Below are 132,508 nucleotides of genomic sequence, written 5' to 3'. Positions count from 1 at the left end.
GGTCGATGTGAACACCTCCTGCGAGATATATCCTGGATGCGAAGTCCCAGCCTCCGAACCGTAGACTTCGGCGATTTCAGCCGCCATCCGTGCTCCCTGTGGCACCAAGCGTCCGACGCCAGTCAAGTATCACTTCGCGAACCCATAATATCGCGGATCGCCTGCTGCTCTAGGACAGCAATATCAACGTTCGCTCCTTGTTGCTCAGCCTCCGCTCGTAACGTGTTGAACCTATCGACCAGTCGATCCTGATATAATTAACTAGTTAGTATATATTAATCGTAAAATAAGACAAAATAAATATAAACTTACTTAACGTGCGGAGGCTTCAGCAGTCAGCCATTCGGACTTGTCGGACTGATGTTGGCGCTTGTAGTTCGCAAACAAGCTCTCGAAAGCGCATGTCTCGGCGCTCTTCTGCATGTAAATTAAATTTCAACTGTTAGATAGTTTTAATGATTTGATGTATCATATAAACATAAAACTTACGTTTTTCATGCGGTGGGTCAAGAACCCAATCGTCCCCTGTCGAGTCTTCGTCTTCTTCTTCGCGCGATTCGCCTTGTTCTTCGCTTGTATGGCCTGTAATTTAAATAAACGTACACGTAAATAATAAATTATATAATAAAAGAGTAAACACATATTTAACGTAAATGATTTGATTACCTTAAACTCATCGCTCGTATATCGTTGTATCTGTTGGAATTGATCTAGGGTTTAAGAAAAAGTTTAACGCTTCGTTAAGCGGCGGAATTTTAAAAATTTTCTTTTACAAGTAAAACAGTTTTTACTAACCTAGACAAAGTGCAAGCACATGTAAATAAAAACTAATATGAGCATAATAAATTTACTAACCTCTTTAGAAGCTTGAACGTTGATGAGCCTTAGGAAGGTTGATAACGTTCGTCTCCCTCGCAGCACGTCTCTCTTTCTTTCCTCGGCAAGTCGAGCAACCACGAAAGTTTCTATCACTAAATCACTCGAAATAAAAGGAATTAGTGAGTGGGCACTTTTAAACACTACGACTTAAGAACGAGTCTTGAAGTCGCAGAGCTAAACACTAGGCCAAATGAGAACCTAGGTGCCAAAACAATAAAACGAAATTGAATAGAGAGAGTGAGAGAGGATCGGCCAAGTTCTAGAGAGAGAGTCTCTCAAATCTCTTAAACTTGGATTAATGAAACAATGAGAATGAAGCTTCTATTTATAGGGGAGGGATTACCTTCAAAAGGTAGTTTCCTTTTCTCTTTTCCCACCTATATGGACGTCCAACATGAGCCAATTAAGGCCTTGGATTTGTTTCCTCATTTAATTTTTTCTCTCTTGGCCGAAAATACACTTGCTTCTAGAAGCAAATTTGTTTCCTCTTTTTCTTTTGGCAAGTATCTTCATACATTAATGCACAAAATAATCTCTCTTTCATACCATGGCATGCACGAAATTTAGCCTCTCTTTTCCTTGGGTTGGACGAAAATAAGGCTTCTAGAAGGACCTTCTAGATGTTTCTTCATTTGTTCATGACAACATAAGAAAAGCCCACTAAGAATTTTCAAGTAAAATTCTATGAAATGAAATTAATCCTTAAGGCCCAATTACACTAATATGGCTGAGTAATATTTATTTCATTTGTCATCATATGACAATGTCAAAAAAATTTATTGACATTCATTTCGTCCTATGTCCAAAAAGACAAAAATACCCTTTTGACAATTTTCGTAAAATTGTCTCGTTCTTGTTTTGACTTAGCTTCTAGTTTAACTATTCCTACTCGATATGATTTGTGACAGTGACCTCATGGATCCAAATGAACAAAGCTTTAGCTAAATACTTGGACTCAAAAGTTCACAAACCTTTTCCAAGTTTAGCTTAATGTCAACTGACTCCACTAAAGAGTTGACACTGAAAATCTCTCGGTTCAAATAAATTTATTTTCTACTCAAGAATTCAACCTAATTGTAATGAGTGGATCCACAGAATATTATCAGTGTTTACCCTTCATGAATATCATCAGCTAGTCGGGATTTACAAAATTACCATTTTACCCTTCTAGCTGTTATTTCCTCAACTCCTTTGTCGCTTGTGAATAAGTTAGAAACAATGTATTGACGAGGAGCTAACAAGTCACATTGTTTCATCCAAAAGAGTCAAGACTCAATTTGGACACTGGCCAGTTCATTTATTCACACTCCAAGGAACAAAGCATGAGGTGATATACATTGCATTTCAGCAATCTTGTACATGAATTCCATATCTATGAGAACTTCACAAAGTTACTCATGACATTCTCACAACTTAGTACTTCACCAATATGCCTTGTTCGGAATCACATAGTGAGTCCGAACTCTGACTTTCTCAAATGAGAATACATAAGTGTGAAATGGCATGTCTCATTTCAGGATTAAGGTAAGCACGATGCAATTCATACGTAGTGACTTCGAGACATAAGAGGTTAAATGGTTTGTTCTTATCTTGTCTCTAGAAGTGCACTGGTCAATTCAGTACCTTCGGAAGATACCTAGAAGAACTATAGAGTCTCCAACTCTCAATGCCCCATAACCGGACATCATAGATTCTCCTAACAATCGTACTGAGGTCAATAGTCCCTTGACCCTTAGATTGCGAATATATCGTTTTAAGCAAACTACGAAGAGTTTGTTCATGCAAATCTACATTTGTCTCTTCGTAAGTTGTTTAGTTTGTTTATGGACTAAAGACTAATGTTTTATCATAAAGCTTCAAACAGACACGGAAGAATGAATGAACGTTTCAACTTTTTATTAATGAATAAGCAATTACAAGCAAGAGTCTTCATGAGACTTTATTACATCAAATGTACAATATAAGGATTACAACTCTTCTTGTGGGCACCATTGACAACACTATCAGCGTCTCCAATTTGGTGTCGAGCTTAACGGTCCTCGGTTTCAGCGACCGCGTCACCTGTACGCTGCTCTTGCAGTCGATGTCGAATCATGACCGCAATGTATGCATCCAATCGCGAAGACGAGTCTTCGCGTCTCGAATGATTGCCGCATCGACAATCGCCTTCTTCTTCCCGGTTGCGTCACCATCGACTCGAATGTCGTACTTGTCTCGAATCGCTGATCGGATCTCGGCCTCCTTCGCCGGCCCCACGTTCGCATTCGTCAAACTTGGGACCGTAGGCGAGATCTTGTCTCAAACGACCAACCCGAGCGTGTTCGCGAACGTCGCGAGATCCAGATCCATCTTTCGCTCTGGCTGCAAAAAAAAACTGAAACTCCTCGTTATAAATAACGACTTCCTTCACCCCGGGGCGCCGTGCACGCTCAGATCGAATCCCGAGCGTCGGCCCACGCACGGCCGGTTTGATCGTCTCGTCTTCTTCTTCTTCGCCGCCATCGCGTACGGGCGCCGACTCGCAATAATTCGGGAGACGTGCTAAGTAGTCATCCCCGCCTCCGTTGCTTCCAGCTCCTGTAGCTGTAGCCATCTGAAATTCAAAACAAACTTTATTTAGTTATTCATTCGTAATAATTTAAATATGTTAATTTAGTAGTTACATGAAAAACGTTATATACTATCAATCATCATCGTTTGACAAATCATCTTCTTCCATCAAATCATCGTCAGGGTGCTTCCCCGGTGTTGCATCTCCCACTAATAGCAATTGTCGAAGTATGTCGCTCGCCGATTTTCTCACTGGGGGTGGTCGTTTCTCATTCTCTTCCTCATCGGGTGTAACAACGGCAAGAATTGACGATGGTCGCAGTAAACAATCTTGTTTCGAGCCTTGAAAGACGGTGTGTCGTTGTTACAAGTCGGACAAGCAAGGTACCCTTGACCACTCCATCCCGACAAACTGCTTCTCGCTGGGAAATCATTCACCGTCCATAGCAGTACGGAAAACAACCTGAATAGCTCACCAGTCGAACCATCTCTCAACACAACACCGGTTTTCCACAATTCCTTCAGCTCATCAATAAGCGGTTGTAAAAAACGTCCATGTCTTTTCCCGGCGCACTACGACTTGGTATAAGCAATGTTAACATCAAGTACGATGTTTTCATGCATAACCACGGCGGTAAGTTGTACGCAGTCAAGACTACTGGCCACATACTGTACGATAAACTCATGTCACTAAATGGGTTGAAACCATCGGTAGCAAGTCCAAGCCGGACGTTCCTCGGTTCTGCCGCAAACATGGGATATTTTCAGTCGAGCTCCTTCCACGTTGCTCCGTCAGCAGCATGTTGCAGTACAACATCCTCTTTAATGCGTTCATTCTCATGCCACTGCATCTCTAGAGCTGTGTGCCGACTCGCGTACAATCGCTTAAGTCGATCTTTCAGTGGAAAGTAACGCAACACCTTATGCGCTACTTTTTTTTTCCCCCGTCTTTCTTCAGCCACCGACTCTCATTACACACTGGACACTCGTCTAGATTGGCATTGTCCTTCCAAAACAACGCGCAATCGTGTTTGCAGACGTGAATCGACTCGTAACCCATACCAAATCGACGCAATTTCGCCTTTGTTTCATAGTGTGACTCTGGAATCGTGTTGCCGATCGGATGAGACTTTTTCAGTACTTGTAGAAGCTGATCAAATGACTTATTCATCCACTTGTTCATTACTTTCAAATGCATCAACGTGACAACAAAGGAGAGTGACGAATACTCCGTACAACCCTGCCATAATTCTGTGTTCGCTGAATAGGTCATCGAACTGTCCACTATGGTATTCTGCATTCGGGTTAATACTGTCATCGTCACCGTCTACGTCGTTGCGATCTAAGATATCGTGTACAACATCAAACATCCCATCTCCTCTTCCGTAATACGTCTGATACTGCATTACGTCATCTTCTTCCTCCCCGTGAAAGATCCACCTCGTGTAATTCCTCTTAAATCCTCTGATAAAGAGATGATTCTTTATATCAGGAATTTTTTGCATCAACACGTTGTTACACCTCTTGCATGGACACTTAACTCGTCCTTCGATGTTTACGTGTTGTCGGGCCATTGCCATGAACTCTGTCATGCCAGCCGCAAACTCAACGCTTAGACGTTGGTCCTCGATTATCCAATTCCTATTTGGATAACTCCTTTTACCTAAAGATTCAACATTTAAAAATTTAGTTATTTTCAGATTTTATTTTATAATTTCACGATCCTACCGAAATTTCGGCAGAACCTCCCCTATAAACTTAATAACCCGGCATCAAGCTTTTAACTTTAAAACCTGCATAGAAACATCCTAAAACTAACAATAAATCGAACCTCAGTGGTTCGATTACTAAAATACATAATTCATAACCAACTTTAACAAAATTAATTACAATTTCAATTTTTATTCATTTTTACATAATTTTACCTAATCAATTTTAATTACGAATCCTAACAAAATTCTATTTCATAATTAATCTCTAATCCTAATTTACCTATATTTACATATATTTATATTTATACATGTAAATATTTATATCTCTAATATTTATATATCTAATCCTAAATTATATTTATATATATAAATAATTATATCTCTAATTTACATAAATACTTATACCTAATTTAAATATTTATACCTAATATAAATATATATAACTAATTTAAATATTTATACCTAATATATATATATATATATATATATATATATATATATATATATACCGTGTGTGTGTGTACAGGCGGGCGGCGAAGGGCGTCGGCGGGCGGGGAAGGCGTCGGCGGGCGGGGAACGGCGTCGGCGGCGGAACGGCGTCGATCGGCGCGGGGAATCTGTGGATCGGAGGAGAGAGGGAATATTGAGGAGAGAAGAGAGAAGTGAGGAGAGAGAGAGAGACTAACCGGAGAGGGAGGAGCACGGCGACACACGATGGAGGACGGCGACAGAGAGGGAAGGAGGGAGAGAATCGGAGAAAAAAAAATTAGGGCGTTCGCGTGAAATGAAATGGGGGATCTGCGATCTGGGTTTTAAAGACATTTAGCGACGATTATTTCGTCGCTAAATGTTTAGAAATCATCGCTAAATGAACTTACCTTTTACCAGGGATTTAGCGACGATATTATCGTGGCTAATTGTTTCATAAATATTTAGCGACGATTATTTCGTCGCTAATTCTTTTCGATTTAATACAATTGGAGGGATTTTTCCCTCTTCAAAATTCGTCAAAATTCGAAAATAATTAGCGACGATATTTGCGTCGCTATTTGGTTTCATAAATCTTTAGCGACGATATTATTGTCGCTAATTCTTTTTGATTTAATAGTATTGGAGGGATTTTTCCCTATTTAAAATTCGTCAAAATTCGAACATAATTAGCGACGAAATTATCGTCGCTAATTGAAAAGATAACAATTTATAGTTTCCCGCGAACTTAGCGACGACAAACAATAATTAGCGACGATATTGTCGTCGCTAAATGTCTTTGCCGCCAAACTTTGGAATTTTTAACACCAAATTTTCATACTATTTTAGCGACGATAATATCGTCGCTAATAGTATGATTAGCGACGACATATTAGCGACGATTTAATCGTCGCTATTAGTTTCGTAGCTAAATGTCATATTTCTTGTAGTGCAAGTACAAGAATTACTAAAGTGGTACTAAAAGAGACTGATATAAGAGCCCCTCGCGGGTAAATAGTAACCGGATACAATTCTCGGAATTATATTTAGAAAATAGTTTTTTTTTTTTTTTTGACATTTCTCATATCGTTATAAGAAACCAAAAAAGATTGTGTTGCGGGATTTTATTAGACAGGTTTTACAAATGATTTGAGAGGCTAATTAGAAATAAACAAGATTGTTAACAAAAAAAATAGAAATAACAAGGAAGACGGATTTATGATTGTTCATTTTAGTCACGTACTTTGGATATTATAGAGCACCGATTCTCTCTCTAGCTAGTACTACCTTACCTAGTAGGAAAATATAGGAAAAATGATATGAAATAGCCAATTCAAACTATGGCTTTTACAAAATAGTCATAGTTTCATTAGGTATAGCAAAATAACCAATTGAGAGTACTACGACTTTTAATCCTGCCTCGATTAATTTTAATCCAGCCTTCATAAAACTTACATTCTGTCTTTATAGTTCGTTGGGATTAAATTTAATCCAGGCTAGATTAATCTTACTTGGGCTAATTTGTTTATAGTTGGCAAACTATGGCTATTTTGCAAAAGCTTAAGTTCTATTTGGCTATATAGCCGCTTGACCCTAAAAAATATGATAATTAAGAATTAGTAATATTAAGCCAAAAAAATTTTTTAGGACAAGTGTTACTAAAGACTTTCTGTCTTTCTGAGTTTGATTGATGTTGAAATATAAATTAAAGCACACACGAATGGTTATTAGTAGAGTGGTCTATGTTTTCTACTTTAATTGGTGAACAAATATAGGGTTGGTTTCCTTTTTCTTTCCCCTAATAATACTATGTACTTGTGGACCAATTAGGTAAAGTAATTGACGATGTTCATCATAGAGAATAAATTAAGATAGCTGAAAGCAAACCGAGTTCTCCTATTAAAATAAAAAGAATAAAAAAAGTATTTTAATTTTGAATCGACCCGAGATGAGCGGGGGATGTGCCACGTGGAAGACTGTTTTCTTTTTTTAAAAGCAATTGGAACTCCACTTATGCTAAGGGTTTTAAATTTAGAGATAAAGATTGAGGTTTTTTATTTGAGAGACCCCATTGTGGTGCATGTGGGTCATGGAAAATTGAATCATACACATAGACAGATATATGTGTATATAATTTATTTGATGCAAAAAAAAATGTATATAATTAATTTATATCTATATATATGTGTATATTATATATTAGTTATGCCTGTCTAGTCTACTTCTACATTATTTAGTTCAATTTTTTAAGTAAAACATTTAGTTCATTATTATAAATAAATTGCTTTTTATTTTTCTTTTTCTATATTAGTTTAGTTTAGAAGCTTTTAGCTTAGTCATGGGTAGGTTTAAATATTTCCGAGTTAACTGGGAAAAAAAAATTACCAGACTGATCAATGATCATCGATTCAAAGTGAGGTATAATCATAACTATCAAAGGAATAATAATGTTTTACTTTTCCCTCATCTGTTGAGTCAAAATTATGATAAGATTTGAGTACTTTTTTTGTTTTATTTGTTTGTTAGATCTCATCGTTTCTATTATTTAATCAATAGTGTGACTTGTTTGTTTGTCGTAGAGTACTCAAGCACGTTTTTTTTGTGTGTGTGTGTGTGGCTATTTGTGATTTTTGTACAGCGGTCCCATTGATAGGAATGGTTGTTCACTATAAATGCCTTCATCAATGGCACATCTACCAGTAATTAACGCTTTCATATTTATGGCTCTATTCTATAATATTGCTTCTACTTTATGTTGTTATTTATTTATTATCATACTTATCAAATTCAGACCATGACCGAAGAAGAAAAGGGTTGCAATGTGACATTTTATTCCCAACGAGGATGACCTGATTGTCGTCGTCACATTTCTGAGATATATAACCCATAATGAATTGGACAAAAAACATAATATGTGTCGACCAAAAGCCAAAGAGTGAAGGTTACACAGTGAGCTAAAGAGATCATTAACCAAGTTCATATAGAAACGAAGTAAAACATAAGTGGGACTCACTCTTATGAAAAAGCCACGTTCACACACCCTTTGTTGAAGCTCATCGCATTTACACCCACCAAAAGGTACATAAAAGGAAACGTATACTATTTATTTTTATTTTTACGAGGAAAATATTAAATTGATGGAGAGAAATTGTTTGTGAGTTATTTTTTATTTTATTTTTTTTCTTTAAGACCAAATATTTGAGCACAAGGAGCTGCGTCTCTACTTATATTATTTGATTATTGTTACTACAAGTAAAAAAGACGAAGCAAGTTCTCAATAAATCTACGTCTACATACACAGACAGTTGTACATTTTCTTCCTCTTGTTTTGATCATGGCCAGAGAAGAAGATGGCAATGAGATTGAAACAACACACGACCAAACGGAAACAAGAGCCGAAAATGGTCACGCATCAAACAAGAGTAAAACAGAGTTGCTGCTTGATGACTTGGAGAATCAAAAATACGTAACGCGAAGCCAAGTCGAAGAGGACAAATCATCAAAAGTACGTGTCAAGATCCAGAACGTTCCGGATAGCATAAAGCTTCAAGGAAATCAAATACGAAGAGAGCATTATTACACGCCAAGGGAGATCTCGATCGGTCCCATCCACGCTGGCAACGAAAAGCTCGCCAAGAGAGACCTCAAGCTCCGACTTGCAGCAACATTCGTGGAAGATTGCGAAAAAAGCAAGGAGGATCTCCTCGACTGTGTCAAAGACGACTTCGAGGCGATCAAGGAATGCTACGAAGAGAGCGTGGTCAAGCCATTCGATGACGATGGGCTGCTGAGTCTTGTGTTTCTTGACGCTTGCTTTGTTTTGCAGCTCATCCACGACATGGTCGAAGACAAGTCATTCGATGACGATGTAATGCTTGGGATCAGCAGTGGGCTCCTGAATTCTATGGAGCAAGACCTGTTCCTTCTCGAGAATCAACTTCCGTGGCGCCTCCTCAACATTCTCATAAACTGCAGCGCCGAAAAAGAGAGGTTGGAGTATTGCATCTTCAGGTTCATCTTAAACGTGGTACGAACGATAAATCGTTATTCCCTATTAAGACTGAAAGATGATAGAGACCTACATGCCTTTCTCAAAAAGGAGAAACCTCTCGAAGAGGAGAAACCTCTCCACCTCCTTGACCTTTTCCGAAGACAGCTTTTGCATCCGCTCAGCACTAGCCATGACAGCAGAATGCCATCGGACGCGGTGTCCATTGTTTCGGAACGTCCTAGATCCTTTCGGAACGTGCAAGACCTGAAATCCGCGGGGATAAAGGTCAAGTCCAGCAAGACCTCAACATTATGCAATGTTACGTTCTCCAGCGGTTGGTTCTTTAATGCAGCGCTGAGGGTGCCGGCGTTGATTGTGGACAGAGCAACGGTGACGAGGATGCTGAATTTGTTGGCGTACGAGATGTGCCCCGGCAATGAAAGGTGCGGTTTCGAGGTGAGCTCGTACTTATACCTCATGGACTTGCTGGTTGACACGGAGCAGGACGTGCGCGATCTGAGGGACGCCCACGTGCTGAACAACCGCCTCGGCAATGACGAGGAAGTGGCCAGGCTCTTCAACGAGATTGGCTCGCTCTTCAACGAGATTAGCTCGAACCTGCTCCACATCGAAATGTGGAATGTGCGAGCACAGATACAGAAACACTACGAGAGGAAGTTGGCGCGGTGGTGCGCCCAGTTCTACCAAGACTACTTCAGCAGCCCGTGGAAAGTGTTGGCCTTGATCGCTGGTGCGCTCGTGCTCATTTTTGGCGGGGTCTCCGCTTATTATGCTATGTATCCACCTCAAAATGGAAAATAGTCAAATCATCCAAAGCCACCAAGAAGTCGCACATGAGTTTGTGTTTTCCTCTTCTTTTTTATTTATTTATAATTATTATCGTGAGTTTGTGTTAATTTGCAATTTGGTCTCATTTTCCTATAAAAAAAATTAAAAAAAAGGTGGTTTCATTTCTTTGGATAAGAAGGTTTATTTATAAGTTGTGTTGTCGAGATTATTATTGGTGTAAGCTAGAGAAAAGAAGTGGTTTCATTTCTTTGGAAAAATAAAAAGGTTGGTTTGAAGTATTGTGGTGTAATCAATTCCCAAACAATCATATTCTCCTATAATTATAATGTTTATGTTGTGAATAAGTCGAACACAAAATTAGGCAGTATTTGAACTTACTTGAAATACACGCAAACATACAAATTCAAAACAATCCACAAAAACAAAAACAGTAAAAGAAAGAAGAACACCAGATTTGTTGACGAGGTTCGGCGTTAATGAGCCTACGTCCCCGTGAACTCCTTCAGGTAAAAGGTAGTTCGATTTGCACTAATTATTCAAGAACAAATACAACAATCTCTTGTACAACTCTTCTCCGAGAGAGTAAATTCTGAAACTTCTCAAAACTCTCAAGAACTCTTGGCTTTTCCTCTAAGAATCTCACTCATAAATTTGCCTTTTCTTTCTTGTGTTATTTTTCTCTCAGATTATCTCTTTCTCTCTATATATTCTTCTACCTCAAAATGAATGATTACAAGCGGTATAAACCCATTCACTAACAGAATAATCCTCAGCTCTCTATAATTTTTTTTAAGTAGTGGCTTAATTCCATTCGAAAATAGTGAAAAATGGAGTTTGATTAACTGAAAATTGAATTACAATGTAGAGAGGAGGAAAAAAAATATAGAGGAATTGCCTAATTGACACCAATTTCATAACATTTTCCTACTTTCCACCAAAATGTTAATTTTTCCCAAAATGTCACCTCTATGTCAACAATGTTAACATCTATGTCAACAATGTTGACATCTAATAGTAAGAGCAAACATAGATGTCAACATTGTTGACATAGATGGTGGCATTTTGGGAAAAATTAGCATTTTGGTGGAAAGTGGGAAAATGTTATGAAGTTGGTGACAAATTAGGCAATTTCTCAAAAATATATGTATGTATATGTATACAGTGTTTATATATATATATATATATATATATATATATATATGTATATGTATGTATACAGTCTTTATATTAGAAATAATGGAATCAATGAACTTTTTCAGTATAGGTTTCACTTGTTTTCGTGGAAGTGTTGCTATATTAGGTGTGTTGGACCCCCGTTCTCCACCGTGTTGGGCTGCCACCCACCTTAGTATGATATTGTCCGCTTTGGGCCCAAGCCCGCACGGATTTGTTTTTGGGTTTCCTTCCCAAAAGACCTCATACTAATGTAGTTAGGTGGGTCTCTTATATCCAATGCATTTTTTGCATTCACTTTCGATGTGGGACTTTGGTTTGCATCCCAACAATCATTCCCTCAAACCAAGGACCACATACACATGTCCTTCCCTCAAGCGAAATCATCTTGTACCGTCGTTTGGACGCTAACGGGACCCGCCGCCTGACCGGCATCATTGTCAGGAAGACTTTCGACACAAGGCACACCATCGCGAGGTCACCACACAGAGGGATTCTCCTTCCACATCGCAAGCTCAACCCAAACTCCCAGTCTCCTGAACCATCGGCTCTGATACCATTTGTTGGACCCCCGTTCTCCACCGTGTTGGGCTGCCACCCACCTTAGTATGATATTGTCGCTTTGGGCCCAAGCCCGCACGGATTTGTTTTTGGGTTTCCTTCCCAAAAGGCCTCATACTAAGTAGTTAGGTGGGTCTCTTATATCCAATGCATTTTTTGCATTCACTTTCGATGTGGGACTTTGGTTTGCATCCCAACAATCATTCCCTCAAACCAAGGACCACATACACATGTCATTCCCTCAAGCGAAATCATCTTGTACCGCCGTTTGGACGCTAACGGGACCCGCCGCCTGACCGGCATCATTGTCAGGAAGACTTTCGACACAAGGCACACCATCGCGAGGTCACCACACAGAGGGATTCTCCTTCCACATCGCAAGCTCAACCCAAACTCCCAGTCTCCTGAACCATCGGCTCTGATACCATTTGTTGGACCCCCGTTCTCCACCGTGTTGGGCTGCCACTCACCTTAGTATGATATTGTCCGCTTTGGGCCCAAGCCCGCACGGATTTGTTTTTGGGTTTCGTTCCCAAAAGGCCTCATACTAAGTAGTTAGGTGGGTCTCTTATATCCAATGCATTATTTGCATTCACTTTCGATGTGGGACTTTGGTTTGCATCCCAACAAGGTGTTTATAAAGCCTTTTGATTTTGTTTCACACATATAAACCTTTATAGGCTTGGCCAGCAAGAAAGCCACTCAAACAGTCGATCGGTACTTATCACAAAAAATAAAAATAAAAATAGAAAGAATTAAAAAAAAATCTTATTTTATGCTGTGTTTAGAAACTTGACGAAAGTGTAAAAACCAAAAAAAAAAACAAGTTAAAATAATAGATTAATGCACTAAGACATAATATTCATGATCATGCTAAAAAAAAATTAAAATTTAGGACATATATAAGCCTAATGTTATGCTTATAAAATTAATTCAAGTAATGTATTGTCTAGATAAATCACTAGCGTGAATTAAAGATTTTTACTGTAGAAAAAATTTGATGAGCTAAACCTGTAACTTACCGAGAAATTGCCTAATTTGCCACCAATTTCATAACATTTTCCCATTTTCCACCAAAAGACTAATTTTTGAGAAATTGCCTAATTTACCACCAATTTCATAACATTTTCTCACTTTCCACCAAAAGGCTAATTTTTCCCAAAATGCCACCTCTATGTCAACAATGTTGACATTTATTTCAACAATGTTGATATCTAATAGTGAAGAGCAAACATAGATGTCAACACATAGATGGTGGCATTTTGGGAAAAATTAGCATTTTGGTGGAAAGTGGGAAAATGTTATAAAATTGGTGGCAAATTAAGCAATTTCTCCTAATTTTTCTCAAAATGCCACCATCTATGTCAATAATGTTGACATATAATAGTGAAGGACAAACACAGATGTCAACATTGTTGACATAGATGATGGCATTTTGGAAAAAATTAGCATTTTGGTGGAAAGTGGAAAAATGTTATGAAATTTGTGACAAATTAGGCAACTTCTCTTATAAAAATATAATCGATTATTACTATTTGATTTGAAAATGGAACACTTCACTTATTGATACAAGTGACCATATATTTTCAAAATTAGTGGTCAAGTACATCATTTAATTTGTTCACTTCTACCAATGGATAATAACTCTGCAAAATTTGCTCAGTTATATATATACGATACTGATAATGAATTGCAAAATTGAATATCTATTTTCAAACAGGATGATGAGAATAAATGTATGGTGTCGTGTATTACAGAAAAACTCATGCAAATGTTTGACGAACACAATAAATTAGTCAAAATTAATTTGTTTTATGCAGTGACAAAGAAATCAACAAATTAAAAAAAAGGAAACTGAAGGATGAGTAATTTCAAAATATGTGTTTCACCTTTTATAAATATTTTGAATGAACACCACAAACAATTTATGGGCTGTAATAATTATTTGATTTTTGCGCAACTTTTATTTTTATTTTTTGGTGTATTTATATGTTATGTCACTAATGTAATATGAACTCAAACTAATCTTATATTATTAATTCACATGCCAAAAAGTTTATTGTGTTATTTTGAATAAGTCATATTCATAAAAATGAATGTTATCAATAACAATAATCTAAGGAACCCAAATTTTTCATAAAAAGAATGTTATCAACTATTTGATAACTCGTTAACAATAAAATATATTAACGAACCCGCAGCGACGCGCGGATATTTTTGCTTGTATAATAATATTAGCCTACAAATAAGGTGTTATCCTCTATTATTTATTTACTATTGACCTAACTAATTTGTTGTATTGCATTGTAATTCAAGGAAAGCGCAAGCTGAAAGATAAAAATAAATAGACTAATTATACCAATAAATCCTCAAAAACATTAGGAGGGAAATAATACCATAAATTTGTAGGAAGTTAAAACATAAAATTTGAATGAAAGTGGTGCAGCTATTTAATTGTTCAAATAAAATAAAGGGCGGGTTAGCTATCTAGCCCAAACAGTCCCTCTATTTTAAAATTATAGCTCAACTATTAACATATTTAAGATAGCCAATTTGCTATAATAACATTTTAATATTCCAATAATACCTTTAAGAGTTGTTATTATTAACTATCAAAGTAAATAATATTAACAGTAGCAAGAAAAATAGTAAATCTCATTATTCGTAACAAGAACAACACTAAATCTTATTAACTGTAACAAGGACAACAATAAATCTTATTAACTTTCATCTCAGTCGTCTCCGGCGCCGAAATCCGAGTTTTCATCAAAGTTTCAAACGACGAAATCTCAATCCTACCTTTAAACGGTCGGATATGTGCAGCCACAGGACTCGTTGATGTTCGAGATCGTTTCCGGAGGAGGATCGTCACGGTTAATTAATCGAATTAACCTTCACAATAAATCTGATTAACTATCACAGTTAATATGCAGAACTGAACTTACGACCTTCGAATGGCCGGATCGACGCAACCGCGAGACTCGCCGATGTTCGAAATCGTTTTTTGAAGAAGTTCGTCACAGTTAATCAGATTAACTGTGACAGATATTTAATCAGATTAACTACGATGGTTAATCCTGTTGCTACTTTGAGGTTGGCGTTTTGGTTCAGACAACTCTATTGTTCCTAGTGTTGTTTCTTGCATCGCACAGAACATCTTTCGTCACTTTATGCCAGGATACGACGTGACCTCCCTGACAGATTTTTGTCTGTCCTCGTCCTGATGTGTGCCATCTATCCTGGTGTTTGATCATACGACATTCTCGTCTTCTGTCTCTTATAAAAGAGAATGTCATACCCTAGGAAGGGCAACACACTTTACACGCCGAAATCATCTCCTCATGAAGAGAAAAATGTGTGGGTTTTTGTTCTCTAGGTTTTGGTTCTTTTCTGCAAAGACAAATCTAGCATTTTTTTTTTACAATTGTTGTTGTTATTTTGTTATTAATATTCATTGATACATTGGGATAGTGTAAGAGTGAAAAGTGATGGGAGCTCAAATCTAGGGGAGCCTAGGTTAGTAACACCATAGGATAGTTTGGAGTTAGGAGTAGTGGAATTAAGGTGATCATCCGGTGTATTCCAGTGTGTACTCATTCTATTGCCTAGTGGAGTTACTCTTTTCACCGGGATATAAATCCTCCCAGAATAGGCAGTTGAGACCGAACAGGGTTATCACTATTGGTGTCTTTTACTTGTTTTTATTATTTGTTGATTGTTGTTCTTAACAACATCTAACAAGACAGGTTATGCAGTAGATCTGGAATATCAAATTCGATCAACTGTCGAACGAAAAACCCTAGAATCTGAAATCACACCTCCACCACCGCGTGCGCCGACCCCGTCTTTGCCGCCTTCGAGTTCGACACGCGATTTAACTCCGAATTCGGCGACCTGAGCGACAACTACGTCGGAATCAACCTCGGAACCACGATGCGGTGGCGATCGAGTCCGAAGCTCCTTCTTCGGCGCCGGCGACGGCAAGTCTCCGGCGAAGATTTGGTGGATCGCATAAGAAGATTGTGGTGTGTTTTTTTGGTGTGGGTGTGGTGTTTGGATGTTTGGGTGTGGGAGAGAAAAGTATTTTTGGGAATTCAATGTTGGCTATCTTTTAAAATAGGGGAAATGGTGACAAAAATAATCAATGTTTGATCAAAATACTACCTTTATACTCAAAGGTTTTTTTCTTTGGCAAAAATATCACATGTTACTTTATAGTGGGTCCGTTACTACTCGGACCGTTAAGTTCAAACAGAAATTTTAACGGCAAAGTATTTATGTATAACTAAATTTGAAACTTTGAGTATTTTTGTCCAAGAAAAAAAAAATTGAGTATATAAGTAGTGTTTTGTCTAAACATTAAGTATTTTTGACACCATTTTTCCTTTAAAATAAATTGATAATTTGGCTACTATTTTAATCTCCCCTCTTAATAGAGCCAGATACTAAATGTTTGGTACTCATTTGAAAAAGTGTTTTTCACTTTTTGAGTTAAAAAAATAGGAAAGAAAATTGGAAAGTGGTGTTTGGTTAAAATTTTCGGGTAAAATTTTTAAAAGTTTTTGGATTGTTTTGAAAACAGGGTAAATGAAATTGAAAACAACACCAAGGTGTTTTCCGAAATTTTTTTCACTTTTTATCTCACGTGTACTCACGGGCTATCCTCTCTGTCATTCCTACCCTAGTCATTCCTCTCTCATTGTCGAGCAAAAAAAAAGCGGAAGAGGGTTTTGAGAGCAGATCCGAGAGAGCGAGAGCGAGAGAGAGAGAGAGAGAGAGAGAGAGAGAGAGAGAGAGAGTCTCCGGAGAGTTGTCGGTGAGTTTCTTCTCGTTCTTCTTCTCCGTTCGTCCTTTGTAGGTATCTGTTCTTATTTTTCTTGGTTCAAATTCTTCATTCAAACGCAGTTGGCTTCGATTTGTTCTCTGTATAAGGTTGAGAGTGATTTGTTGGAGTAGGAGAGGCCGAGACTGTGTGGGTTCGCGTTCTACATCAAGGTAAAAATCTTAATTCCTTTTTGTTCTCGATTTCTAGGGTTTCGAATTAGGGCTTTTGATGTGGTTCGGATTATTTCGTGCTTTGCTTATGTTTGGGCTCGGTTTGTGGTCGTTGTTCATCTGAAATTATGTGTAGGGTAACAGTTTTGTTGATTAAAGGGTTTCGAATTACGTGTTTTGATTTGGTTCGGATTATTCGTGCTTTGCTTATGTAATTTTTCTGACTCTGGTTTGGTTCGGGTTCTAGATTAAGCCCGTACATACAATTGATTTGTAATCTAGCTTTGATGTGGGTTTTCGAGTAATTTTTCTTACTCTGGTTTGGTTCGGGTTTTACCTAATTGCAACGTTGATAAGTATTTTTCAGATCTCAAACAAATAATACATCCACACAATTTAATTTGATATTTACAGTATTAGCATGCACATTTCAGTTTAGTAAGCATAGAATGCAGTCAAGTTGGATATTCGTAAAAAGTTTATTGAATATATTCTAGCTACGATGTTTCATGTTTGTATCTACATACTCTACTAGGCTAGTACTAAACACAGATATGTTAAAGGATTTTTGGTTTACCATCTAATTATACTGTCAGAATCTTGATTTTATTTTTTATGAGGAAAAAATATGTAACAGCATTATGAGGAAAAAATATGTAACAGAATCTTGATACTGCATTGGCTGTGTTCATTTCATTGCATATCTTATATGGTTCAGTTTTTTAAAAAATGGATGACGGCGCTCATTGGCCGGAAGAGGCTTTGGCTAAGTTCATTGACTTTTGTCATGAAGAAGTTCAAGGCCGTATGGGACCAACTCAATTTGACAAACGATGTTGGATGAAAATTGAGTTGGAAATGGTAGGTAAGTTTGGTAAAGCCTATAAGGTAGAGAAATTGAAGCAAAAGTGGCACCGACTTAAAAGTCATACTAAGATCTTCCAAGGACTCACGGAAGCCACTGGTTTTGGATGGGATACGGACACAAATACAGTAACTGCCGATGACGAAGTTTGGGAGACGTATATAAAGGTATGTTGCTTTTTTTTTTGTGAGTATTCTGTTAATTAATAGGTTAATTTATATACTCTGTTTTGTGACTGCCGATGACGAATTTTGTATACTCTGTTTTGTTTGTGTTTACATATTGTCAATCCCGGATAGGTATCCTTTTTTAATTCTATTTGTGATGTCGTGTAAATGGTTGATAGTTTTTTTGCTCAAAAACTTGTATTAGTAATTTTTAATGCTCTGTTTGAAATTAAATAAAGGATATTTTGATTATCTCTAATGGACTTAATAGGTTTATTTATACATGCTTTTCAGGAAAGCTGTTTTTTTTTTGCACGTTATATACATATATAAATAAATTTTATATATATATATATATATATATATATATATATATATATATATATATATATAAAATACCAGTGGTCAACAACTGGTCAGCGTATAATTACCTAAATAAATCGTCTTCCGAGGCTTTCAAGGTTTGATCAGCGTATAGGAGAAGTTGGTGTTAGGAGTTCGACCTCGTCACTTCGTCAGATCGAGCTCGCCTTATCGAGCTGGATTGACTTCGTCACTTTGTCAGATCGAGCTCGCCTTATCGAGCTGGATATTGACTTCGTCACTTCGTCCAAACGTCTTTGGATTCAGTTCGTCAGTTCGCCCAAACCGTTGGGTTTACTTTGTCAAACCTCCTTCTCTCCGAACAGAAAACAAAAAATAATAGCAAAGAAAAGAACACAAGATTTATAGTGGTTCACTTTCAATGAGAAAGCTACGTCCACTTTGCCACTGCAATACTATAAACCCAATTGGGAAAGGTTACAAGTACAAGTGTTTCTATTTTTTGGTACAAAGGAATACAACACATAGCATCCTTTATATATACTAAGGAATTGTACAAAGTTACTATCCCTAACCGATGTGGGACTTTTTCTAATTCCTTAGATTAGGCTCCACACTAACATCCACCACCAACAATCTCCCACTTGGAGACTAATCTCATCACGCGTCTCCTTCTTGCAGGGGCGACTCAACTCATCAGACGAGGAGTCCAACTGAGGTCGAGCACAACCTCAGTTTGTCATACGGCACAGACTTCGTAAACATGTCGGCGGGATTCTGACTCCCTGCGATCTTCTCAAGCACCAATATACCATCCTCCAATGCCGACCTGATGAAGTGGTATCTCAGCTGTATATGCTTCGTCCTCGCATGATACACTGGGTTTTTAGCCAACTGAATGGCGCTCTGGCTGTCACTGTACAGCGCACTCCCTCCATGGTCTTGATCCAGCTCGCCCAAGAAAGTCTGTAGCCATATCATCTCCTTTGTGGCCTCGGTGATGGCCACATACTCCACCTCGCAGCTCGACAAGGCAACGATCTTCTGCAACCTCGACACCCAACTGATATCCGTCCCTCCGAGTGTGTAGACATAACCGGACGTGCTCTTTCTGCTGTCGATGTCGCCCCCATTGTCAGCATCGACGTAACCTTGAAGTCCCATTTCGGACTTCCTGAATACCAATTCCGAGGTCGAGCTGCCTCTCAGATATCGGAGGATCCACTTCACCGCCTCCCAGTGCTCTCTCCCCGGGTTACTCATGAATCTGCTCACAACTCCCACTGTATGAGCAATGTCCGGCCTCGTGCACACCATTGCGTACATCAAGCTTCCGATGGCCGAAGCATAAGGGATCTTGTCCATGTACGCCAGCTCGTCCTCTGTCACTGGCGACTGTTGCTTGGACAATTTGAAGTGGCTGGCCAGCGGCGAGCTGACCGACCTCGCATCCTCCATGTTGAAGCGTTGGAGCACCTTCTTCACGTACTCCTCCTGTGAGAGCTCGATGCTCTCTCTCGTCCTCTTGATCCTCATCCCGAGAATCTGCTTCGCGGCTCCTAGATCCTTCATCGCGAACTCTTCGGACAATCTCTTCTTCAGCTCGTCGATTTCGTGTAGGTTGGCACCTGCGATCAGCATGTCGTCGACGTAGAGCAGAAGAATCACATAGGAGTCTTCAAGTCTCTTGAAGTAACAGCAGTGGTCGGCCTCACACCTGCCGAACTCAGCTCTCTTCATAAAGTTGTCAAACTTCTTGTACCACTGCCGTGGGGCTTGCTTCAGCCCGTAGAGACTCTTCTGGAGCTTGCACACGAGCTCCTCTCTTCCTTTCACCTCGAAGCCTTCGGGCTGCCTCATGTATCTCTTCGTCGAGATCACCGTGAAGAAACGCCGTCTTCACATCCATCTGTTGTAGATGCAGATTTTCCTTGGCAACCAATCCCAGCACGGTTCTGATCGTCACGAGCTTGACGACCGGAGAGAAGATTTCTGTGAAATCGATTCCCTCCTTCTGCTGGAAACCTTTCACCACCAGCCTCGCCTTGAACCGTTGGCTTCCATTGCTCTCCTCCTTTATCCGGTACACCCACTTGTTGTGCAGTGCTTTCTTCCCAGCTGGTAATTCCGCCAGCTCCCAAGTGTGATTCGTGATCAGTGAATCCATCTCGTCCTTCATGGCGAGCTCCCACTTGATCGAGGTGTCGACCTCCATCGCCTCTTCATAGCACTCCGGCTCTCCTCTGTCGGTAAGGAGGATGTAGTTGAAAGACAGAGAAAACTTGTGTACCGGTTTCCTGACTCTTGACGATCTCCGCAGCTCAGTGATCGGAGTCCGCTGATTCACCTCGAGCTCGGTGTTCTCATCAGCTTCTTCTTCGATCTCGTGACCGCCATAAGCTCGGCTTGATCTCACCTCGGTCATCGAAGTGTCTTCTTCGATCTCATGACCACTATCAGCTCGGTCTGATCTCACATCGGTCATCGAAGTGTCTTCTTCTTCCAGCTCGGTCGTCGAGAAGTCTTTCAGGTCGATTGTTGACTTCTCGCCCTCAGGAGCTTTCTTCGTCGAGTTCCCCTTCAGCTCGTCCCCGTACATCGTCTGCTCGTTGAAGACAACATTCCTGCTTCGGACTATCTTTCTCGCGTGGGCATCCCAGAAACGATAGCCGAGCTCAGTGTCACCATAACCAATGAAATAACACTTTTTAGACTTTGGATCGAGCTTACTTCGAACAGATTCATCAATATGAACATATGATAGACAACCAAACACTTTCAGATAAGAAAGGTTTACCTTCTTCCCATTTCACGCCTCTTCTGGAATTCTGAAATTCAAAGGAACGCTCGGTCCTCGGTTTATCAAGAAGGCTGCCGTGTTGATTGCATCGGCCCAAAACGTCTTGGGCAGGCCGGAGTAAATCCGCATACTCCGAGCTCGTTCATTTAGCGTGCGATTCATTCGCTCCGCTACTCCGTTCTGTTGGGGAGTTCCCGGGATCGTTCTCATCATCTTGATCCCGTTCTCTACACAATACCGCTTGAAGTCGGAGTCGACGTACTCCCCTCCATTGTCGGACTTCAAGCACTTCACTTTCGAGCTCGTCTCCAGCTCGACCATCGCCTTCCACATTTTGAAGGTGGCGAACACATCAGATTTATTCTTTAGGAAATAAACCCATACCTTCCTCGTGGAATCGTCTATGAACGTCACATAGTAGCGAGATCCCCCAAGTGAAGGGACTGGAGCTGGTCCCCATACGTCGGTATGTACCAGCTCGAGTTTCTCCGCCTTCAGCTCTCTGCTCGCATTCGTGAAGCTAACTCGCTTCTGCTTCCCGAGAATGCAGCTCTCGCACTGGTGATGTTCCACCGTCTTCAGCTCCGGGATCATGTCGTCTTTCACCAGCATCTTCATCCCCTTCTCGCTCATGTGCCCGAGCCTGCGGTGCCACAGCTCGGTCTTCGCGGTGTTGTCGACCACGGCCACCATGTCTCTGCAGCTCGACGTCATGTAGATCGTGCCTGTCTTCTGTCCGCGAGCTACCACCATAGCTCCCTTTGAGACTTTCCACGAGTTATTCCCGAACGTCGTGGTGTAACCTTCATCGTCGAGCTGACCCATCGAGGTTAGGTTCCTCATCAACTTCGGCACGTGTCTGACCTTGTTGATCTTCCAGACTTGACCGTTGCCCATCTTCAGCCTGACGTCGCCGACACCAACAATGTCTAGAGACTCGCCATCAGCCACGTAGACATTCTCGTGATTTCCTGCGACATAATTCTCCAGAATGTCGCTGTCAGGGGTGGTGTGAAACGAAGCTCCTGAGTCGAGCACCCAAGAGTCGATCGAGCTGTCCACCGTTAGCAGTAGTGCATCTGCTAAATCTTCAGTGACGACGTGAACACCGTCTTTCTCCTTGGCGGGCTTCTTGTTGTACTTCCTGATGTGGCCAGTCTCGCCACAATTCCAGCATGCAAAAGGTCGCCCCGACCTTGACTGACCTCGCCCACTCCGTGACTTCGACCTGTCCTTCCCTCGGTTCTGATTCTGGCTGTGGTTTCTTCCCCTGTTCTCCACATTCAAGGCCGAACTCGTCGAGGGCTCGCCAGAATCAATCCTTCGCACCTCTTCAGTGAGGATGCGATCTCATACGTCGTTAAACTTTAACTTCGCACTTCCAACCGAGTTGCTGACCGCGGCCCTCATCGGCTCCCAGCTATTTGGTAAGGACGCGAGCAAGATCAGAGCTCGCACTTCGTCGTCGAACTCAATCTCAACTGATGACAGTTGGTTGACGATTGTGTTGAACTCGTTCACATGAGTGGCTACCCCGGCTCCCTCATCCATCTTCAAGTGGAAAAGCCTCTTCATCAGAAACACTTTGTTGTTCGCCGAGGGTTTCTCGTACATGTCCGTCAGGACCTTCATCATTCCCGTCGTGGTCTTTTCCTTCGCCACGTTGTGAGCCACGTTCTTCGACAGCGTCGGTCGAATCACTCCCAGAACCTGCCTGTCGAGGAGATTCCATTCTGCCTCGTCCATCTTTTCTGGTTTCTCGCTCAGCGGTTGATGAAGCTTTCTTCCGTACAAATAATCCTCGATCTGCATTCTCCAGAATGCATAGTCCGACCCGTCGAACTTCCCGATCCCATGCACCGTGCCTTCTTCGCCTCCCATCGTTTTCTACTTCGCTTCTTCTCCACAAGCCGCACTCCGTTTCAACAAGAAACTGCAAACCTAGAAGCTCTGAGACCAGTTGTTAGGAGTTCGACCTCGTCACTTCGTCAGATCGAGCTGGATTGACTTCGTCACTTTGTCAGATCGAGCTCGCCTTATCGAGCTGGATTGACTTCGTCACTTCGTCCAAACGTCTTTGGATTCAGTTCGTCAGTTCGTCCAAACCGTTGGGTTTACTTTGTCAAACCTCCTTCTCTCCGAACAGAAAACGAAAAATAATAGCAAAGAAAATAACACAAGATTTATAGTGGTTCACTTTCAATGAGAAAGCTACGTCCACTTTGCCGCTGCAATACTATAAACCCAATTGGGAAATGTTACAAGTACAAGTGTTTCTATTTTTGGGTACAAAGGAATACAACACATAGCATCCTTTATATATACTAAGGAATTGTACAAAGTTACTATCCCTAACCGATGTGGGACTTTTTCCAATTCCTTAGATTAGGCTCCACACTAACATCCACCACCAACAGTTGGCAATACTGTATTCTCTTTTTTTGGTTAATAAACTCTTATGTACATACCAAACAGTAACTATTTTTTTTGGTTTAATATAGTCTATAAAAATAGACACATGATATCATCAATAGCTCCAGCATGATTAAATATTGCTAATCGATCCATCTTAATTACTGTATTTTATTTTACTTATAAACAAATTAAACGGTTTTTATACTTACTTCTCAGTGCGTATGTACTTGTGTTAATAGAGAGTTCAAATAAGAACTACTCAAATGCTTTGGCAACTTAAAACTAATATTGAGAGCATTCAGGGACTTTAAGAATCGGCCGGTGTGTAATATTGTTTGAAATTGTGTGAATTAGATAGGTATGTCTTCAATATTTCACCACAAATATTCCAACAAACTTATGGTAAAGATTCCAACACGTGAAATATTGATTAACGAGCCACAAATCTAGAAATATACCACGACATTATTGTAGGGTTTGCTGTTTTTTTATATGTTAACAAAATAGGGTAAATGTAATCATATTGCAATAATGTAATTGAGTGGTCGGTCATGGTAAAAAAGAATGTGGAAAAAAAAAAAAAAGAGAGCGTGAACATGTTAATTTGTTTAGAAGTGAATATTTACACCTGACTCATCATACACTTGGCTACTTCAAAGAGCAAAGAAAAATAATGTTTGGATAAGCTTATTGTGTTTTCTGAATAATGTTTGGCTGTTTGGTCCATAATACATAATTCTTTGTATTTACTGGATAAGCTGTTATTGTGTTTTCTTGAAATCTGGATGTTTTTTTCTTATTGGATAAACGTGTATAAATTCTACCAGAATAAAGAATTGAAATCTAGGTAGGTCTGGATGAGCTTGCTGTCATTCTTTTCATGATTTGTGCTTGACTGATGGTAGTAATATGGTTCTTGGTCCTTATTTGCTTGCTTTTAATTATTTGCAGAAATATCCCGAGTCGAAAAGGTTCAAGAGAAAGGGATTGGCGCACTACGACAAACTAAAGGAAATATTCGCTGGTACGTCGGCAACCGGTGGATTAGCGATGGGACCAGCCGAGGTAGCCGCCATCGGCAAAGCTGCAACAAGCGCCCGGGAAAAGGTCCCCTGCGTATCGGCTGCGGGAAGTGCGCCTGATGCGGAAGAGGGAGGGGACTCATCTGATGAAGCCCGGGAGGTTGAGAAACAAACGGGGGAAAAATCTACTGCACGCAAGAGGAAATCCTCGATGAGCAGTAAAAGCATGTGGCAAGAGGCAATTGAATCCCAAAATGAAACTGAGCGCTACACAAGTGATCAGTTGCTTTCTTTTTTGGAAGAGAAAGAAGCACGGAGAATGTCTAGTCAGGCGGACTCGATGACTAAAGACGAGGTGCTTCTGAAACAGTGTGTGGCTAAGGTTACACTTCATCGAGAGTCGCTTTCGCTGAGACAATACAGCGGATTCATGATGGATCTTGTGACGACGCGACGTTACCGTTTGTGCAAGGCTTAAATTATGATTTTTAGTTTGATTTCTGATTGAGATCTTATTTGGTTTATTTCGGATTTGCGTTTTATTTGCTTTTAGTTTTATTTCGGAATTGTTTTTTATTTGGATTTATTTCGGATTTGTTTTTTATTTGGATTAAGTTTTATTTCGGATTTGTTTTTTATTTGGATTGAGTTTATGTGGATTGAGTTTTATGTGGAATGAGTTTTATGTGGAATGAGTTTTATGTGGATTGAGTTTATGTGGATTGAGTTTTATGTGGATTGAGTTTATGTGGATTGAGTTTTATGTGGAATGAGTTTTATTTGGATTGAGTTTGAGTGTTATTTGCTTTTAGTTTTATTTGCTAGCGAGGTTTATTTGGATTTGAGGTTTATTTGGATGTGAGTTTGGATTTGAGTTTTATATATTTAGTAGTGTTCTTAACTATTTAGTAGTCTTGTTTGTACTAATCTTTGTCTTGTTTGGGTAGTCTAAGACCATGGATTCAAGTGGTGACGACGAAGTGAATGTGGTAGAGGCCATGCTTCGTCATCATAGACGGCGGCGTGATCGAACAAGGCTACAACGAGATGCCGAAGAATCACAACGAATTGAACGCCAACCCCGGCGAACGACTACGAAAATTGGAAGTTAGTACGTGTATGCTATGTTAAATAATCCCAACAGAGAGCCCTTGTTTGAGATGTGTCACATGTACAAGGAGCCATTCATAGCAATCGTTGGACTGATTCGGCATTTGCTCCCGCCCGGTCACATATCACCAGAAGAGTCTTTCATGATGTTCATGAAAGTTCTCGCACATTCGGACCGGAATAGAGCCATTCAAGACCGATTTAATCACTCTGGTGAGACCGTTAGCAGACATTTTGGATATGTCCTTGATGCAATAACTCAGTTGGCACCCGACGTCATAAAGCATCCCGGTTATACAACAACACCCCCGGAGATTGCCAACAACCCAAAATATTGGCCATGGTATAAAGTAAGTTTAATGAATTTATTTTATCTCTAACGTAAGTTATATTAATTATCAAACTAAGTTTTGTTCTCTTTGAAAGGATTGCATCGGCGCTATTGACGGTACTCATATTGGTGTCATCGTCCCCGCTGCGCAACAACCCAATTATCGAGGACGGAAAGGAACATGTACGACGAATGTTATGGCCGCTTGTACATTTGACATGCGATTTACGTACGTCCATGCCGAATGGGAAGGTTCAGCGTCAGATTCACGAATATTACGTGAGGTATTACTGTCTGACAATACAAATTTTTTAATACCACAAGGAGGACAGTACTACGTAGTGGATAGTGGATATCCTAATGAGCCAGGTTTTTTGGCACCGTATCGCACCGTACGTTATCACCTATCCGAGTTCAGACAAAATAGGCAAATGCGTAGACGAGAAGAACTTTTTAATTACAGGCACTCGTCGTTACGCAACGTGATAGAGAGATGTTTTGGCATCGTAAAAGCTCGGTTCCCGATTTTAAACCATATGTCACGTTATCCGTTAGAAAAACAAGTTCGTATAATTATGGCATGCTTTGTATTGCATAATTTAATAAAAATGTACACAAACGAAGACCCTTTGTTTACAACATGGAATCAAGATGTTCCTCCGGAGGATATTGAAGGCCAAAGTTCTGAAGGAGTCGGAGGTCAAGGTGCGTCAGAAGTTGGTGGACCGTCGTACACAAGCGCAACTACACAAGCTCGACGTGCACATTTCGAGTTTAGAGATTTTATTGCTCAAGCTATGTGGGATGATTATGCAGAATGATTTCATATTTATGATAAGAAAAAAAAAATTGTATTCAATCTAAACAATAATGTCATATTTATATTTTGTGTAGTTAAATTTATGTTTAAAAAATTTTTTGAGTTAAGAAATTGTTTCCATGTACCAAACAGTTTTCACTTTTCATTTTTTCAAAAAAAAAGTGAAAAGTGTACCAAACAGTTTTTTCAGTTTTTTCAATTTCTCAAAAACAAAAATGAAAACTGTACCAAACAGCTTTTTGAAAACAACTACAAAACAGTTTTTCAGTACAACTACAAAAATTAAAAAACAGAAAACAAAAAACAGTTTGAGTTAACTACCAAACACAACCTAATAAATCTCTAAAATAAAAAGACCAAATACTCGAGCACAATGAGCTGTGTTTTATTAATGCTTCTACTTTTTTTTATAATATTGGCATCTCCATCAAAGCTCATCAAAATCAGACTCATGTATTTCCTCTATATATAAGTTTTCACTTGCAAACCTTGTACAAGTATAAGAAAGACAAAGCAAGTTGTTCAATAAATCTACGTCTATACACGTTGTACATTTTCTTCCTCTTGTTTAAATCATGACCAAAGAAAAAAAAAAGACAATGAGATTGAATCAGCTCACGCGTTCAAAAGAAAGGAAACAGACTTGCTACGTTACTTGGAGAAACAAGAAATGATAATGAGAAACCAAGCCGAATCATCAAGAGTATGCGCAAAGATATATTATTTTTATTCATTTGTTTGTTTATTTATTTATTGTCATCTCCATCAAAGTTCATCAAAATCATACTCCCGTATTTCATCTGTAGAAGTAAGTCTTCACTTGCAAACTTGGACACGTACGTAAATATACATGTTTTACATTTTGTTCCTCTTGTTTAGATCACATTAACTACCAAAGAAGAAGATGAAAATGAGATCAAATCAACCGACGATGAAACAGAAACAGATCTCGAGCTCAAAGGAATGGGAATAGATCACTGGAAGATGAAAAGGCATTCTTCAGTCAATTCAGCAAGTGTATGTCCAAAAGATATATTATTATTATTTATTTATTTATTTGTTTATATTGTCTCATCTCCGTCAAAATAAATATACTAATCATACGGATAAAAGCTCAAAACATCAGGAGGGAAAAAATGCTATAAATTTGCAAAATGAGAAATTAAAACATAAAATTTGAATGAAAGTGGCACAGTTTATTTGCATGTTAAAATAAATAAATAAGACAAACATTCGAGCACAATGAGCTGTGTCTCTCTGACTCTACTAGTGTTTCTACTTTTGATTATTATTATTTATTTATTTAGTTTCATCTCCATTAAAGCTCATCAACTCGAGTATGTCATCCAATTAGTTTTCACTTGCAAACTTGAACAATTAAAAAGCTCTTCCTCTTGTTTATTCACATTATACACTTTCTTCCTCTTGTTTAGATCATGATAAAAGAAGAAGATGACAATGAGATTGAAACAGCCCAAAAAGCTCACGTGTTTAGCGGAAAGGAAATCGACTTGCTAAGTTACTGTAATGATTTATAGTGACGTGTTTTTTTACTCCTCGAACTTTTAATTAGTGGTCTAAAATCTAAAAACATAATTATTATCATTTTGCAGTACGATGCCTTCCTCGCAATTCAACACCACTTCACATACCAATAAATTATTATTATACGACATCTTGACTCATTATTGGCTAGGTTAGCATCTTTAATGGTCATTTGCTTAACAATTTGAGGGACTTGCTAGTAAATAGCAAAAGTTCTAAACTACTTGCTTAATCATTGTTTTACGTATTAGTTATTGATTTAACTTAGCAAAGTAGCTCTATAGAGCAAATTGCTTAATAGTAAGCAATTATCATGTCACATAATTATCATGTCATGAAAAATCTTCTCATCCTCATCAAAGGCGACTTGGAGGCTATCAAGAAATGCTACGAAGAGACCGTAGTCGAGCCATTCTCCAACGATGAACTAGTGAGTCTATTGTGTCTTGACGCCTGCTTTGTTATGCAGTTCATCGACAGCACGGCCAATGCGACGCTAAACGAGTTTGGGATCAACAGAGGGCTCCAAAATTCTATCCAGCAAGACTTGTTCCTCTTCGAGAATCAACTACCGTGGCGGCTCCTGGAGATTCTCATAAACTTCGGCAAATTTATGCATCTGAAGGATCATATCTGCGAGTTCATGGCCTACAACCTGATATTGCCGGTGGGTCAGAAAGACTGGCTTTCCTTTGTCGAAAAGAAGAAACCTGCCCACCTGCTTGACCTTCTCCGAGAGGAGCTTTTGTATCCCCTCACCGTCGGCCATGGAAAAATGTCGTCCTACCAACCGCCGAAAATTCTGGAACGTCCGAGATCCTTCCGGAACGTGCAGGACCTGAAAACCGCGGGCATCAAGATCAAACCAAGCAGCAGTTCGAGATTATGTGATGTTTCGTACGGAGGTTCTTCAAGGCAACGCTGAGGGTGCCGGCATTGATTGTGGACCACTCAACGATGTCGAAGCTGCTGAATTTGGTGGCGTACGAGATGTGCCCCGACAATAACGCATGCGGTTACGGGGTGAGCACGTACCTTAGCCTCATGGACTCGCTGGTGGATACGGAGCAGGACGTGAGTGACCTGAGGGAGACCCAGGTGCTGCGCAACCGCCTCGGCAGCGACGAGGAAGTGGCCAGGCTCTTCAACAACATTGGCTCAAACCTGGTCACCAACGATGCGTACATCGATGTGCAAGAACAGATACAGAAGCACTACGAGAACAAGTGCGTGCGCTCGTGGGCTCAGTTTAATCAAGAATACTTAAGCAGCCTGTGGAAAGCATTGGCTCTGATCGGAGGGATGCTCGTGCTTCTTTTCGGCGGGGTCTCTGCTTATTACGCTATCTATCCATCTCAAAATGGAAAATAATCAAATCATCTAAATCTTTGGATGAGAGTTTTTATTTTAGAAAAAAAAACTTGTGTGGTTTTATTGATGTAAGCTAGGAAAAAAATTGTGTTTTTAATTTTAATGAAAAAAAAGCAGAGTGTGGTTTGAAGTACCGCGTGATGTAATCGATTTCCAAGGGATTATATTCTCATATAATTATCGGGTTTGGTTTGATTTGAAAGGGCAATGTAATCAATATACAAATAAAAATATCATTTTGTGCTCTTTTCGTTATTTGGTGAACAAAATTGGGCTGTACGTGGGGTTTTTTTTTTTTTTTTTTTTTTTTTGTAGGGCTTCGAGTACATCAGAACGTTGGTTAATATGTAGGTTATAAAGTCAGTCATGCAGTGATACATCATATACTGAATTGTGTAGTGGCGAAGAGAGTTTCGAATGCATAAAACTGTTAATTAATTTTTAATTTTATTTATTTATGAAGAAAAACACGTTTAAAAAAAGCGATTTCCCTACATCCAGGAAAAAAGGTGGTCTTTCACGTGATTTTTTTTTAATGGTCTCTCTCTTGTAATCCTAAATGACATAGATACTTTACTATAACTTGGTGTTTGATTTTAGAGATTTTATGTTAAAAGTACCGTTGGTTTGAACTTCGAAGTACTGTGATGTAATCGATTCCCATAGAATCATATATTCTACTATAACTTGGTGTTTGATTTGATTTGAAAAGGTGAAGTAATGTTTAATAGACAAATAAATATTCTTTTTGTGCTGTTTTCCTTATTTTGGTGAGGAATATTGGGCTGTACGTGGGCGTTTTTTAGGACTTTACGCCATAATATTGGTCTTGTATGTAATGTACACATTAATATGTAGTTTATTAGTTGAAGCTCTTCTTGTGGCGCCTAGCAGCTAACGCGCTGCCAACGGCAGTGGTTATCAACCGTATCTTCCCTCAGAGGTCGTTGACTTGCCCGATTTGCCACGAAGGTATAGAATCCTCGGTCCATTTCTTTTTTCTATGACGATTTCCCAGAGGGATTTGGCTTACCCTGGGCATGAGTTTTGTGGGGCACATCCGCGAAGGCTCTCAACGCCGTCAATCTCTCAGCTCTTAAGCAAGGCTCGCCGTCTCAGCGGAGAGCTTGGCACCCTCTTCCGTTCACAAGAGGAGTCTGTTGCGCACGAACAGGTTCAACCAGTAGCAGTCTCGGTTCGCCGGGCTGCGTAGAATCCCCCTCCTCCGGACTGGTTCAAGATCAACACTGATGCAGCGTTCACGGAAGGTAGAGTGACGATCAGAGTAGCGGTGCGAGACTCCGCGGGTCGGATTGTGGCTCTCTGGACAGGCTGGAAGCCGAAATGTTGGGTGTTCAGGCAGCAGTTGGAATTGCAGGTCGTCTCACTCTTCCGAAACTCGTCTTCGAAGGCGACCACAAGCCACTAATGGACTCCCTTTCAAAGGGACTAAGGTGTCCACAGTGGAAACTATCTCCAGTTTTTTCTAGCATTTTAATTTCCATGTCTTTTTTTCCTTGTTTTTCCTTTGTTTGGGCTCCTCGTGAGTTGAATGGTCTGGCTCACTCCCTTTGTTCTTGGGCTTCTCGTTCCGGCTGGAATGGGATGGTGTCACTTGAGGACGCTCCTCCCTCTGTGAGGAGTTTTTTTCCCGACCGTTGTGGCTTAATGAAAAGTACTTCTTTAAAAAAAATGAAGTAAATAGCAACATTTACAGTTTGACATTACTAAATAGTCAACGTTTCGTAAATCTTAAATAAATAGTTACTTTCATATATTTACAGAAGTAAATTTTAGGTAAATAATCATTTTCATTTATTAGGTCACGTCATCTTTAATTAAGTCTTAAAAAACACTGACGATATAGCAATTTCAAACGTTTTAATTTACTATTTACCTAGTTTTTTTGTCTATTAAATTCAGTCATGTAGTGATACGTTATAGACTAAATTGTGTTGCGGTGAAGAGAGTTTCAAATGCATAAAACTAAAAAACGTTTAAATTTTAAACTATATTTATATACTTTGCATGTGCATGATTGTCCATATTAGTCTTGAAAGCTTCCGCTAGATTATTTGGCGTCCAGTTTACTGCAAAGAATTCGAGGAGAGCCGAGCTCATGAGACATGCCTTGGGTTGCACGCAAGAGGTTCCCGAGAATAGACCTAACATTGAACAAGTTGTTCAACGGCTCACCAAAGAATAATGCCCTCAAATGATGATTTAAATTTTAAACATTGAAGTGCATGTGATTATTAATTTTGGATTTTTTTTACTGCATAGCTATTTATTGTTTTTAATATAATAAAGGTAAATTGAGAATGATAATTTGAAGTGTAAAAAGCAATATTGAGAGAAGAGAAAAAAAATATCAATGTTTAGTTTAGGCTGCTGACTGATAAGTGAGATTCATTCACACTTATCTATGACTCTTAGATAAGAATCGAAGCTTGTTCTTAATGTTTTTGATATTATTTTGTAGTTTTCATTGCATTTTCAGGTTTGAGAGAGTATGAGAAGGTGGTGGTGCGAAAACGGGCTGAATCGGAGCTAAATCGAGCAAGTTATGGTCATTTGAAGTCAAGTCAACAAAAGTCAACGGAGGTCAACAAGAAGTCAGCTTCTCAAGGATGGCGCGCCGCGCCTATTGAATGGCGCGCCGCGCCCCTGGTGACCAAATTTTCACCCGAGAGCTCGAGCGGCCAACGCGCAAGAGAGGCGCGGCGCGCCTTCAGAAATTCAAGAGTGGAGCGGCGCGCCTGATAAGTGGCGCGCCGCGCCAGGTGCTTTTTCAGAATTCTTGGAGCTCGTCTTTTAAATCATTTCTGGCCCTTGGATCTCATCCAAGGGTCCATTTTTGCTCCGAAAACCTCTCCTAAACCCTCATATACACTTATTCAAAGAGGAAAAGGGGAGGCTTTAGCATAGAACACTTTTAGTTTTTGTTTTGAAACCTTGGGAGAGAAAGTGAGAGAGAGAAAGCTAGGGTTGACACTCATTTTTGTTCTTGAGCTTGGAAGTGAAGAAGAAGAGGGAGAAGTGACAACCTCCATCATCCTCATCATCTCCATTTGTTCATCCTTAACTCTATCTCTTTTATTTATTGTTATTTACTTATTTACTCCACTTAATGTTTTGTTGAACATATTTTAAGCTTTCAAGCATTCTATTGAGTTTTGTTGATTATTTTTATCTATTGAGCATTGAGTATTGCGATTACTTTATTGTTTTATCTTAGTGGAATATTGAAGTAGTGCTTGAGTTAATGAAAGCTTTGTTTGGTTGTTGAGATTAGCATTCAATGTCTTGTTTCTTTATTGTTTTGTTTCTTTTACTTATTTCAATTTTACTTTGTTTATTCTTAATTATGAGTAGCTAAATAGATTTGGGGTGCGATGTAGTTGAGTAGTTGAGTTGGTTGGTCAAACCTTTAGATTAGATTTTGTGCTTCATGGTTGGGTTGAGAGTGAAATATTATGGGTATGGGTTGTGTGTTAACGCTAATTAGAGTAGCTAACTAATTAGTGAACCTTAGACGAGTTTAGAAACCGAGAGGTAATAAACGAGTGAGCTCTACCCGTCCCATCATTAACCTTCCTAGAGCTATAGAAAGACTAGGGGGTAGATGTAGTTGATTGAAATCCCGGGCTAAATGCGGTTTTGTGTTTTAGTAGGACCCAAACCGAGAGGTGTAAGTTCGACACGTAACTAGATTCCTAAAGATTCGAGAGAGATTAGTGAATGTTTTAAGAGGGATTGAGACTAAATTTTACAACTCTAAACCCGAGCTTAGAATCGTACCAAGACCGACCGACTCGATGAAATAACGAAATCGCGCCCCTTCCTTTTAACTTGTGTTTAAATAGTGTTTTCACTTTTGTTTACATTTCATCTTGTTCTCAAAACAATCAAAAACCCCCCATTTTTCATTTTCCATAACTCGAAAAAGAAAGCTAGTGAGTTTGCTTCGGAAATAGTCTAGAGTCCTTGTGGGATCGATATCCGTGCTTTTGCACTTTATTACTTGACGACACGTTCGCTTGCGTCGTGTAGAATTTTTCTTTAGTTAAGAAAATTCCCATCAAGTTTTTGGCGCCGTTGCCGGGGACTTCGGTTCTATTTTCGATTGAATTATCTAGTTTAATTTTTGAGTTTGTTTGTTATTCTTGTGCTTATTGTGTGCCTCTTATGTTTTAAAGGTGTATGCGACGACGTAACCCTCCGCTCATTCCTATCAATCACGAGATCGAACGGACTTGCCGACGGAACCGAGCGGAGGCAAGGCGAGCCGCCATGGAAGGAGGCAATGAAGCACAACATCAAGCTCGTCGAAACGCGGAACATGGAGAAGAACGAAGGACCATACTCGACTATGGTCAACCTACTTTCGACGAGCACCAATCGGCAATACGAATTCCGGAGATGGAAGGGAACCCAAACTTCGAGATTAAAACCTCGATCATCCACATGGTGCAAACCAATCAATTTGCCGGTTCCCCCTCCGAAGATCCGCAAGACCACATCAACAACTTCTTGCGGATTTGCAACACGTTCAATCTCCCTCACTTATCCAAGGAGGCCGTGTGTCTACGACTCTTCCCGTTCTCCATCCGAGACCGCGCACATGGGTGGTTATCCTCTCTTGCTCCGGGTTCGATCACCACATGGGATGACTTATGCTCGAAGTTCATCTCACGATTCTTCACTTTTGAGAAGATGACCCGGAGGAGAAACGAAATCCATAACTTTGGACAATACGACGGAGAGTCCCTTTACGAAGCGTGGGCTCGCTTCAAGGACATGATTCGGAAGTGTCCGGGCCACGGTATTGCGGAGTGGGTGCAACTCCAAATCTTCTATAGCGGGCTTATGGCCTCGACGCAAGACCGAGTCAACACCGCATCGGGGGGCTCACTTCTCGACAACACCACCACCGATGCATTTGCACTACTCGAGAAGATGGCCCAAGTGAACGATCAATGCCCGGTCGAGAGAAGAATTGCCGCGAGAGAGCCGATAACTCCGGAGATGGAGCTCCTCAAATCGTTGACAATTGAGGTAGCCAAACTCGCGAAGACCGTCCACGGAAAAGAAGCGGTGAAGGCGGTGGGAACATCTCACCACAAGTGTGGTTTGTGTGCGGGTCCTCATCCGACGGACGAATGTGGCGAGATAGAGGAATCCAAGTTTGTGGGAAACCACAACAATCGTCCCACGTACCAAAACTCGGGGAATTATTACACGGGAGCGAGGAACAATCATCCAAACTTCTCATGGAGAAATCCTCAAGACCAAGTGGCGATGCAACCGGCTCCACCTCAACACCAACAACCATACCTTCCACCACATCATCAACAACATCAACACCCACCGCCTCAACAACAACATCAACAACACCATGGGAGCTCACAATACCGGAATAATCCTCCTCCTCAAGACAAGAGACCAAATCTTGAAGATTTAATTGCCCAAATGGCAATTGAAAACACCAAGTTCATGACGAACACCACGGCCGCACTCGAACGCCAAGAAGCGGTCCTCAAAAGCAACTCGGCCCAAATAAGAACTCTTGAAGTTCAAATGGGTCACTTCGCTAAAGCCATGAGCGAGAGACCGCAAGGGTCCCTTCCAAGCAATACCGATGTCAACCCCCGATCACAATGTAACGCCATCACTTTGAGAAGTGGTAATGTGGTTGACAACTCGACCGAGAGCCAAGAGAAAAAGAAAGGAAAGGGGCATGTAGACGAGTCTTCACCGACGGATCAAGCTTCACCGACGCGACTTCCGATTGCTCCACCAACCACCAAGGTTCCCGTTCAAGTCCCGTTCCCTCAACGCCTCAAGAAAAACAACATCGACAAGCAATTTGGTAAGTTTCTTGACATCTTCAAGAAACTAGAGATCAATATACCATTTGCCGATGCGATAGAGCAAATGCCGAAATACGCGAAATTCCTAAAGGAGATCATTTCCCACAAGAGACGGATAAGCGAAGAGTGCGATACTATAGCTCTCACCGAGGAGTGTAGTGCGATTATCCAACGGAGGCTACCCACGAAGTTGAAAGATCCGGGGAGCTTCACCGTTCCTTGTGATATTGGAGGCTCGAATCTTGGGAGGGCGTTATGTGACTTGGGAGCTAGCATCAACTTGATGCCGTACTCAATCTTCCTCAAGCTTGGAATCGGAGAAATCAAACCGACTCGCATCACGCTTCAAATGGCGGACCGGTCAATCAAGTATCCTCGTGGAGTGATTGAAGATGTACTCGTCAAGGTTGATAAGTTCATCCTCCCCGCGGATTTTGTTGTGCTCGACATGGAGGAAGATCGGAACATTCCGATCATTTTGGGGAGACCTTTCTTAGCGACCGCCGGTGCGCTCATCGATGTGCAAAAAGGAGAATTGAAGTTGCGGGTCAATGGCGAAGAAGCTCATTTCAACGTCTTCGACTCGGTGAAGTATTCGAGAGCTAGCGATGACGTGTTCCGAGTCGATATGTGCAACGCCATCATCAACGATTATGCTCACCAATCCACCGACTCACTCGAGGTATGTCTTCTAAACTCAATGGATTTTGCTAATGAGTTGTTGAGATGTGAAGCTTTAGGTGAAGCAAATTACATGGATAGCTTTGAGCCAAACCGAAAGAAGTATTTTGAAAGTTTGGGAGAGAGACCACCACGAGTCCTTCCATCCATCGAGAAGCCACCCGAGCTAGAGCTCAAGGAGTTGCCATCGCACCTCCGATATTCCTACCTAGGAGACGAGTCCACACTCCCGGTGATCATTTCCGCTCACTTGAGCAAAATGGAGGAAGAGAAAATCTTGGAGGTGTTGCGGAGACACAAGACCGCTTTAGGATGGACTTTGTCCGACATCAAAGGCATTAGTTCATCCTATTGCACGCACCGAATCCTCATGGAAGACGACCACCGCCCCTCGATCGAGCATCAAAGACGACTCAACCCGGCGATGAAGGAAGTGGTGAGAAAGGAGATTTTGAAGTGGCTCGACGCCGGAGTCATTTACGCCATCTCCGATAGCCCTTGGGTGAGCCCGGTTCAATGTGTGCCGAAGAAAGGAGGCATAACGGTGGTGAAGAACGCCAACAACGAGCTCATTCCGACTCGAACGGTGACCGGTCACCGCATTTGCATGGACTACCGAAAGCTCAACAACGCAACTCGGAAAGACCATTTTCCGTTGCCATTCATTGATCAAATGCTCGACCGTCTCGCCGGCCACAACTACTATTGCTTCCTCGACGGCTATTCCGGGTATAATCAAATCGCCATCGCCCCCGAAGATCAAGAGAAGACCACTTTCACGTGTCCCTACGGCACGTTTGCTTTCCGGAGAATGCCATTTGGGCTATGCAACGCACCGGCGACTTTCCAACGGTGCATGATGGCGATCTTCTCCGACATGGTGGAGCGTACCATCGAGGTATTCATGGACGATTTCTCGGTGTTTGGTTCCGACTTTGACCAATGCCTTGAACATTTGTCCATGGTGCTTTCGAGGTGTGTTGAGACCAACCTTGTGCTAAATTGGGAGAAGTGTCACTTTATGGTGAAAGAAGGCATTGTGTTGGGTCATCGAATCTCGGCGAAAGGATTGGAGGTTGACCGAGCAAAGATAGAGACGATTTCTAAGTTACCTCCTCCAATATCGGTGAAGGGAGTCCGAAGCTTTCTCGGCCATGCGGGTTTCTATAGGCGCTTCATCAAAGATTTTTCAAAGATCACTAAGCCTCTTTGTGGCTTGCTCGAGAAGGACGCGAAGTTTGTTTTCACTTTGGAGTGTTTGGAAGCTTTCAACACTCTAAAGAAGATGTTAAGCACGGCCCCGATCATCACCGCCCCGAATTGGGACTTGCCTTTTGAGTTGATGTGTGACGCGAGTGACTTCGCGGTTGGAGCGGTTCTCGGTCAAAGGAAGGACAAGGTCTTCCACACCATCTACTACGCAAGCCGAACTCTCAACGAAGCTCAACTCAACTACACCACCACCGAAAAAGAGCTCTTAGCCGTGGTGTTTGCCTTCGACAAGTTCCGGCCGTACGTCATCGGAAACAAGGTGGTAGTCTACACCGATCACGCCGCGATACGATATTTAATGACGAAGAAAGATGCCAAGCCTCGGCTTATTCGGTGGGTTCTCTTGCTTCAAGAATTTGATGTGGAGGTCAAGGACAAGAAAGGAACGGAGAATTTGGTAGCCGACCATCTCTCGCGTCTCGAGACCTTTGAGCACGTCCATGATCGTGCCAAGCCCATTGACGACTTATTCCCCGACGAGAAACTCATGGCGGTTCAAGGAGTCGCACTACCATGGTATGCCGACTATGTCAACTATTTAGTCGGCGAGGTGATTCCGGAAGACCTCAAGTCGTACCAAAAGAAGAAGTTTCTCTCGGATGTTCGAAGGTACTATTGGGAAGAGCCGATTCTCTATCGGCAATGTGCGGATCAAATCATTCGTCGGTGTGTTCCGGAAGATGAGATGGACTCGGTGATGAGGCATTGCCACAAGTTGGAATGTGGAGGGCACTTCGGCCCGACACGCACCGCGGCTAAGATTCTCCAAAGCGGTTTTTATTGGCCGTCGATCTTCAAGGATTGCCGAGAGTTCATCATGGCGTGCGATCGATGTCAACGGACGGGAAACATCTCCAACCGAAACGAGATGCCATTGACAAATGTTCAAGAGATCGAGCCGTTTGATGTGTGGGGGATCGACTTCATGGGCCCATTTCCATCGTCCTACAACAACAAGTATATCCTCCTCGCGGTGGATTATGTAACGAAGTGGGTCGAAGCTAAAGCGACACCGATGAGTGACGGGAAAGCGGTCCTAAACTTCCTCAAGAAGAACATCTTCTCTCGATTCGGTACCCCTCGAGCCATCATAAGCGACGGTGGGTCTCACTTTTGCAACCGCCAATTTGAAGCGCTTCTCACCAAGTATAGCGTTACCCATCGGAAAGCGTTGGCTTATCATCCTCAAGCCAATGGCCAAGCGGAAGTGTCGAATCGAGAAATCAAGCAAATCCTCGAAAAGACGGTGGGTAGTTCGTTGAAAGATTGGTCTAACAAGCTCGACGACGCTCTTTGGGCTTACCGAACCGCATTCAAAACGCCCTTAGGTATGTCTCCGTATCGACTTGTTTACGGAAAAGCTTGTCACTTACCGGTTGAGCTTGAGCACAAGGCCTTGTGGGCGATGAAAAAGCTAAACTTTGACTACCAAGCGGCGGGGCAACAACGACTCCTTCATCTCAACGCCCTCGACGAGCTAAGAACCGACGCGTATGAGAACGCAAAGATCTACAAAGAAAAGACCAAGGCGTGGCATGACAAACATATCGTGCGCAAGGAGTTCGTAGTGGGTCAACGAGTTCTTCTCTTCAACTCTAGGTTGAAACTCTTTCCCGGGAAGCTGAAATCTCGATGGTCCGGACCGTTCGAAGTCACTCAAGTGTTCCCGTACGGCTCGGTGGAACTCAAGGCCGCAAATGGATCGGTATTCAAAGTGAATGGACAACGTGTGAAGCCTTACTACGGTGGAGTATTCGAGAGTGAGCGGGTAGTCACTCTCCTCGATCCCGAACGATGAACATCAAAACGATACCCCGTCGAGCTCTAGACGTTAAATTAAGCGCTTATGGGAGGCAACCCACAAATTTCTTTCATTGAATTTTCATTTGATTTTCTTCAATTTTATTTTCTTTAAATATTCTGTGTGAATTTTTCTTTCTTAGTTTTTATTTTGTTCTTTTTTGTATTTCAAAAAAAAAAAAAAAAAAAAAAAAAAAAAAAAAAAAAAACGAGCTACAGGGCGCGGCGCGCTAGACAAGTGGCGCGCCGCGCGATTGTGTAAAAAAAGTTCCCGAGAGCCAGCGCGTTGAGGCGCGCTGGAAGGCGCGACGCGCCTTCACGTTTTTGAACTTTGGAGCGGCGCGCCTGATAAGTGGCGCGGCGCGCCTAGGCGTGTTTTAAACCCGAGATTGGCTCAAAACACCCATTTTCAAACTTCCACAAACTCTCTCCATTCCTCTCCGAACCCTAACATTTTTAGCTCGAAATTTCAACTTCAAAACACCAAATTGTCTCATAAATCTTGCATTAAACATCATTATTCCCGCTCCTTCTTGTGTGTTCATCGTCGATTTCAACTCTTTTGTGCATTTTCACTCCGAATTCCCTTTTTCACGGTGAGTTGATTTTCGAAATTTCTTAATGATTTTGGACGAATTGATGATGGATATGATGTTTAGGATGTGTTTAGGTTGTTTGTAGATGAGTTTGGGTGCTCGAAAATTGCATTTTGTGTGGGTTTCATGCTCGAAAAGTTTGCACGCCAAGTGTTCGTAAAAATGGCCGAGAGAGAAATTTTGTGATTTTTGTGTATTTTAGGCCGATTTTGAACTTGTTGTTGACTTCATATAAGGTGGTAGTGTGGTGCGTAAGTGTTGATTTGACAATTGTGAACATAGGGTCGATTTTTAATTTTTCCATATTGTGACCCGTTTTCCCGGACGCCGCGTCCCGGCGTCGGGAGTCTAATGCCATGTCGAGTTGTGATTTTCAGGAATGGCACCAAAGCGAGCGAGGGCGGCGTCAGCCCGTGGAACTCCGTTGTCGAGGCTCATCGTAGGAGCCGACGCTAAATGGGCAAAAATCGTAGAAAAGAACTTCATCCCGGAGAGGAAATTCATACCGAGCCCCGACAACGGCAACCTCATGGCTCAAATCGAAGAGCGCGGGTGGACAAAATTAGCGACCATCGAGACCCGCGCTATCATGGACCTCGTTCGTGAATTTTACGCGAACCTTGGGGCCACCGAAGAAACAAGCCCTTCGGTAACGGTTCGGGGGGTTTTCGTGAGCATAACGTCGAGGGCAATCAACGAGCATCTCGGCCTCCCTAATATACCCGACGACGACTACCACAACTTAGCCCTCAACCCTCCATTCAACGATATTTTGACCACGTTGTGCGGCCCCGGAGCGTCGTGGAAGCGCAATCAAGCGGGAGAACCGCTCGAGCTCAAGACAACGCACATGAGCAAGTACGCAAAGACTTGGGCTCATTTCATAAGCTCGAACATCATGCCGAGCACGCACGCCCACGGCCTCCCGATCTCCAAAGTGGTGCTCTTGTATTGCATCGTCACCGGGCGTAGTGTCAACGTCGGGAAAATAATTCGAGCAAAGATGTTCGATGCGGCAAAGTGTTCTACAACCGGCGGTCTCGGTTTTGGCGGGCTTATCACGGAGATGTGTGAGACGGCCAATGTGAAGACGTATGACGACGAAGAGAGGGCGCCGAAAGGGAAGAAGATCGACTCCGCCTTCATCAACGGTCTTCCTCAAATGGCCGGGCTAGCGGAGGCGAATGGAAGAGGCTTCCTCAACATGGCTCCCGACCTCGAGGAACCCGCCCGCTACCGACACGCGGCTCCAGAAGCGCCTATGCCCGAGCCCGACATCAATGAGCCACAATACGCTCAAGTGCTCGCAATGATGGGGAACCTCGGTGTCGCCTCTCAAGAGCGGTACCAAGTCGAGGACCGAAGGTGGGATGACTTCATGCGTCAAGAAGCCGAGCGGCGCCAACAAGACGATCAAAGATGGGAGTACACCTCTCAATTCATGCGCGAGGAGACGGAACGACGCCGTGTAGAAGACCAACGGTGGGAGCAATCGGAGGCTCGACTTGGGCAACTCGAGCGGAGCATCGATCAACTCGGTGCGGCGCACAACTCGCTCGCCACCTTTGTCGAGAATCAACACTCGTGGTTCTCGACCACGGCGGAGTTCGGCTACAATGCTTACAACCAATGGGCTCCCGGAGGCGCCTCGGCAAGCTACCGCGACACTAGTGGATCCGGCGCATCGTCAAGTCTCCCCGACGGTTTCTTCGACCCATTCCCGCCATGTTACCGATACCAAAGCTACTACGACGCACCACCGCCACCGCCGGACAATGATGGCGACACCGCCATGTGATCTCTTAGCTCCGCCCCCCTCCAATGCGCGCCATCGAGGACAATGTCGAGTTCAAGTTTGGGGGGGTGTTTCCACAAATTGCGGGGGCTTGTCGGTACTCCATTTTCTCTCTTTTCTCATTTTTCATGGATAATTTAAGTTTTATTGCTTTATTTTCGTTTTCGTAGCATATTTTGTTTTGGATAATTTAAGTTTGTTTGTTGTGTTATGTGTGTCTTTGGTTTAATCTAGTTTTTTTTTCTTTTTAGGTTTTCCATAATTTGTGTGATTTGATCTTAAGTAGCTTAATTTTATAATTTATTTATTTTCTTTCTTTTTTTTAGTGTTGGATGTGTGAAATGCCTTGGTTTTGCTTGTGGAATATGAATGTTGATGACCCATAGAGTCTTGAGACTTAGGAGTAATAGCAATGTATCTTTCTTGCGCTACAAGTCTCGTGCTTGGCCAAAACTCTATGGTGGCTTTGCTTAGCTTTTAGTGACCCGATGAATCTTCATCTCACGTTGCACGTTTCGAGTCCATAGAGAGTATTTAGGAGTTTTGAAAATCTAACCTTAGCAAGAATGCATCTCGGAACACTAGAACCGTTTGATCCTTCCTCGAGGCTCAATGGTAATAGGAGAGAAGCGTTAGGATGAAAAAGGCATAGGAATAGCCAATCGAGCCAAAAGCCAACCCGTTCTACTTCCACTTAGAACCATTTTCACAAAAAGCCGAACGTAAATCAACTCTTGATACATAGTCACAAAGAAGCCTAGCCAATGAATTGAAATTCCCACAAAGAACCCCGTGAGCTAGCGACTCTTGAGTGACTCTTTGAGCTTGTGTGTTATATCTTGTAGAATATGTGCTCTTCTTGCTTGTCGAAATTTGTGCCGCGCCGGCTTTTGTTTATATCCATGTAAATTATTATTTCCCTTTATTTCTTCAAAAAAAAAAAAAAAAGAAAAAAAAGAGCACAATCTTGCTTGGTAAAGAGATGTACATATTCATATATCCTTTTACATTTTATTTTATGTTGTTTGTATTTGGCGTGGTGCAACATTTCTTGTTAGACAAGCAATCACATAATCTAGACTAGAGTTTGAAAAGTCTAAGTTTGGGGGTATTGGTGAAGCTTAGTGTTAACGAAGAAAAAAATGTAAAAGAAAGTTGTGAATGTTGCTCTTTTGGTGAGTATGAGTCGCTAGGGTAGCGTGTTTAGTCACTTAAAAACTCCATATCCTACCCTTGACCCAAGCCTAACGTTACAAGCCTTAAAAGACCTTTGGACTAGCGCTTACTCTCCTAAACCGAGTGGAGAGTGTTTGGTGAAAGCCTTATGGTGTTCCTAATTCATCATTGAATATCCATTTTGAGTTTGCATGCTAGGAAAAGGTAGAAAGAACTCCGAAGATACTTGACTTGGACTCGATGAAAACTTTTACACGGGAAGCCTCAAGCTAGGTAAAGCCACACGAGAATTGGTTGAACACTTGTATTAATTGAGCTTTACATGTGATTGTTCTTACTCTTGAGTCGATTTTGTCTAGGAGAGATGTTCATGCGAAACCAAGGCCATAGCACTTTCAACACTCATTTTTTTAGTTTAGCGTAGCATAACTTCTTTCATTCTTCGGTATAGCTTTGTGACTTTGTTAAGTCTTGTGTGGTTGTGTTGTATATATTTTTTTGCTTTGTTACTTGAGGACAAGTAACGGTTCAAGTTTGGGGGTTTGATAAGTGAGATTCATTCACACTTATCTATGACTCTTAGATAAGAATCGAAGCTTGTTCTTAATGTTTTTGATATTATTTTGTAGTTTTCATTGCATTTTCAGGTTTGAGAGAGTATGAGAAGGTGGTGGTGCGAAAACGGGCTGAATCGGAGCTAAATCGAGCAAGTTATGGTCATTTGAAGTCAAGTCAACAAAAGTCAACGGAGGTCAACAAGAAGTCAGCTTCTCAAGGATGGCGCGCCGCGCCTATTGAATGGCGCGCCGCGCCCCTGGTGACCAAATTTTCACCCGAGAGCTCGAGCGGCCAACGCGCAAGAGAGGCGCGGCGCGCCTTCAGAAATTCAAGAGTGGAGCGGCGCGCCTGATAAGTGGCGCGCCGCGCCAGGTGCTTTTTCAGAATTCTTGGAGCTCGTCTTTTAAATCATTTCTGGCCCTTGGATCTCATCCAAGGGTCCATTTTTGCTCCGAAAACCTCTCCTAAACCCTCATATACACTTATTCAAAGAGGAAAAGGGGAGGCTTTAGCATAGAACACTTTTAGTTTTTGTTTTGAAACCTTGGGAGAGAAAGTGAGAGAGAGAAAGCTAGGGTTGACACTCATTTTTGTTCTTGAGCTTGGAAGTGAAGAAGAAGAGGGAGAAGTGACAACCTCCATCATCCTCATCATCTCCATTTGTTCATCCTTAACTCTATCTCTTTTATTTATTGTTATTTACTTATTTACTCCACTTAATGTTTTGTTGAACATATTTTAAGCTTTCAAGCATTCTATTGAGTTTTGTTGATTATTTTTATCTATTGAGCATTGAGTATTGCGATTACTTTATTGTTTTATCTTAGTGGAATATTGAAGTAGTGCTTGAGTTAATGAAAGCTTTGTTTGGTTGTTGAGATTAGCATTCAATGTCTTGTTTCTTTATTGTTTTGTTTCTTTTACTTATTTCAATTTTACTTTGTTTATTCTTAATTATGAGTAGCTAAATAGATTTGGGGTGCGATGTAGTTGAGTAGTTGAGTTGGTTGGTCAAACCTTTAGATTAGATTTTGTGCTTCATGGTTGGGTTGAGAGTGAAATATTATGGGTATGGGTTGTGTGTTAACGCTAATTAGAGTAGCTAACTAATTAGTGAACCTTAGACGAGTTTAGAAACCGAGAGGTAATAAACGAGTGAGCTCTACCCGTCCCATCATTAACCTTCCTAGAGCTATAGAAAGACTAGGGGGTAGATGTAGTTGATTGAAATCCCGGGCTAAATGCGGTTTTGTGTTTTAGTAGGACCCAAACCGAGAGGTGTAAGTTCGACACGTAACTAGATTCCTAAAGATTCGAGAGAGATTAGTGAATGTTTTAAGAGGGATTGAGACTAAATTTTACAACTCTAAACCCGAGCTTAGAATCGTACCAAGACCGACCGACTCGATGAAATAACGAAATCGCGCCCCTTCCTTTTAACTTGTGTTTAAATAGTGTTTTCACTTTTGTTTACATTTCATCTTGTTCTCAAAACAATCAAAAACCCCCCATTTTTCATTTTCCATAACTCGAAAAAGAAAGCTAGTGAGTTTGCTTCGGAAATAGTCTAGAGTCCTTGTGGGATCGATATCCGTGCTTTTGCACTTTATTACTTGACGACACGTTCGCTTGCGTCGTGTAGAATTTTTCTTTAGTTAAGAAAATTCCCATCACTGACCTGAACTATAACTTTATGAATTGTTGTAAACGACATTCTAGAAAGGAAACGAAAGCCTTAAAAGACTCTTCTTCGGGTATGACCAAAGTGAATTACTCGCGAAGAACAACTTACCTCTCCACCTCCTTGACCTTCTCCGAAGGATTCTTTCGTATCCTCCCCCGAGGATTGTTCGTTGGTATCAGCTCTACTGCATCAAAGAGAGTGAAGCCGTCGAAAGTTCGAGATCCTTCCGGAACATGCAGGACCTGAAAACCGTGGGGATCAAGATCAGCCCCACCTCGGGCTCGTTATGCGACGTTTCGTTCTCCAGCTCTTGGTTCTTCAACGCAACGCTGAGGCTGCCGGTGTTGACTGTGGACAGCTTGATGGTGACGACGCTGCTGAATTTGGTGGCGCACAAGATGTGCCCCGACAATGACGGGTGCGATTTCGGGGTGAGCTCGTACCTGTGGCTCATGGACTCGCTTGTGGACACGGAGCAGGACGTGCGCGATCTGAGGGAGACTCACGTGCTGCGCAACCGCCTCGGCAGCGACGAGGAAGTGGTCCCCACCGACGCCTACAGCGATGTGCAAGCACAGATACAGAAGCACTATGAGAGCAAGTTGGCGCGCAGTTCTACCAAGACTACTTCAGCAGCCCGTGGAAAGTGTTGCCCTTGATCGTTGGCGCGCAAGTGCTCTTTTTCGGCGGAGTCTCCGCCTATTTCGCTGCGTTTCCACCTCAACGTGGCAAATAGTCAAATCATCCAAACCACCAAGAAGCCGTACATGAGTTTGTGTTATCTTCTTCTTCTTTTTTATTTATTTATAATTATTATCGTGAGTTTGTGGTAATTTGCAATTGGTCTCATTTTCCCATCTTATAAAAAAAAAAATGAAAAAAAGATGGTTTCATTTCTTTGGATAAGAAGTTTGTTTTAAAGTTGTGTTGTCGAGATTATTATTGGTGTAAGATAGAGAAAATAAGTGGTTTCATTTATTTGGGAAAATAAAAAAGTTGGTTTGAACTTTGAAGTATTGTGGTGTAATCAATTCCCAAACAATCATATTCTCCTATAATTATCATGTTTATATTGGTTTGGTTGGAAAGATTATTGCAATGTTTAATAGATAATTTTTTATTTATTTTTAAGTAGTGGGCTTGATTCCATTCGAAAATAGTGAAAAATGGAGTTTGATTAACTGAAAATTGAATTACAATGTAGAGAGGAGGAAAAAAATATTGTTTAGTTTTAGCTTAACATGACTTATACTTTAGGAACCGACATTCCAGAAAGGATTATTCCGAACATAGAATAATTGAAGTACTAGACTTTAGAAAACAGTGTGTTGGTGATAGTGTTGAGACCACTCGTTAGGCCACCAATCTGGCTTTGAGGCCTCAACCTTCACATCATCTTGACCTTTTATCCCTAAACATGACTCTGAGCTCTTCAACGCCTCTTCGACCCTCACGATTCCGAGACCCGATCGCCGTCGTCACATTCCCGACTTTCTTGCCCGATTCGGGGTCCACGATTTCCGACCCGAGACACACTTTCTGCACCATTTCTGACCCAAAAATAAATCAAAATGTGTGTCAAGCAAAAACCAAAAAGTGAAGATCACACAGCGAACCAAAAAAAATCAACAAAAATACTATTGAAAAAAAAAAGCTTTTTTTTTTTGTCTTACCTTCACCGTTGTGATTGAGGAATTTTAATGGTAGCAATCTCTTTCGAATAACGCCGCGGTGGTGGGTCCGAGCGACAAGCTCTTGGCCAACGTAACACCCCTTGTCAAAGCTTATTGCGTTTAGACCCACCATATTGTACTCGAGAGGAATTGCCTCACCTACACATCATGACTTTATACTTCATTTTCCTATACACACATTTATCACATTGAGCATCAGGGCTCAGCTCTTGTCAACAGTCACGTCATGCAGACAAGAGCTAAGTCGGGGATATACAAACCAAAGGTGTTCACTGTGTCCCGTCATCCTCTAACTGTCAGTCCTGGTCCACGTACACCAGACACAGTGAAGCAAGCCCTCACAGATCCCTCGTGGACGAGTGCTATGAAGGCTAAACTTCATGCCTTGGCACAGAATAACACGTGGTCCATAGTCCCACCACCACCAGCTCAAAAAGTTATAGGGAATAAGTGGGTGTTTAAAGTGAAATACCTGCCCTCAGGTGCAATCCAACGCTACAAGGCGCGTCTAGTCGCCAAAGGATTTGCACAGACTCCTGGTGTGGATTTTTCTGAGACCTACAGCCATGTGGTAAAGTCTTGCACCATTCGAATTGTCCTCACACTTGCTGTCTTCAAAGGGTGGGACGTGAAACAACTGGATGTAAACAATGCTTTTTCTCAACGGCATCTTAACTGACGATGTGTACATGACTCAGCCAGAGGGGTTCAGAGATGAGACAAAGCCACATCACGTCTGCAAATTGCACAAGGCTCTATATGGCCTGAAACGAGTGCCTAGGGCCTGGTTTGAGCGTCTGCGTCAAGCTCTTCTCAACCGGGGCTTTACTGAGTCTCGAGCAGATATTTCCTTGTTCATCGTTGTCGGTGATAGAGTGTATATCCTTCTTCTGGTCTATGTGGATGATATACTCGTCACTGGCAATAATGACAAAGTCATCGCTCAACTGACCAAGGATCTTCATGCTCAGTTTGCACTGAAGCAACTTGGGTCGCTCCACTACTTTCTTGGCGTTGAAGCAACACATGATGCGACCACTCTTCATCTCTCTCAGTCCAAATACGTTGCTAATCTCCTCCAACGACTAAACATGATCGAGGTGAAGCCGTGTTCCAGTCCAGCTGCTCCAGGAGAATCTCTTTCTAGACTCGCCGGTGAACCCATGACTGACCCGTTTGTCTACCGGAGCACTATTGGCGCCCTACAATATGTCACATTGACACGCCCTGATATTGCTCACGTGGTCAACAAGCTCAGTCAATTTCTCCAAGCCCCTACATCAGTTCGCTGGCTAGCCTGCAAGCGCGTGTTGCGCTACCTCAAGGGGACAATCACATGTGGCTTGACGTTCAAGACATCTGAGACTCTCGTTCTCACCAGTTTCGTTGACGCGGACTGGGCTAGAAATCCTGATGATCGACGCTCCACCAGCGCTTATTGTGTTTTCCTCTCAGGTTGCCTGGTTTCTTGGAGCTCACGCAAGCAACATGTCGTCGCTCGCTCCAGTACAGAGGCTGAATACCGATCTCTGGCTCACGTGGCGGCAGAACTAGCTTGGATTCGCTCCCTCCTGTCTGAACATCGAGTTCCCATCTCGCGCCCTCCTATTGTTTGGTGCGACAACATCGGTGCCGCGGCAATGGCGGCCAACCCAGTATTCCATGCTCGCACGAAGCATGTGGAAATCGATCTGCATTTTGTGCGTGATATGGTCCTGCGTCGTGAGCTTGAAATACGCTATGTTCCCACAGTTGATCAAATTGCCGACATTCTCACCAAAAATCTGTCCGTCACTCGGTTTCTGAAGATGCGGGACAAACTCACCGTCGACTCCTCGCCGCTAAGTTTAGGGGGGGGGGGGGGGGGGGGGGGGGGGGGTCGCTAAGTTTAGACATGCTATACCTTTAGACACCTCAGCCAACACGTCAACAGCCACGTTAACAGAGCTATCAGCCAATGAGCATGAGGATAGCTCGTGACACGCTGGCAGAGTTGGTTAGACGGTTAGAGCTCGTTAGGATATACATCACATCAGTCAATGTATTTATTTAATACTCTGTTCATTCTATCAATAAAATCAGAAGAGAACAATTTTCTCTCGATCCAAACCTCTCTCTATCTGTTTCTATCAACAAGTTTGGTCTTGAAGAATATTTTAGTCTAAAAAGCCATATTTTATCAATTTTTAAGATTACTACGATTGAAACCAAAGTTCATAGTTCATAGTTCATAGACTTGGTCATATTTTTACATTATTTTATCAATCCTTTTGGATCTTTTTCCGATTTCGTTTTTTTTTTCTTCTTCTTTCGTTTGTGTGTGTGTGTGTCTGTTATTTTTTTAAAGTTTTTTTTTTTAATAACATTCAAGCATTGCATGATGATTTTACGGACTACGGACGCGTTGACATTAACACATGCAAATAATTATATAATATAAAATATATGCCCACTTGTTGTGCCTGTGACTATTTCACAATAATGAACCATTACAAAATGAAACCACTCAAACTTAAAATAGTCCTTTTTATTATATGGTATTTATTTCATAAACCGCCGTGATCAAATTGATTCAATACGTTAAATTAGTTTCACACAAGTGGCCCAATATATCATACGATATGATTTTTATGTGTCATACTTAATATTTATAATCAAACAAAAACAAGAGGATTATATATAATTATAGAAAATTGATTGTCATTATACAAGCCTCTCCGTAGAAAAGTATTTGAGCCACCGTTGCATCAGCACTGATTGCTGTTTATCACTGCTTATAATTATAATACTAAATATAATATTTTTTTTAATTAACTAGTCTTTCACTTTTAAGAAATAAATAAATAAGATTTTAAAAAAAAATATATATATATATATATATATATAATAGATATAAATGATCAGGGTTCTCTGTATTTTATATATTTAAATACCTTTTGTTTTTTTATTCAGTTTGCTTAAAATGGTTTGTATTTATGTTTTGGAATTAATAGGGTTTATCTTCTATTTATTATTTTTAAATGACGTAACTAAGCTGTTGTATTGTATAGTAATTCAAGAAAAGCGCAAGCGAAAGATAAAAAGAAATATTGCAGCTATACCAATAAAGCTGAAAACATAATGGCCAAAGAAGAAGAAGATAGCAATGAGATCGAAACAACACACGACCAAACGGAAACAACAGCCGAAAAAGGTCACGCATCAAACAAGAGGGGAACAGAGTTGCTACTTGATGACTTGGACTTGGAGAAAAAAAAACACATATGGAAAAACCCATTCGAAGCTTTCTACGCGGCCACATCATCAAAATTACGTGTCAAGATCCAGAACGTTCCGGATAGCATAAAGCTTCAAATACGAAGAGAGCAGTATTACACGCCGAGGGAGATCTCGATCGGTCCCATCCACGCTGGCAACGAAAAGCTCGCCAAGAGAGACCTCAAGCTCCAATTTGCATCAAGATTCCTCAGAGGTTGCGAAAAAAGCAAGGAGGAACTGCTCGACCGTGTCAAAGCCGAGTTGGAGGAGATCAAGGAATGCTACGAAGAGAGCGTGGTCAAGCCCTTCGATGACGATGGGCTGCTGAGTCTATTGTTTCTTGACGCTTGCGTTGTTTTGCAGCTCATCGACATGTTCCCCGACAAGCTATATGTAATCCTGTTTGGGATCAGCAGTGGGGTCCTGAATTCTATGGAGCAAGACCTGTTCCTTCTCGAGAATCAACTTCCGTGGCGCCTCCTCAACATTCTCATAAACTGCAGCGCCCAAAAAAAGAGGTTGGAGAATAGCATCTTCTTGTTCATGGCTTACAACGTGGTGTCGCCGAAAAATCAGCATCCCCTAATTAAACTCTGTGGGGGTGATAATAGAGACCGACGTGACTTTCTCGAAAAGGAGAAACCTCTCCACCTCCTTGACCTTTTCCGAACACAGCTTTTGCATCCGCTCCGCACTGGCAAGCCCATCTTGCCATCGCTGCATCTTGACTTTTTATCGATGGAAAGTCGGAGATCCTTTCGGAACGTACAAGACCTGAAAACCGCGGGGATCAAGGTCAAGTCCAGCAAGAGCTCAATATTATCCGTTGTTACGTTCTCCAGCTCTTGGTTCTTCAACGCAACGCTGAGGCTGCCGCCGTTGACTGTGGACAGAGCAACGGTGACGAGGCTGCTGAATTTGGTGGCGTACGAGATGTGCCCCGGCAATGAAGGGTGCGGTTTCGGGGTGAGCTCGTACCTGTGGCTCATGGACTCGCTTGTGGACACAGAGCAGGACGTGCGCGATCTGAGGGAGACCCACGTGCTGCGCAACCGCCTCGGCAGCGACAAGGAAGTGGCCAGGCTCTTCAACGAGATTGGCTCGGACCTGGTGGTCCCCACCGACGCCTACAGTGATGTGCAAGAACAGATACAGGAGCACTACGAGAGGAAGTTGGCGCGGTGGTGGGCCCAGTTCTACCAAGACTACTTCAGCAGCCCGTGGAAAGTGTTGGCCTTGATCGCTGGTGCGCTCGTGCTCATTTTTGGCGGGGTCTCCGCTTATTACGCTATGCATCCCCGTAAGGATGGAAAATAGATTAAATCATCCAAACCACCAAAGAAGCCGTACATGAGTTTGCGTTTTCCTCTTCTTTTTTTACTTATTTATAATTATTATCGTGAGTTTGTGGTAATTTGCAATCTGTCTCATTTTCTCATCGTATAAAAAAAAATTGAAAAAAAGGTGGTTTCAGTTCTTTGGATAATTAAGAAGGTTTGTTTTTAAGTTGTGTTGTCGAGATTATTATTGGTGTAAGCTAGAGAAAAGAAGTGGTTTCATTTCTTTGGGAAAGTAAAAAAGTTGGTTTGAAGTATTGTGGTGTAATCAATTCCCAAACAATCATATTCTCCTATAATTATCATGTTTATATTGGTTTGGTTGGAAAGATTATTGCAATGTTTAATAGATATATATTTTTTTTTCAAGTAGTTGCTTAATTCCATTCAAGCACATTCCAGAAAGGATTATTCCGAACATAGAATTATTGAAGTACAATACTTTAGATTTCCGACCCCGGACACACTTTCTACACCATTTCTTCATCGTATTAAAAAAATTGGTTTCAATTCGTTGGATAAGATGTTCTTTTTGTAAGTTTACTTGTCGAGATTATTATTGATGCAAGCGGAAAAACTGTGGTTTCATTTCTTAGCAAAAAAAAAAAAAAAAAGAATACGGTTGGTTTGACGTATTGTCGCGTAATCAATTCCCAAAATCATATTCTCATATATTTATAGTGTTTCGTTTGGTTTGATTTGGTTTGAAAGGCTGTAATAGATAAATAACTTTTTTAGTTTGTGGCTATTTTAGATCTTTTCGAGAATGATTAATTGAAAAACTAAAGTACAATGGAGAAGAAAATTAACAAATGTTTAATTTGGGCTAACTGAATTATAATTCAGGAACTGTTGTAAACGACATTCAAGAAAGGTAGGGAAACAAAATCGTAGAAACCTGAACACGAGCTTGAAAAAAACAGCAGACAAAAATTGTTTCGAAAAAAAACTAAAATCAGAAAGTTAATATATATATATATATATATATATATATATTTGTGTGTATATATATATATGGAGACTCTTAGAAGCTTTATTAACCAGAAATAAATAAATAAACAACATAATACATGAGAGAGAGAGAGAGAGAGAACATTCTTATTATCCTTAACTTATTTTTCGTTTCTTTTCTGATTCAATCTCAGCAGAGGCTTTTTTCTTTTTTTTTTTTGGCTTAGACCACCACCACCACCTAATTAAAAAAAATGAAGGGATTCGAACCCCCGACACCGTGGTGGTTCGTGCTCGGGTAAAAATTAAAAAAGGTCCAAAAAATTATTGCTTGAGACCACTCGTTAGGCCACCAATCTGGCTTTGAGGCCTCAACCTTCACATCATCTTGACGTTTTATCCCCAAACATGACTCTGAGCTCTTCAACGCCTCTTCGGCCCTCAAGATTCCGAGCCCTCGAGACCCGATCGCCGTCGTCACATTCCTGACTTTCTTGCCCGATTCGGCGTCCACGATTTCCGACCCGGGACACACTTTTACACTATTTCTGACCCCAAAAAAAAAAAATCAAAATGTGTGTCAAGAAAAAACGAAAAAGTGAAGATCACACAGCGAACCAAAAAAATCAACCAAAATACTAGTGAAAAAAGCCTTTTTTTTCTGTCTTACCTTCACCGTTGTGATTGAGGAATTTTAATGGTAGCAATTGTTGGTGGATCGAGCTCGCATCGGACACGAACGATCGCTCCGATGCGATTCGTTTGAGATTATTCCACCATATAACCATATTAATGCGGAAAAATAATTAATTACACTGATCATAAGCTAATTAAATTACGGTTATAATTAACAAGATCTAGTTATGTTTAATTAATGTAATTCACGAGAGCATATAAGTCAAGCAACCGATATAAGAGTAACGAGTACTTACATTGATTTTCGGTTAGCTACAGAACGCTCCAATCCAATCGCGTACTCCTTGCGTCGTCTTGATGAAGGACTCAAGGATGACACCTTAGTCTTCCGAAACGTAATCTGCGAGACGAATAAGAAAGATGAGTGAGCACAGTCTTTATCTCACTAAATCACGAAACTAGGTGTTTCGAAATCTCTCTCTAATTTTACTAAGAATGGAAACAAATTTCCGAGGGGAGGGAGAGGCAGATGCACGGCCAAGGGAGGCTAGTGATGCACGAAATTTTCACTCAAAATTCCTTAAAATAATTGTTTATTTTTGTCTTCTCATGAACCCCTATTTATAGTAGTAAAAGGAGATATTCATGGAATCTTCCAGAATATTTTATTTCCTTTTATTGTGTTCACACTAGTGGATTAAATCTAGACCATTGGATCTCAACAAGTGAATCCTAGTTTTTCTCTCATCCATCAGATCAATATCTATGAGATATTATTCTTTTATTTAAATAGAGAATAATTTATTTAGTGAGATAATAAAGGAGAATATATTATTCTCATAAATATTCTCCTAAATACTTTCCTTTAAATAAGGAGAAAATATAGGACAATATCTTATATTTTTCTCTCTCCTTTATTTAAACAACTAAAGAGAAAATATTGGTAAATACCAATATTATAAAATTCGAATTTTAGGCACACGGCCAAAGGGGAATTTGCGCAAACCCTAGTGCCAAAAATTCCCAAATCCGATTTTCATATTTTTTGCAAGGCCCAATTGCTTAAAACCCAATTAATTATTTATTTACTTGGTCCAACAATAAACAAATAATTAATAATTGTTTATTTATTTGATCAAACAATAAATAAACAATTCTACCATAAATATTTATTTAATTCTGCGAATACCCGTTTTCCAGAATTAATGCTGTCAATCACAATTACAGCAAGTGAGATTAATAATGATAAACATTATTATACGAAAGTTCTTATCCGCCTTTATCAGAGCCGAATCGGGGACTATGGACCTAGTAATAGAAGCTTAACAAATCCGATGAAAAAGACGAAATAGTCCTTCTCTTTTTCCATCGATTCGTTTAATCTTGGTCAAATACTCCACCTTGTAAGCCAAGACTGAACTCTCCTTTATACTAGAATTATATTTACTCATCGTGACGAGTGTCCACTGATATAGTCAGTTCGTGATCAAGATCCTCCAGGTTCAACCCGTGTCAAGAGAAGTCAATTTTTCCGTTATACTTCTCTTGATACATATCAGCCCTAAGCATCGTTGCTTCCCCAGCGAAAGATTCTTTCGAACGTTACTTACTTCGAAAGTGCTAGCAATTTATCGGTTCTGGAATCAACCCTTAGGTGAGTGAACATTAACCTTATTTCAGGAAGGCTGGATTCCGTATCTGTAAATCACTTCCCACTCGAATCATGCTCTGAGAAAACTCCCAAGACATAAGCTGTGATTAGCATGAATAGCCTTTTAGAGAATGAGTCAAAGAGCTCAGTAACATAACCCAGTGTCCATGATCACTTCAGGATTTAGATCAAGTCTCACTGTGACCATCATAGTGGCCTCGGTTAGTGTGTCGTAACGGTTCTTAAACGACACATCTACAACCAAGACCTACACTTACCACAAGTGTAGAATGCTCCCACATAGTGATCAGCCTTCACCCATGTGTTCCACATATATGACTTTAGATATAGCTTTCCAGGCGTATATCAGTCATCGACCTCGTTTTAGCTCACCGCCCGAACTCAGGTGCCCAGCACGTGACTCAGTTTAATATGGAGGCTATGGAAGATAGTTGTTATTGATTCTAATTGATTAGAACTCAACCCACTAATCATATAATGCTAATAAAGTAATCTTATTATCGAATTTAATAATCATTCATTCATTATCTTCAAGTGGGCAATATTCCCAACAGCAATCTCTTTCGAATAACGCCACGGTGGTGGGTCCGAGCGACAAGCTCTTGGCCAACATAACACCCCTTGTCAAAGCTTATCGCGTTTAGACCCACCATATTGTACTCAAGAGGAATTGCCTCACCTACACATCATGACTTTATACTTCATTTTCCTATACACACATTTATCAATCTACATATTCGCTTGAGTATAATAAAAAGATTTCACCTTTTGGGATCTCAATTGAGCATTTGGCGACACCATTTTCTCCACAGCACGTAGTTCTCCTCTTCCGTCTCTTTATCAGCTTCAACCAAAGGAGCTGCAAAAAAAAAAAAAATCAAACAAACTAAGATCAACATAGCTTTCTTAGACTATTCTACAAGAGATGACAAAAGTGGGTTTATACAGATATACAGCCTCTCTCTCTCTCTCTCACTCACGGGTTGTGTTCGTCGGAAAAATTCCCCGGAAACCGAGTCTGCAAATGTCAATCCATGCCACGACGACCACAACGCCTGCGAAAAGTCAACCCACTTCTCTCGAGCCGCCGTGATCTCCGCCGTAGCAACGCTGACCCTGTCCATGATCTGCGCGGCGGTCTTCGTGACCATAAGATTCCGACGCAAGAAACAAAAAATCGGAAACGTGTCGAATCACGCGTTCTCGGCGATCAACAGCCCCGAAACTCACCGGAGCCAAGCCAACGTGGAGTTTCGGAGCAAGAGCATCGCTTCTCCGCTGGTGAGCCTAGAGTACAAGAGCGGGTGGGATGAGCTCGGGTCCTCGAGGGAGAGCCTCGGCACGTTCAGGCTCAACATGGAAGAGATCGAAGCCGCCACCAATTACTTCTCCGTGACCAACCTCCTCGGGTCATCGAACCGGACGAGATTCTCATCGTCAGTCTACAAAGGCGTCCTGAGGGACGGATCGTCCGTGGCCACGCAGAGGATCGGTATCACGAGCTGCAAATCCGAAGAGTCCGAGTTCGTCGAAGCCCTCAAATTGCTCTTCTCTCTCCGCCACCCGAACCTAACGAGGCTCAGAGGATTCTGTTGCTCGAGGAGCCGGAACGAGTGCTTCCTCGTCTACGATTTCTCCCGAAAAGGAAAGCTCTCTCGCCTCCTCGAACGCGAATCCCTCGAGTGGCCGAAGAGGGTCTCGATCCTCGCGGGAATCGCGAAAGGGGTTGATTACTTGCACCGCAAGGAACCTTCGATAATGCACCAAAACATCTCGACGGAGAAGGTTTTGATCGACGGGGACTTCGACGCGGTGATATCGGACTCGGGGCTTCCTCGGCTTCTCGCTGAAGACGTTGTGTTTTCGGCGCTGAAGACGAGCGCTGCGATGGGGTATTTGGCGCCGGAGTACGTGACGACCGGGCGGTTCACCCGAAAAAGCGATGTGTACGCTTTTGGGATCGTGGTCTTCCAAGTCGTGTCGGGACAAGCGATGCTGACCGGCTCAATGAGGTCTGCCGCGAGCTCGGCGAGGCCCGAGGGCTTCGTGGACTCGAGGCTCGGCGGGGATTTCGAGGAGAGCGAAGCGGTTGAGCTCGGGAGGCTTGCCTTGGATTGCACGCAAGAGGTTCCCGAGAATAGACCTAGCATTGACGAAGTTGTTCAACGGCTCACCAAAGAGTAGTGGTTTTAACCCCTCAGAGATTGATTGTTAAAACATTGAAGTCCATGTGATTAATTTTGTACCTTACTGCATAGCTATTTATTTATTATGATATAATGTAGGTAAATGGATAATGATGGTTTGAAGCGTGAAGGCCAATAGAGAAAAGAAGCAATATATATATATATATATATATATATATATATATATATATATATATGAATGTTTAGTTTGGGCTAAACCTAAATTGTACTTGATGAACTGTTGTAAACGACATTCCATAAAGGAAACGACATAAAAAATAAAAACCTGCTTGAAAAAACGGCACACAATAATGGAGTGACGATAACGGCAGGCAGAAATAAACATTACTGGGACCCAGTTCTTAAAAACCTGCTTGAAACTCCTTTCGTTATTTGGTGAGGAATATTGGGCTGTACGTGAGTTTGTCTTAAGTTCTTATTTGGGGTTCAATACGATAAATTTTGCGTCCTTACCTCTTATTTGGAGGAAGAAGTTGTAAATTTGAGGTCCAAAGTTTTTAGTTTGGCGGTCCTAAGCTGTTATTAGGTCTCCATAGTTCCGGATTTTGGGTCCAACGTTCTATATTTTGGGTGTAGTTCTTATACAGGTCATCATTTCTACATTTGGAGTCCAAAATTCTTATTTCGAGTCGAAGGTTCTAGATTTGTGGTTCAAAGCTCTAATTTGATGTCCTAAGTTCTTATTAGGAGTCAAAAGTTAAACAATTCGGAGTCCTTAGTTGTTATTAGGTATGAAAATATCTAGATTTTAGGTGCAAGGTTCATGATTTGGGTTAAAACTTCTAGATTCGTAAAGTTTTTATTTGATTTTTTTTTTAGGGTTTCTAGTACGTGAAAATGATGGTTAATATGTAGGTTATAAATTCAGTCATGCAGTGATACATTCTACATCAGTTTTGTAGCATTGTACAACAGTTTTGTAGCGTTGTACAAGTCCAATTTTATAGTAGTGTTTTGAGGTATAAACTTGCAATAATAGTAATATATAAAGAGAGATATTTTTAGAAATTATAGAAATGATAGCCACATTTCAATTAGAGCATTGTAGATTTCTAGCCAATCCGAAACTTGTAATTACAAACTAGTCACTGTTTGATTAATTTATGATAATTAGCCATTCAAGTTTATTACCACACGTCAATGTACAAAACTACCCCTTTCATTTTCCCGCTCACTTGCATGAGTTGTATTTGAAATGAATAAAAGTTGTTTCATAATAAATGTAAATAATAACTACCGCGATAAAGTAGACAACAAATTTGAGCACACGCAACCAAATCGAAGACCATTTTCAAACAGGAAACATAAAGCAACTCATTCCTACAAAAACACTCATAAAAAATTCCTAATCTCAAACAACAATTGTAAGACTCGAAAATTTAACCACAAATAAAATTCGCCGAATGAAAACAAATAATTAACAAAAATTAACCGTACAAAAATAAAAAAATCTAGAAACTCAATAAGTTATTAACATATATTTATGATTATTGACGATTATTATCGACATCTGTGTCTTTGCCGGCTAAAGAAACCACATATGTGCACACAACCTCGACGTTCAACGACGTTTATGTGTCTCCGCCGGCCAAAGAAGGAGTAGAATGAAAATCGACATTTTTTTGGTGTAGACTTTTGTATAGGAAGGTTTCAGAGAGAGAGAGAGAGAGAGAGAGAGAGAGAGAGAGAGAGAGAGAGAGAGAGAGATTTACTAGCCATAATCGCTAGAAACCCAACCAAAGAAGTCATGAGATCAACTCTTCATGTTAGAGCTTTAGTAAGCTTTTAAAAAAAAAAAATTATGAGGTCAATGAATTCCGATTCAGATAATGAGTAGACTTGGTCTTTAATGTTTTTACTTGACGTTAATTCATAGGCTAAAAAAAATTGCATTTCAAACTAAAACGGAATAAACGAAGAAGGATAAGATTGAAATCTACTAATCAAGCATACGTAGGCGTAATGGCTATAAATATAAAAAAAAATCTCTAACATATGACAAAATAAAGTTGGTACGTTTGAGGTAGTTTAGCGAGTTGCAATTCTCCTTCAATTAATGGCAAATGATGGTATATGATACTTTCCTAAAAACAACATGAAACACGTACGAGAGAGAGAATTTTCCCAATAACATGATAAAAGAGAGAGAGAATATTGCACCACATAATACAGGAAATATGTTCTCTGATTTAATCTCAGCAGGCTTTTCTTTTTGGCTGAGACCAACACCACCACCTCAAGCAAAGAATTTATATAAAAAAAAAAAGTCCAAAAATTATTCCACTCGTTAGGGTGACAATGTGGCTTTAAAGCCTTAACCTTCACATCCCTCTTTACCTTTTGTCTCTTCAAGCCTCACGATTCCGAGTCCGAACTTCTTGTTTGATTCGGGGTCCACGATTTCCGACTGGAGACGCATTTCTGAGATAACCAACAAATTGGACAAATATATTAGTAAGTGTCTGATAATAGGCTCTGATCAAGTTTAGAATTGGTTATAGTTGCTACTTGGTAATTTTTTTTTTTTTCTGTTTGTCACATTTTACTCTATGTTTTAACTATAACAATTTTTTTTATCAATATTGGAATGCACTGATATACTAATTTGGAATGCATGATATAAATATAATTTTAAATTGGTGGAAATAAATTGTTTGTGGGGGACTATATATAATTTTTTTTTTTTTTTTTTTTTTTTTTTTTTTTTTTTTTTTTTGCATCAAGACCAAATATTAGAGCACAAACAGAGCGTCATCTGTACTCTATGATTGGTTCTACCCTTTATTATTCTTTATATATTCATGATCATCTCCATCAAAGCTCATCAAAATCAGACTATGGTATTTCACCAAGTTTTCACTTGCAAACTTGGAGCGGTAAAAAAAAGTCCATCTTTCTTAAAGAAAATAAGTCTTATAACTTAAAACTACCCTAAGAATTTTATCAAGCTCTAAAAAAAAGAGCCGTAGAATGGAAAAGAATTTCATGCATGGAATTAACTGCTATCTTGCTAGCAACCACATCCACAAACTTGATCAAGACATCTTACTGCATTAATTTCATTTCATCACGCAGTTACCATAAGTATACTTCAATAAAATAAATAATAAAATAAAAAACCCACTACCCATATAAATTAATAAATATATAAGCAATTGTTCTCGTGAATGCTTTGCATGTGGTTTTGAAAGCTGCACATGTTGGAAACTTTTAACAAATTATTATCAATGTTATTCTTATCTTTTACAGCTCACGCAGTTACCATAAGTATACTTCAAAAAAAAAAAAAAAACCACTACCCATATAAATTAATAAATATATAAGCAATTGTTCTCGTGAATGCTTTGCATGTGGTTTTTGAAAGCTGCACGTGTTATTGGAAACTTTTAACAAATTATTATCAATGTTATTCTTATCTTTTATAGCTATGAAGTGTTTATTTTAGACATAACGGAATCAATGAACTTTTTAGCATGATCATATCAACTTGTTTTTGTTTTGTTTTGGCTTTGGAAGACTGAAATGCTCATCAACCGTTAGTTTTATGTATTATTTACTAGCATGAATTAATTATGAGTTTTACAGTATAAAAGAGTATAACCTAACATGTAATTATAAAAAATATATATAATCCAAATTTATTATTTGTTTTGAAAATGTTACACTTTATTGAAATTGATGGAAATAAATTGTTTGTGGGGGGACTATATATATATATATATATATATATATATATATATATATATATATATATATATATATATATTTGCATCAAGACCAAATATTCGAGCACAAACAGAGCGTCATGATTGGTTCTACCCTTTATTATTCTTTATATATTCATCATCATCTCCATCAAAGCTCATCAAAATCATACTCCGGTATTTCACCTAGTTTTCGCTTGCAAACTTGGACAGGTAAAAAAAAAAGTTTGTTAAATAAATCAGCGTCTATATAACATATTGTACATTTTCTAACTCTTGTTTAGACCATGACCGAAGAAGAAAAGGGTTGCGATGTGACATTTTATCCCCAACGAGGATGACCTGATTGTCATCGTCACATTTCTGATCAGATAACCCATAATGAATTGGACAAAAAGCATAACATGTGTCGACCAAAAGCCAGAGTAAAAGTGACACAGTGAGCTAAAGAGATCATATAGAAAAGAATTGTCAAACTCAAACATAAGTGGGACTCACTTTTTTGAAAAAGCCACGTTCACACACCCTTTGCTGAAACTCATCGCATTTAGACCCACCAAAAGGTACATAAAAGGAAACGTATATTATTTATTTTTATTTTTACGAGGAAAATATTAAATTGATGGAGAGAAATTGTTTGTGCCTTATTTTTTTTTCGTTTTAAGACCAAATATTTAAGCACGAGGAGATGCGTCTCTACTCTATATTATTTGATAATTGTTACTACAAGTAAAAAAGACGAAGCAAGTTCTCAATAAATCTAAGTCTATATACACAGACAGTTGTACATTTTGTTGCTCTTGTTTTGATCATGGCCAGAGAAGAAGATGGCAATGAGATGGAAACAACACACGACCAAACGGAAACAAGAGCCGAAAATGGTTACGCATCAAACAAGAGTAAAACAGAGTTGCTACTTGATGACTTGGACTTGGAGAAACAAAAATACATAACGCGAAGCCAAGTCGAAGAGGACACATCATCAAAGTAGGTGTCAAGATCCAGAACGTTCCGGATAGCATAAAGCTTCAGGGAAATCAAATACGAAGAGAGCAGTATTACACGCCGAGGGAGATCTCGATCGGTCCCATCCACGCTGGCAACGAAAAGCTCGCCAAGAGAGACGTCAAGCTCCGACTTGCAGCAAAATTCCTGGAAGGTTCTGGAAAAAGCAAGGAGGAACTGCTCTGCTTTGTCGAAGCCGATTTGAAGGCGATCAAGGAATGCTACGAAGAGAGCGTAGTCAAGCCATTCGATGACGATGAACTGCTGAGTCTATTGTTTCTTGACGCTTGCTTTGTTTTGCAGTTCATCATCGACAAGCTAAATGTAATCATGTTTGGGATCAGCAGTGGGCTCCTGAATTCTATCGAGCAAGAGCTTTTCCTTCTCGAGAATCAACTTCCGTGGCGCCTCCTCGATATTCTCATAAACTGCAGCGCCAAAAAAGAGGATTTGGAGGAAAGCATCTTCAGGTTCATGGCCTCCAACATGGTATGGCCGATAAATCGCTATCATGGCCTCCAACATGATAGAGACCAATATCTTGCCTTTCTCGAAGGGGAGAAACCTCTCCACCTCCTTGACCTTTTCCGAACAAGACTTTTGCATCCGCTCAGCACTAGACATCTCAGCATTCCGTTGGACGCGGCGTCCAGAATTCTGGAAGGTCAGAGATCCTTTCGGAATGTGCAAGACCTGAAAACCGCGGGGATCAAGGTCAAGCCCAGCAAGACCTCAGCATTCTCCGACGTTTCGTTCTCCAGGTCTTGGTTCTTCAACGCGACGCTGAGGCTGCCGCCGTTGACTGTGGACAGCTTGATGGTGTCGAAGCTACTGAATTTGGTGGCGTACGAGATGTGCCCCAGCAATGAAGGGTGCGGTTTCGATGTGAGCTCGTACCTGTGGCTCATGGACTCGCTAGTGGACACGGAGCAGGACGTGCGCGATCTGAGGGAGACCCACGTGCTGCGCAACCGCCTCGGCAGCGACGACGAAGTGGCCACGCTCTTCAACGAGATTGGCTCGAACCTGGTCCCCACCAACGCCTACAGACGTGTGCAAGCACAGATACAGAAACACTATGAGAGCAAGTTGGCGCGGTGGTGGGCCCAGTTCGACCAAAACTACTTCAGCAGCCCGTGGAAAGTGCTGGCATTGATCGCTGGTGCGATCGTGCTCATTTTTGGCGGGGTCTCCGCGTATTACGCTATGTATCCCCGTAAGGATGGAAAATAGATTAAATCATCCAAACCACCAAAGAAGCCGTACATGAGTTTGTGTTTTCCTCTTCTTTTTTTACTTATTTATAATTATTATCGTGAGTTTGTGGTGTGATCATTTCCCAAACAATCATATTCTCCTATGATTATCATGTTTATATTGGTTTGGTTGGAAAGATTATTGCAATGTTTAATAGATTTTTTTTTTTTTTTTCAAGTAGTTGCTTAATTCCATTCAAAAATAGTGAAAACTGGAGTTTGATTAACAGAAAATTGAATTGCAATGTAGAGAGGAGGAAAAAAATATTGTTTAGTTTTAGCTTAACCTGTCTTATACTTTAGGAACTGTTGTAAGCGACATTCCATAAAGGATTATTCCGAACATAGAATTATTGAAGTACAATACTTTAGATTTCCGACCCCGGACAAACTTTCTACACCATTTCTTCATCGTATTAAAAAAATTGGTTTCATTTCGTTGGATAAGATGTTCTTTTTGTAAGCGGAAAAACAGTGGTTTCATTTCTTAGCAACAAAAAAAAAGGGAATACGGTTGGTTTGACGTATTGTCACGTAATCAATTCCCAATATCATATTCTTCTATATTTACAGTGTGTCGTTTGGTTCGATTTGGTTTGAAAGGCTGTAATATGTGGCTGTTTTAGATCTTTTCTAGAATAGTCAAATTTGGAGAATGAGTAACTGAAAAACTAAAGTACAATGGAGAAGAAAATTAACAAATGTTTAGTTTGGAGACTAACCTGAATTATAATTCAGGAACTGTTTTAAACGACATTCAAGAAAGGTAGGGAAAACAAAATCGTAGAAACCTTAAACAAAAGAGCTTGAAAAACAGCAGACAAAAATTGATTCCAAAAAAAAACTAAAATCAGAAAGTTAATATATATATATATATATATATATATATATATATATATACACATATATATATATATATGGAGACTTTTAGAAGCTTTATTAACCAGAAATAAATAAATAAACATCATAATACATGAGAGAGAGAGAGAGAGAGAACATTCTTATTATCCTTAACTTATTTTTCGTTTCTTTTCTGATTTAATCTCAGCAGAGGCTTTTTATTCTTTTTCTTTTTTTTTTTGGCTGAGACCACCACCACCTAATTAAAAAAAATGAAGGGATTCGAACCCCCGACACCGTGGTGGTTCGTGGTCGGGTAAAAATAAAAAAGGTCCAAAAACTTATTCCTTCAAGCAAGAGCGGTATGTTGGTGATAGTGTTGAGACCACTCGTTAGGCCACCAATCTGGCTTTGAGGCCTCAACCTTCACATCCTCTTGACCTTTTATCCCCAAATATGACTCTGAGCTCTTCAACGCCTCTTCGACCCTCACGATTCCGAGCCCTCGAGACCCGATCGCCGTCGTCACATTCCCGACTTTCTTGCCTGATTCAGGGTCCACGATTTCCGACCCGGGACACACTTTTTGCACCATTTCTGACAACAACAAAAAATCAAAATGTGTGTAAAGCAAAAACCAAAAAGTGAAGATCACACAGCGAACCAAAAAAATTAACAAAAATACTATTAAAAAAAAAAAAAAACCTTTTTTTTTGTCTTACCTTCACCGTTGTGATTGAGGAATTTTAATGGTAGCAATCTCTTTCGAATAACGCCGCGGTGGTGGGTCCGAGCGACAAGCTCTTGGCCAACATAACACCCCTTGTCAAAGCTTATCGCGTTTAGACCCACCATATTGTACTCGAGAGGAATTGCCTCACCTACACATGACGAGTTTATACTTCATTTTCCTATACACACATTTATCAATCTACATATTCACTTGAGAATAATAAAAAGATTTCACCTTTTGGGATCTCAATTGAGCCTTCGGCGACACCATTTTCGACCCTCCACAGCACGTAGTTCTCTTCTTCCGTCTCTTTATCGGCTTCCACCAAAGGAGCTGCAAAAAAAAAAAAAAAAAAAAATCAAACAAACAAACTAAGATCAACATAGCTTTATCAGAGTATTCTATAAGAGATGACAAAAGAGGGTTTATACAGATATACAGCCTCTCTCTCTCTCTCTCACTCACGGGTTGTGTTCGTCGGAAAAATTCCCCGGAAACCGAGGCAGTCGAGCCGTGGATCGTTGAACCACCGCCACCCGCCGCCGTTCCCATGCGAAGATGCGGCGGCGGTCCGGTCAGTGCTGGAGCCCCACCCAACTCCGGCGGCATCGGGTTCCTCTGTTTCCGGCGGAGATGATGACTCAGAGAGTTTCCCGCCAAATCGCTGCCAGCAAGAGAACTCTTCTCCCACATTGTCAATCTCAACCTTGGACCTCAATCGATATCTTTGACTCCATCAAAAGGCATAAAATTAAAATCATTTTGTAAGACCTAAAATCTATTTCTTCAATAAATTACTTTCAGCTCAAGTATAATGCTTTTTTCATAAAGTTGCAAAATTCTAAAAGCATTGCATATAAAAGCCACAATCTTTGGGTTATACCGTTATAGTTGCCCTAAAATCTCAGCACTCAATAAATTATTATTATTAGCTTAAATACAAAGCTTTGATACTATAATGCTCATTACCAATCATAAAGTTGCAAAATTTAAGAACATTGCATATGAAAGATATCACCTTTGGGTTATAGTTTCTAATCAACTCTTCAATGAAGTCATACCTGAACCTAAGATCTTAACACTCAAGAAATTATCACTTTTAACTTACTACATAGTTTTGATGAAATATGCTGATTTCCTTCAGAAAGTCGGTAAAATTTTGCATATAGATATTGAAAAGAAAAAAAAGCCTAAAAAAAAGTAAAAAAAAAAAAAGACAATCTTTAGATTATACTTTCTAGTCACCTCCTCAATGAAGTCAAAATCTCGTCCAATACGGTAGAGTCAACGTCGGCGAAAATCTCAAATGGCTTGTCCGACTCGGAACCAGGTCCAGACCCGGTCCGATTGAGCTTGTCTCTTTCCATGGCCGGTTTATACAGGAAGAAATCGTACAGAAACCTTCCCTGAGGTGTCAACAGAGCGGCGTAGATTGGAGGCGATATCGCCGCCGCGAGATTGTGCGTCACGAGAGTCTCGGAGCTATTCTGCTCAAATCTCCGGACATCGTTTGTCAAGAGACCTTGGAGGAACTTTATCGTGTCCGGTCCGGCGAAACGGATCACCGACCGGGATTTGAGGAGCGAGGCTAACGGACCGGCGGTCTGGAGATCGGAGCTCCGGCAAAGACTGCGGCGAGAGAGAAGATTGCAAGGCTGTTGCTTGAGACGTTGCATAGCAGTCTAGGGATTCCGATACTGAGACTCAATTTGGGGATTTAGGTTTCTGATTTGGGAATTTTTTTTTTTTTTTTTAATTGGAAGTACCTTGTCTTGGCCGATGCTGAAGAGGAAGAAGAAAGATGCGAAGAGTTAGTTTCGTGACACGTGTACTGAGTGGGTTTTGGGGTTTAAGCCACGTGTATCTGATTTTGGCCAGGTGTTCGATAACAGTTTTGTCATCATAGCCTCATCAAGACTCAACTAAAACAAACCTCACCAATCCAAAATCTCTAACCAATTTAATCAAAACATGATTTTAAATTCTTACCCAAGCATTAAGAACCTCAACGTTCCAAGGAATTTATATCCAACACTAACTCATCACCCAAAGCTTCAACCAAACTCATAAATTCAATTCATCAACGTTAAAAACCCGGTCCAAAACACAACTAACACCAATCAATTTCACCAATTTCATCCCGGAACCAAAACCCCCAACTTAATTTCTCAAAACCTAAATCCCTAAATTCCAATTCAGGCCAAAGAAATTCACCTTGTTTCTGGAGGACTTGAACTCTCCGACGCTCTCCTACTCGTTCTCCGGCGTCTCTTCGTGGGCGGCGCGCTCGGCGGCTCGCGGCGGCGCTCGGTCTCGGACGAGCGCAAGCAAGGAAGAAGAAGAGAGATGCAAGGGTTGATCGGCCGAGAGAGACGGTTGAGGTGATTGTGGTCTCAAGTTTTTTTTTTTTTCTTATTTGTTATCCTTTGCAGGTGATTCGCGTGAAGAAGATGGAGAAGAGAAAAGAAGAAGTGTGACGTGAAGAAGAGAAGGGAAAAGAAGGCTAATTTTCTCATATCTCCAAACTGACCTCCACTTCAAAAATTCTCACAAATGGGTCCTCAATTCATTACAATTATACCCATTGTGACTTAGTTATTTAATTAAATCTGTGACCTATCGGATTTTAATTAAATAATTCAACCGATAATTTTCTGACTCGTTCTCCACTAATTTAAATACAATGTATTACTCGGACGCGGACACTGACTGTTTGGTTAAGTTTATGATAGTTGATTTATTGTTTTTTATAACGCTCTTTGCATCCGCATTATTTAAAAATTACAATTACACTAGTCTCTAAAATTCCCATTTTATTTGTCTTGTGTGGCTCGTATATTCATAAATGAGTTTTGTGGACCTATATATATTATTTATGTCGATCACTAAAAAGGAAATCTCATCTAGAATGTGAAAATGGATCGGTCTGTAGTCAAACACTAAAGAAGCCTTTTTTAGTGGACCTATATGAATATGAGAGAACCAAATTTCAGGCATAATTATGAAAACAAAGAAACAAACCTTTTTTTGATGGGATATAAATTATGGGCGTGTTTGGCACAGCTTTTTTAAGCCTGTTTTTGCTGTTAGCAAAAACCAAAATGCAATCTTACTGTTTGGTAAAACAGTTTTTAGAAAAAATTTCAAAAACGATTTTAAAAATTGTACATGAGTCACAAAAGCTAAGAATCTTAGCTTTTAGAAAAAGCGTTTTTGTATCTGATATAAAATTACTTTAATATCCTCACGTGATTATCCATAGCATTGTTAAATATTTATTTTATGTCTATTTTAGTCTTTTTACTATGATATGTCGTTAATATTGGCATAAATATGATAGTAGTATCATTCTACGCAATATGAAGAATCTTTCCGCGATTGTTCGCGTGAATATTCATACGTGTTTTTTCCCCTTTTATTTTTCTCCCTCTTTAAAGTTATCTATTTATAATGCCAACAAGATATGACACGTACATTTAGATGTTCCCTTATCTTATATCTGAATATTGATCGTGATGCCATATAAATTAGCTTGATTTGAAGTAGTCAATTACGTTAAGAATGCTTTTTAGACAATGACTTGGTGACAAATATGCCTCGGATATCTTAAACTTAATTCCCAAATGCTCAATGGAAAGAAAGAGACGTGTTCTTTTATAGTATTTTTATACATACATACATACACACATATAATCCAATAACCGTGTGAATCAAGCGTTTAGTATGTATTTATGAATAACAAAAATGCTTAACAATGTTAACTAAATTCGACTTAATTAAAGTGGGGATCTGGTTTGGCCAAGTTCTCTTTCAGAAATACTATCATTAGTTTTTACAAAATAAATTAATTAGTTGGACTTGTAATTTGTAAAAGATATTTATATCCAATACTCTTCATGAATAATGCATGTTTCACCCACTATTACGTGCCATCATCTAGAAGGAAGCTTTTAGCACATGATACAATGATATATATATATATATATATATATATATATATATATATATATATATATTATGTGCAATATCTAAAATGAGAGAGAAAACTTTTTAGGGTCAAAATAATAAGAAATTACATATAATAATAATATGTTTTAAGTGTAGCGTCGATTGCGGCATTTTGGTCGGCTCACATTGCCGGCGCCAAAATTCAATAAAAAAAACTTCCTATTTATTAAAACCAAAACAAAGAATAATCTCAACTTCCTATGGTCTCTGCATATTTGGATATTATAGATGTTATACAATATGATATTGTAAATAATGATATATATGAATTCATGATATGATATGCACTGACGTAGAGATGTGTAGGCTAGGGCTAGGCCGTTGAAAGCCGACCAATATCCTTTGACTTTCTTTTCCCTGTTTTTTTATAGGAGAAATTTGGTAGAATAATAATTCACGTAATTTAATTTCTTATTCGAAATATGTTTGAACTTTAAAAGTTATGAAATCTATGACTAAAATATCTTTAATCATTTAGAAACCCAACTGCGTCCGGACGAAAACAAGGCTGCAATTAATATTATGCAAACAAATTATAGAGCCCTAGTTTCTATCAAGAAGTTTGGTCTTGAAGAATATTTTAGTCTAAAAAGCCATCTTTTACCAATTTTTAAGATTACTAAGATTGAAACAAAAGTTCATAGTTCATAGACTTGTTCATATTTTTACATTATTTTTTATCAATCCCTTTTGGATCTTTTTCCGATTTCGTTTTTTTTTTTCTTCTTTCGTTTGTGTGTGTGTGTCTGTTATTTTTTTTTTTAATTTTTTTTTAATAACATTCAAGCATTGCATGATGATCATACGGACTACGGACGCGTTGACATTAACACATGCAAATAATTATATAATACAAAATATATGCCACTTGTTGTGTCTGTGACTATTTCACAATAATGACCATTACAAAATGAAACCACTCAAACTTAAAATAGTCCTTTTTATCATATGGTATTTATTTCATTAACCGCCGTGATCAAATTGATTCAATAAGTTAAATTAGTTTGACACAAATCACTCAACATATCATACAATATGATTTTTTATGTGTCATACTTAATATTTATAATCAAACAAAAACAAGAGGATTATATATAATTATAGAAAATTGATTGTCACTGTACAAGCCTCGCCGTAGAAAAGTATTTGAGCCTCCGTTGCATCAGCACTGATTGCTGTTTATCACTGCTTATAATAATACTAATTATAATATTTTTTTAATTAACTAGTCTTTCACTTTTAAGAAATAAATAATAAATAAGATTTTAAAAAAATACTATATATAATAGATATAAATGATCAGGGTTCTCTGTATTTTATATATTTTAATACCTTTTTTATTCAGTTTGCTTAAAATGGTTTGTATTTATGTTTTGGAATTAATATCCATTTAATTTGTATGACTGTGTGTATATAATATAAAAATACAATTTAATGCTACTAATTATAGCTTATAGTATACAGATTTTTATAGTATTATTTGGAATAAATTCAAAAGAGAAGTTATAGTGGGACTATCATCATTGGAAAGGAGACAGGTGGCGTTAAAAAATTAATGGATTCTATTAATTAACTATTTGACATAAAAAAAAATTGATAATAATCTGGAATTTTAGTTGCACTTGAGAACTAACATCAACTTGGTCTCTAATGCATATAATTATTCTCTCGGATTGTTGTTGATATTTGGATAATAACCTAGTGATATTATATTTATATGTAATATAGGTATTGTTTAGTGGTTGTGGTTGGACATACATTTATATATAGCTAATACCGTTATCCACCCCAGGAAGAACCTTAACGTCCAAGTTGTTGAATTAATTATATATATATATATATATATATATACATATATTTGGTTGACAAGGTTAATTAATATATTGCAACACACCCTATATCTATATGTATTCCATGACTTGTAGTTGTAGATGGGGTAATCAACATAAATATTTCATTTTTGTTTTCTTCTTATATTAATTAAGAAATAACTCGTGACGATTTCATATATATTGATATCCTTTGACAAGTCACCATACTTGGGAAAGAAGCTAACGAGTAGAAATGGTATGAGCTGTAAAGTATATCACGAGTGTATATCAAAATTATTTAGACTAATTAATGACATATAAACTCCGTTAAATTTTTAAATTTTCCGACGTGGAATGTTTGACATATCACTAAAGATAATAACTCTTTGCAATTTTAGACTACCTTTTCTCGGAGAACAAGTACAATAACAAATAATAAAATTAAGAAGTGAAATTTTCTGAGAAATCAATTCCCACTTATTAAAGTACATTCTCCAATAAATTTGACTTAACCAATAAAATTAAACTAATGAGAACAATATAATTTCCTTAATGGATATCTGAACCTTACATTGAAATTCATTTTGATATAATTCTCAATGAAAGTATAAACAATTATTTGACCTAGTTGTCGAAATACTAATTCAAATATTATACTAATTGAATAATACATCGATGTTTTTCATGCTCGTTCGAATATTTCTACTCTCTTAATAAATTACTAAACGAACGAGGATAAGATCATAGTATGAAAAGTAATATAATTTGGTAATAATATACACTCATCTTATGATTATTACTATATTAGTTTGAAAACAAAACCAAAAACCAGGTTGGTGCTCAACAAATTCTTCCAAAATAAATATTAAAAAAAAACATTTAAAAACCCTACCAAAATCCACATATACGAAACAAATCCACACGTTGGAATCCATGCGCTTCTTTGGCCTCGCGCGCTGTATAAAAGTCAACGGTCCACATCAATTAAAAAAATAAAAAGCAATAAATATCAGCTATTTTCTGTCTCGTATAAAAGCCAACTTGAACTCTTTTTTCTTTCTCACATAATCACAAAACAATCAAACAACCAAATACTCATTCATTTCATTTCCCTTTTCCTCTGCTTCGTTACAGAGCGAACTCAAAATAAAAAACCCTAGAAATCAAAGAAGAAGAAAATGAAGCTCGTATGGTCTCCAGAGACAGCATCGAAAGCTTACATCGACACTGTCAAATCGGTAAGCAAAAATATATATATATATATATATATGCTTTTGTTCTTGTTCGTTCGGTTTTATTTTTCTTTAATTTGTTTATTTATTGATATATTTTCTGTGTGTTGGAATAGTGTGAGATTTTTCAGGACTCAGGCGTTGCGGAGCTAGTTTCGGCTATGGCGGCGGGTTGGAACGCGAGGTTCATCGTCGAGACCTGGTCCGCCGGAAGTCCGATCGCCGTCAGCGTCGGACTCAGCGTGGCGGCGCGTCACGCGCGTGCGAGGCACGCGTGCGTGGTTCCTGACGAGATTTCGCAATCGGAGTACCTCCGGCGCGTGGGCGAAGCCGGAGAGACCTCCGCGGCGGAGGTTATCGTCGGAGAGCCGGAGGAGGCGATGGCGGCTCTGATCGGAGCTGATTTCGTGGTGGTGGACTGTCGCCGGAGAGATTTCGCCAGAGCGCTGAGATCGGCGGAGCTGAGCCCCAGGGGAGCTGTGCTGGTCTGCAAGAACGCCGCGGCGAAGAGCGTCGCCGGATTCCGGTGGCGGAGCGTGGTCGAGGGAGGTTCCCGGAGAGTGGTGAGGTCTGTGTTTTTGCCGGTCGGAAATGGATTGGATATCGCTCACGTTGCAGCGATCGGCGGCGGCGGAGGAAGTTCTCCGGCGGAGGCGAATAAAGAGGGAAAGTGGATCAAACACTTTGATCGGCGATCTGGTGAAGAACACGTGATTAGAAAGTAATTTTAATCTCTGTTTGATTTTTCTTTTATTTTCATTGTACAGAGTACAGACTCATGTAACCAAGTATTTTGTAACTGTAGAAGAAACTATGCTTATTCTTTTTACTAAATTTTCAAAGTGTATTTATGATGTACGTTTGTATGGTATGTTTGTTCTAGAGAAATGATTCAGAGCAAAATAACAAATTCAATTACAATTAATGATCAATCACTAAATTAAATATACACGTGATTTATCTATTTTTTGAAGATTGCATTTTTCGCAAGTACAAAGAAAGAGAAAAGTCTGATATGAAAGATTGTGTGTGAAACGATTGACATTACATTAAAAACAGAGAAAAAATAAGAGAACAAATCAAAAACCTCTTTTTGTTTCCCTGGCTTGTAGTTTTGTGCCTTTATTATATACACATTAAATTGAACAAAAAGTAAACGCAAGTACACTTGCACAACTTGCAAAAAAGATCGAGTCTTTCATGTTATTATTATTAGGAAACAATCATTTTACATAATACAAGAACAAGTCATCTTTAGTAAAATAAAATATTAAAAAAAAAAAAAAATTATAGTCTCATTGTCGCAACAATTTTACTGATGAAATGATGAGAACTATAATATTATGGTCCGCTAATCCCAATTGTTCCGATTTCTTCTGAACTCTTTCTTATCGGAAAGAACCTTCTTGCTTTTGAGGCGTTTATGTTCTCCGATCGCAGCCCTTCAACAACACACAGACACATGAGATGATCGAAAAATTAAATAATCCGCAATTAAACATAAAACTATCAAACAAAGAATGACTCACATTTTTGCGATTTTCTTCTTTTGCTCCTCCGATGGAGGTGGTGGGACATAGGCCGCGGCGTCGATTATTTCCTGCGTGATTAATTAATTTATTGATTTGAATTCTTCCCTGAAATATTATAGTAATCGATAGTGATCCCATGATATTTTATGAGAGATTTTGAAACTAATAACGCGTGGAATTGGTTTGTGTGTCAACAGCGTAAAAAAAATTACGAACACATGACTCTTTAGACGAAAACACCCTCGTAGACCAAACTAACTGAGGAAACTATAATTCTATGGTCCGGTAATTTTCTAGCCATTGAAGATATTTTGGTCCAACCGTCCAACGAGTTGTATTGTTTCAAATTTCTAAACTTTCTGTTCGAAACAAAATTTCATGTGCTTATTTGGTTATATTTTACTGAATTTTTCTCTTATGTTTTATCTGTACCTGAAGTTTCGCCAAAGCGTCTTGAATGTTACCCCTGAAGAAATGGAATATTAGAGAATACACGTTTGGCAAAGCATAATCATGTAAAACAAAACAAAACAAAAAAAGGATAAATTTGTATAAGAAAAAAAAAGGTGAACTAACTGCTGTGTTCGAGTCTTTGTTGACGACACCACAAGCTCTCCGTCCTTGTTTATCCGGTTCTTTTCCTGTAATACATTCGCAAATTATAAAAAAAAAAAATCATAAACTTGCAACCAAATTAGAGCAACAAAGGACAAACCATTTGCATAATCTTCTCTCTGATCCTATTGCCGAGCCAAGTTGCATTTTTCAGGTTGAACCGCATATCAACCTTTGTGTTCACTGTCCAAAACCGACACCAAATCTTGAGTCACAAGATATCCTTAACTCATTCACTGAACGGACAAAAACGAAATAAAAAAAAAAATACTAAAATCTCACCTTTGTTAACATTTTGGCCCCCGGGACCGCCGCTTCTAGCAAAAGCCACCGTCACTTGATCTGAAAAAAAGAAAAAAGAAAAAAAAAAGGCAGTTATGTAACGAAACACTTCTAAAATACACAGCAGACTGATTTAAATTTATTGCTCTGTATTATTCGTAATTATTGAACAAAATTCATTATCTTATCTACCAATAACCACCTACACTTCTATAAATTTCGATAAAAAATCTTTAAAATTTCGATTAAGTGCTGCAAGTTATTTTCGCTGATTTTATCAATTCAAGGTTATTTATTTACGTCTGTTTAGAGCGACTGTGTACACTGCACATGATATTTAAAGAGTGAACAAACAGCTTAGAAAAAATGAATCTTTGGACAAACATAAAGTACTCCTCTTTTACAGGATTGCTATAGTACAGTTAGTAAAAAAAAATTGGAAAATGTAGTGAGAGACTCATAACCTCTGAAAATGTAACGTGAATAATACATTATTAAGGCATATATTTGAAGAAGGAAAAAAAAAATCGTCTTTAAAGTATCTGAAAATCTCATCTATTACTACACTAAGCACATATTGAATCGGTTTCCGTGATTGATATTCACAGAATTTTCATCGCCAGAGAGTTGGAATAAGAATACGTAATAAACTAAGTCCTCTTTTACAGGATTTCCAAAGAGAAACTCCATGAATGAATGAAAGGAAATGTACGGACCAATGGTGATTTTGGGCGTTGGACCTTCGTCCTCGAAGAAAGCTCGTTCCTCGGCCTCCTTTAACAGCTGATTCATCTGCGATAGCCGAGACGATACTTTCTCTCCTCCGGCGCAGCACCGGAGAGAGTCGCCGGAGATTCCTCGCCGCGGCAGGATCCGAGTGAAACCGACCGAATCGCCGCCGGTCGCTCTGGCGACGGAGAGCGAGAGCGAGAGCGAGGGTTGGAGAATCACTCTGGTGAGGATTACAGTGGTCGTGGTTCGAAGAACCGCCATTTTTTCCGAGAAACGAATTCAATTGCCCTACGGAGACCAGAGATTTGGGGATTTTTTTTTTCCTTTTTCAAAAGATTGGATTTTTATAGTGGGCTCTGTTGTGGCTCTAATTTCTTTGAGACCTTCGTGGACTTGCTTTTCTAGTGAAATAATATAAAAATTATCCCTATTATTGTATTTTTATATATTAAAAAAAAATCTATTACCTTCAGTTTCACAAGAGAACTATTATAACAAATAAACAAATATATACAAATATTATTGATGCTCTGAAAGATAACCATTATAGTAATTTTATGGTCAATATTTACAACAATACAGTATCAAGTGAAATAAGTGAGCTATAAGTATACATGCTGTGTTTCACAGTCATTGCCCACTAAAGTAATTAATTTTATTGTCATGATTTGCAACATCTTTCGATAATTCATTATAAAAAATATCACTCGCGTTGATACACTAAAATTTATAAACACCATTAGTTCAATTAAGATTTAGCAAACTTTTACAATGAGAAAACAAAATATATACTTCCTATTTTATCTAGTGCCACACACTTAAATATCACCATTATCTTTACTTCATTAACAATCACACAAAGTGGAAGAGAAAAATAAAAGGTAATCTAAAATATGGATATACAATCTGTCACTTTCAAAACAATAAGCATTCTAAAATATGAGAGTGGAAGTAGTAGAGGGCAATTAAGCACAAGTAAACACAGTACAAAAGCTCAATCAAAACTCTCATCCTCTCATCCTCTCATCTCAGGCATCTATAACCTCGTTATGTCCTTGTGATCAAGAATTTATACAAAACATTTTTTTTCTTTCTTTCGGGGGGTTCAATATTTCAATGCCTACAATATAGCAAAGATCAGCACCGATCTTAATCTCTGGCCCTCCCACGAGGAACGCCATTTTTTATGTGTCTTGCCTCGGAAACTCTTGACCGACCATCTCGATGAGAGGTTTCCGTCGATGGAAGAGCCAAACCTCCTCGGCCACTCCCTCCTGAAAAAAAAAAAAAAAAAAAAAAAAAAAAAAAAAACACTCAAAACTCATTTCGTTTCTTCTTTATTTTACTACATCAAGGAAAAAAAACAAAGAAAAAGGTAAAACTTACCGGCATTTTCGCGGCCGGCCCAGCCAGGCAAATGTTTCTGAGCTGAACCATTCCAAGCTTCTTCGAAAACTGGAAGCTCGTCTGAACAAACAAGTTCGCATCGGTTAGTTTTTTTTTATTTATTTATTTAAAAACGATTACGGTACAGTATGTCAATCAGACCATTGACGAGTTTATGCGTACCTTCGTTGAGGTTGTGCAAGGTCTGCATTGTGTCAACCTTACCATCCGAGTTGAGCTTTCTAGTATAAGAATGTCCCTATAAAAAAAAATATTAAAAATTACAGCATTTGGTTAATGACATAGCAAAATTTATGTGGAGTCTAAATCAAAGGCTGTGATATTTATTTGGTACCTTATTGTGAAGGCCTTTGGACACCTTGTGTGTAGCTTGTCTTGTTGAAGTGTCGGCTTCTTTGCTTTCTTCAAAAGTCACCTGATTCATCATACGCAGAAAAGGACAGCAATTAGACAACAAAGCACCGTTCAGTTTCTCAAAGATTAGAAAATAGGCAAAATTTGTCATCTATTTTGTGCGGATATAGGACAAGCAAAAGCATTTGCATTTATTTTGTTTCAGTGTCGAAACTCGTCATATATCCGGAGGAAACCAGCAAAATATGGCTACTTCCGTTTATTATACGGATTTGTCAATAGAAAGACGGCAAAACATGAAAACTAACGAAATTTCATGAATTCCAAAAGAAGAAGAAAAGTAAAAGATATTCATAGCCATATCTGTAAATCAGTGGATATCAATGGAAGACAAAAAAAAGGGGGGCATTTATTTTGTTTCGCTATCAAAATTCCGGAGAAAATAAGAAAAATCCAAAAACTTTGCGGCAAATTTCAACATCTTTTTTTACTTAGAGAAACTCCGGTGAAAAATGAAAACCCGCGTTATAAAATTTCCATGGTCATTTTACTGGCATTTTTATCCTTGGCTTACTGTAAATACGATAAAGAGCTATTGCGAAACACTCACCCCATCACTTCCTGTCCTCCTCGTATTAGACGCGGTGTAATAAGCTCCGTTTGGTCCTCCATAAGTAACGGTCGAAGAGCTCTGAAACGTAAAGCTCCGAGATTGTGGCTGCGATTGCAAATGCCTCTGATGATTCATCTCGCTATAGTTGTTCCTTTCCTGCAATTGCCTACCACCAATCTTATCTGCAACGATAAATGGAAACAAAATCACAATCCAATTCCTTGCAATAAATTGATTCTAAAGTACTTTTCTTTTTTTTTTTTTACCTTCAGGCTCTTCCACGTACGGGCCGTTGCTCAACCTCCGATGCTTTCTAGGTTTTTCTCTGATCTCTCCACCGTCTTCTTTATCTTCTTCCTCTTCCTCGTCGGAATCGATTTCCTCGATGATCGGGCCCCGAGATCGCGAAGGTCTAGGCTCCGGGGCTTCTTGGTGTCCGATGAACCCAGACGGGACGGCGTTCATGAAAGGACTTCCCATCGGGCCGAAGAAGCCTGAGCCTCCAAAAATGCTTTCGCCGATCATCGGACGAGCGAAGAAAGGGTCGCCGAACAGATTTCCGCCGCCGAACGGCGAGGACGAGAAGAAAGGATCGCTGAACGGATTCGCTCCGCCGAAGAACCCGGACATCAAATTCGCAGGGCTTCCAAAGCCGGAGAAAGGATCGCCGAGATCGAAAAATGGATTCATTCCGGGGCCGCCAACGCCTCGGCCTCTGCCTCGGCCTCCTTGCATTTTCGATTCAGTTCTTCAAACACTATATAACAAAAAAAAAAACATTAAAAAAAAAAAAGTTCAAAAAACACTTTAGATTCACAAACAAGTGGTCGATTCAATTCAATTCGATTCGATTCACATCAGAGAGTAAACTACCAAAATAAACCTACTCTTAAAAGCTTTAGCTCGATAAAGTAAGTAATAGGATACGAAATGAATGCATGCATAAGAGCACAGAATCGTGGATTCTTTGATCAATTGAAACTTTTCTTGTAGATTAAATTAAACAGAGCTACGAGCAGAAATAAACGAACAAACTATATGCGAAGCGAAAAGTGAAACCCTAGATTGCGAAATTTAGGGGAAAACAGTAATTTGACGAAGAAGAAAGGGTTACCAGAGAGAGAGTTGAGCGATCGGATTCGCGAGAGACACAGAGTAACCAAACGAAACGATACCTATTATCTAAATAACTCGCTTTTTTTTAAGTAATTAAATTAGCAAAACCGACTCTAATTTTACCTTTTCAGTTTTCACACGCGAGTAAATCTTCTGCTCGGCTTCAAATCCAAAGAAGGTTCTGGCGAATTCGCGGATATCCGGCACGTGTACTTATTTATATATATAATTTTAAACGAAGCACTGGTTTTCGTTTCGTCGTTGTTTTTAACGATTCTCATTGTCGCCCATGTCGTTTAGATTTGTATTTGCTGTGGTATTTCTGTCGTTTGTGACGATTTTCGTCGTTTGTCGTTTATCTTGTAAGTTTTCTGTCGTTTTTGACGATTTTCGCTCATGTCGTTTAAATTTGTTTCCTCTGTCGTTTTTGACAACCTTCGTCGTATGTCGTTTGTCTTTTAAATTTTCTGTCGTTTTTGACGATTTTCGTTCATGTCGTTTAAATTTGTTTTCGCTGTCGTTTATTCACTGTTTCGTTTTCTGTCGTTTTTGACAATTTTCGTCGTATGTCGTTTGTCTTATAAGTTTTCTGTCGTCTTCGTTCATGTCGTTTAAATTTGTGTTTGTCGTCGTTTTTTCTGCTTAATTCGCTTATTGCAAAACAGATGCTATATAGCATGATAACATGTTTATAGAGCAAAACAAAGACAAAATCGAACATGTTTGCTCTAAGTTACTAATAACTTTGTTTTGATGTTTTAAAAGTACTGAAATAAAAATAAATAAATAAATAAAAGTTGAAAATTTGTTATACTGACATATATAAAGTTACAGGAATAAAAAGGCAACAATGTACATTAAATGAATGAGAAATTTATTATAAAAAGCTAATGTATCTTAGTCTACATTAATAACTTTGCTGTCTCTTAAGTTTGACAACGCTTTTGCCTTTCTTATTTTTCTAAATAATATAGAAGCTAGAGATATGTTTTATAACGACATAAAATACACCTCCAAGTTTCATTTTTGCTCGGAATATAAAATCATAAAACAACAAAAACGTAATCAAAGGCGATTTTAGGAGTAAAAACTAAGGCTCGTGTAAGAATGGTATGTATATTCTTTAGTCTTCTCTCAAGTTTCAACGACTTAAATAAACATTTTACACATTTAATTTGCCTAATTGTTGTTTAACTAAACTTTTAGATATTACACAACTATTTATAAAATTAATTTAAAAGTTTCCAAAAAATAATGTAATACAAAGAAAAAATAGACATTATAATTCATCGATGGTAAAAACTAATTTACCATGCGGGGCCAAAACTTTCATCAAATTCCCAATTGATTTCCCTCCTCTCTAACCTTGTCTCTGTCGCTCTCTCGGAGAGAATCCGAGGAAACAAACTTTGAATCATTGCTCGGATTCAGACTTTAGAGGCCATAATGGCTGCAACGCATTGAGTTCAGGGTTCGTCGGATATTCAAGTCCCCGAAGTGCCGATATACGGCTCAAATCTTCTTCTGAATATTTTGGGATGAACCAGTATTTCTTGTCTGTACCAAAAACCTGATCCAGAAGAAAAAAAAAAGATTCATAATCATCCAATCGAATTGGTGCCATATCAAAAGGGGGTTTGAAAGTTACAAACCTGTTTGAAGTTTTTCTTCCGGCCGAGGTCATAAGGCCATTTAGGAGTTGCTTTCTTCTCATATGCCTAAACAAATAGATTGAACCAGGGGTTTTAAAATATGGTCAGTATATCTCAGTGGCATTTAATTTATCTGATTTCTTCAATTTACGCTGGTCATAAACATTTTCCAATTTTTTTTTTAAGTTTTATTAAAAAAAAAACAATATATTTATTGATAAGCTCCTCGATATTTCTACTTGCAACTTCTTATAATTCAAGAAACATAAACATTAATTATAAATAGGTAGTATTTAGTTATTGACAAGTTTTCTTTTTAAATTGTATTATTTTAAGTATTACCCGTCGGTGATAGTTATTTCAGTAGATTCTGATCTATAAAATTGGTAGTATCACTATTTCAACCAACTATGATTTACCGGTCGTGCCGGTAGTAAAAAATCAGACTATCGGTATCGGTAATTTTAATCCTTGAATTGAATAACTAGGAATCTATGTTACCAAAGAACAGGAAAAGCAAAACACTGACCTCGATCGTGGTAGTGTTCGCTCCCACCAAGGACAAGTGCATGATCAGAAACCCCACCACGCTCAACGCAAACGCGAAATTCAAAACTAAGATCGCAAAAACGCAAATTAACATGCGAGCAAAGAAATGGAATATGAAGAGACACTGTATCGGTCAATCCCGGGACTTACTTGCTGTTATGAAAGTGGCTGCAAGAGTGCCAGGTGTCCCGGGAATCTCGCCCTCAGTAAAAAATGCAATGAAATGTGGCAATAACGATATAGTCACAAGAACGGTCTCAAGAAGTGTGTATATCTGCATATAATATTATATATATATATATATATATATATATATATATATATAACTCTTAGCGAATTTGATCTTCTTTACGATCATGTATGAAAAAAGACTGCTTTTTTTTTATCTAATATGTCCGAAACTGAGACAAAGAATGTAAATGTAGATAGTTCACAAAATTAAAAGATAGACGCCTATTCTGTCTCTCACTGGACTCGAGTTGTGACCGATAAAAAAACCCAAATCATACCAAGAAAAGAAGGAAGTACTTGTAATTCAACGCTCCAACGCAATTGACGACCCAAACACAGTGATGATCCATTTTCAATATACACCTCCCACCTTAAAAAAAAAAAAAAAAAAAAAATCACAAAAACTTTACTTGCGAGAATCACTCAAAGCCACCAAATCCGATAAGGAAAAAAAAATGGACTCACAGACAGAACAATGGTGGGAGCGAGGCGGCTTGAAGTGGTTGCATTTGCGACAGAAACGAACCCTTTGCCGATTCGAATCATCTCTTGACCGGTTTGAGTCGAAAATGGGATCGCTATACTCCGACGAAGATCGCATCAGAGAATCAGACTCGCCTATTTCTTCGTCCACCAATGGAGTCCAGTTCGGAGGAACACCGCCGGGATCGGTAACAACGACAGATAAGTAGCTCCACAAAAGCATCACTAACTATACAATAAAAAATATGAACCAAAAATAAGCATCTAAGCTTGCATTTCATCTATTATTTACACATAAGTGGTTGAACTCTTAAACCACACAAACAATTTATCATTTTTTTAACTATTAGAAACACCGAAAATCGCAGAAAATCTAAGCTTGCGTTTTTTTTTTCTTCTTCTTTCAGATTCAAGTGATTGAACTTAAAACAACTTTGTTTTTCCGTTTACTTGTTTAGAATTCAAATGAGTTATCACGAGAAGCGCTAGAGCTCAATCCTTGTTTTGGTGCTGAGAAATTTTTTTAAACTCGACTATCGGAAACACCGAAATTCGAAAACAAAATCTGAGCTTGCATTTTTTTTTTCTTTTTTTTTTTACATTCAAAATTGAACTTCAGCCACATAAAATCCATCAATTTCTTATATAATTCATGATTTAAAGGAGTTATCAAGAAAAGCACAACAGTTCAATCCTAGTTTTGATGCTGAGAAACGATAAAGCGACTGAATTTTCCAAACTTAACTATTGGAAATAACGAAATTCACAGAAAGTCTAAGCTTGCGTTTTTGTTTTCTTATAGATTAAAGTAATTTGAACTTAAAAAAACAGTAATCCATCAATTTCTTACAATTTAAATGAGTTATCACGAGAAGCACAAGAGCTCAATCTTTTGTTTTAGATCATTGGAAATACAGAAATTCAACATGCGAATAGCTAAACTTAAGTTAGATCAACAAAAACTAAAACTAAAACGGTGAAGTTAATGAAGCTAAATTCGAGATTACCAGGAAATGAAACAAGAGCAGAACAAGGAAGGAAATGAGGGAATCGAAGCCTCCGAAGAAGAGAGACGGTCCGTAGTTGGCCAAAACGACGACGTAGTAGCTCAGAGCAACGATCCCTAGGACGAAGAAGATCATAATCGAGCCCAGAGCTCTCAGGGCTGTACAGAACTTGAAAACGTTCCACGCCATTGATGAATCTTCAGAGAAATTATAATTAAAATAATGAAATCTATATATATGTGTGTGTATATGTGTATGTATATAAGTATCTATGCGTATGCATAGAGAGAAGGAGAGATCGGCGTACTCTCTCGCTCTAGGAATCGGAAGTTTGGCTTTTTCGCTTTCAGAAGTAGTTTGGGGATTTGACAAAGTGATCAGAAGCCGAACCAACGACGTGATTTTTGGCAAACTAAAACGACATGCGCTTTGGCTAACTAAAACGACATACGTTTTGACTCGATAAATAAATAAAGAATATTCAACACCATGTAAGAGGTCGAGTTGTGGCATTTTAACAAATACAAAATTTATAAGTTTCCTGGAAGTTTGGGAGAGAGAAAATTTGTTGCATTATATAATAGAGCATAATTATTTTTTATGATCCATTTTATTGAGTTTGAGGGACACAATGCTATGAATTAAACGAAATGTAGTAACTGATTATGCCGACGATTGGAGCATAAAATTGCTTACTAATTTATGTAAGAAAATTCTGTCAAATATTCTATATTGGGCAACATATATTAATTCAATTATATTTTGCTATTTGAATTAATGGGTTGACATTCTGTGGTCTAATTTTGGATGCCCATTGATTTCTAATTAAATATGGAATTAATTGAGTAGATACTAATATTGCCTAATAAGGGGATTATGGGAACTCTATTAAGCACTATATAAAGGCCTATTGGTTATGGTCCCCAATACACCAAATCATAACACAGTTTCTCTTCTCCCCATCTGGAAGAGTGACGACGGTCCCATAGAGGAGCTAAGGCGATTTGGTTGAGGAAGACCACCTACCACCCGGCTCGTGTTCGTCCTACCACCGATCATCAAAAAATTTTCCGTATCAAGTGGTGATCGACCAAGATGGATCCAGGTATTCTTTTAATCCTTAATAATCTGATAACATGTTGATTCTGGGAATACTATTAGTATATGAGTTTTCCTTCAAGTGGTATCAGAGCAAACATCGTTTGTTAGATTATTAGGATTGTTTTCTTCAATATGTCTGTGTTTTAGAATTGCTTCTATTAGGTCTCAGATTGAAAGATTAAAATTCTTTTGTATACCTTTTTTAATCGTTCTGAAATTATGGATAAAGATTGCAATTCTTGCACATGCGTTTTGTTTTATCCATCATTTTTATTGCATATATATTAAGTTTTATTTATTGACGATTGTTGATAAAAAATACCTGGTTGATAAACAATATCTTGCACCTCGTTGAATCTGTTCATATGTTCATATGCTCTGGAGAAGTTTTTTTTCTTTTCTTGTTTGTTTTTCCTTCGCTACCATTAAAAGCATTAATTGACCTTTACTGGTTTTGCTATCTATGGAATAATATAAATACATGAATGTCAAAACTTTTTTTTTTTCTTTGGCTTTTTTTTTTTGCTGCTATGGTATCTCACAAAATCAAGAGTTGTTTCTTTGGTTTATTTTTTTTATTTTGCTTTTATTGCTGCTGTTATTAGCATAGCAATATTATATGCTTTGATATATCAGGATCTTTACATATCCTTGGTCCCTTTCTCTTTGTAATTACCGTGGATCCAGACTAATAAAGAGCATTTACTTAGTTTTCAAGAATCTTTTTTGCTCTTGCCGTATACAAGTATTGCAGACTTTAAAAAAAAAAAAATTTGGGCTTTTGGTTGCTACGGTTATCTATAAAGAGTCATTAGTATGCTGTGAAGAATCCTTTTTTTGCTTTAATTGGCTTTTCTATTAATAGAAATAAAATAAATGTTCAAATATTAAGGAACGTTTTTTTTTTTTCTATGTCCAAAATCTGAAATAGACATATAACGCATACGACTTTTCAGTTTGTATATCAGGAAAGCGTATTTATTTATTAGTCTGTTTTTTTTATATAACTAAATGCTAAGTATACATCTTTAGTTATATGATTTTTAAAATCAAATTGAACCATCAATTTAAGTTTATCTGGTATATTTTAATTGAGTTGATTCAAACAATATGTTGCCAAAGTAGCCTCTGTTGTGGAAAATTAATTTAATTAAAATTATACGTATAGATTTTTGTGCGAAATTATTCATGCGAATTATGCTCGGCCCAAAGGAAGACATATTTTGGCCGAATAACAACGCGCTTGCAATGATAAATACGTGATAATTATAAAGTATCATTCATGTGAACTATGATTAGTCCAAAGACATTTTATAGTTTGACAGAACTTATTATCAGTATTTGATCAATGCATTGAGTGTACCAATTACAATTAATTTCTCTGTCCAAAGACTAGGAATTAATATTGTGCTAGGTAGCTTGAGATGGTTTATTGATTTAATTAAGTACTAATGTGAGCACATATTTTTTTTTGTTTTGTTCGTTGATCTAGTTTCATCTATCGCCTCCATCCCTACTCAAATCAACGACAACCAAATGCTAAGTAGGACAAAGAAAAAGATCACCCTCGACTCCATGAATATGGATGTCACCATTAGGGACAAAAATTCCACTGCCAATCTAGAAAAATCTCACAAGACTCTAACTTTAGTTTGTTCTGAAATTAATTTGGCTTTCGTACCTAAGGATACTTGGTGGGTAGATTCTGGTGCTACTACTCACGTAAGCGTATCCATGCAGGGTTGCCTGTGGAGCCGACTGCCAAGTGATGATGAAAGATTCATCTTTGTGGGCGATGGCAATAAAATTGCTGTGGAGGCTATAGGAACATTTAGATTGCTTTTAAAGACTGGTCTTAATTTGGATTTATTTGAGACTTTTGTTGTACCGTCTTTTAGACGGAATTTGGTTTCTGTTTCTATGTTGGACAAATCTGGTTTCTCTTGTTCATTTGGAAATAATAAAATTAGTCTCCATCAAAATTCAAATTTCTTAGGTTCCGGTTCTTTAATTGATAATTTATACCTGCTTGATACTGTTAGTTCTAACAATGAAATATTAAGTACAAGCTCGCATGGTACGAAACGAAAATTAAATGAGAATTCTGCCACTTTATGGCACAAGCGTTTATGTCATATCTCTAAACAGAGAATTCAGAGGCTTGTATCAGATGGAATTCTTGAACCCCTAGATTTGACAGACTTCCAAGTCTGCATTGAGTGCATCAAGGGGAAACAAACTAATTCTAGAAAATTGGGTGCCAATAGAGCTACGGATGTTCTTGAACTAATACATACTGATATATGTGGTCCATTCCCTACAGCTGCTTGGAATGGACAACGGTATTTTATTACGTTCATAGACGATTATTCTCGATATGGTTACCTATATTTGATACACGAAAAGTCACAATCATTGGATGTTTTCAAGTCTTACAAGGCTGAAGTCGAACTTCAACTTGGAAAGAAAATTAAGGCTGTCAAATCCGATCGTGGTGGTGAATACTATGGCAGGTATGACGGATCTGGTGAACAACGTCCAGGACCCTTCGCCCTTTTCCTCGATGAATGTGGAATTGTTCCGCAATACACAATGCCAGGGAAACCTAGCATGAATGGTGTTGCCGAGCGACGAAACCGAACTCTTAAGGACATGGTAAGGAGTATGATTAGTCATTCTTCTTTACTAGAGACTCTTTGGGGAGAAGCGTTGAAGACAGCGATTTATGTCCTGAATCGAGTACCAAGTAAAGCAGTTACCAAAACCCCTTATGAGCTTTGGACTAACAAAAGACCAAGCATCAGGCACTTACACATTTGGGGTTGTCCAGCTGAAGCTAGGCCTTATAGGCCACATGAAGCAAAGTTGGACTCAAGAACGGTTAGCTGTTATTTTGTTGGTTATGCCGAACGTTCACGTGGTTTCAAGTTTTACAATCCCACATCCAGATCTTTTTTCGAAACGGGAAATGCCAGATTCCTTGAGGATATTGAGTTTGGGGGAGAAGAAAATACTAGGAGCGTTGTCTTTGAAGAAGAATCTTCAACTATCGATATTCAAGATATTATACCTCTTACCGTTCAAGACATAGTTGAAGATATCACTCCCAACGTTGTCCCTAACCAAGACAACATTGAGATTCTTCCTCAAGACCCGCCCATAGAACAAACTCAACAACCTCAAGAAGTGCCATTAAGGAGATCCACTAGAGAGAGAAGAAGTGCGATTTCTGATGATTATATCGTTTTTCTTCAAGAACATGAGGATGGCATTGGTCTGACAGAAGATGATCCAATCAACTTCCATCAAGCCATGCGTTCTTCTAAATCTCAACAGTGGATCGATGCCATGAAAGATGAGATGAAATCCATGGAAGACAATGACGTTTGGGACCTTATTGACTTACCTGAAGGTGCGAAACCAATTGGTTGTAAATGGATATTTAAAACCAAGTTGGATTCAAAGGGTAATGTTGAAAGGTATAAGGCTCGTCTAGTCGCCAAAGGCTTCACTCAAAAGGAAGGCATAGACTATAAAGAGACTTTCTCTCCGGTTTCATCGAAAGACTCTTTTAGGACTATTATGGCACTAGTAGCTCATTTTGATTTAGAGCTACATCAGATGGATGTAAAGACTGCGTTTCTCAATGGAGACATTGAAGAGACAATTTATATGACTCAGCCAGAAAACTTTGTGTCAGGAAATCCAAAGTCTATGGTTTGCAAGTTAAAAAAATCCATCTACGGACTTAAACAGGCATCCCGGCAATGGTATCTCAAGTTTCATCAGGTTATTACTTCATACGGTTTCGAGGCAAATATTGTTGATGATTGTGTATACCAAAAGTTCAGTGGGAGTAAATACATCTTCCTGGTTTTATATGTCGATGACATTCTGCTCGCTAGTAGTGACATTGGTTTGCTACATGAAACCAAGAAATTTCTGACGAAGAATTTCGAAATGAAAGATCTTGGCGAAGCTTCTTTTGTATTAGGAATCAAGATACTAAGAGATCGTTCTCAAGGTGTTCTTGGATTATCACAAAAGAGCTATATTGACAAAGTGCTTAGCAGATTCGGCATGAAAGATTGTAAGTCAGGAGATACACCCATATCTAAAGGAGACAAATTCAGTCTCAAACAATGTCCCAGTAATGATCTTGAAAGAAATGAGATGCAAAAGATTCCTTATGCCTCAATTGTTGGGAGTCTTATGTACGCTCAAGTTTGCACTCGTCCCGACATTGCATTCATCGTGGGTGTCCTTGGTAGATATTTGAGTGATCCAGGTTTGCAACATTGGAAGGCAGCAAAACGTGTGATGCGTTATCTAAGACGAACAAAAGACTATATGCTCACTTATCGGAAATCAGAGAGTTTGGAGGTCGTAGGTTTCTCTGATTCTGATTTTGCTGGATGTCAAGACAGCAAGCGCTCCACATCAGGCTATGTTTTTATGTTGGCATGAGGAGCTATTTCGTGGAAGTCTGCTAAACAGAGACTTGTAGCTTCTTCAACCATGGCAGCGGAGTTCATAGCTTGTTTTGAGGCATCCAACCACGGAATTTGGCTGCGGAATTTTGTCACTAGATTGCGAGTTGTAGATGGCATTGACAGGCCATTGAAGATTTATTGTGACAACAAATCTGCGGTTCTTTACTCCAATAACAACAGTAGCTCGACGAAGTCAAAGTTCATCGACATCAAGTTTCTAGTTGTGAAGGAGAGAGTTCAGGATGGACAAATTTCTATAGAACACATAGGAACCGATTTTATGCTGGCAGACCCATTGACTAAAGGTTTAACGCCTAAGGTGTTTCATGAGCACACTGCTCATATGGGCGTTATTCTAGATAATACCTTGGTTTAGTGGGAGTATTGTTTTGTGTACTATGTGTTCTGTATTCATGTTTTGATTGATGATTTCTGCAGAATAAAGTTGATTTTTTTTTTTATCATTGTCCTGAATTCTAAAACTTGCGATATTATATTGCATAAAGAAATGATCTCACTAAAGACTAAAGAAGGATCAGTTGGAAATTGACGCTGATTTGAGACCACATTGCTCAAAATTTCCATGCTACTCATCCATATTTGATCTATGTCATGTAGTATACTAATATGGTGATTGTCGTGGTTTAGTCACAACTGAATGTGATAAAAATTGCGATAATTCCATTATTGATATATGAAATGGACCAGATTGATTAAAGAGAAATCAAAGTATAAATAGCATACGGAAGCGCGCCTAAAGAAATTGTGATATAATTGATTCAGGAATCATATGTAGCCCAAGTGGGAGATTGTAAGAAAATTCTGTCAAATATTCTATATTGGGCAACATATATTAATTCAATTATATTTTGCTATTTGAATTAATGGGTTGACATTCTGTGGTCTAATTTTGGATGCCCATTGATTTCTAATTAAATATGGAATTAATTGAGTAGATACTAATATTGCCTAATAAGGGGATTATGGGAACCCTATTAAGCACTATATAAAGGCCTATTGGTTATGGTCCCCAATACACCAAATCATAACACAGTTTCTCTTCTCCCCATCTGGAAGAGTGACGACGGTCCCATAGAGGAGCTAAGGCGATTTGGTTGAGGAAGACCACCTACCACCCGGCTCGTGTTCGTCCTACCACCGATCATCAAAAAATTTTCCGTATCAAGTGGTGATCGACCAAGATGGATCCAGGTATTCTTTTAATCCTTAATAATCTGATAACATGTTGATTCTGGGAATACTATTAGTATATGAGTTTTCCTTCAATTTATTGATAGATTATTACATCATAAAAAATAAAATAAAAAACTGACCCTTGTGCTAAGAGTTTATCAAACGTGTGTCGGAGATGTCACTGAGAACGAGTGAGATGAGAAAACAGCTTTGCCAAGTTTCATTGATCATTGAATTGGTTTAGTCACTGCTTAGAGCTTCTCAGTTTTACGAAAACTACTTCAGCAGCTCGTGCTCTTTATTTAACCGTGGAAAGTCCATTTCTTGGGAGAGTTTTTTTTTTTTTTTTTTTTTTTTTTTTGTAAGTTGTGCTGTCGATATAATTATTGATGTAAGCTAGAAAAATGAAGTTGTTTCATTTCTTTGGGAAAAAGTACGGCTGGTTTGAAGTATTGTGATATGATCAATTCCCAAAGAATCATGTTCTCCTATAATTATCGTGTTTGGTTTGGTTTGAAAGGCTTTAATACATTTTTAAAAAAATTTCTTCATGTTTTAAACTTTTCGAGAATAGTGAAAAATGGAGAATGATTTATTAAAAATTGAAGTACAATAGAGAGAAAAAAAAAAAAAAATAATGTTTAGTCAGGGCTAACAAGAATCATACTTCACGAACTATTCGTTTTCAAAATACACCTTCCACCTTAAAATATATATATATATATATATATATATAAAATATATATATATATATATATATATCATAATTAAACACACTTCGTTGTTAACGTCAAATGCAAGTAAGGATGCGTTGCTCGATTGATGAGAACCACACGTTGTCGTTTCCAAATTGTTAAAACGACATAAAAATATATATGTGGATTATAAGACGAATCAATCATTTGTTATTATATATCAGTTAACCAACCAAAGGAGAACATGGTTGTGTAGCAAATTATCAATCATTAACTAACCATCCGGTAGAAATATTAATCAGTCAGAATTTTATTTATATCAAAATCCAGATGACAAATACGTATACGTTGTTTAGTGTGCTTAGTGAGTAGGAGCGAAAAGATAATCGCAGGAATCAACTTTAGAATGACACATTGTCGTTTCTATGTGTTTTATTATATGGATCTATTTAAAAAAAAAAAAAAAAAAAAAAAAAAAAAAAAAAAAGAGATCAACTTTCTCTCTCAGAATGTCTGCAAGATCGCTATTGACTAGGATTGCTGTTTTTGCATGTCCACATCACATCACATGCATATATTATATGATTTTTAACTATTGTTCCTTTCATAAAACCCATATATACCTAATGATATAACAGTAACACCATGCATGAACCTTAAATTTGACTATCTTATTATTTGACACTCACGTTTGTGTATATATATAACCTCGACCACATACGACATATGAATACAAAACCTTGATACATATATAGATATTTTAAACTACAAAATAAAACCGTCATTTTTTATTTTTCTGCAATATAATACTCTCATTTTCAATTCTGCAAAATATATATATTACACACATTATTATCCCAACAGCAACTCCTTTTAACGTCGCTAATGTTCTTTCTAAAAAAGAAAATTAAATTGTTCATAATTTTTAGTATGCCAAGTCTCAAATCTGAAGTACAATAAACACCAAATCCATATCTCACACAAACACTGTAATATATGTATGCACTAAACTCTTACAGTGGGTTAACCTCTTATGGTGGTGTTGCATAATACTCTCACTTATTCATTATGCAAATTAATACACTCTCTTTTTAAAATTATATAAATTTATACCTTATCCAAGTTATTATTGACACAATCGATATTATTTTATATTTATACAATTACCACTATTTTTAGAGTAATTAAGATTAACTCCAATAATACAACTAATTGTAAAATACAGCATGTATAGAATACACATGATTAAATCCAAACAATTATACCATTTTGTAGTTTACTATATTTTAAACTCTATTTACAACACGTATCTTATACACATGTATTTAGCTTCTTTTTGTTTCAAAACCAATGAAGTAAGTCATCATATTGTCTATATATTTCGTGAGTTGTGATGTGCCCTAAGATATATTATCACTAAAAACAAATTAATCAAACTTCATTTAGAATATTACACACATGGATACACAGATACCGATAATTTCCCTAAAACTCAAAAGGAAAGAACGAAAAACAAGGTAGGTCATAATTATTTTGATTATTTGTTGTTGTACGCAGTTCTTTATTTTTTTTAATAAAAAATTGTTTTTTAACCAGTTCTTTTTTTTTAATACCTTATTCTACTTTGATTATTTATTGTTTACCCAATCAACTTAAATAATTTTTTACAGATTGGTCACAAATTTGAATAAAAATTCGAGATCCAAGGAGCAAATCAACCATAGATCTCTCAAGGGTCCACAGTTGAAAAGTTAGATTAAAAATCTTCGAGGAATTTTGCTATATTGTTTCTATATATGGCTAAATGTTGTATAATTATTAATTTTTAAAAAGAAGTTGGACAAAGCCAAAAGATCATAATCATCACACACACACATACAAATTTATATAATATATATATATATATACATATATAACCATACCCAGCTCGATGGGTAGTGACAGACAGAGAGAGGTGCATGGATATTGTGTAGGGACAAAAGCATCTGATGGATCATGGAATTACTAATATATTTATATATTATTATATTATAGCTAGTTCACAAATTTCATTCCATGGTTTGTATATTTATATAAATGATTCATATCAAGTGAACGGCTATACGTATACCGAAGACGAGACAATGTTTGTTTTGTAGGAAAATATGACATAAGAAGAAGAGTCGAGTATGAATGAAAAAAGACGATGACGATAAACCATGTAAGAGATAGACTTTCACGTCCGATTCATAGGCATTTTATATGTTAAACGATCCTCGTCGTACCATAAAAAATATGAATGAAAATAGACGATGCGATACGACATGTAAGGTATCGAATCTCGATTGTGTCATTGCAACAAACGCCATATGTGACTTTCCTAGAGATAGTAGGGACACGTTAACCATTAATCTCAAACCAATTATGGGAATAACACAATTATGCTCGATAGAGTTACATGACATGAATTGAATAAATAGTGACCGGTCATTGCTTACTAATTTATTGATCAGCATTGTTACATTAAAGTTCTTTATTTATATATAAAAATAAAAATAAATAAATAAACTGAGCTTTTTGGTAAGAATTCATCAAACATAATCACATATAGAGGGTTAGTATGATATGAGTATAATTTTATACCTAAATACAATTTTCGAGTCTATTGGGAGCTAGAAATTAGAATGACTAGTATATGGCTCCTCGTGTGTACACGCATACATATACTGTATTTTTTTGGACCACTTCTCATATGGAAGACCAGTCTCTCATTGTCATCATTTATTACACTCACATGCCCCGAGACAAGAACTCTCTCTCTCTCTCTCTCTCTCTTAGTCATACAGTGGACTCTTTTTCTGCTTGTTGGTCTTTTCCGTGTTTTAGTTCCACCGTGTGAGAGTTTGAGAGAGAAAAAAAAAAAAAAAAAACCAAATCTATCTTCCTCTACTGTAATAAATGTGAGTCGTTGGGGAATTCGAATTGAGAGAGAGAGAGAGAGAGAGAGAGAGAGCCATAAATACATGCCAACTAAAAACATACATACGTTCTCTTATCTCATTAATGCATTTCTCTGACTCCTCTGATTGACTCTCTTTTTCTTACTCTTTCACGGGTCAAATTTATATATCACCTTCTCGATCTTTCTCAATTTCATTACCCTCCATATTATTTATGTTTTTTAGGTTGTTTGTTGTTTGATCAGGGTTTATATCATAAGAATATTAACCAAAGAACGTAAAATCATCTCATCAATTCATCCTAATTCAAATCTATCTTATCTAATGCTTGTCTTTTATTTCCAAAAAATTTGTTCATGATATTAATCGTAAAACATATTCACATATAAAACATATTACTATGTGAATATGTCATTATAATATATAAATATGCATGCAATGCAATAATCTTTTTTTTTCCTTGGCTTTATTTACACTTTAAGCCTTATTCTTGGACTTTTCAATATATTCAAGGCTCAGTTTTAAGTACTTCTTACTTTTACAAAGTCATCTCTTCTTTTCTCTTCTCTTCTCACTACTGCCATAACTTTATTTTTAAACTGTACTCTCAAAAGAACAAACGAAAAAAAAAAAAAAAAAAAAAAAAAAAAAAATGCCTCTGCAGGTCTCTGAGACTGAGCACATTAATTTTGGTAAATATTTTGGACTAATAAATATAATGAAAGGTCCATTTAGCTTTGCTTCGCTTTCTCAAGAGTTGTCACTGTAAACGTTACCAAATTGTTTTAAAACAATAGCTTAGCTCAATAAAGATACATTTATTTATTATCAATTCTGTTTATCCACGATTTTGTAGGACTTGATAGTGATTTGTGGTAACGTGTTTAACCGCAAAATGATAATATAAAATAAAAACTTAATGCAATATGACCATTTCTATCACTGCCATGTATATATATACTACATATACATGCACATGCAAGAGTAAATTACGCAAGACTGTTTAATACATTTTTTTGCAAAATATTTATGCTACAATAGGAATAAATTTAAATGTATAGCTCAAAATAAAATGGTTCATCTTCATCCTCAAAATTGATACAATATATACCTCCTATATATAGGACTCGGCAGCTATATATTAAAGATTGATATTAATAAAAACATCATTCTAAATGGACATTTCGGTTCAAACCATAATCAATGCTCTGTGTCAGGTAAGTATATTCTAGTTTTTTGTGCTAAATTAATAGTGAATTGATCATTAATTATGCTCACATTATTATGCATCAATAGTGGCAATATAATGAAAGCTCAACCTGCAATTTATATACCACACGTTTGAACATGAGTATATGTCCAATCAATGGTTGTTATAATGTTTTTATGAGCCACATTGAAGATTTCTTAAAAGATTTATATATAGGAAATCAAAGTCATCAGCTTCCTAAACTCTTTTTCTTTCATTAATATATATATATATATATATATATATATATATATATTATGTGTTACTCATATAATTTACACGGTCCGAGCTATAGCTCGGATGCACCGAGAACTGAAAGAACTTCGAAAAAAAAGAAGCTGATAGGTTAAAGACTAGGCAAAACAAATATAAACACTTGTATACAAATTCAAAACTAAATTAAAACGCACATATCAACGGTTATATGCCGAACAGACGAGGAATAACCACCCATTATGCACGTCCTGAGAACGGCTATTGATGCAAAACTTCTATAAATAAAAAAGGAGGTCGTTGAATAAGGGACGATACATTTTTCACACACACACTAGCACTCTCATAAACTTCATCTACTGTTCAGCACTCTCGTTTACTTCCACTCTTTTACTAGATTCGTCTGTATTTTAGAGATAATTTTTTTTAGACACTCGGAATTCTTAGGACTGTGAACTCGAAACCAAGTGTTTTTCGCGAGATAATTATTGTACTAGTTTTGTCTGTCAATATTATGTGTGTGTGCACTTGTATAAAATCCGAATTCCTAGTAGTTATTATATATAAATTAGAATCCCACTTGCTATGATCCAGCATTATATTAATATTTATTTTATGTTCCCATGTGTTTAATATATAACCACTGCATAGGAATTTCTTTGAACAACAACAACCACACTGCATAGGATTTGTTGGTTTATTAATAATTGGTAAAAAGAAAAAAAAAACATGAAATTGTCTTCAATTCTGAATTAATAAAAATGTTTTCAATAATTTTATAAAGGAGAGACTTGAATTATAGATAACAAAAAGATCACTAAAGGGGCGAACTTTGATTCGTCGATGAGTCTGCGTTTAATGAAGAGGACCACAGATATGGATATTAAATTGGTCCGTGCAAATAATATATGAAAAATATTAAATTAAACCCAATAGTACAAACCCTATTTGGTAAGAAAAGCAAGTTTAAAAATAAAAATAAATAAATAAAAAAACTTTTTCAAAAGATTTCAACGCCGCCTTTTTTACTTTTTACCTTTTGAAGCTCCTCGTAAAGAGCTACGTAAATCCATTACAAAAAGAAAAAACTGAAGGAGGTGGTAAGTGTGAATAATTGAGTATTAGTATTGCAAAATTCAATAATTGCAAGGGTAAAGTTCGTCGTATGATACCCAAAAATAAGATTCTCTTTTTTTTAGGTAGCAATAGGATCTCAATTAAAAGACAAGTATAATACCCATAAATACAATATCAAACTCTTTTCATAAAGAAAAGTAAGACCACAAAATTTAAAACTATAATAAAATTGTATAACATAAGTTTCCAATAGAAGTAAAAAATATTTCGAAGTTTAATTGATAAATTTAATCATCCGATGTCCCGAGTACCACCCATTGCAAAGAAAGGACAATGTTTAATGATCTGTATGACCAAAACTTCAACATAAAAATTCCATCTTTCTTATGAACAAAAGACCCTTAATTAAAACGTATAGATACAACAACAAATCTCAAACGAAACACCATTATATTAATTAACCAAAGAAAAACCATAAATCATAAAAAAAAAAACGAATCTAGTGCCCGGAGAAAGCGCATTCGACTGGATCTAGAACCGCGGATCTAAGAAAAATATATAGTATATGGTAATACTAAATTTTACTATAATTCAATCAAATAGAGTAAAAAATAAATATGGTAGACGTGTCCCAAGTGTGACTCGACTACCCCACTTGATCAAACATCAAAGTCAATTGATAAAAATTAATTTAGATCATTAATATGGATCTATGAGTTCTCTATAAAAATTAAAAAAAAAAAAAAAAAAAAAGCTTAAATAAAAAAGACCGATCACAGCCGTGTACCTGGCGACAGTTGACGAAAATAAATACACATGAATATAAAATGACAATATAAATAGTAAAATGTAAAGGAACGTCACATAAAAAACAGAATCCAAAAAGAAAAGATCAGAGACACAAAAAAAAAATGGCTCCTCATTCGTCTTCACCGTCTTCTTTGTCGTCCTCCAAATCCCCTCCGATTCCTCAGCCCTCTCATTTCACTCCAGTAACTACTACACACACACTCTCTTTCTCTCTCTATACATACACATATAGATATACTGTAATTGTTATTAGAATGAAGTGTATTTTTGTTTATGTGTCTGTGTGTGTAGATTCAAGAGCACGAACAAGAAGAAGAAGAAGAAGAAAAAGACTCGACTCCGACTCCTCAGAAACATCACCACCACAATCCGACGCCGTTGCACTCAGACGCAACGAGAAAGAGCGCACGCGCGTCCTCCGCCAACAAGCGCGACGGCGCGTGGGTCTCCTGCAACAAATGCCGACCTAATTATTCCCGAGAGAAAATCTCCGTCGTGCCTCTCGACAACTCCAACGCCAACAACAACAACAACAAGTCGTCGTTTCTCTCCGCCGGAAGTCCCAACGGAATCTTCAAATCGCTGATCTCGTCCCTCACTCGCCGGAGCCCCAAACCGGCGCCGGAAGTCCCGAGACCGGAGAAAGAGGACATTCACCAGCACCGCCAATGGAAATCGGCGGCGACGGAGCTCTCTCAGAAGCTGATCCAAGCCACCAGGAAGAGAGACGAAGCGGTTCTAGAAGCTTCTCGTCTCCGACGATCCACGGCGGACCTCGAGAAGAAGCTCGACAAGCTCGAACGGTACTGCCACTCCCTCAGATCCGGCCTCAACGAATTCTCCTCCTCCTCCTCCGCCGTCGCCGCCGCCGAAATCTCATCCTCCCCGTACGCCGACGAGTTCCTCTCCGCCGTATCGGAATCCCGCGCCGCGGTCAAAACCCTAGCTCGGTCGATGTCCGGTCAGCTCCGCCACGTCGGAGCCAGGGTTTCCAATCGCCTCTCCGCTCTCCTCCGCCCCTACGCCGGCGGCGAGAGGACCTCCGTCTGCCTCGAGGCCCTCCTCGCCGGCGCGCTGTTCGAGGACTTCGAGTCGCCGGAGTTTCGCCGCGGCGGAGCGCGGCGAGTATTGGACCCCGCGGCGAGAAGGGAATCTCTCCGGTCGGCGTTCTCGGCGCTCCGGTCGCTGACGTGGGAGGAGGTCCTCTCGCGTGGGACCCGCCACTTCAGCGAGGAGTTCAGCGGATTCTGCGATCGGAAAATGAGCGATATCGTCGGAATGCTGGGCTGGAACCGAGCCTGGCCGGAGCCGCTGCTTCAGGCCTTCTTCGCCGCCGCCAAGGCCACGTGGCTCCTCCACCTCCTCGCCAACTCAGCAAGACCCGCCGTTGACCTCTTCCGGGTGGAGCCCGGCGCGGAGTTTGACCCCGGGTACATGGATGACGTGGCGGATAAGTCTCGGCGGTCGGCAATAATTCCGTCCGGGGTCAGAGTCATGGTGGCTCCGGGATTCTTCGTCGGAAACAGCGTCGTCAAGTGCAAGGTTTTGTGCCTATACAACGACGCCACTGATAACGCTGATTTACTTGTTAATTAGGAGAATTTTTTTTATATTTTTAATTTTAATATTTGTATGTATATTGTTATCTAGGGTTTTGTGATGGTCGATCGTTAAATTGGTTTGTTATTATCAAGTTTTTTTTTTTTTTTAGAACATAGTTTACCTTGTGAATATGAATGAATATCCCATTTGTGTTCTTTCGTTTTTGATATCTCCGCTCTAATTTTTAGCACAAATTTCACGTTTGAGGTCTCATGTTTTATGAAAGGAGAATAAAATATATTAGTAGTATGATGCTCCGATTGAATCGTCCTTGTCACCTAATTAACTATGAAAGAATTATATATATGTATATATCTAGGGTTTAGTGATGGTCCTTCAATTGGTTATCATTATCAATTTCTTAGAGCATAGTTTGTTCTTTGTGTATATGAAATGAAAGAATCTAATCTGTGTACTTTGTTTTTGGAGCTCCTTTCTTTTCTTGATCTCCCCTCTAATTTTTGGCACTTTTTTTTTTTATATATAAGAAAGGAAATATCTAAACTATTAGTAAGTTGTGATTGATAATGTTGTCTTAACTATCAACGGTGTGGTAGTTTTTTGTATTTATTATACACAAACAAGTATGTATGGTCAATTTGTGGTGTGCATGTAATGAATGTTTTATTTTAATATTTTGTTGGTACTTGTTATTTTCATTATTGGATTTACGTTTCAGAAGGACTCGATCACTCTGGGCATGGATTGGAATTAGATAGAATTGTGACCATTTAACACCAAACTCCAAAGGAAAGCCATGTGGACTTGGTTTGGCTATATCTCCCATTCATTTATCTCTTCTCATTTAATTTTTTTTTGGATTTTCCTCTCTTTTTTTGCTCTGCAATCTGCATGAGTTATGATGAGTAATGCCAGCACAATATCCGATGTTATTGTATTATAACTTTATAACTTAGACTACAACAATTCAAAAATGACAGAACCGGTTAAAACTTTGGTTTTGGTTTTGGAACTTTAAAAGTGTTGTTTCCAAGCTCAAAAGTCAAAACAACTTGAATTGTCTACGTTGTATTTCAATTTTTTTTTTATTTGTTTCGAAAAATAAAAATAAAAATAATTCAAAATATTATTTATCGAGTAATTTAACTAACTTGGAGACTATTAAGAATATCTCTTAGTGTTAGACATACGGTCCAAGAAACAAGATCGCTTGATCCCGTCTTATATTTTGTGGAATTAAAATACTATTATTATCGATATGTTTTACAGAGAATTCTTAATTAATACTATTTTTTATGGAAAATCCCGATCCATTTTCCGATCCGTTTATTAAAGAGTGTTGCTATTTATCACGATTCACGATTTCTCACGATCCACCCAATGAGTGACACGTGGATGAAGTTTTTTGGTGTTTATTGTTTTTTGGGTAGTCGGGCGAATCGTAAATCGTGTTAAAAATCATTTCCCGTTTATTAAAATACTGCTTAAACAATTTTATCTTCCGGATTGATTTAGCTATGCCCTTATGAATGTACTTTCAACATACCAATCATGATTATTATGAATCACAAAGCATGCGAGCATGGGATATATGAGTACGTAATTGGTTTCTAATTTCTATAACCCGTAGCCTCGGTCACGGCCATGAGAATTTTTTAACAGCAATGGGAATTAGTACCAATCTTTGACTTTATCTAAAAATTCACTATTTTCTTTTGCCGTGTAGTTTGTTTTGATCAATGATGTCATTTCAATTTCTGAGAACATGAAGATTATAAACTGACTGTTCACACCATCTCACGTATCAAAAAGAAAATAAAAACGACACTAAACATATCAAAACGACAAAAAAAAACCCCTCTCAATCTACTTGTAAAAGAATATCTTGTATGAGAGCATTTTTTTTTTCAAGCTCACAGTAACCCTTGCCTACTTCTGTGCAGTCTCAAAGTCTTCTTCGGTGTTTTTTACCTTAAAAATAAAATAAGATAAAAAACAAAACACCATGAATATGCAAATACATAATATATTCTTCATATAACAATACTTTTTTCAAATTAATAATGAAAAATACCTCAGTTGCTGGGCTCTCAAAGTAGAGCACTATCTCTTCGGACCACACACAAAATTGAACACAGCCCTACAACATAACATGACTTATACAAAAATAAAATAAAAAAGTGAAGACCCTAATTAGAAACTCCCCATAACACCAAAAAAAAAAAAAAATTAATGTTATGATTGGACTTACCCTTTCTTCCAAATCGGCCAGCCCTACCAATTTTGTGCAAATAAACTTCATAATCTGGTTCTCAGCTGCTTTCGGCTTCACCGGTAAGTCATAATTGATGACCAAATTTATCTTAATTTCAAATAAAATAAATAAATTGTCAGATAACTATCAAGGATAGTCCCACATCGACTGGGTATTACAATCATGGGCTCTTTATAAGGCTTGTGGGTTACTCCTCTAATTACCAAGCTTGGTTTTATATGGAACCCCACACCTTTAAGATGGTATCAGAGCGGGGCCCATTCTCGGTTGTGGACTATTTGATCGGGCATATACTTCACGCTTCCAGTGCCTGTGTCAATGTGTGCCTGTTGCCTGTGCACGTGAGGGGGTGTATCAAGGATAGTCCCACATCGACTGGGTATTACGATCTTGGGCTCTTTATAAGGCTTGTGGGTTACTCATCTAATTGCCAAGCTTGGTTTTAGATAGAAACCCACACCTTTAAGATGGTATCAGAGCGGGGTCGATTCTCGGTTGTGGGCTACCTGATCGGGCCTATACTTCACGCTTCAGTGCCTGTGCCGATGTGTGCATGTGCATGTGCGCGTGAGGGGGTGTATCAAGGATAGTCCCACATCGACTGGGTATTACGATCATGGGCTCTTTATAAGGCTTGTGGGTTACTCCTCTAATTACCAAGCTTGATTTTATATGGGCCCCGCTCTGATACCATCTTAAAGGTGTGGGGTTCCATCTAAAACCAAGCTTGGCAATTAGAGGAGTAACTCACAAGCCTTATAAAGAGTCCATGATCGTAATACCCAGTCGATGTGGGACTATCCTTGATACACCCCCTCACGCGCACAGGCACAGGCACACATCGGCACAGGCACTGGAAGCGTGAAGTATAGGCCCGATCAGGTAGCCCACAACCGAGAATCGGCCCCGCTCTGATACCATCTTAAAGGTGTGGGGTTCCATATAAAACCAAGCTTGGTAATTAGAGGAGTAACCCACAAGCCTTATAAAGAGCTCATGATCGTAATACCCAGTCGATGTGGGACTATCCTTGATAATAACCAACATAATGAGCAAAAAAGAAAACCTGTGTGAGACCGTCTCTGAACTCTTTGACGATCTTGTCACGTTCCTCGGGCGAGCTCGTGCCTTGTGCAACAAGGTAGCGCTGTTTTTGGTCCGGACGAAGATGATTCTCTGCCCGATATGAATATACATATGTTAGAGAATCAATGTGGAAAAAGTAAAATATTACACGCACAAAAAAAAAATGGATCAGATAACTTGCACATGAAGCTTTGATGAAAAGATTTGGCGCTAAGAACAACGACCACACAAATGTTTCTATCGAATCGATCTTATTCTAAGTCAAGATGTTTGAGAGAATCCTACAAATCGATGCACTAACTTCAAAAGAGTGCACAATCCACAAAATTAGAAAGCAATGTAATCAATCTTGAAAATGGAGAATCGGGCAAAGCGTTGGTGACTGTGGAGATTAATTTAATTTACTGTGAATATATATTAACTCGGCGTCGAGTTCGACGAGATCACTTGTTCCTCGATGGAGTTCGAGGCAAAACACGGACCGCCATCAGAATCGACATCGGACATGTGTTGTGGAGATTTTTCGGTGCTAGAAATAGTTGTCGATCGGTTCTTGTTAGGGATTTGATTCGATAGGTATTTGGTTTCTTATTATTTAATTGCTCATTTTTTTAATTGTTGTTTGTTTTGTTCTATATTGGCTGCGTAAAAATTAAGTCGGAGTATTCGGTCTCCGATCAGGTTTGAACAGATTCGTAGTAGATCACAGCGGCGGAGTTGTCGACGATAGCTGGAAATTAACGGTGAAAGTTAATCAGATTTACTGTAAATTAGGCAGTCCTTTTGATTAACAAGTCAACAATCAACGAATGTGATACGATCAACATAAAAGACTTTGGTCCACGTGTTATTAACATATCTCGGATTAACAACCATATATATAGCAATACTTTAGACCAAGATTTTAAATTTTGGCTAATTCCGGCGAAAGCGCCGCTGTCGGAGCAGAAACAGCCAAGTAGAGCATGTTTTTTGATTCGTCGTCTTTTTCACCGAATTTCTTCATTTTTCGTTTTTTATAATGTCGTCGTTTTATTAAAAGTTAGAGAAAATTTGCACGCAAGTGTTTACCACAAGACCAAGTTACAATCATGTTATATTTTATACAATATTAATATAAAACATGTAAATCGATAATTTTAATATAAAAATCATATAAAAAGGAAACTAAAACAATAAATTTATGATTATTAAAAAGGTGACGTAGCTAGATAGCCAATTTAAAATTATGAATTGCAAAATAGTCACAGTTTGTCTTAATTTAGTGAAATAGCCAAAATGTGCAGTAATCTAGTTTCAAAAAAAAATTTTGACCCCAAGATTAATTTTTTTGAAAGTGATAAATTATTTATAATAATCATCAAAAATTTTAATCTTGGCTGTCAAATTTTTTTTGAAAACGTAAATTTGACTATTTTGCTGAAAAGTTGAAACTTTGTCTATTTTGCTAATCAATAAGTTTCAAATGGCTATTTTGTACAATTTTCCCTTATTATAAAGTAAGTTATTAAAAATGTGTCTCATATAAGTTATAAATATATATATATATATATATATATATATATACACACACACATTTATACAACTAGATATATGTATTGGGTACAAATACGTTGAGATTGAAATTAATGAGAGTATTTGATATTATATTTGTGCAAAAACAATGAGATGTTGAAGACTATAAAATAGAGTTGGCATAAATCTCAATTAAAAATGGAAAAAATACATACATATATATAACATATTATGTAACATTATTTCTATTCGGTTTTCCACCTGCATGTCGATTTTCCATCGGAAACGGTATTTTAATTGCTATTTTTCACATTTTTTCAATCGATTTGTCGATTTTTCGTAAATAAGGAAACTCGAATCGAGGTCGAAAATGGTATTTCAAACCTTACTTTAGACATACGAATTGTAATTTTTTTTTTTTAATTTTTAAACTGAATAGGTTGTACACAATCCAAGTTAATTATTATATTTAAATATACTTTGCAGAAACTGCGTTGACATTCTTGATCGTTATAGCCATGTAGCTTCTCAAGTAGTTATAAGGTTTTTGCAGTTGAAAGATTCTGTATTACGTCAACAACGACGCTGACTTTGTCATGTCCGCAACCAAAAAAGAAAAAAAATAGTCAATTTTTATCTTAAGCTGTATTGAGTATTGACAAATCACTTACCTAATAATTAATATATGAGCAAAAAAAAAAAAACACGACTTTCATATTCTAAGATATAACGATTAAGCTACACCTATAATTTATCTTCGGCTTTAAAAATAATTGGTATTGGTTGTAGTTGTTAGCTTTTGGTTCTTTACGATTTTGCATGATTTTATCATTTCGGAAAATAGCATAGCTATACCTATACATGTATTTATTTACTTAAATTAAATCTTGCCAGTAACTATCATTCTTTGAAGGTTATAGTAGTTATTTGGTTGTTAATGCTGAGATCGAAAGTTATTATGCCACAATGATTACCACTCAGCTCATGTTAATAATATATTATATTTTACGAAGCTAATAATTAATTTATTTATTTTAAAAATTTGTAACTAATCCATCATCTACTTCTTTTTAATAATTTACCCCCAGTTTTATTTTATTAAGTAAAAAAACTTATATATTTTCACAGATACAATTATACCTTTGTGGAAAATATAATTTAATTTACTCTTTCAAGTAATTTAATTCACTGCGAGGTTAATTTGATTTTATATGTAAATAATTTAATTTACTTCGAAGTTAATTTATTTTACTGCAAAATTGATTTAAATTTTTATTTACTTAATTTAACATACTAGTGGTGGTTGTTGTTGCATGAGAGGTGCAAAAGAGAAGAGTTGAAGTCTGATAATAGTTAATTTAATTTACTCCTCTAGCTAATTAATATACTGCAAATCTAGTGGTGCTAGTAGATCTGCGCGGATCTGATGCTCCAATCTCGCCGCTAAATCAGACCTTTGTCCAACTTCGGCGGCATCGTCGCCGTACCCAAGAGCTTTGAATCTCATCATGTCCCTGTTCTTTAGTCATGGAATTGGAGTTTTTATACCCCAACAGATTTGAAACCAAACACCATGGACTCGATTGAGGACAATGCCTCTCGCGGTGCTCCATGTGCCTTTGCGATGACAAGGCCTTGATCGCCTTCGGATCGTCCAAACAAGGGATATAATCGGCTGCCGATACCCGGAATAGAGGCAGCGTCGAAAAAGGTTTGCGTTAGAGAAGTCAGACGAGCAATCAGAAGTTGGGAGAGTGATTTATGATTTGAGAGTGATTTTGAGATAAAAGATCGATTGGAGCGAGAGTGATGAGCAGCGACAACGCTACTAGAGCGTGGGTCACAAGGCAATTTAGGGCTTGAGTGCGATTTTCATAGAAGAGATCGATGAGGGCTAATTGTGAGACGAAATATATATACGGAGTAATTTTGAAATTTCGGTGTCATGATAAATCAGGTGGACCATTTTTTTTTTTGTTATTAAGTTATATAGCCACACGGTTATAGTGAATTGGGATATAGCCCACTTTTCGTTAATTTCTTATAAATAGTCAAGTTAACTTATTAATAGATTAATAAAATATTTATTTAATTCAGCCAAACATGTAAAAAAGGTAGTTAATAGACTGCCACGTATGCAAGTTGGCTATTTACAAAGTATTTACCAAATGTTGGCTAATTTACAATTTTTATAGTTTATGTAGCTTACGTAGCCAATTTTTTTTTTTTTTTTTTAATAAATTCAAATTTGGGCTGATTTTCAAAATGAAGGTGACTATTGAGCTAGTGGACTAACTCACCTTAAATTAATTATGATTTTTTTAGCCATTATACGTGAAAAATATATGAAAAAGGGTCTCTCCCAGTCCCTCACCTTATTTTTTTTCTTCTTCTAATTTATATTCCATTTCTACCGAGCAAGTGAATAATCATATTTCCACCTAAATTTGTTGAACAATTATTTCCTTTGAAAAAATGTACCAATCATGCGTTTTTTTTTTGGGTCACGGAAACACAAGCCAATTTGAAAGCGAGACACGACCCTCTTTTTTTTTTTTTTTTTTTTTCCTAACATTACATGAGATTCAACAACGCGGACTCTAAAAAAAATATCCACAAAATCTAAATTTATTAATCCAAGAATATAGCTGGAAAAAACAAACAAACATACCTGATTTATTTACCTACCAATAACATTCCATGATTTAATCCACGAAAAATATGACGTGACATGAATTTTGCTGCAATATTAGAAACCAAATATGTGTAAAAAAAAAAAAGAAAAAAAAAACTAACAAATTATCAGATCTTTTTTGACACGAAGAAAAGTAAAGCTCCAAAATTTCTGAGAGAGTCAACACGTCCTTCCCCAAATTGAACTATTTAATATGAATAAATAAACGTCTTTTATCATAATCGAAAGAAAAAAAAACGTTTTTAATTTGATTTATTTTATTAAATTTCATTTCCACTAGTTAATCATTATTAACACAATACGTTTTTTTTTTTTTGGGATAAAATAGATTATAAAACACTTGAAATTAATCTTTAGAGAAAAAAAAAAATATTCCAATAACTTCCTCAATCAAAACAAAACAACGGAAATACATTCTCTCTCTCTCTCTCTCTACTGCGATCTCTCTCTCTCTCTCTCTCTCTCTCTCTTCCTCAATTTCATTTCCTTCGGATCGTTCGGACGAGCAAAGAAAGAGAGAAGAAAAGGAAAGGGAAACGAAAAGCCTTGGACTATGTCTTTCTCCGATTCCGATTCGGGCTCTCACGGCGGCGATTACAGGAATTTTAAGCAAATCAGCCGTGAGCGTGAGTCCTCTACTTTCTCCTTTCCGATTGATTCGCTTAGGTTTCTTTTTTGCTTCGCCTAAACAGAAATTTGAACAGTTGATTGTGACCGATCGGTGACGATTATTGAATCGTTTGAACTATATTATTCATAGACTTCAAGTCAATTTGACTCGGCTAAAGATTCTAGCTTTGCCCTGGTCTGATTAAGACTCGAAGTTTGTACTGTGATTGGTATCAATTTACTACAATGTCTTGTATTTTAGCCCACAAAAAGGGGAAAAACGGATCGTTCAGTTCAAGTTGATTCAACTTGTTTATATTAGAAGTGGAATTAGCTAACTGATTAAATTGATCGGCTTCTGTCATTGAACCAATTGAACAGAATTCTCGAGACTTGAACCTGATCCAAATTGATTGCTGTTTAGTTGAAGTTTATAGCTTCTAATGGTTTTTTTTTTTTTTTACATGATCTTGTTTGTCCCTAGCTTTAATAACCAATGTTGTGCTTTAAATTCAGCGAATGTGAAGAACAATGTTTTCCTTTTCCCTTTATTTTCCGGTTTAGAATAAATGCGGATTGGGGGACAAGAAGTAGATATATGAACAAGTACTAGTTCAGATAATATTGACAAGTAAACGAAAGACTTTTAAGAGGTGAAGAACAACGTTGTGAATATGTTTCAGTGTATTAATTATAGCCGTGAAATCAAAAGCATAAAAGAGTGGATAGTTGAGTTGGAACAATGCTATTATACTCATGTTATATTATGGCATTAAAGAACTTTAGGTTGATGAAAATGGAAAATTTAATCTCTGGAGATTTTTTAACGCCCATGGAGTTTTTTTTTTAATTTTTTTTTTTATATAATATGTTATTGAATTCATAATGAATTTTGAAGGAGTTTTCCATATTTCTTGCCCATTTCCCCGGTAGATGGCATGTATTTACTCATAATCAAAATTGGTGTTGCATATTTCAGGGCTTTTGGTGGATATGCTTCGATCTACCAAAACAAATGACTCAAGATCCATATGGAAGGTACGCTGATTTTCATTTTGCTTGACGTAATACTTAACTCACTGGTTGTATTATTCTCAAAGCTTTGTTTTGTTTGTATCTTATACACGTAGATTGTTCAACAATTCTTTCAGTACACGACTCGTTAAAGTTAGCTTCTAGTTTTTTGTTGATGTGTGTTTAACTTCTACTACTACTAAATGCGTAAGATATATGGTCATTTAACCTTCTATAGATACTATGTTGAACGATATTTTAGGATATATGCATTACCTCTGAAGAATAGTCTTTTGAAGAGCTTCAGGGTATAGAACTTTTATTGGTTTGGTGAGGATAGGATGCTAATTCTTACTGAAATTCTATGCCGAATCAGATATCAGCTTTCGATATATATTATTTTTTTTTGGTATACATTACATTTATCATTTGCTCACTCTTCAGCATGAATATTTCAATTTTAGGTGCTCATCATGGACAAAGTTACTGTAAAAATAATGTCGAACTCATGCAAGATGGCTGATATCACGGAGGAAGGAGTTTCTTGTAAGAGTGAATAGACTTTTTTTTAGCGTTTAAACTGTTGAAATCATTCTCAGTGCTGACTATTATTCATGAGTTGTGCATCTCAATTTTCCTGTGTAAAGGCAACATTTTTTTTTACCATATCTGTTTGATTATCCCTTTTTGTTTTCTTCCTTCTATGTCAGTGGTAGAAGACATGTACAAGAGAAGGCAACCATTACCATCCATGGATGCTATCTATTTCATCCAACCAACTAAAGAGAAGTAAAGTTTTTAGTTTCTCTTTTCAATATCCATATCTGCAATGTGACTTAATTCTGTTTCCTAACCTACACTGGCGTAATTTTATTTATCAGTATTACAAATACATGTTATCTTTACTTTTTTTTGGTCTTCGTAGGAATTTTTGTTTTTGGTTTCCTAGCTCATATCCAATTTATGTTGGGTCTTAATTTGGTAGGCCATTGAAATTCTATCTCACTTTGTCATTGTTTATATCTGCAGTGTCATACTGTTCCTGTCGGACATGTCTAAAAAGTCTGGAAAAGCGCCACCGTTGTATAGGAAGTAAGTAAACAGAGTGATTTCTATTCTATTTACGCTTTCTAATACCCTTCTTGTATTGAAATCGCGATATTCTAAAGATGCTGACTTTCTCATCCTTTGTTTTCGGTGAAAGGGCATTCGTTTTCTTCAGTTCACCCGTTTCACGAGATTTGCTTGCTTACATCAAGAGGGATGAAACTTTGAAGTCTTCTCTTGGTGCATTAAAAGAGGTAAAGGTTCTCCTACTAGACATATGAAAGATACTCACAGACTGATGGTCGTTGTGATAAAGAAATCCCATCATAGCAAATCTCTTCGTATCCATTTTTCAGAAACTTTTGCGAAAAATGAACATATGTTTAAAATTTTAAAAATGTTTGACCTTTTTATTATGAAATTTTGCAGATGAATTTGGAGTACTTTGCTATAGACAGCCAGGTATGTGATGTTGCGTTCAGTCATGTCTGTTAGATATGGTATGAAGAATTGAGATTACTATTGTTTTTGTACCTTTTGTACTATGTGCCTGTGGTACTAGGCGTTGTTTGTTTGTTCAAAATACTACTATAAAAATAAAAAAACTTTCATGGTATGAATAAAGGGAGGCCAGTGATCCATAGCTGTCTTGATTTGTTCTATATGAACAGGGTTTTATTACCAACAACGAGAGAGCTTTAGAGGAGCTATTTGGAGATATGGAAGACACACGCAAAGGCGATGCTTGTTTGCACGAAATGGCGATTCGCATTGCTACCGTTTTTGCATCTTTGAAGGTAAATGTATTGACAAGAAAAAAAAAATGTGTTTATAATAGGTACAAGAGATATCCTTTTTTCTAAAAGCATATATATTTTTTTAGGAATTTCCTTATGTCCGCTACAGAGCTGCGAAGTCCCTCGATGCAACCACAATGACGACTTTTCGGGATTTGATCCCCACCAAGCTCGCTGCTGGAATTTGGGATCAACTCACGACATATAAGAAAAAAATCGATAAGTTTCCACAGACTGAAACGTGCGAGCTTCTAATTCTCGACAGATCTGTTGATCAGGTTTTTAGATGCATGTATTATTGGTTGTAAATATGTTTGTACCACCGTGCCTTGTCCTTATATTGCGATAGATGTATTTCTTTCGAATTTTCAGATCGCTCCTGTTATACACGAATGGACATATGATGCCATGTGCCATGATTTACTAAACATCGAAGGAAACAAGTACATACACGAGGTGAGTTTCCTTTTCAAAATTTTCAGATTGTGGGATGAAAACTGGGCACTAATTGAACTGTCTCGATTCAGGTTCCTGGAAAGAACGGTGGTCCGTCCGAGAAGAAAGAAGTTCTTCTAGAGGATCACGATCCCATCTGGGTTGAGCTTCGTCACGCACATATCGCAGATGTATGTCCCAATGCTTTTACTAGTCTTCTCTGAGTATTTTTTTTTCTCTTATAGAACTTTAAATTGATTCTAAATCACATCTCAGGCAAGCGAAAGGTTACATGATAAAATGACCAACTTTGTCTCAAAGAATAAGGCTGCACAACTACAGAATGGTTCGAGGTAATTTAGTTGGGAAACAATATAATGCTTTCCTAATCTGCACGTATTGAACTATATATCACTCTCAGTACTATGTTCCTCACTTTAAGATCACCTGTTGTGTAGAGACGGCGAATGGTCCACACGGGATTTACAAAAGATGGTCCAAGCATTGCCACAGTATAGTGAGCAAATCGACAAGCTTTCCCTTCATGTCGAGGTATTGTTTCTGTTCATGGAAATCGTGGAAGTAGTGAATCATTGGGTGCTAAATGGCAGCCATTGAATTGGGTGTAATTTTCATGAAGCTATGTTGCTCATCGCTTAGCTAGCCATATTAGTACATTTTTACGAAGCCTTTTAAGCCAAATTCAATGCTTACAAGCTTTACTTGATTTGAATTCTAACGTAATCTCGTTTCATTGTTCCAGATTGCAGGGAAGATCAATAGGCTTATTAAAGACCTTGGGCTGAGAGAGCTTGGCCAGCTAGAGCAAGACCTTGTTTTTGGTGACGCGGGAATGAAAGATGTTATCAAATATTTCACCACAAAAGATGTAAGGAATATTGTTGCAATACACGTGGGTGTACATGAATAATCTCTGCTGATACGTACCATCAACTTTTATCTTTTTTCAGGAAACAAGTCGTGAAAATAAGTTGCGGTTGTTGATGATTCTCGCGTCCATTTATCCTGAAAAGTTCGAGGGTGAGAAGGGTGTCAATTTGATGAAGGTTAGTTTGTTTATTTTCTTATCAACTCGATTCGGTTTATCAGTCTTTCCTATCATACACTAATTTTGTTTTGTTTGTTTTTTTGTTTTTTTTTTTGGTGCGCCAGTTGGCTAAATTACCGACGGATGACATGAGTGCTGTTAATAACTTGAAGCTCCTGGGCGGTTCATCTGAAGTGAAAAAGAGCTCAATGAGTCCTTTCTCACTAAAGTTCGATTTGAAGGTCACTCTCTCTTAGATAGTAAACATGTTTTCTCATATTTCTGAAGCTGAAACAATTAACAAAAATTTATGATTTATCAGAAGAAACGTGCAGCTAGAAAAGAACGTACTGGCGAAGCAGAAACGTGGCAGCTTTCACGTTTTTACCCGATCATAGAGGTTCATCTATTTACCAAACTCCAATCAGTGAAATCCCTTGCTTAATAATATTCATCTGATCTGTTTCTTTTCCGTCTTTCAGGAACTCATCGAAAAACTCAGCAACCGTGAACTTTCAAAGGAGGATTATCCGTGCTTGAACGACCCGAGCGAGACTTTCCACGGAACATCACAGGGCTCGCACCAACCTCCTCCGCCGGCTCATTCAATGAGATCGAAAAGGACACCTCAGTGGGCTCGGAACCGGACCTCCGATGATGGCTATTCAAGGTCTCAAACGTTCCTAAACAACACCGCATTTGCGTCCCCTTTTGTTAAATCTTTTTTTTAGCATTTTATCTTAATATTGCCAAACCACTACAGCGACTCGTTGCTAAGACACACATCGGGCGATTTCAAGAAGATGGGTCAGCGTATTTTCATATTTATCGTCGGAGGAGCGACTAGATCAGAGGTACAAGACAATTTTTTTTTTTTATTTCTTTTCCCTTGAACAAGCATTATTTGGTCTAACCAAGTGTTTGAATTGTTTTCAGCTTCGAGTTTGTCACAAGCTTACAAATAAGCTAAAGAGAGAGGTTATTCTCGGCTCCTCGAGCATCGATGACCCACCACAATTTTTAACGGTAAATAAATTCGCTAATCGTCTTTCACTTCCAACTATAAATGATAATTTATTTTGCTCTTCCCTCCATAAAGAACAAATCTTTGCTTTTATTTTAATTTGCAGAAACTGAAGATGCTGACCATAAATGAACTTTCACTGGATGATCTGCAATTCTAAAAGTTCATCGGATTTACTGACGAAGAAAAAAAAAATGAGGCTGTTGATATATTTTTTGAACATTGTATGAAAAAAGAAAAAAAGAAAGCAAAAAACATAAAATCCGGGGTTTCGCCGGAAAGAAATTCAGTAGAGCTAGTCGTGTGTGTGCTAATATCATTTCCATGTATTATGAATTACGTAGTTCCTCAGTCAAATATTATTAGTCATTTTCTCTTGATTTCTCAGAAGAAAATTATCGATTCATAACATGGTTGTGAATATTACATAACTTGCTAGGATTAAACATTGGATAAGAGTACAAGCATATAAATTCGTTTTATGTTTCTAAAGAAAACACATGTTTCATGCAAACTTGCTATGAATTCCGAAACAATAGGGCATTAATAGAGTTGTGCAATGAGCTAATCAAAATAAGAAGAATAAGAAGAGAAGAACAAGTAAATGCCTTTGACATAGAGCTAGTTAGATTAGAAACTGGAAATGCAAACTAACTAACATCGAATTTCTTTAGCCTTTCCATTGTTGATCTGATTCTCCGCTTTTCTCTTCTTGATCTCACCAACAATCCTCTTCACATACGAAATATATCCATCGACATTGAACTTCCTTTTGCAACCGGCAAAGTTCATATACCTTATCTTCCCGAAAATCGGCCGCTCCTTCCAACCCTGAACGAATCACAAACGTAATCTAATCAGGGCCGGTCCAACATATATCGAAGGCCTCAAGTGAAAATTACCTGTTATGCCCTTTGAAAAATAAAACAAAGAAATAGTGCTGTCTATATTCTATAGGACTGTTTGGAACCATTTGAACAGTATTTTTAAATTGTCCATCAGAACAGACCATTGCTCAATAGAAAGATACCAATTTAGGGCTCATAACAAAAGATAGCGTGTGATACAAGCAAAGTCCAAACCTGGTCGTGAACGCCGCAGATTGACCACATACAACCCGTGTATCCATTCGGATCCCTTCCATCCATTTCATACTGCAACACAAACCATAGGAAAAATTCCACACATATTGCTTTACCAATATTCTACTGAATATATATATATATATATATATATATATATATATATGTATATATACGGTTGGTGGTTTGTTTACCTTGTCATTTAAATAGATACATGTCTCGAGGGCTTCTTCTGGTCCTCGAGTCCACTCGAGAATCTTCTTTGCCCAGTACATTCTGCACAATTTATTCCACATTATTCGATGATCGAATGAAAGCGTTATACCACAAAATATTTATAAATAAAATTAGATAAACGAGTACGAGCCTCATAAATCCGTGCATTTTTCCATGGTGGACCATCTCGAGTTGAGAAGCATTCCAAAGCTGAACGACATGAATAACATAAATGTGTAGTTTGAAAAAAAAATGTAACAATCATAAGAAACTCGGAAAATTAGCTCTCACTGGATCGGCCGTTTGAGCTTTCTCCAATTGCTCTCTCCTACAATGTTAAAGATGTATTAGAGACACGAACGTCAACAAAACCGTGAATGAGCCGAAACATATTATTCACTCACGTGTAAACATGCTCTCGCTTATCCGAGGCGTGATCCATCAAAGTCTTTCGAGCCCATTCCCACGCCCCTTTTATGGAATCGTAATGTGGCTCATACAGGCAGAAATTATCGGCTAGCTCTCTCCGCACAATCAACTCCTCCAAAAACGTATCGACTGCCTTGAGTTCCAAGCAAACAAAACGATACTAAGTCTTCAGTATTCAATAACCCGCTGAGAGAACCATGAATAAAGCTTTATCATCCAAGTTCAACCAACCTGAGGGCTAAGTTTCCGAGCTGAACGAGCCTCTAAGGCACACCTCTGAGAAGACAATTGCCCGAAATGAAGATACGGCGACAACCCAGAGAGCGCTCCGGGTTTCAACGGGTTATTCCTGTCCGTTGAGTAATTCTTCAACCTTTTCGTCAAAAACCCGTTTTTACTTCCCATCAGAACATCCAACCCCGCCTCCTCTCCCGGTTCACACCAAGAAACCTCCGGAACTTCTGCGCCTTTCCTAGTTGAACAACACAAAGCCGATATAGCATATCAAGAGCATTATATTTTCACGGCTTTTCAGCGCGAATAGTCATTGAACTATTATGCGCGTGACATTCCGGTCCCTACACTATTTATTCTTCTTTTTTTAAAAAAATAATCTTCAAAGTTTCGATCTTTCGTAGCATTTCAGCCATTTATAGAATATTAAACTTGGACTGTGTTCACTCAAACAAACCACTAAATAAAAATTGAACAATTTTATGTTTTAGTGATGCTTTATAATGTTAACTAGTTACCAAAACTTATAAACATTTCTAATTTGTTTACTTGTTGAATTTGAATAAACAAATAAAAAAAAATGGTTTTTGTTCAAATAATAGTTTGCATATTAGCCAAAGACTTTCTTTTTTTTCTTTTTCTTTCAAAAGCACCGCAAGCTAAGTGATCCAGAATAAGCCTAAATCGAGGCCTAACCTCAACACGTCGGCGATTATCTCGTCCCATTCGATCACGTGATCCGCGAGACCCCATTTCCGAAGCGGAGGCGCGATCGTGGGAAATTCGACGAGATACTCCGGAAGCTTGTTGTTGATCTTGTTTCGTATCGTACGAGCGCTGTACTCCAATTTATCCGACGCGACCCAAGCGGGGACCACATTGTGGGCGTCGACTTCGTGAACGCTCACCGAATCGTCGACCTTTTTGAGAATCTCGTCTTTACATTTCCTAACTTCTCGCAACGGCGAAAAGTCCGTCACGAGAAGCGAGGCCCCACATTCCGTCAAGAATTTCGGGATCGTCTCTTCGGCTTCTCCCTAGAATTTGACCATTAACTTAAACACTCTTGTTTTGACTTTCATAAAGTTCAAACAAACACCATTATTATTGCTTATCTAGTTTTGACATATACAAGACACAACATAAGTAACTATCTTAATAGACAAAACAAAACAAGGACCAAAAAAAACTTGTCATTTTTCTTTTTTACAAGGAAACATACCATGTGAGATGTGACACTTGCTTCCTTAACAACACAAGAATAATTATTATTCCAAATAAATAAAACATGGTCATATTGCTTAAAAGGTTCGATTTTTTTTTTCCAATTTTATTTATTTATTTATAAAAACAGCTAAATGGGCAATATCAAACTGTGAACTTTTAAAACTTACCCGGAATAAGAAGAATGGAATTTGAAGAGTCTCATCCAAAGAAAGAGTCAGCTTTTGGAGACCCCGAAGCATAAACCCTAATTGCCGAGCTTTGGCTCCCAAAAACTGATCGAAGAGATTGAACGCGACGGCGATGGGGACTTTGGCCTTGTTGGCCTCTTCGACGGCGTGGATCAGAGCCCAGTTGTCTCTCAGCCGTTGATCCCTGAACATCCAGTACACCACTGGCCCATCGGACGGTCCAGATCGTTCCTTAAGGATCCTGACCCGTCCCGGCTGTACGGTCGCCATAATCGCCGCGCGCGGGAATCGGAGCCGCGTGTTAACGTGCGCCAGTGGGAGCGTAGGTTAAGAAGGGTGGGAGAGAGAAAATTGGAGGGAATTTGAGGTTCTTTTCGTTTCGTTTCGTCCGTTATGGTTGTGGCTTTGAACTCATCTACGTGGCCTATTAGAAACTTGACACGTCACGGTATTTCGTTCTAAAGTGGGCCGGGATTGGTTACTTGTGGCCCAATGAGAACTCATTAGCCCGTCCAATTACATTTAGTCTGTTTTTTTTTTTTTAATTATTTTTAGGAAAAATCAAAATAGCAATTTGAAATTTATTGATTAGTAAAATAGCCAAAGTTTCAACTTTTCAGCAAAGTAGCCAAATTTATGTTTTCAAATTTTGTATGACAGGCAGGATTAAAATTATTGACAATTATTATAAGCAATTTATCACTTTCAAAAAAATTAATCTTGGGGTCAAATTTTTTTTGAAATCAGATTATTACACATTTTGGCTATTTCACTCATTTAAGATAAATTTTTGCTATTTTTCAAATTCATAACTTTAAATTGGCTATTTAGCTACATCATCCTTATTTTTAAGTTGGGAAACTCATTTACAAATTGTTTGCTTTGCTAGCCAATTTTAGGTTTATATATTTATGAAAATGTAATGATTGGTTTGAAAATATATTATAAGAAGATATATCATTCCTTCATTGGTGAGACAATATTTGCGTGTGTATAGTTAGATAGATGTCAAACAAACCGTACTTGCGCTACTCGGTTCGACTTTTTTTTTAAAGATTTTTTTAGTTTGTCTAGCCCTCTCTGAAAAAGAGTCGGACCAAATTAACTCGTTATAGGACCCGAAAAATACGCCACGAGCCTGCCCTTATCCTTTAAGCTTAAAACGCTCAATAGTGGCCATAATTCAGACAAAAAATTTAAAATTTAAAAATCAATTAAAATTTTATATTATAAATTAAAATAACTAGTCAATATTTATATTTCACACTTAAAATAAATTATATCATTAGTGACATCGTTCTTTTTTCATTGAATTGAAAGTATGCTTGTTTTATAAATGGTTTTGGTTTAGGGTTTTTTAGGCCTGGTTTAAGGCATTTTTTAATATAGGTCAATCCTCGCCCTAGACAACAAAATTTAAGGGCTTTATTTTGAGTTGTGAAAATAGTCGAAAATAACCGTTTTCATAATTTTTTTCAATATTAGCCGCTGAATTTTTTAATTTTCATGACTAACCGTTTTTAATAACAGTTAACCAGGTTTGAATAACATTTAACCATATTTCAATAGTTGTTGACCAGATTTGAATAACAGTTAATCAGATTTTCAATAATTATTGACCATATTTCACTAACTATTAACCAGATTTCAATCACTATTAACCAGAGTTCAATAACAGTAACCCGATTTTAATAGTTGTTAATCTGATTTTAATAATTGGTAATCAGATTTCAATAATTGTTGACTAAATTTTTGAAAAATGAATGGATTTTTGTCCAAAAAAAAAAAGAGAAACAACTACTGGTGAAATATTTTAAATAGATGAGCAAAATATGAAAAGTGATGTACGTTTTAAGTTAGTTATGAAATTATCAAAAGTTGGACATAAGGTCCTCCTTCTCAAACTCGGCTCGCTCGACTCCCAAAGGGGTTGTGCTAGGTCACGGTTCAGGCTTTCTTTGGGCTTTAATAAAAAAAAAGGTCGAGTTGGGCAGCCCCGGACTTTTTGACATCTTACTTAGGTGCATGTGTATCCTCTCAAAATTCAAATTGTATCTAACTATTTTCTCAAGGTTAATCAAACTATTTTAAACCATTGAAAAAATTTGGATCGTACTAGACCAAATCAGAATTAAAGTAATCGAATCATACAGCTTTAGTTAGTATAGTCTGGTTTTGAATCAGTTTTATATATATAAACATTAGTTAGTTCGAACTTGTATGATCTGAAGTCAAAGTTCACCTCATCTTATGTCCCTCTTCAAGATAAGCTCACTACCTCAGAAGTCAGAACTAGTCTCTACCTTGAAGTGTTGTATTTATTATTTTTTTTAGTTCCCATGTATTATTGCTTCAAATATTTTCTATTTATTGCTAGAAAATAATCATATTAGATACTTTATGTAATGTGATTTCTCGCTAAATTTCTACAATTTATATTCATATTGCAAAATGAACTAAACAATAGCTAACAAAAATCAATTATATATCTTTTTTTTATAATAAACAAAATTTAAATATCTTGAGTCTTAACATACACATTATAGCAACTTATATATTTAATTTAAACTCTATATCTTCTTCTTAAACTATTGGGTATAAATTTTAAAATTATTTTGATATCTAGTAGTTCAGGCAGTTTGAAAAGGATTCGTTTTCATATAAAATAATTTTGAAACTAATTTTAAAAAATGGTCTAAGACTAATCTAAAACAGTTTAAATCAAGATGCATATAGTAGGTCACATAGTTCTGAGCCTTTGAATATTAGAATTCAAGATTGAATCTATGTTTCTACAAGACCACCGGTTCTTCGTTATTCAGGTATTCAAAATATGGATATCTGGTATTCATGAATCCGGATTATCAATTTAAGCTCTTTTTTATATATATATATATATATATATATATATATATATATATATATATATATCTATTAGACGATCCGATATTTAAAATATGGATATTAATGGAATTAGCTGATGTGAACGGAATTATGGCAAGTAACTTTCACTTCATGAACTCTCATGCGTTAAGCTCAATAAACCACCAGTATATGCGTCTTATCTTAATTCTTAAGTAGTAAGTTACATTAACGCAGATTTTTTTTTATCTAGCTGGCTAAATGGCAATTTCTCAAGCATCTTTATTTACCTTTGTCTGATTTCATGGGACCAATGAGCGTTACCAATATATCAGTGTATATATTATTGTCATGATGATGCTACGTAACAAAATTCATAATAGCTTTAGATTCACTTTACCATGGGGCAATGTAATAGTGTTATGATAACGATAATTGCAATATTGATAGAAAAAGAAAACAAATATAATAACATAATAAAGAATTTTTTTTTTTGTTTCTTATCATAATTCTTTTCATAATATAATGAGTAAATAGGTACTTGAACACATCTAGATTTTTATCTTTTTACTTTTATGATATACCATAACGTCTCTGTATGTATGATGTGTGTCAGTGTGTGTCTCTTTATATATATATATATATATATATATATATGTATTAATGCATGTCTAATAACTTAAGTTTTGCTTCACCAAAGCTGAAAATTCTGCTTTTTCTTCTGTAAACATACGGCATAAATTTTTCTTGTATTGTATTTGTAACGACAAATATTTAATATTAATGAGAATAAGAAGAAGCAAGCTTCATTTAAAAAAAAAAAAAAAAAAACAAGAAGCAAGCTAGGGTTTCAGTCTAATTATTTGTGCTTGGAAACCTTTCATGCTTTTTTTTTTCTTCTTCTTAATTGTACAAACTTTCATGTCAAACTTAAAACTCATTCAAAGCTTATTAAAAAGTGGACCCTTGACTGGTCTCTTTGAAGTCTATAAAGAATATTAAACAATAATAATACTTAACTTATTCATCACTCAAAATTCCATGTATTCTTTCAGTAGACACAAATCACGTTACTTATGTAATTTTGATTCTAACTAAAAAGCTCCATTCTTTTTCTTTCAGTAATTTATATTCCTCTTTTTTTTTTTTTTTTTTTTTTTGTAGTTTCTCAATTAAACCACTATAATGGCCATGACTATAGGCTTTGTCCATACTATATACATTATATGTCATTCTCAAAATATCTCAAAAAGTCATATACCACTCATCATTTCCCAATTTGGTGCCTCAATCAACGCATGCATTTGATCCATAGTACATCAATTATACCATAAATTTTTAATATACACATTTACATTTGGCATCCATAACAACCCTAAGCCCTTGAGAAGATTATTCCACAACATATAGAGGCTAAAGTGCATATAGACACATAAAAGAGGAATAAAATAAATATTGTATCAGCCAAGCATGTTGGGAGTATAAGTACACTGTGCATACATAGCTGTAATGATTCAAGAAATGTCGGTAACAAATTTGTATATCCATTAATTATTCCTCAATTAATTAATTGAAATTAATTACCTTATTTTATCAGGTTTTATTAGGTGGTGGTTGGACAAGCTGACGAAGGACTACAACAACAAAAATTAAAATATCAACTTCCATGAGAGTAAGAGGAACTGCAAAAAATATAATAGAATAGTTGCATTATATATATAGCGATATACTTAATTTTCATATTTTATACGGAACAAGCCACTTAAACTTGTCATAATCGCTCGCACTTCAATTTTTATTATACTAATATGTAGACAGTAAACTTGACAGTTTTAGCCCATATCAATGTTAAAGTTAATAATCGGCACATTTAGAAAATATTTGAAATTTTAAAATTAATACTAAGGTTTGCTTCTTGATGAGAAAGTTTCTTGCTGTCAATTTTTATTAATAGCATTCTTGTTGTAAAATTAAAAGGGTCAAACAATATTCTCTAAATAAAGTACTCTATAATTGCTTCCATAAAGAATATTATTGTAAGATTAACCACGTACGAGGACCACAAAATTGAAAAATAGCAGCATAAGGCAGTTTTACAAGTTGAGTTTAAATTTGTGGTTCAAGTAAATATTATTAATATATACAACAAAATATTTTTAAAAATAATAAAAATATTAAAATATTAAGTTCATAGTAGTGATATTAAATATGATAATATTAATCTAAATATTGTTAACTATTTTTTATTTTATTTATCGATTAACATTGTGATTATTAATAAAAATTATGATTATTGAATAATCTACTGAATAAAATGGACTTATTTATTAATTATTCATAAAAAAAAAATTATATCAAATACATGCATTTATTGGCTTTCACTTATTAAAATTAAATCAAACTATTTTAAAATCATATAAATATATAATTAATATTAAATTTATTATAAGTATCATTTATATTATAAATAAATCAAGGTATTGAGTAACAGGTTAATTCAATATGTTCTAGTTAGTCACTTAAACAGATGTGCATGTATACATCTTTTAATTCAAAAAATATATACAATTTTTACCATTTTAAACTCGTTGACTAAAGAACATAATTACGTACAAATTGTGAGAATGCATTGAGACCAAAATTTCATAATTTAACTCTTTCTTTTTTAAGCAATCCAGTTTATTTTAAAGTCTACATACATACATATAGACCCACCAAATCTCCTTTAGAAGTTTATTATATACAGTATATAATTAATCCATCGAATGGTTAAAACTAATATCTTTGAATAATTCATTTCCAGGACCGGATTGTATTGTACTAATCTACATTTTAAACACTATATAAGCTTCATCTAGTTGAAATTTGAGAGCCTCTTGTAATTTGTTGGAATATTTATTTTTTAGTTGAGATAATTACCCTAATAACATATAAATCAACTAATATCCCAATAGCTATATCTCTCTCTATATTTACTATTCTTATACATATATAAACCCTAGGCTTGATCATTTCTAAACACTCTTCTGCATGTTTTCGTATAAGATCTTTTTGGCACTATTTTTTCATTTTTATCAATGTTCGATGATCCATATTTATATATGATTTGTATACCATCGGATCTTTGACGCGTGTGATTTCATTTTCATTTTTTTTGGATTGAAATATAAGTAATGTAGATTCTTTTACTAGCAGAGAGGATCTTAGTCGAAAAGGCCAAAAGTACAAATAGGCCCCCGAAAACACAGAATGTTAATTTGTGTTACCTGAATTGATAACTCATAGTTTCTATTGTATTGTGTGATCCAGTTTTTAATTTTTTTTTCATGAATTTTATATCAGTGAATAACATTTATATGAAAAAGATACAAATATATAGGGGAAGAAATCATATAAAAAAGTTGAATAACTACTTAAAAGTTAATTTCCTAAATAAAAAAATTCTTCAAAGTTAATCTCTCTCTCTCTCTCTCTCACCCTCGACCTATTGTAGTTTCGTCCCTGTATATAAGATCCGTTATATATGTATATAGGTTTTCTTTCCTTATATAATCGTTTTTCGATGAAAATTAAAGGGGTTTTTTTTTTTTCTAAAGAGTTCCATAATTCTGCAAGAATGCAGAAGAAAAAAAATTACAAATAGTTCAATTTCATCGCCAATAGATTATGAAACCACTATCAATAAATAATTCTACGCCTTTCTTTTCAAATTATAATATAACTAGTATATAATTGAGCACTCGTAGCTACAATGATACGCAATGATACTCGTAAAGAAACAATTATACAAAAGAATGTCAAATCAACGCATAATTGACCTCTAAAAAAGTGGAAAAGCAAAAAAGATAAAATTATTAATTTTATAAAGGATGCTCAATCAATAGATTATAAACAAAACCATTTATCAAATCATAAGTCCCACACTTGTACTGTATATGCTAAGTGATGTATATGGGTAACATTTCAAAAATTACACATTAAATATTTTGACAATACTTCTGAACCGTTATTTTGAAAAATTACTAGTAACAAAGATCGTGGACCGCTAAAAAAAGAGTATGAAATATTTCATTTGTAACAACAATAATGATGTGATTGAAAGTAAGCGAAAACTAACTTATAACTAGAAATTGGATAAAAGGGCTAAAACGGTTAATCTTAATCTGTCAGTTCAGACTAAGTTTATCATAATTGTTTTTGTTATTTGATTTAATTTCTTCTTAAAAATGTTTAAAACAATTTTCTTTCGACTGGTCAGGTAAAAGTCAGTTAATTTTGACAAAATCGGTCAAAATGCTAGAACTTCTTTGACCAGTCATAAGGTTGAGATCTAATTTAAAGTGTGACTATACTTGATTAGCTTAGTTAAAAATGAATGAGGAGTGCCCAATTCGAGTTGTTGTTACCGACAATAATTTTGCATCATCCAATTTACATGCATATCAATTTTGGTTCGAGTATATTAATGGATGAATAAATAAATGATAAATAAGAATAATGAACATATAAACTGTTTATCTCGGGTGAACAGGTTAATTATTCAATGTTATGGTAAAAAGTATTAGAAAAATCTTCGAAGTTAAAAAAATGTCCGAGTTTAAATCATATGCCCCTCGAAAAATATCTTTAAGGTCTCGAACAAGAATATCGATAATACGACAAGCTTGTATTCAGACTGCACTAAACGTAGTAAAATTCAAATGTATGTGAGAGGTTTGCGAGGGAGAAAAAGAGAGATACGAAATTGGAGTGACAATTTCTAGAAATCTAATGCAATTTATATGAGAAATCGTACCTACTTGTGAATGGTAATGACGAACAATTGGACATTGTTTGAACAATAATTATTAATACAAATGACAATTAAATAAGTACCCTATATTCTTAATATTTAACTAGACTTTTTTTTTTCATTCACGCATATCTCAAACACGTTGTGATCTTGTTTTATTCTTGAATGACTAACCAAGTGATAAAACACCATATTTTCCGACACAAAATTTATAGTCTCGTGGTGATGGACAACCAAACATATGAAAGAAAAAAAAATATAGTAAATACTATTTTATAATTTAGAAACACAGCTTCTATAACATATTTGAATACGTACATAGTAACATTTACAATCATATGCATGTAAAAGTGTATATTTTTTGCATGGAAATTATAGCCATTTAGAATTCTTTCTAGTTATAAATCATACATAAAAAAAAAAAAAAAAAAAAAAAAAAAAAAAAAAAAACCAATAGTTAAAAATTTCTCAGTTTTGAGTTATGATTTTGAATGAGTACGTGTGTGATTTTTGAGATGAGTGGAGTCGCATCAGATCACCGCTGTTATCGTTTCGTGTCAGGTTTCCCTCACGTGATATTTACTGTTTATCCACGTGAGTAATTACTGTGTATCGTTACCACGTTCGCCAACCAAATCTTCAATAATTAATTAGGCTTAAACATTTTTTTATTTCTTTCGAAGAATGAATGATGTAAATGCAAAAGTCCGGTCCACGCTTCTAAACAATAAATATGTCTCGCAAAAAGAACTTGTATGTTTCTGCGACATATATATTATATTTATTGTCGTTTTTTTATATTATCGAAGATTCGAAATCAGAGTTTCTCATCTCTATAAAAAGAATAATGAGGAAAAACAAAAAAAAAAAGCCAACAGTGCAAGGAATATTTTTGCTGTTTTTGTTGAACATACATGTCAATAAATAATTGTTCGTAAAAAAGTTGATGATAAAATACTCTCGTTACACATCTCCACTTAATATTTTTAGTGTAAAAGTACGTAGTGCAATATCTTAGACCACAATATATTTTATGTTCATAATATAATATTATTGTTGTTGATGTTACGTATCAATTACCGTAAAAAAAAAAGTCTACACGTTCATGTCTGTGTTTTAAAATTGCCCATTTGTAGTTCAGACCACAAGCAACATGTTAGCAATTTCATAAGAGAATTAATTCCTAAAATTAAAAGCTATTGAAACTTCATGGGAATGTGGTCTAAGAGAGTATATTTTCACTTTTAAATATACATTTCAATCATCTTGATAAATGTATCTAACACGCAATTCCCATTTGTTCATTGTATCTATAAAATTATATCAATTAAAGGAATCTTATCCTGTCATATAATATATATTAAAAATTAATGTAATCGAGCTAGGTTTAAAATAAATAAATAGGATTGTTTGACCTTGATGATGATGATTATTTCTATTATTATTATTTTCTTGCTCTAGATCTTTTGGGATCGTCCGTACAGTTTGGTATTTACCAAAGACAAGGTATATATGACGAATTTTGAGAATCTTTGTACAATAGTATAGTTTCATTTTAATAATATACACGAATTAAATAAATATACGCAGGTTAGGGAAAATAGCATGGATTAAGATTGAAATGGTAACTTATCACGTAAGAAGAATATATAGCAAAAATACAATGATGCAAACCATAATTGCTAGGTTTAATGTTTGAGATTTACTAGTTTGGAAGAAGAAGAAATAATGGCTCAAACTATACCAATGTAAATATCTTATGTTGACGTTTATTGTTTGTGCCAAAATTCTCAATATTTTTTTATGAAATGATTGAGTAACAAGTAAAACTAAAAATACTAAAAGAATTACAATGCATAATACATATAGGATATTAGTGAAAAATGAAAGAACACTAAGTTACCGGAAAAAATGGAAAATGACACATATATACCTTGTGTTTTAGTAAAATATTGAGTTTAACCTTTGATTTTCAAAAATGTCGAGTTCGTAAAATCTATTTAACTAAGATGATAAAATTATACCCTGAAGTAAACAACAATGTCACGAATCTTCTTTTTATTGACTTTGCATTGACGTTCACTATAATATTTATATGTGAACACTAATCATCTTTATTCATTCGCACCATATATGTAATTTATCTAAAAACTAATAAATATCAACCTCTTAATCATGAAAAACACATAAAGAGTCAAAAAGGTAAAAATGACAGTTGATAGTCATCAAAATCATAGAATCGAAAAGATAATTAGGATTCAGAGTTGCAATTCGAACACGGAATGAAATCATCTCTTGGGAGATATATTTTTTTATTTAATTTCAATTAAAGGCTATTTTTATTTCAAAATTGAGAATTTGGAAGTTAGGGTATTGGTTTGGATTTGATTCGGTTTTTCTTATATATGAGTTAATATCAATGAAAATGAGATTTGTGACACTATTATCCATTTCATGGTATAATTTCGTCATTATAGTTAAACAGAGGGTGGACTCGACATTTTTGAAAATCAAAGGTTAAACTTAATATTTCACTAAAACACAGGTTATATACGTGTTATTTTTCAAAAAAAAAAAAAAAACAGATACCTTGACCAGGGCATACAGGAACAGATCCAATGAAAGCCCAGCTGATGCTTAAGTCCCCCTAAAGTTTTTTTTTACACTTTTTACTCAAATTTATTTTTTTTCTCATAAATTTACTTTGAAAATTTACAAACTAATCCCTTGAAAAAAAAAATTCATTTTTAGCCCTTCCTAAATTTAGATTCTAACTCTGTTCCTGAGGACACATACATACATGGGGTTTCGTTTTGTTTCCGTTGATATTCCTATCGATTATGGGAGAAACAAAATGAAAGGTTAATTTATGTTTTGCCACGCGTACATATTCCTGGAACACAATTACTTTTGCTCTACAATACCCCTCGCAACAAATAAAATCTCAGACCATTAACCGTAAGTATGTGTGTATATAATATATATATATATATGTGTGTGTGTGTGCTAACAAAACAGTCTCAGTTTATACTTTATAAGTTGTGTTAAGTTTACTCCCAACGTCTATTTCATTTTAAGAGTGCGAAATTAGTCCAAAATGATGTAAAGATATTTCATGTTATTTTTATTAGGTTTACATGTTATTTATTTAGATAAAATGTTGAAATAGTAATGATAAATAACAGCTTACCACATTTTTATTTACGTATCTGATTATGTAATAATTATAAAAAGTTGACTACTTTATTATAAAAAATAAAAAAAATAAAAAATATGTTTTAAATTGTTTGTTGTGGACTAGTAGTGCTAATTTCTTGTATTATCATAAACAGTAATGACGTCATTGAAGAAGAAAGTAGAACGTCATGGTGTACGGACATTTGACTGGACCAATAAGTTCTCTCAGAAAGACAGATATAAATCTAACCACTGTTCACAGATGGGACCACGTCACTATAATATTTATTCCTTATGTGGGGTCCACTATAATTCCACTTTTCTGCTCTATAGATTTTTCAATTCCAGTGTCTTGTGTAGTCATTTTTAGTGCAAATAACATGAAGTTCGTAGTTCCATATGATATTTAAGGATTGTGATGCACTATCAGTTACCACAAGGTATGTTTCGATTAAAAAAAAAAAAAAAATCGATCAAAAAAGTTACCACAAGGTATGCCACAATTTTTAATTTAGGAAAAAATCTTGATTTTTTACAAATTTATCAGATAAATAGAAAAATGACGCGTAAATCAAATGATATTTATAAACAAAGATTATCTATATATTTATTTGATAATGTGATAAATTAAAAGGGAAATTAATAAATATACACATTCTGTTTAATCGAAATACGATATATATTCCTTCAATTTTCAAAAATATTAGATATCTTCTTTCAGTTTAATATAAATTGCACATATCTCTCTAAAAAATATGTTATAACGCAAATATTATACTTTTTATTTATTTTTAAAATTAAAAAATAAACTCCTCAAAAATACCCTTCAAAAAATAAATATTTTTTGTTATTTTTATTAAAAAAAATCAAAACATCTTTTAGTAAAAATCCATAACTTTTTATAAAGAATTTTTTTTTTATTATATATATAAAATAAAAAAAAATAAAGAGTTATTTTATTAAGGGTATGTTGGGGAGTTCAAATATATTTTTTTTTTTTTTGTAAAAAATAAACGTTCGTGCGGTATAACATATTTTAGGAGAGTTATGTGTCATTTATATCAAACTGAAGAGAGACGTCTGATATTTTTTAGAAATGGATGGAATAAATCTTGCATTTCTATTAAACAAATAGGATATTATTGATTTTTTCCAATTAAGAATCCACGAGAAACATACAAAATAATGAATAAATTTGATAAAATTGGGGTTCGGTACAGTTGGCTTTAGATGTCCAATATTACCCTCTATTAAATCAATTGAATAGAATCAAAATCAAAGTTTATAATTCAAAAAAAAATATCCCCATCTTTTTTTTCTCTTTTAAAAACAGCACAAAAAAATATCAATAATCAGAAAATTGTTGGAATCCGTATACTTACGTTCAAAAAAATAAAAATAATTTTGTTAGACAAATATTGAAAATTTTAAAAATATAATGAAAAAAATATACTTGAAATATTATGATGTAAAATTTAATGTAGATATGTATTTTGGAGATAAAATTTAGAGATTGAAAAAATTTAATTACTTTTTTTATGATAACTCCAGATTTTTCATTAGATAACGGGTGGAATACTCATAAGGACAAGCAACAAACTCTTTTTAACAAGAAAAGTTGAGACGCCAAGTCGTAAAACATTCAACACTATAATCGAATAATAGCACGGCGTGTGATAACTTCCAAACAACGGAAGATAATAATACACACTTAATTTAGAGCAACTATATAGCTCATTCAAAAAACCCTCGAACGTCAGTGGATAAATCCAAACTCTTGAAGAGCACCCACCTCGAGAAAGGATGTTCGAGTAGTACGAAGTACGAACATAATGTCAACGCAACAGTTTGAAAGACGACTATTTCATCTTCATAACAAAATACCACAATATAAATGTGAAAATAAAATACTTTAAAACTAAAATACCAAAACAATATAGTTAAACTAGACGACATTGACTGCTCTGTCGTTGAAGACGTTGAGGACGAACAAGGTGTTTTCGAGAAAAAAACAATTCGACCGATCAGTCCCGACATCGGCTCCTGTAACGATGCTTTCCCCTTCGATTTGCACCACCAACACCGCCCGATGTCCAGACTCTTCCGAAGACATCAAAGAGCGGCGCGTCTCCAGCACCGTCTGTTGCACCTTTATCAACCCCTGTCGCATCACTTACGCCACTGAAATCTCCGTCGAAATTGCACTATGTTGTCGTCAATTTTATTCCCAATTTTATAATCTTTCGACGTTCATAGTCTCCTTTCCCAAAGGAAATCGCGCGAGCAGCAGAGTCGTTGCCGGAGGTTGTCCCAAGGAGAGTTTAAGCGGCGGCTGTGGGTTTTTTTTTTTTTTTTTAAAAAAGTCCTAAAAAATTAATTACTTGGATTTTTTTTTTTTGTTGGATGGTTGTCAATTCTCTCTCTGATTTTATTACAATGCCGACAATTAGAGACCAATAGACTCTATGAAATCCTTCTTTGTGAGCACAAAGAAAAAGATTTATCTTTCAATCCCAGCCGTCCACGTGTTTCAAATCTTCGGTTTGTGGTGGTCCATCTTCTTTTCCTTAAAAATATAATTTTGATCAGTTTGCGCCGTGACTTAGACCTTTACATATTATAATAAATAATAATAATAAATAAAATAAAATTATGGACAGTATGGAAAGAAGAAAGAAATAAGAAACGTTGCAAAATAGAATGGATGGTAGTTAATGCCATCTCACGTCCTACGTGGACCCCATTTTTGTAGACTACAAAACACATGTACAAATACAACCATACATTAATATATACTATTGACGAAAAAAAAATTCAACAATACGTACGTGTATATCTTATATCCAAACATTAATACATACTTTTTGTGCAAATATCTTAATATTTGTCCAACCAATAATGTCATGAATCATGATATATATTTGTTTTTTAATTAACATGATATTATGCCGCCTAATATCATAATATACACAAAAGGCTTTAACCAATTTTCCGATAATATATGCACTATAAAGACATCGACTCATTTTTTTAAAAATTATATGATATATATACATATATATATATATACATATATATATATATATATATATATATATATATATATATAGAATGTGGTTTCATTAAGCACATACTAAGAATTTGCATGTGGTCATTTTCATATTTGAGAAGTCAAATATTGAAGGACCTAATTCTCGTTCTTCGAATTCAGTTGTCAACTATGGATTAAATGATTGCAATCAAAGTGAATTTTAAGTTTAACTAATATTTAAGCAAGTATAATGTGTGTTAGTTTCTTAGCTCAGCTATTACATATCCTTTTTTTGTCCTCACAACACTTTTAGAAGCCTTCATTTCCTGTGAAACCCTACAGTTGCGAAATATGATATTGACATAATACCATTCTTTTGAATTTGGCAACAATTAGTTTGGAATGATTAAGAAACAAGATTGCCATTGTCGTTTTCAAGGGTATGATCGGTTTTCTTTAAAAAAAAAAAATTAAAGGTTGATGGGAGAAAAAAAAAGGTTGTCAATTGAAGGGGACACAATTATTTTATCTTGTTTCAGAAATTAAATTTATGTTAGCGAGACATGGAAAATTAAAGTGCATGTATTATGTATACATACTAGACATGAGACCTAATATATGTCTATATGATGTCAAATTAATTAAATCAAATTGACTTTCTACTGTATATGCTTTTATAACATTCACATATGGACAAATAAACAAATACCAAGTTTGTATAGGTAGGTGAAATATACCATTAAAGAAGGAGGACTTTTTTGGCAGCATTTCCAAGCAAATGATAAATAATTATCTATATAAGATAAAATAGAAAAAACAATTGCTTTGTATAGTTTTACTACTACCATGTGAAAAAACAGTAAAAAGTAAAGTAGATCGTATCTTTCTTTTCAAAAAGTAAGGTATGTGTCATATAAAATGTATGCATTATTGTGAGTAAAGCCTCTCCCAAGAAATCTCTTACATCGTGGTAAAAATATGTGGTCCATATTATTATTATCTATGGTCACAACAATAAGATGAGAAGTTTATATTGTAGCTTAATTAATCAAGATCCCATATAGAAAATTTAAGCTCGAGAACAAATTAAGAGCACGTCTATATATAAATATTATATTATTCAAAATGCATAAACGTACATTTTTCTTGGATGCCTTATTCAAAATATGGTGATTGTATTCTCTAATATAGTAAAGATGAGAGCTTCTCACTAATTTTTTTTGTTTCTTCATATTAATTAATAACTTTTTTTTTTCTTTTCTTCTTCATTTTGAAAGGTATTTACTGTCATTGAATATTGAATACGCAACCTCCACTTTGACGGCGATGTAGAATTATCGCTAGACCAAATTAGATACTGCTTATATAAATTAACTTGATCAAATTGATCTTATATGATTTTAAAATAAATACAGGTGTAAACAACAATACAACATATCTATTCAATCAAAACTAGTTAATTCAAAAAATAACCATTTAAAATAATAGTAAAAAGGTTTTTTTTTAGGAAAATTGTCAAAGTTGATATCGTCTATAAAAATATCTCCACTATCGCTAAAAATATTTACATTATATATATATATATATATATATATATATATATATTGATACTTATATATAAGATTATTAGCCCTCGTATATGAATTTACATGGGTCAAAAAATTATTGACGACTAGTATTTGTGAAAATTTTAACTTTGAGTTTTTTACTAATATTTTTTACTCAATGTCATATTTTGCAAATTTTAAAAAAACTATAAATTTAATAATTTTACTATACACTTAAAAGCATCTAGCTTGTGTGACACTATCTCTTGTCTGTGAGGTCTCCTCTTGCGTGATGACATGAGTTCAAGCGCGAACGCAATTTGCAAATTATTTGTAATCTGAGTTTAAAATATTTCATGTAATCAAATATAAATTGTATGAATGAAAAAAATAGTAAAAAAATAAAAATAAAAATTTACTATACTATTTAGCTAAAACACCTTTGAAACATCTAATTGTACATGTAAGCTTATAATTGCCGGTCAAAGTTAGCCTCTCTCCATTATGGAATCAACCTCAAAGTGGTTAGGTTTCACCTATATATTAGTTAAACTTAATCCAAAGATTGTCTGAAAGCAAGTGAATATATCTGGGGCCATAAATGAAAAGGATTATATCTAATGAGTAGAGAAGCATTGGAAGAGAGGAGATTCTTGTATAAAAAGAGGGAGAGACACTACTGTGAGCTATACTCATAATCATTATACTCGCTTTATCTTTTAACACAAAAAAGATTGAGTGGAGTGAAGCATAATATGCTGGTAAAAAAAAAGACTATTACTTATTGAACAGTTAAAATTCGAAATTGTTTCGTAAAAAAAAAATTAGAAAATTAAAATAAAAGGTTTTGCCGACAAGGGTTTCTGTATTTCCACTAAAAAAAATTGAGTAATAGATAGAACCAAGGTGGTAAAAGTTAAAACAATACCATACTTAATTAACACAACTTATTACTTTCACTGCCCAAAGAAAGTGAAAGATACCAACTTTTTTTTTATCTATATTACCAATAATGTTGTAATATTTTATACCAATTGACTGTGGAGAAGAGGAGAGAGTTTCAAAATTCAAGTTGCTTTAAAAGGGTTTTGTATTATGAGGATGTAAATGGTATTGGAGGGACAGTTTCTTGAAAATTCTACTTGTTTTACTACAATAAAGATGATGAACGACACTTTTCTTTAATAGCTTTCCATGATTGAGAAAAGTGCTTTATTTGGAATTCAAGGACTACTTGACCAGCCATTTTCACCGTTTTGTCTTCTACACCTTCAAATCTCTCTCTCTCAATCTCAAGTCTCAACTAAGCATATATAACCATTTTACCAAAAATTATTGGGTTAAAAAGGATACTGTAAATCACACAATTATTTAACTTTAAAATAACTTAAATAAAATGATGAGTGGCCCATTTTTACCTTTCATTTCACACATGAAGGTTTTCATTATTAATATAAAATCAATTAATAAATGAAAAATAAGGTACCAACCTACCAAACCATTTGAAATGTTAATCAAACCTCCAAAATTAAAGGTAAACTATTTGGGATACGTACAGTTAACATGAATACAAAAAAAATAACTTTTTTTTTCTTAGGAGCAATCATAGGAAGAGGCAAAAATATGCACAAATTTAAAACATTTGGTACTCTTCTTGGGACTCTTTGCATGGTAACAACGTTGATGGAATTTGGCTTTTAAAAGAGAACGGTTTGATCCCCAAAGTTGATTTGACACTTTTAGCCCCTGAAGTGAACTCAAAGAGTATGTGTGTGTAATTGCATGTGTGTCTCTCTTTCTCTCAAAGCTTCGAAAATGACTTCCACTTCCTTACACAAAACCAGGAGATATGGACTGCTTTCAAGATATATAAATATGAAAAAATTTGATTGCCCATAAAAAAAAAAAAAAAAAAAAAAAAAAAAAAAAAATCTGAAGTGGTTTTCCAGCTCGAAAGAGTCTATAAGAGGTTCGTTGCTGACCCACAAAAAATGGGAAAACCGGGCTTCGAGTTTTCGGCCGAAAAACCTTTGCTTGTTTGTTGAATCATTAAAAGATGAGTCCTTTCATAAAATTTAAGGTGGTCTCTCCTTTGCAACTATGTGTTTGTTCTCCAATCCTTCTTCTTCTGCCAAAAAAAAAAAAAAAAATTCAATTCCTTCCTTAAAGAATCAAGGTCCAAGTTTATAACGAGACATCGTGGTAAAAGCCAGATTAATAAGAGAGACAATATACATATTAGTCAACAAGAAAGAAATAAAATTCACTTTCATTAGCCATTCTGCAAAAATTAAAAAGCTGAATGAAAAGAAAAGGAAACGAAACGAAAAAGCGTTACTCTTTATAAATATGATAAACAATAATAGAAATCAAAGATTACAAAATTTTCTGGACTAAGCTCTTCTCTATATCTTCCCAAACAAGAAATCCTCTTCTTCCTTTTCCATTATTTTGTTCCTCCTCCTCTTCTCTTGCAATCCCCAAAAAACTCTTTGTGAAATTGAATCATAATAATAATAATTAAATAAGAAAAAAAATCAATAATAAAAAAAAAAACCAACCAGAGGCAATGGAAGCTCTTAC

General features: G+C 36.9%; 13 protein-coding genes and 2 pseudogenes across 14 annotated transcripts in view; 8 read left to right on the top strand and 7 right to left on the bottom strand.

Moving 5' to 3' along the window:
- The first annotated feature begins 8,943 nt into the window (after window positions 1–8,943).
- LOC149405887 (UPF0481 protein At3g47200-like) lies at window positions 8,944–10,422 on the top strand. Its single transcript, XM_089607892.1, has one exon. It carries the CDS (start codon window positions 8,944–8,946, stop codon window positions 10,420–10,422), a length of 1,479 nt encoding a protein of 492 aa, XP_089464018.1.
- An 18,450-nt stretch (window positions 10,423–28,872) lies between these two features.
- On the top strand, window positions 28,873–29,909 carry LOC149405886 (UPF0481 protein At3g47200-like; annotated as a pseudogene).
- Window positions 29,910–30,912: 1,003 nt separating this feature from the next.
- Window positions 30,913–39,533, top strand: LOC149405885 (uncharacterized). The gene is made up of 6 exons (XM_089607890.1): window positions 30,913–31,083; window positions 31,182–31,363; window positions 34,109–35,040; window positions 35,347–37,442; window positions 37,539–38,429; window positions 38,547–39,533. The coding sequence occupies exons 1-6, from the start codon at window positions 30,913–30,915 to the stop codon at window positions 39,531–39,533; spliced, it is 5,259 nt and encodes a 1,752-aa protein (XP_089464016.1).
- Window positions 39,534–46,657: 7,124 nt separating this feature from the next.
- LOC149405884 (putative transferase At4g12130, mitochondrial) lies at window positions 46,658–55,909 on the bottom strand (annotated as a pseudogene). The gene is made up of 4 exons (XR_016295576.1): window positions 55,873–55,909; window positions 55,658–55,751; window positions 47,018–47,176; window positions 46,658–46,894 (listed from the first exon to the last, which is right to left on the bottom strand). The product of XR_016295576.1 is annotated as a putative transferase At4g12130, mitochondrial (transcript).
- Window positions 55,910–55,912: 3 nt separating this feature from the next.
- Window positions 55,913–57,221, top strand: LOC149405883 (LRR receptor kinase SERL2-like; the record flags this gene model as incomplete). The annotated part of the gene is made up of 1 exon (XM_089630511.1): window positions 55,913–57,221. A coding segment is annotated over one exon (1,164 nt), but the record flags the coding sequence as incomplete, so codon positions are not given.
- A 4,393-nt stretch (window positions 57,222–61,614) lies between these two features.
- On the top strand, window positions 61,615–63,041 carry LOC149405882 (UPF0481 protein At3g47200-like). Its single transcript, XM_089607889.1, has 2 exons — window positions 61,615–61,702; window positions 61,795–63,041. The coding sequence occupies exons 1-2, from the start codon at window positions 61,615–61,617 to the stop codon at window positions 63,039–63,041; spliced, it is 1,335 nt and encodes a 444-aa protein (XP_089464015.1).
- Window positions 63,042–63,969: 928 nt separating this feature from the next.
- LOC149405881 (putative transferase At4g12130, mitochondrial) lies at window positions 63,970–67,354 on the bottom strand. Its single transcript, XM_089630497.1, has 6 exons — window positions 66,852–67,354; window positions 65,883–66,419; window positions 65,103–65,362; window positions 64,872–64,970; window positions 64,627–64,785; window positions 63,970–64,501 (listed from the first exon to the last, which is right to left on the bottom strand). The coding sequence occupies exons 2-6, from the start codon at window positions 66,311–66,313 to the stop codon at window positions 64,254–64,256; spliced, it is 1,197 nt and encodes a 398-aa protein (XP_089486623.1). The 5' UTR covers window positions 66,314–66,419; window positions 66,852–67,354; the 3' UTR covers window positions 63,970–64,253.
- Window positions 67,355–71,495: 4,141 nt separating this feature from the next.
- LOC149405880 (uncharacterized) lies at window positions 71,496–72,534 on the top strand. Its single transcript, XM_089606158.1, has 2 exons — window positions 71,496–71,694; window positions 71,805–72,534. The coding sequence occupies exons 1-2, from the start codon at window positions 71,635–71,637 to the stop codon at window positions 72,411–72,413; spliced, it is 669 nt and encodes a 222-aa protein (XP_089462284.1). The 5' UTR covers window positions 71,496–71,634; the 3' UTR covers window positions 72,414–72,534.
- A 331-nt stretch (window positions 72,535–72,865) lies between these two features.
- LOC149405879 (Class I peptide chain release factor) lies at window positions 72,866–75,242 on the bottom strand. Its single transcript, XM_089601697.1, has 7 exons — window positions 74,834–75,242; window positions 74,118–74,177; window positions 73,936–74,018; window positions 73,797–73,861; window positions 73,653–73,686; window positions 73,218–73,288; window positions 72,866–73,130 (listed from the first exon to the last, which is right to left on the bottom strand). Exons 1-7 carry the CDS (start codon window positions 75,108–75,110, stop codon window positions 73,040–73,042), a joined length of 681 nt encoding a protein of 226 aa, XP_089457823.1. The 5' UTR covers window positions 75,111–75,242; the 3' UTR covers window positions 72,866–73,039.
- A 469-nt stretch (window positions 75,243–75,711) lies between these two features.
- LOC149405878 (glycine-rich protein) lies at window positions 75,712–78,407 on the bottom strand. The gene is made up of 7 exons (XM_089630475.1): window positions 78,338–78,407; window positions 77,490–77,980; window positions 77,221–77,405; window positions 76,591–76,671; window positions 76,419–76,494; window positions 76,236–76,316; window positions 75,712–76,123 (listed from the first exon to the last, which is right to left on the bottom strand). The coding sequence occupies exons 2-7, from the start codon at window positions 77,956–77,958 to the stop codon at window positions 75,999–76,001; spliced, it is 1,017 nt and encodes a 338-aa protein (XP_089486601.1). The 5' UTR covers window positions 77,959–77,980; window positions 78,338–78,407; the 3' UTR covers window positions 75,712–75,998.
- A 1,161-nt stretch (window positions 78,408–79,568) lies between these two features.
- Window positions 79,569–82,614, bottom strand: LOC149405877 (putative protein S-acyltransferase 14). The gene is made up of 7 exons (XM_089630447.1): window positions 82,262–82,614; window positions 81,237–81,483; window positions 81,050–81,141; window positions 80,691–80,814; window positions 80,521–80,606; window positions 79,992–80,057; window positions 79,569–79,909 (listed from the first exon to the last, which is right to left on the bottom strand). Exons 1-7 carry the CDS (start codon window positions 82,448–82,450, stop codon window positions 79,754–79,756), a joined length of 960 nt encoding a protein of 319 aa, XP_089486573.1. The 5' UTR covers window positions 82,451–82,614; the 3' UTR covers window positions 79,569–79,753.
- Window positions 82,615–96,018: 13,404 nt separating this feature from the next.
- LOC149405876 (cyclin-dependent kinase-like protein) lies at window positions 96,019–97,788 on the top strand. The gene is made up of 2 exons (XM_089601889.1): window positions 96,019–96,214; window positions 96,324–97,788. Exons 1-2 carry the CDS (start codon window positions 96,134–96,136, stop codon window positions 97,626–97,628), a joined length of 1,386 nt encoding a protein of 461 aa, XP_089458015.1. The 5' UTR covers window positions 96,019–96,133; the 3' UTR covers window positions 97,629–97,788.
- Window positions 97,789–105,591: 7,803 nt separating this feature from the next.
- On the top strand, window positions 105,592–111,520 carry KEU (Sec1/munc18-like (SM) proteins superfamily). The gene is made up of 21 exons (XM_089630427.1): window positions 105,592–105,792; window positions 106,755–106,813; window positions 107,254–107,335; window positions 107,500–107,578; window positions 107,819–107,881; window positions 107,994–108,090; window positions 108,266–108,298; window positions 108,508–108,633; window positions 108,720–108,911; window positions 109,006–109,089; window positions 109,161–109,259; window positions 109,345–109,421; window positions 109,527–109,620; window positions 109,832–109,957; window positions 110,040–110,135; window positions 110,242–110,358; window positions 110,439–110,516; window positions 110,599–110,786; window positions 110,880–110,970; window positions 111,053–111,142; window positions 111,247–111,520. Exons 1-21 carry the CDS (start codon window positions 105,720–105,722, stop codon window positions 111,298–111,300), a joined length of 1,998 nt encoding a protein of 665 aa, XP_089486553.1. The 5' UTR covers window positions 105,592–105,719; the 3' UTR covers window positions 111,301–111,520.
- A 102-nt stretch (window positions 111,521–111,622) lies between these two features.
- PHR1 (photolyase 1) lies at window positions 111,623–114,893 on the bottom strand. The gene is made up of 9 exons (XM_089630438.1): window positions 114,496–114,893; window positions 113,798–114,138; window positions 113,099–113,339; window positions 112,843–113,000; window positions 112,730–112,766; window positions 112,590–112,648; window positions 112,417–112,498; window positions 112,223–112,294; window positions 111,623–111,971 (listed from the first exon to the last, which is right to left on the bottom strand). Exons 1-9 carry the CDS (start codon window positions 114,784–114,786, stop codon window positions 111,795–111,797), a joined length of 1,458 nt encoding a protein of 485 aa, XP_089486564.1. The 5' UTR covers window positions 114,787–114,893; the 3' UTR covers window positions 111,623–111,794.
- A 16,470-nt stretch (window positions 114,894–131,363) lies between these two features.
- Window positions 131,364–132,508, bottom strand: part of LOC149405873 (uncharacterized) — a 3,861-nt gene continuing 2,716 nt past the window's right edge. Inside the window, exon 2 of the mRNA XM_089630418.1 lies at window positions 131,364–132,053. Within this exon, the coding sequence (XP_089486544.1) occupies window positions 132,001–132,053 (53 nt within the window). The 3' untranslated portion in view covers window positions 131,364–132,000. The remainder of the gene's footprint in view (window positions 132,054–132,508) is intronic.

This window comes from Urtica dioica, chromosome 2 (genome assembly GCF_054948205.1).
Source record: "Urtica dioica subsp. dioica isolate 48M chromosome 2, U.dioica_male_clone48M_v1_H2, whole genome shotgun sequence".
In the NCBI taxonomy this organism is placed as follows: Eukaryota; Viridiplantae; Streptophyta; class Magnoliopsida; order Rosales; family Urticaceae; genus Urtica; species Urtica dioica.
This window is presented reverse-complemented; position numbering and strand designations above follow the sequence as displayed.

Coding starts and splice junctions, on each gene's coding strand:
- LOC149405887 (XM_089607892.1), top strand. CDS start 8,944: ATGGCCAGAGAAGAAGATGGCAATGAGATTGAAACAACACACGACCAA.
- LOC149405885 (XM_089607890.1), top strand. CDS start 30,913: ATGACGATTTCCCAGAGGGATTTGGCTTACCCTGGGCATGAGTTTTGT. Junction 31,084..31,181: donor AGTCTGTTGCGCACGAACAG/GTTCAACCAGTA, acceptor CACGGAAGGTAG/AGTGACGATCAGAGTAGCGG. Junction 31,364..34,108: donor TCCCTTTCAAAGGGACTAAG/GTGTCCACAGTG, acceptor TATGTTTTAAAG/GTGTATGCGACGACGTAACC.
- LOC149405882 (XM_089607889.1), top strand. CDS start 61,615: ATGGCCAGAGAAGAAGATGGCAATGAGATGGAAACAACACACGACCAA. Junction 61,703..61,794: donor TGGTTACGCATCAAACAAGA/GTAAAACAGAGT, acceptor TCATCAAAGTAG/GTGTCAAGATCCAGAACGTT.
- LOC149405881 (XM_089630497.1), bottom strand. CDS start 66,313: ATGCAACGTCTCAAGCAACAGCCTTGCAATCTTCTCTCTCGCCGCAGT. Junction 64,971..65,102: donor TTTTCCGACGAACACAACCC/GTGAGTGAGAGA, acceptor TTTTTTTTGCAG/CTCCTTTGGTGGAAGCCGAT. Junction 64,786..64,871: donor CTCAATTGAGATCCCAAAAG/GTGAAATCTTTT, acceptor CGTCATGTGTAG/GTGAGGCAATTCCTCTCGAG.
- LOC149405880 (XM_089606158.1), top strand. CDS start 71,635: ATGAAGCTCGTATGGTCTCCAGAGACAGCATCGAAAGCTTACATCGAC. Junction 71,695..71,804: donor ACATCGACACTGTCAAATCG/GTAAGCAAAAAT, acceptor GTGTTGGAATAG/TGTGAGATTTTTCAGGACTC.
- LOC149405879 (XM_089601697.1), bottom strand. CDS start 75,110: ATGGCGGTTCTTCGAACCACGACCACTGTAATCCTCACCAGAGTGATT. Junction 73,289..73,652: donor ACGCTTTGGCGAAACTTCAG/GTACAGATAAAA, acceptor TTAATCACGCAG/GAAATAATCGACGCCGCGGC. Junction 73,131..73,217: donor AAGAAGAAAATCGCAAAAAT/GTGAGTCATTCT, acceptor GTGTTGTTGAAG/GGCTGCGATCGGAGAACATA.
- LOC149405878 (XM_089630475.1), bottom strand. CDS start 77,958: ATGCAAGGAGGCCGAGGCAGAGGCCGAGGCGTTGGCGGCCCCGGAATG. Junction 77,406..77,489: donor GTACGTGGAAGAGCCTGAAG/GTAAAAAAAAAA, acceptor TTATCGTTGCAG/ATAAGATTGGTGGTAGGCAA. Junction 76,317..76,418: donor CTTGCACAACCTCAACGAAG/GTACGCATAAAC, acceptor TTGTTTGTTCAG/ACGAGCTTCCAGTTTTCGAA.
- LOC149405877 (XM_089630447.1), bottom strand. CDS start 82,450: ATGGCGTGGAACGTTTTCAAGTTCTGTACAGCCCTGAGAGCTCTGGGC. Junction 80,607..80,690: donor AGCCACTTTCATAACAGCAA/GTAAGTCCCGGG, acceptor TTGCGATCTTAG/TTTTGAATTTCGCGTTTGCG. Junction 79,910..79,991: donor GGAAGAAAAACTTCAAACAG/GTTTGTAACTTT, acceptor CTTCTGGATCAG/GTTTTTGGTACAGACAAGAA.
- LOC149405876 (XM_089601889.1), top strand. CDS start 96,134: ATGGCTCCTCATTCGTCTTCACCGTCTTCTTTGTCGTCCTCCAAATCC. Junction 96,215..96,323: donor AGCCCTCTCATTTCACTCCA/GTAACTACTACA, acceptor CTGTGTGTGTAG/ATTCAAGAGCACGAACAAGA.
- KEU (XM_089630427.1), top strand. CDS start 105,720: ATGTCTTTCTCCGATTCCGATTCGGGCTCTCACGGCGGCGATTACAGG. Junction 109,090..109,160: donor GAAACAAGTACATACACGAG/GTGAGTTTCCTT, acceptor GTCTCGATTCAG/GTTCCTGGAAAGAACGGTGG. Junction 110,359..110,438: donor CACTAAAGTTCGATTTGAAG/GTCACTCTCTCT, acceptor ATGATTTATCAG/AAGAAACGTGCAGCTAGAAA.
- PHR1 (XM_089630438.1), bottom strand. CDS start 114,786: ATGGCGACCGTACAGCCGGGACGGGTCAGGATCCTTAAGGAACGATCT. Junction 112,499..112,589: donor AAAATGCACGGATTTATGAG/GCTCGTACTCGT, acceptor TAAATTGTGCAG/AATGTACTGGGCAAAGAAGA. Junction 112,295..112,416: donor GTATCTATTTAAATGACAAG/GTAAACAAACCA, acceptor TTTGTGTTGCAG/TATGAAATGGATGGAAGGGA.